The 111,263-nt window shown below is 33.3% G+C and overlaps 5 protein-coding genes across 12 annotated transcripts; 3 read left to right on the forward strand and 2 right to left on the reverse strand.

Annotated features, from left to right (window-relative positions):
- Positions 1-626: 626 nt before the first annotated feature.
- LOC127731990 (F-box only protein 9-like) lies at positions 627-38,290 on the reverse strand. 2 transcript variants are annotated; one of them, XM_052241026.1, is made up of 14 exons: positions 38,141-38,290; positions 25,401-25,580; positions 24,183-24,240; positions 16,416-16,496; positions 14,330-14,360; positions 13,814-13,913; positions 12,670-12,771; positions 12,011-12,072; positions 10,896-10,981; positions 10,086-10,199; positions 9,009-9,127; positions 7,207-7,323; positions 5,967-6,046; positions 627-5,431 (listed from the first exon to the last, which is right to left on the reverse strand). In XM_052241026.1, the coding sequence occupies exons 1-14, from the start codon at positions 38,141-38,143 to the stop codon at positions 5,317-5,319; spliced, it is 1,248 nt and encodes a 415-aa protein (XP_052096986.1). In that variant the 5' UTR covers positions 38,144-38,290; the 3' UTR covers positions 627-5,316. The 2 variants fall into 2 exon arrangements, with proteins under 2 accessions (XP_052096986.1, XP_052096985.1); XM_052241025.1 differs by having other exon boundaries at positions 25,368-25,580.
- A 5,072-nt stretch (positions 38,291-43,362) lies between these two features.
- On the forward strand, positions 43,363-45,990 carry LOC127731913 (zinc finger protein 862-like). Its single transcript, XM_052240759.1, has 3 exons — positions 43,363-44,846; positions 45,086-45,633; positions 45,799-45,990. The coding sequence occupies exons 1-3, from the start codon at positions 44,513-44,515 to the stop codon at positions 45,988-45,990; spliced, it is 1,074 nt and encodes a 357-aa protein (XP_052096719.1). The 5' UTR covers positions 43,363-44,512.
- Positions 45,991-46,106: 116 nt separating this feature from the next.
- LOC127731996 (zinc finger protein 862-like) lies at positions 46,107-48,072 on the forward strand. Its single transcript, XM_052241041.1, has 4 exons — positions 46,107-46,218; positions 46,424-46,678; positions 46,979-47,308; positions 47,520-48,072. Exons 1-4 carry the CDS (start codon positions 46,195-46,197, stop codon positions 47,904-47,906), a joined length of 996 nt encoding a protein of 331 aa, XP_052097001.1. The 5' UTR covers positions 46,107-46,194; the 3' UTR covers positions 47,907-48,072.
- Positions 48,073-51,924: 3,852 nt separating this feature from the next.
- LOC127731991 (uncharacterized) lies at positions 51,925-67,964 on the reverse strand. Of its 7 annotated transcripts, none has more exons than XM_052241030.1 (5): positions 67,857-67,964; positions 60,252-61,230; positions 52,650-52,688; positions 52,518-52,591; positions 51,925-52,182 (listed from the first exon to the last, which is right to left on the reverse strand). In XM_052241030.1, exons 1-5 carry the CDS (start codon positions 67,926-67,928, stop codon positions 52,144-52,146), a joined length of 1,203 nt encoding a protein of 400 aa, XP_052096990.1. In that variant the 5' UTR covers positions 67,929-67,964; the 3' UTR covers positions 51,925-52,143. The 7 variants fall into 7 exon arrangements, with proteins under 7 accessions (XP_052096990.1, XP_052096989.1, XP_052096988.1 ...); XM_052241029.1 differs by lacking the exon at positions 52,650-52,688 and adding an exon at positions 52,708-52,746; XM_052241028.1 differs by lacking the exon at positions 52,650-52,688 and adding an exon at positions 52,766-52,804.
- Positions 67,965-67,989: 25 nt separating this feature from the next.
- LOC127732017 (protein archease-like) lies at positions 67,990-104,651 on the forward strand. The gene is made up of 8 exons (XM_052241066.1): positions 67,990-68,187; positions 75,501-75,525; positions 76,494-76,504; positions 77,372-77,485; positions 78,037-78,119; positions 78,816-78,868; positions 85,562-85,598; positions 103,393-104,651. Exons 1-8 carry the CDS (start codon positions 68,142-68,144, stop codon positions 103,477-103,479), a joined length of 456 nt encoding a protein of 151 aa, XP_052097026.1. The 5' UTR covers positions 67,990-68,141; the 3' UTR covers positions 103,480-104,651.
- Positions 104,652-111,263: the final 6,612 nt, after the last annotated feature.

Here is a 111,263-nt window from a genome sequence, read left to right on the forward strand (position 1 = left end):
GAACATTTTCCCGCCAAAATTTCAATGGCTTATATCTCAAAAACAAGCACATGGACCTATATTTTTTTTTGCTCTTTTGGTTCCTTTATTAATCCCCTATCAATATATAATAGTGTTATGAAAAGCTTGTTATTTTGAAACTGAGTAGCAAACTTCCTTAAGGTAAATCCAGAAAAGCACTTTGGATGCATGAATATATGTGTTGTTTTCATTTTTTAACAGCACTGGGTCCATACCTCTGCTGGTGGACTATCAGTCCACGATGGTATCATCAGGTCAGTAGTCAGTACTTAAGTTTGTTTGGTATTGACATGATTTATAACAAACCTTTCTTAAACTGTCTGTTTATAAATTTTCAAATGATAAAGAAACTAAGTTTACAACTCCCTCGGGCAAAGTTGACCTTTGGCTATTTTTTTATGTCCTTTTTGGTCATATAGCTCCTTAACTGATTCTGTTCTTATACATCATTGGCATTCAAATATTCTGCATTGAGCGTTCCTAATGAAGGTAAATCCAGAAAAGCGTTTCGGAAGCATGAAATTTTTAACATGTTGTTTTAATTTTTTTTTCAAGTGCTACAAATACTGCCAAGATCTATGTTAAAGTATACTAACAATTAAAACTTTTCTTATATCTGCCATTCTTTATTAAAACTCTCCTGTTTTAACACAATTCAACAGCATTAACATAAAAATCTGTTCTTTAAAATTCAAAACAAATTCAATATCAAATATTGCTGCATTAAAAACCTTGATACTATTAAACAGCAATTAAGATGTGTGCTTAAACTGTAAAGAAGTTTTGTCAATAGATTCCACTCTTCTGGTTTGTCATTAAAATACATGTGTCCACACTTTACATGGAAGAACTAAATTTGTTCTGTTGAATCTAAGGTCTAGTTTTTCTGTTCCTTTTAACTTTAATATTGATGAAGATAGTTGAGTGTAAAGATGTGAATATGATCAAAAATTTTATTGATAACCAAAAATAAATCTATTTACCCGTTGATAATATTTCTATAAGCATGTATGTATTCCATAAAGTATTGTTTGACACATAATGTGAACATTACTCAACTTTTTGGCAAACTGAACAAAATTGGAATTTTAGATTGCCAAGACAACACAATTATTAAAAACAAGATGAATTCATTAGATTCTATTTAGGATGTATATAGATATAAGAAGATGTAGTATGAGTGCCAATGAGACAACTCTCCATCCAAGTCAAAATTTATAAAAGTAAACCATTATAGGTCAAAGTACAGTCTTCAACACGGAGCCTTGGCTCACACCGAACAGCAAGCGTATTCATATATAACAGTATTGTATTTCAGCTTAACCCACATAAAAGATGGTTTTACTGTACAAAATTAGTTAACCCAGTGATGATAAATGAATATTTGCTACAGTAAAACCAAGTTTGACCAAGGCCAAGTTTAAAATACATTTGTTATTTCCATTCTAATGCAAAATAAACAAAACATTCCAATAGACTATTTTCATATTACCAACTTTTGACTCCAGATTTTATATTCTTTAGACAGGTTACCTATTCTGTGGTAAGACATCCTGGTACTCGGTCAGGTAAGAGCAACTTAAAGAAGTAAAAATCAATATTACAATCGGTACAATTGGGGGTTAAAATTAACAGTTTTATGTTTTCTACATACAAAAAAATCATAAAAAAAACAGTACACTTTCCCCCCAAAATGTACCAATTATATGTTTGATTTTACTTCTTTTTGTTGCTTTTATAGAGTACCAGGATGTCCCATCACAGAGAATAGTTATCAAAGGTACCAGGATTATAATTTAATACGCCAGACGTGCGTTTCGTCTACATAAGACTCATCAGTGACGCTCTTGAAAAATCATATTTTCCAGAGTCAAAAGTCAGTAATATGAATATAGTCTATTAAGGAATTATTTGGGTGTAAATTGAAAATAATGTGAAACTTTACAATCATTGGCATCTAAATATACTGACGTCATCAAGCACACGTCAGCCAATCAATATCAACAACAGATGTTTTATACCTTGTGTGTGCTTTTGAATGGACAATTAATTAACAGAGTACATTTTCAGATAAAAATGTAAATTATTGAAGAAATTACATACCAATAAAATGTGTGTTTCAAATTATTCTGTTAACAAAGCAATACTACCCAAGCATCAATTAACTAACCTAATGTTTTCATTGATAACTAATCATAAAACATTACTTATAACTAAATATTTACATTGTAACAATAAATAAAATATATACAGATATATCTCTGCGACTCTTTTCACAAAAAATCTTACGATTAAAATTGATCGTAAGTTATACTGAAATGTGTATGACTTTCGAGTATTTTTCCTCTTAAGATTTTTTGTGAAAAGAGTCGCTGGTGATTTCAATGCTATAGTTCTAGCTTTATATAATACCTATTGTCAGCCGCTTTAAATATATTCAACACTGCTAGAACAAAATCATACGGAAAATAGTTAAATATAACAACGAATTATATACTGTAAATTCATAAATAAATGCTATTTTTGCAAATCCTTCAACTTTGGCAAAAATGCATAATCTAGTTAATGTGAATGCAAAAATTTTAAGACAGAAAATTACATCTGAAATTATGAACACAAGTTTTTATTATTGCCAATAGATACTGCTGCATTTGTCCCATTAATAAAAACATCACAATAATTTCTGAATTTACAGTAACTATCTTTTTGATTCAATACCTGAACTCTTCCAAATGACAGTTAAAGACAGTGAAACATATTAAGTTAATCTGGTATTAGAGCTCAACACAAGCAATGTTTGTCCCATCTCTCACATCTGTAAAGATAGGTTAAGCTTTGCTATTGAAAACTTCAATGATACAACAGGTGGTGCACAATCACAAAGATACTATAAATTTTTTAAGGTTTCAATAAAATCATGACACTTGTTTAGAAAATGCAAACCAACAAATGAACACATTGATATCCATTTACACTCTGCCTCACAACAGATAAAAGTAGAGGAAAATTGTCACAGATCTTCAAAGCAATATCCCTGTTCAGTTTTGTTACAATTGGTTCTGGAGTAGATCTTTGAAATTGAATCATTGGGCCCCACTCTATCCAAAGACACACTTAGAGTGCATTTCATAAGATGTTTGATAAGTTTGTAATATATGACACAAGATTATGATAACAATCTTTGACAGAAGGAAACCTATCAATAACACTTGTGCACTACACATGCCTTCATACAATTTTTTTTATGTCTTAAGTATACCATTGGGATCTGACTGATTGATTATAAAAAGGAAATCTATCTATGACCCTTGTGCACTACAGATGCTTTTATACAATTTTTTTTAGGTCTTTAGTATACCATAGAGATTCCACTCTGACTGACTAAAGGAAACCTATCTATGACCTTTGTGCACTACAGATGACAGTTTTTTATACAGAGTCCATAGGCCTTTAATATACCATTTAGATCAGACTCCGATAGACCAAAGGAAACCTATCTATGACCTTTGTGCACTACAGATGCCAACTTTTTATGCCATTTTCTTCAATATCTTTAGTATATCATTGAAATCACCATAGACTGCTGCCACAAACTTAACGCAAAAAAACAACACATAAAATAAAATTTTATCTTGGAATTGAATTGTACCACAGAAATAAAAAAAAAAAGACATGAAGTTTTACCAGCTGAACTGAACAAGAAAATAAATATGAAGATTATTGATTTATTTTCTAATTGAGATATCTTGACCTACAATATAAGTTATACTTTACCAATTATTGAACCTATCAGACATATGTGTAGTGCTCCATTGAGTATGTCTTACATTTGAGGTTTTTTATGGTTTTTTTCTGATAAGGGGAAGACAATCCAAATTGAAAACATTCCATTACAAATGCAATACATGTTACATTAGACATAGTTAAACACATTATTTAAATCAAAATCACACACATGCATAAGTATGTTAATTATCTGAAAGTCTCTAATAAAACCGTTAAAATCTAAAATTTATTATTCTTAACATTAAGTTCTTGTGTCTATGTTAATTAATGCATGATAGATTCATTAAGGATGTTGGAAAATTTCATAAACAGCTCCTCATATAAATATCATTTGATTTTTATATCAGATTTGGTGACTGTAACCAGAAAACAATATAACTTTTCAATAAAGAGTTGCCTTACTTTGTGTTGGAAGTAGCCCCTTAAAACACACTAGTATCATTGGGGTAAAGTCAGATTGATAGATTGAATGTCTGATGAGTTTTAAACAAATTGCAACATATATAATTATACACAATCTGGACAAGTAAACAATACTTTGTATTAGACTCAAATCTATGTCAGCAATACAACTCTCAAGATATATAACTCTGGGGCACATGTCACTCTACTCAAGAATACTTTTTTTTGAGCCATCTAGTCTTAGCTGTATCTTTCAAGTGATAGTCGGAATAAGAATAATGCAAAATTTTAATTTTATGAACTTCATAAAAAGTTATAAATGTTTAATTTTGTCAACCAGATGATATAGGCTTGTAGATGAAAGGATTGAGTGACGTCTTCCATTTACTTCCTACTTACAAGGGCAGATAATCAGCATTTATTCACTAGAAATTCTTTATAATCTTATTGGAGTTATCTCCCTTAACATAAATTTTATGCTGCATTCTGTAGAGTTTATTTATCTCACCTAGAAATTAAGGGTCAAAATGGAAAACTTTACAATGTTCATCCTTTTTAATCAATAAGATGATACAAAAATAAAAACATGTGTAGCCTTTCCACTCAACATGATTTACATTTTGCATGATTTTTAAAAGGGCTGGTACTTAAAAATGGTTGCATGCTTGGTAGAAAAGCACCAAATAACTCTTTAAACTCACATCTATTGAAACTGTTAAAAAAAGTTCAAGGTAGCTAGTACAAAAAAATCGCTCCCCTTGGTACAACTTGTTCTTAAATAGAAAGGCTCTGATGTCAAGCTTATGCTTCACTAAACAACATTTTGTAAAAATTACAAAAAATAATCGTCTCTGATATAATCAACAAATTAAATCCAATATTACAATAGTAATTCATACTAAAAGTGTTAAATCTGGTTATACCATATAAAATAAAATAATAATTAATATTAATAAAACAAACATGTTTACAGAAAAATATCAAAATTAAAAGTTTAACACAAAACATGAAAATCTACCAGGTATATGAATAAAGTGTGCTATACTTCAAACATTCAAGTGATCAAGTTGTCAGGGTTAAAGTGCTCAGATGATCCTGATATCTGTTTCATTCAAGAGGTGATTCAGATTCAGCAGTGTAACTAAGGACACGAGAAAATAACAAAGGGGGGTAATTCTTGTTGTTTAGTTCAAAATCTGTTTCATTCAACTGTCCAGTTGCCCTAAAAAAAAGAAATGTACAAAATTATACTATTTTATTGATAATAACAATTTAATTAACAAAGATGGTGCTTTGAATTAGTTGCAGATATTGTATATGTACTCTTTTCGTGAATCCAATTGTGATATCTAATATCCTGGGTCTAGGATAAATGCAAGTTCATGGATACTTAATTTTATGGTTTTAAATAATTCTGCATACAAGCTTACAGATATTTATATATTGGTTAAGACTTTTATCCTTCAGTCACCGGTGCAAATAAAATCAAGGAAAATAAGTACTCAAGAAATTATAATAATCCACAGTTTAATAAAACCCATGAGCTGGATCAAACTTTTACTAGTTTAATTGTGTAGTTCGGTTTTTGTCTTAAGACCAGCTACAATCAATCAATGTTTGAGTGGTGTGAATCTCCTCTTTGGTATATGTGTGTTGTTGTGTTGCTGTCTTAAGATCAGCTACAATCAATCAATGTTTGAGTGGTGTGAATCTCCTCTTTGGTATATGTGTTTTGTTGGGTTGCTGTTTCTACTTACTTATAACATGTTGTAACAGAATAATGAAGCCACACAAGTTTAGCGTGACATCTGTCTTTGTGATTCTGGATTTCCATTTCCTATAAAATAAAACAGCAAATAAAAAACTTTCCAAACTATAAATATGTATCCCATTATAAGACTGATGCAGTGATGTTTAATGTGCATACTTAATGTCATCTTTGTTATCCAGGGGTTATGATTCATTCCCCTCTTCTCAAAGCAGATTGAGACAGAACTTTTTATAGAAGAGGTGATGATTTCCATTGGTCACACTTGTAACTGACTGCATTTAATAAATAAACGCTAAAAGTGATCACTTGTTAATGTAGAAAATGTAAAATAAACAATTCAGACATGTAATTTATGCCAAGATTCTTTACACCTAAAATAAATCCTAATATTTAGTGACATTTTTAAAGTTTTAAATCAATTTAATGAAGTTCTTTGGTATGTAACTCATTTAAACAATAGAAATTCAACTCTGATCTAAAGATACTACAAGTGATCTCATTGGTCAAGAATAATGTAGTAGGAGTGGACGTGACTTCTATTTGTCGCTAGATGGCGCAGCACTGTATTCACAAATTCTGCTTTACTTACAACTTAAAACATTTGTTCCATATCATTTTGATCAATCTGTTGCCATGGTTGATATCTATGTTGGTAGTAATTCATAGAACAGTTTACTTACCACTTGAAACGTTTGTTCCATATCATTTGGATCTATCTGTTGCCATGGTTGATATTTATGTTGGTAGTAATTCATTGAACAGTTTACTTACCACTTGAAACGTTTGTTCCATATCATTTGGATCTATCTGTTGCCGTGGTTGATATCTATGTTGGTAGTAATTCATAGAACAGTTTACTTACCACTTGAAACGTTTGTTCAATATCATTTGGATCTATCTGTTGCCGTGGTTGATATCTATGTTGGTAGTAATTCATAGAACAGTTTACTTACCACTTGAAACGTTTGTTCCATATCATTTGGATCTATCTGTTGCCGCTGTTGATATCTATGTTGGTAGTAATTCATAGAACAGTTTACTTACCACTTGAAACGTTTGTTCCATATCATTTGGATCTACCTGTTGCCGTGGTTGATATCTATGTTGGTAGTAATTCATAGAACAGTTTACTTACCACTTGAAACGTTTGTTCCATATCATTTGGATCTATCTGTTGCCGTTGTTGATAACTATGTTGGTAGTAATTCATAGAACAGTTTACTTACCACTTGAAACGTTTGTTCCATATCATTTGGATCTATCTGTTGCCTTGGTTGACGTTTCCATGGGTAGTAATTCAACGAGCTGTCTTTTGTTTTAACTCTCTTCAAAACAGAAGTAATCTACAAAAGCAATATGAAGACGTTAATAACATATTTGAAAAAAAAAAAAAGTTCCACATCAAATTTTCACAATCTATGCCAATGCTGAAGTACACTAGGTTCTGCCCCTAAATAATATAATACCCTTTAAATATGCTGTGTAAGTCTGTTTTTATTAAAAAAGGAAATTCAATGTTCTCAAAAACTGTCCGTCCTAACCACAGACAATTTCAAGTGCATGTCAGACTTCATGTTTGTGGTGGTTTTATTCTTTTTTGGAGCTATCTGGTTTTCAGAAAACATATGAACTGGTCATAAGAGTAATAAACTATTGTAGTGTAGCTCCTAATTTATATCAATGTTTGATATGGAACCAGCTGAAGAAATTAAAGAACCTTTAATCAGCAAGCCCCATATAGGTTGCATTTCTGTAAATATAGACAATGCAATTTCTCATAGGAACTCCCTTTACGGCTATTATATATCTCCCCAAAAGAGGCGTGGTTTGTGAAACAGCTGTATTTACAAAGTGCAACCTATAAAGGGGAAAACTTATATTGTGGAGGCATTATTATTCGTTGGATACCAATTTTCGTGGGTTTTGTTGGTACAGGTGAAAAACAAATTTAAATGTTCAACGAAATACAAATTTCTATCAGGTTGTATGCAGACTTTGGCGAAATCATGTATCCACAAAAAGGCAAGTTTTCCGCAATCCACATTATTGGTACCCACAAAAAATATATAAATCCACAGTAGTGACCTGATGGCATAGTTTTTTTAACTTTAAGATACGATTCTTTTCTGTTATGATTTAAGACAGAAATTTTGTCTTAAACAAATCTATTTTAGGCCTAGTGATTTCAAAATCAACCGGGATTTTCCTCTTATCATATGTGAACAAATATCCAAGTAAGGTTGCATTCCTTCATGTAGAATTTGATTTAGCATCTGCACAAATTTTTAATCTATTTATAGTACCTTTGACCTTGACCTTTGGCCTGGTCTCTTGAAAATCTCTCCAAATTGTATATATCCACATATCCAAGAATGGTTGCAATCCCATTCTTGAATAGCCTTTTTTTCTGTTGCATTGCTAATGACCAATAGGCTTGAAGATTTTAAGAACTCTTGGAAATCTCCCTAAAGGAGTCACTGGTACTGTGGATTCAATATTATTTGTTGGATACCAATTTATTGTGGATTTTGTGGGTACAGGGGAACCATGAAAATAAATTTTCAACGAATGATATTTCCTTTAGGCTTGTATGCAGACTTAAAAAAAAAAGAAATTAAATATCCACGAACATGCAAGTTTTTCTTAATCCACGAAAGTTGGTACCCACGGAAATAAATGAATCCACAGGGACATTGTACCTTTCCTATCTCCACTAAGTTTTCAATATCCCTCTAGTACAGGAAATCCCTTTCATATTTCTTGACACTTCAGTTAGGTTGCGGTCTCAATAAAAACAGCCCTTCACTAGTAGTCCCTTTATTCTTCTGGACCCAGTAGAACATTAAACCTACCTTATCTCAATTAAATCTAAAACAGCCCTTCACTAGTAGTCCCACTATATTCCTTGACCCAGTAAAACATTAGACCTACCCTGTTTCCATTAAATCTGTATCGACCCTTCAGCAGTCCCTGTTCCCTCGTACTTTGGGACCTCAGTTTTGAGTGTTGTATAGAACATTAGACTCACCCTGTCTCCATTAAATCTGTAACGCCCCTTCAGCAGTCCCTGTTCTCTGGTACTTTCAGACCTAAGTTTTGACAGTGTTGTATAGGGGTCTTCTGAACTGGACATCATCAACATAACACCTGAATATCAAAATATTATTTCATTGAAAAGGCAGTAGATTACTTAGTTATTTAACCTTAGTTTTCAATGAGAACTATTTCAGAAACAAATGGGGGGGGGTTGGGGTAGGAAGGCACTTTTGACCTATTCACAAATTAATACATTGTCGATGACGCTGCCGCCGCCAATGCCCCTGCAGCCGCCGCTGCCACCGCCTCTGGAAACAGTATACCTATATATGTCTTGCTTTTTGACTCTGTCAAGGCGAGACAAAAATTCTTGTGGATATGCACATTTTATGTCCTCATTAACTAAGAAGTATCATGAAATTCTGTTGTGTGGTTTCAGAGGAGTTGCAATGACAAACTGTTGCAGGAGTATATGGAGGTCAAATTCTAAGTTCAAAGGGGCATAATTTCTAGAAAAACATTGAATCATTATTTTATGTTCATATGTATATCCACATAGTATATCCCCATTATCTACAAAGTTTCATGAAATTCTGTTGTATGGTTTTAGAGGAGTTGCCTTGACAAACTGCTGCATTAGTAAATTATGCCCAAATTCTAAATTCAAAGGGGCATAACTCCTAGAAAAAACATTGAATCATAATTTTCTGTAGATATGCACATCTACATAGTATCTCCTGGTTATCAACAAAGTTTCATGAAATTCTGCTGTGTGGTTTTCAGGAGAGTTGCCCAGACAAACTGTTGCAGTGGTATATTGTAACCAAATTTTTATTCAAAGGGGCATAACTCTAAGAAAAAACATTGAATTATAATTTCCTTTTGATATGAACATCTGCATAGTATGTCCTAATTATCAACAAAGTTTCATGAAATTCTGCTGTGTGGTTTTCAGAAGAGTTGCCCAAACAAATTGTTGCAGTGGCATATAATGGCCAAAATTTTATTTTGTAGAAAGAGTCTAGACATTGCTCTCTTTGCACTGTTTTAGCAGGAGATATAAACTTACCATCTGGGAAGAATCTCATGTATCTGAAATATTCCACTAGATGCCATGGTTTGTAGAATGAATCCAGACTCTTTTCTCCTACTCTCATATAGGATGTCCTACTAATGTAGCAACCTGTTAGAGAGGAAAATAAATAATGGTAAGAATCAGAAATTTTAAGAACTTCAATCCAGACATCCAGTACTCCACCCTTTTCATTTTTCATACCTTTTGAAAAACAAAACAACAAACCCTCTCATATTTATAAAAAAAACAATACTCCTATAGTTATATGTATCATGATTTCACTATTTCATTGAGAGATAAAAAGATTTGAAATGTATCTGATGTATTTACGACTGTGGTTTTCACACTCATAACTTAACTTCCTGTCATCGTTCATACTCATTAACTTCCTGTCTTCATTCATACTCATAACTTAACTTCCTGTCTTCATTCATACTCATTAATTAATTAACTTCCTGTCTTCGTTCATACTTATAAATCAACTTCCTGTATTTGGTCTTACTCATAAATTGACAAGAAAGCAGCAAATACCTATTGCAAAGTCTTAGATTTGACCAAGAAGGAGATCTCTAGCACTTCAGGTATGAATCTTATCACACAATGACTAGAAGAGAAGAGATGGGTCACTTTATAATCCAGTTCCTTTCATACTAAATGAACCCTAAAGTTAATTTTTTACTAACTGTTAAACAGTACATGTGGCCTATTAATAAACATGTTTCTCCCTGTATCTAAAGTTTATATTTTACTAACCATTAAACAGTTAATGTGGCCTATTAATAAACATGTTTATATTTTACTAACCATTAAACAGTACATGTGGCCTATTAATAAACATGTTTCTCCATGAGACATACTTCCTCAGTTTCCCCGTGTTGGGGCCCCAAGTTCTGAAAAAAGTCATAATACTGTTATAAACACATTTAAGAATAAAGTCCCTTGACCAAAGATGTATAAAAATATTTGTTCTACGAATTGGATTATAATTGATAATTTGTTTATAGTGTGTTATAAACACATCATTCGTGTAGTCCGTATTTTGTTCATTTTTGTCCATACATTGTTTTGACAGTGGACACGATTTATTGCTGTCCAGTAAGTCTCCTTGGACAATGCAAGATGGACAAAATATTGGGGTTAAGAAATCTAGAAATATATTCAACAATAAAAACAAAACTTGGCCATTGTATTGAAATCAAACAATATTTGTAAGGTGAACGAGTATTCATTTTTGTTAACGGGCCAGCTGAAGCCTGCCTCCAGGTGACAGATTTTCTCGCTGTGTTAAAGACCCATTGGTGGCCTTGGGCTGTTTTCTGCTCTTTGGTCGGGTTGTTGTCTCTTTGACACATTCCCCATTTCCATTCTCAATTTTAGCTAGGTTTATCTATTCAGTCCTATTAACACATATAAGTACTGTAACATAAACATGTGCCTTCTCCTTTTATATATAACTAAGGGTAACACTCTAACATAAACATGTTCCTACTGAGGCCCCTATAATGTATAACTAAGGGTAACACTCTAACATAAACATGTTCCTACTGAGGCCCCTATAATGTATAACTAAGGGTAACACTCTAACATAAACATGTTCCTACTGAGGCCCTATAATGTATAACTAAGGGTAACACTCTAACATAAACATGTTCCAACTGAGGCCCCTATAATGTATAACTAAGGGTAACACTCTAACATAAACATGTGCCTACTGAGGCCTCTTTTATGTATAACTAAGGGTAACACTCTAACATAAACATGTGCCTACTGAGGCCCCTTTTATGTATAACTAAGGGTAACACTCTAACATAAACATGTGCCTACTGAGGCCCCTTTTATGTATAACTAAGGGTAACACTCTAACATAAACATGTGCCTACTGAGGCCCCTATAATGTATAACTAAGGGTAACACTCTACCTTGAACAAATCTGTCTCCATATTCCATCATCTCTGGCACAAATATGGAACCCTCTGCTAACCTAAAATACATATCAACTTTTCAAGTCAAATTTTCATTTCTTGAATCCATACAAAATGTTTATGGAATACCAAATACATTTTATATTTTTTTGTTTTAAAGGCGTTAAATTATAGAATTATTTTTTTCAAAATCATTTAAGACTATCAAATCTTGAATTGATGCTGGGGCTGCTTCAAACATAGTGCATGTTCATAAGTGTTAGCAATTAATTACATATGTTAAAATTAAATTGGCAACACTATAACATGTAAAATGCAAAACTTTCAAAAAGGGTGAGAGACCAAATAATCTCCATGGAAATCTGATGTACCAATTCTAATACAACTGCATACCAATTGTCGTTGAATTAACATAAGTGGTTTCTCTTAAATGACCCAATCACAAACTTTAACAAATTATTTAATAGCTGCTGGAAACAGCATGGCTAAGTCTGGCTTCCGTAAATTTGTCTAGAGCAGACAAAAATGAAACCAGCTCAATATATACAGCATAAAAAATAGGTACAGACTACTGAGGTATCATAATAGATATGGCCAACATATGCCCTAGCAACTCCGCGACAGGTTAGAATATAAAGTTTGTATTTATTTCTTACCTCCGACAGAATCTCCAACTGTTTGATGTCTAAATCAGGGGACACAACCCATTTGAAGATATAAATCAGCAGTTCTACTGGCAGAACAGATATGTGGGTTGCCTGAAATTTATGTGAAAGATTTATGTATAGTGTAAGGAGGTATAATTATATTGTCATACTGACATTGAGCTTGATTTCCAGTTACTTCAAACATTCTTTGTTACAGTATTACACTGTGGATTCATAATAATTCTTTGGCTACCAATAGTTGCAGATTATGTCGGAAATGGCAAACCACTTATTGAAAACCGCACCACGACTTGAAACGTTCAATGATGTCAAAATCTGCTATTATTTAGTTGGTTTTTTTTCTGATCTTCTACTTAACAACTTCATATTTGGAAACACTGGTAAATCTAAAATAATACCTCGCAAAGTCATTTTAGTCAAACACAGTTTTATTTACTATTTTTTTATTTAAATACTACCTGTCTGTGTTTTTGTTTTTATTTGTTTATCATACAGATACAAAAGATTCAATGGTTTTTGTCTACTGAATTTTAATTTTTTCCCCAAGAACCTCTGTTATTGCACTCATCACGATGAAAAAGGGGGGGGGGGGGGGATCGGGGGGGAATTGATTGCCAAAAAAAAAAATAGTTAAACACTGTTATACCAGTTTCATTTCAGGAACCTTGTCAGCTTTTGGTCTTTAGTCATATCTTTTTGTTTTTGTCATTTAGGTATCTTGTGTTGTTGGCAGAAGTTTAATAGACTTTACATGATTTTACAATAAACTTTATAGCCTGAAATATGATTTAGATCTAGTTGTTTATTGTTTGACTGCATTTTGACCTCTAGATGTCGTTTGGCTTTTTGAATTAGAAAAAGTTGTCGAATTGCTTTCTCATAGACATAAACACAGACTTTCATTTAAAATTTAGTATATCTTTGACTTTACTGTGCTATGATACTGTGGATTCGTCTATTTTCCTTGGTATTAATTTTTGTGGATTGATGAAAAAATGTAATTTCCTGGATATTTGATTTCGTGGTTGAGCCTATAGAACATTTGTTGGTTTCGTGGTTCGTGGTTCACCTATTTCCATGAAATCCACGAAAATTAGTTTCCAACAAAAAACAATGAAGTCACAATACTTACATTCTGTTCAAACTGTTGTTGACATATTTTCCTGTGGTCAATCTGAAGTTTTTGGAAGTGTGTCACCAGGTCATCGTCCAGAATCTCATCCTGATCAATACTACAAATATTGAAAAATGGTTAATTGTAATATAAATGTTTGCTTGGATCAATGCCTATTATTTTGTCGTCTGTACCTGTGTCTTTTTCATTTTATCTTTCCGTTAGCGGTTTCTATTGTGTCAATCTTATCTGATGAGATATGCGCTTTCCAAATGATTTTTACAATTGTTCTTATGTTTTGCTGGTACAATACTCTTTCAGGTTAGCGGGAGGGTATGTAGATGGCTCCCAAATATGTTTAATCCCACCATATTCTGTATGTGGCAGTCAAAAATCAGGAGTATGAAATTCAGTGGTTTTCATTGGTTGTTGTCGGTCATATTTGTTTTTTGTTTGTATTGTTTCCCATTTTGAATTGACCAGCCTTTTAGAGTTTAACCTGACAATTAGCTATATGCTCAAGTTATACTTTACCTTCCAACTGAACTCTCACTTTCTTGTCTTTCTGAAAAATAATAAGTTATAGTTACCTTGACCATGCTTGACACAGAGATATGTCATGCCTTTATGTAATTTTGATAGGATAATGCAATCATTGAAATTCAAATGATAATACTTTAACATATTCAAACTATGAAAAACATTTAAAGTCAATGAACCATGACTGAAGGTGGGACTTGCAAATAGTTATACAACTGCATAAAAATATCATTGACTTAACATTAGTATTTCGACATCTCTAACTGATCTTATCACAAACTTTAAACTAAGCAAAAATAAACTGTTAACACAGAGATATGTCTCGCCTATTTGTTATTTTGATAATGCAAATGTTGAAATTAAAATAGCAATACTTTAACATGTAAGTTATGCAAATATTCAAAGTCAATGAACCATGACTGAAGGTACTGGGCTAAACAATCTCCATGGAAATGAGATGTGCCAATGATAATACAACTGCAAACCAAATACCATTGAATTTTCATAAGTCGTTCCCTTTAAACAAACCTAAACTTAAACATTAACTTGTAAACTATGTAAAAGTTTCAAAGTCAATGAACAGTAATTAGGGGGTGGGATTATATAATCTCCATGGAAATGAAACTTGCAAACACCAATACATTTGCATACCGAATATCATTGACTTAACAGCAAAAGTTTCAAAGTCAATAGACCTTGACTGAGGGGGCGGGGCCAAATAATCTCCATGGTAATGAGATGTGCCAATGCTAATTCAACTGCATAACTAATATCATTTACCTACCACTAGTGGTTCACCATGAACTAGGCCTAATCACAAACTAATACATTGTTGACGCCGCCACCGGAAACAGCATACATATGTCTCGCTTTTGGACTCCGTCAAGGCGAGATAACTATGAAGTTATAGACCATGCCTGAGGTGGCAGAACCAAATCATTTCCACACAAATGTGTTATGCCTAAGACATTAGCATACCAAACACCATTGACCTACCACTAGTGGTTCCCAATAAGCTGACTAATACATTGCTGACATAACATTGCCACCGTAAATAGCATATCTATGTCTCGCATATTTTACTTCTTCCTCCATGCAAGAAAAAAACTTAAAAATGCACATATTCTTGGCCAGTCTGAGTAAGGAACCTCCTAAGTGGTTGTCATATCATTGCGTGTGAAATCAATAATGAATTGTGGGGATTTGAATCAGAATACATTTATTGAAACACATTTTGAGAACTGATAACCAGCCACAAAACATCTGAATTCTACCTCTGTATCCAGATGTGTTGCTTTTCTGTAAAACATACATACTAACCTCTTGGAATTTTACCACTTAAACAACATTTGAACTCTATATCTGAATCCAGGTGTTTTCTGTAATACATACTAACCTCTTGGACTTTTACCACTCAAACAACATTTGAACTCTATATCTTAATCCAGGTGTTTTCTGTAATACATACTAACCTTTTAGACTTTTACCACTCAAACAACGTTTGAACTCTATATCTGATTCCACGTGTTTTCTGTATTACATACTAATCTCTTGGACTTTTACCACTCAAACAACATTTGAACTCTATATCTGAATCCCGGTGTTTTCTGTAATACATACTACTCTCTTGGACTTTTACCACTCAAACAACATTCAAACTCTATATCTGAATCCAGGTGTTTTCTGTAATACATACTTATCTCTTGGACTTTTACCACTCAAACAACATTCAAACTCTATATCTGAATCCAGGTGTTTTCTGTAATACATACTAATCTCTTGGACTTTTACCACTCAAACAACATTCAAACTCTATATCTGAATCCAGGTGTTTTCTGTAATACATACTAATCTCTTGGACTTTTACCACTCAAACAACATTTGAACTCTATATCTGAATCCAGGTGTTTTCTGTAATACATACTAACCTCTTGGACTTTTACGACTTAAACAACATTTGAACTCTATATCAGAATCCAGGTGTTTTCTGTAATACATACTGACCTCTTGGACTTTTACCACTCAAACAACATTCAACCTCTATATCTGAATCCAGGTATTTTCTGTAATACATACTAACCTCTTGGACTTTTACCACTTGAATAACATTTGAATTCTATCTCGGAATCCAGGTGTGTGGCTTCTCTGTAATACTTTATTGCTGTAAATAAGAAAAATTAAATTAAATAGCAGACACAGGATATAACAAGAGGCTGTCGAGTGACAGCAAATGTGATTTTCCTGCAGAGGTCGAACCCTGAACAGTTGAGCAAGTATGGACACAACATTTAAGCTTAAAACAGCTCTGAATTTGGATTGTGATTGAATATTTATAATAGATTATTAACTTATTAATAATGAAAATGATATTTGCAAATCTGAACCCCAAACAGGATCATGTAAAAATTATACATTAACACACACAACAAAAATAAAATACCACATAACAACTGTGACATCTACCTTCATAACACACATGACTTTAATAAAATGCTTCGCTGGGGCGCAGCTTGATACGACCGCAGAGGTCGAACCCTGAACAGTTGGGGCAAGTATGGACACAACATTCAAGCTTGATACAGCTCTGAATTTGGATTGTTATTAAATATTTGACACAGCATAGGTTTCTGACACAGAAAGAATGTGGTCTAAGAACTTGATTTTTTTTAATTTACCTATTATGGTCCAATGTCCAAAATCAAAATACATGGTTAGATTCAGCATATCAAAGAATCCAAAGAATTCAATTTTTGATGAAATCAAACAAATTTTAATTTTGGACCCTTTTGACCTCAATATGAACCAATTTGATGATGGGGCCCAAAAATCAAAATACATGGTTAGATTCAGCTTATCAAAGAATCCAAAGAATTCAATTTTTGATGAAATCAAACAAAGTTTAATTTTGGACCCTTTCGACCTCAATGTGGACCAATTTGATGACGGGGCCCAAAAATCAAAATACATGGTTAGATTCAGCATATCAAAGAATCCAAAGAATTCAATTTTTGATGAAATCAAACAAAGTTTAATTTTGGACCCTTTTGACCTCAATATGAACCAATTTGATAGCGGGGCCCACAAATAAAAAATCTAAATTCATGGTTAGATTCAGCATATCAAAGAACTCCATATATTGAATTTTTGTTGAAATAAAAAAAAGTTTAATTTTGGACCCCAACTTGGACAAACTTGAAAACTGGGCCCGTAATCAAAAATCTAAACACATGTTTAGATTCAGCATATCAAAGAACCCCAAGAATTCAATTTTTGCTAAAATCAAACTAAGTTTAATTTTGGACCCTTTGGACCTTAATGTAGACCAATTTAAAAGACTGGACTTAAAATTAAAAATCTAAATACACGGTAAGATTTGGAATATCAAAGAACCCCAATAATTCAATTTTTGATGAAATCAAACAAAGTTTAATTTGGTCCCTTTTGACCTCAATATGAACCAATTTGATAGCGGGTCCCACAAATAAAAAATCTAAATACATGGTTAGATTCAGCATATCAAAGAACCTCATATATTCAATTTTTGTTGAAATCAAACAAAGTTTAATTTTGGACCCCAATTTGGACCAACTTGAAAACTGGGCCCATAATAAAAAATCTAAATACATGTTTAGATTCAGCATATCAAAGAACCCCATATATTCAATTTTTGTTGAAATCAAACAAAGTTTAAATACTGGACCCTATCTTGGACCAACTTGAAAACTGGGCCAATAATCAAAAATCTAAACACATGTTTAGATTCAGCATATCAAAGAACCCCAAGAATTCAATTTTTGTTAAAATCAAACTAAGTTTAATTTTGGACCCTTTGGACCTTAATGTAGACCAAATTAAAAAACGGGACCCAAAATTAAAAATCTAAATACACGGTTAGATTTGGAATATCAAAGAACCCCAATAATTCAATTTTAGATGAAATCAAACAAAGTTTAATTTTGGACCCTTTTGACCTCAATATGAACCAATTTGATAGCAGGGCCCACAAATAAAAAATCTAAATACATGGTTAGATTCAGCATATCAAAGAACCCCATATATTCAATTTTTGTTGAAATCAAACAAAGTTTAATTTTGGACCCCAATTTGGACCAACTTGAAAACAGGGCCAAAAATCAAAAATCTAAATACATGTTTAGATTCAGCATATCAAAGAACCTCATATATTCAATTTTTGCTAAATTCAAACAAAGTTTAATTTTGGACCCTTTGGACCTTAATGTAGACCAATTTGAAAACTGGACCCAAAATTAAAAATCTAAATACACTGTTAGATTCGGCATAACAAATATATAAATGTGATCAAAGATTTTACAAATCTAATGCGCCATGCTGTGCAATTAAAGATTACTTCTTGAAATTTTTCAATATTTGAAATTTGAAAAAAAAATAATATTTGAAGAATAATTCTTTTTAATTTCTGAAATCTGAAATGAGAAAAAATTGACCCCCCACAAATTTTTTTTATCCCCCCCCCCCCCACCTTTTTTCCCCAAAAAAATTCTTTCCCTCAAGATATGGTCATAATCTCAATTCAAATTTCCAATGGAGTTGGCAACCATAATTACCCATTTAAATTTACCATAGTGCTAACTTAATCTATTTTATATTAGAATTAAAAATATAGTGTCAAATCTTTTATATGGATTTTTTTGTAAAAAAAAAAGATGCAACATTTGCAGATATTTTTACTGGTCTTCCTTTATAAATATGCATTTCTTTAAACATAATTTAAAAGCAGTGTAAGGGAAGTAACCAAAGCGTTGTATTTGGATTACCTCCCTTACACTGTTTTAAATTATCTTTATTGTTCATTAACCATTACTTTATACATAATTTAAAAGCAGTGTAAGGGAGATAATTTCAATGATGTATTTGATTTATCTCCCTTACACTGCTTTAAATTATGTTTTGTACTAAAGTATTTGTCCATTAACCAGGACAACCTTGTTTTTCCCCCTTTTTTGCCCTTAATTCCTAAACGGTTTGAGCCATAACCCCCCCAAAGCAAATCCTAACCATCCCTTTGTGGTATGGAAACTTGTAGTATAATTTCAGAGAGATCCATACACTGTTGCACAGTTATTGTCTGGAAACTAGAAAATGCTTATTTTTGGCCCCTTTTTGGCCCCTCATTCCTTAACTGTTGGTACCATAACCCCCAAAATCAATCCCAACCTTCCTTTTGTGGTATTTAACCTTATGGTCAAATTTCAAAAAGATCCATTCACTTAAACTAAAGTTAGAGTGCGAAAACCAATGTGTCTTCGGACGACGACGCCGGACGACGACGACGACGACGACGACGACGACGACGACGCCAACGTCATACCAATATACGACCACAAAATTTTTTTGCGGTCGTATAAAAAAACATATATAAAGAAATTTTGATGTTATCATTACAAGTTCATGGAATAAGTTTGAGTTATTTCCCTTTGAACAGAAATATGGTTTAACAAAGTACTCTAACATTAGATATGATTTCACCAAAAAAAAGTTCTCTAAAATTAGATATGATGTAACACAATGTATATCTATTTTCAAATTATAATCAAATATAATTAATAGTTCCAAATATTTTTTCTTTCATTTGTCACAAACTAATATAGATCTGCAACTTATCTATCAACTTTATCTACACAATGTAATGTAATGAAATATATCCTTTAATAAAAATAGATTCTTATCTAATTAAAGGAGTTCACTTAATAATTTTTTATATATATATATATATAGCATTCAGAAAATTAGTTTATACAGAATAACAAACAAACCTACCACAAAATTCTTCAATTTACCAAAGAAAAGAAAAAAAAATCCAAAATGTCATTTATCATTAATACAATGTCTTTTAAAAATCTTTTAAAAAATGAGTTATTTCCCTTTGTACAGAAATGGATAAATTCATCAAAAATTGAATTCTTGGGAAAGGGCTATAACTGAACAACGAGAAAAGCTAAAATCATGAAAATTGAACTTGACCTTCATTTAGTCACAGGAAACAACATATCCAAATTTGAAAAAATTTCTTCAAAGCGTTTTCATGTAAATGAACGGACACTGTTTGGCAGCTGCCCGCCTGCCGTACATCCCCAAATCAATAATCGATTTTTACTTTGAAAATCCGGTTAAAAATGAACAAACAGAAAAATATTACTCAAATTACCAAGGGGCATAACTCTTCATAATATTACTAGTTGGTTTTAATTTTTGAAACTCTACCACAGACCTCTTCAACAACTTTCACTTGCTCTATTGGACATTATTCTTCTGTCAGCTGAGAACTTTATACTTCTCTAGTATTCATCTCAGGAATAGAGATTTCATTGTCCATATATGCATGGTGCATTGCAAAAGGTATAAGGCCCACCACCCAAGTACTCAACCATGCAAAGGGTCTAAGGCCCATCACCCAAGGACTCAACCATGCAAAGGGTCTAAGGCCCATCACCCAAGTACTCAACCATGCAAAGGGTCTAAGGCTCATCACACAAGTACTCAACCATGCAAAGGGTCTAAGGCCCATCAACCAAGTACTCAACCATACAAAGGGTCTAAGGCCCACCATCCAAGTACTCAACCATGCAAAAAATCTAAGGCCCATCATCCAAGTCCTCAACCATGCAAAAGGTATAAGGCCAATCACCCAAGTACTCAACTATTCAAAGAGTCTAATGCCCACCACCCAAGTACTCAACCATGTAAAGGGTCTAAGGCTCATCACACAAGTACTCAACCATTAAGGCCCATCACCCAAGTAAAAGTAATTACAAAAGTTTTAGTACTTACTGTAGATTCATTATTCGTTGGATACCAATTTCCGTGATTTTCGTGGGTGCTAGTGAACCACGAAATTAAATGTTCACAAATGACATATTTTATATAGGCTTGTACGCAGACTTCGACAAAACCACGAAATTAAATATCTACGAACATGTAAGTTCACCTTAATCCACGAAAATTGGTACCCACGAAAATAAATGAATCCACAGTAATTGATAAGATATTTTTTTGTGATTTTTGCTTGCTGTTCAATATGTAGGAGGTTGCCATAGTTTTACTCTGGGACTATTATACTAATGTCCCAGTTTTACCTTAGGTATAACTCTAAGAAACAGGAAATTTAAGCATTGAACCATTGTATTATAATATTATTTGGGTCATCTTCACAACTTTTGAAACAGTTCCATAATGTGTCGACATCCTATTTCATGAATAATCTATCAACATGTAATTTCAAAAAAAGTTCAGACAGTCAGACTTTTTTGTCTTGAAGAAATACAGCCAGACAAAATATCAAATATAAAACGTTTCCATCATATTATATAACTGGCTCTGCTGGGCGAACTGCTTTTAAGAGATCAGCATCCATTAAATTCATCAATGTTATATCAAAATTTAAATTTTGCTCTTTGCCAAGGTCTGCTTTTTACGAGACCCGTTTTGACAAAACTCATCTTTTTTATCGACCTGCTTGGCAATCTGCATTTACGATAGTCCAAATAATTATGACGTCTTGAAAGGCTATTTAATTGTATTTGCTGTCGTAGTAAGGCGTCACAGCAAAAAAATTAAATTGACCTTTCAAGACGTCCTAATTACTTAGATTACTTTTACGAGATCAAATACTCCCATATCGATTTTCGTCAATTGAATATGAGGGGTCTTATTCCACTGCATGTTTACCACATGTTGAAATAATTGAGTCGTTGTTAATAAAACACGATCGTTGACAGCATTCTTATCTGGATTTTAAAACGTGTTAACGACAAAATTAGAAAATTATAGTTGCCTAAATTGGCGATGTTTCTGGAAATTTTGAATTTTATTTCTTTTCCTGAATTGGGAATTTATGTTTGCATAAATTTTTTTGGGGCTGCCACTTGACTTAAGGGCCGCTAATATAGTAGAATCATCCCTGTATCTATATTCGATCTCTATATTACATCTTACTCCTGTATGACAAAAGTTCCTATATTTTCTGAAGCTGCAAATGCAATCTTAAGGTCTTAATAGATATAAGAAGATGTGGTATGAGTGCCAATGAGACAACTCTCCATCCAAGTCACAATTTGTAAAAGTAAACCATTATAGGTCAAAGTACAGTCTTCAACACGGAGCCTTGGCTTAAGTCTATTACAAGACTGTAACCAAGGACTTCAAACACTAAATATGAGCACAATGTACATCAGCAATTAAGGAGGGAACATGTACACTGAACTCCAGTACTTGAGAACACAATAAACTCTAGTACTCAAGGAGAACACAATGAAATCTAGCACTCAAGGAGAGCACACTGAACTCCAATACTTGAGAATAGACTAAACTCAAGCACAAAGTGAGAGCACAATAAACTCTAGCACTCAAGGAGAGCACACTGAACTCCAATACTTGAGAATAGACTAAACTCAAGCACAAAGGGAGAGCACACTGAACTCCAATACTTGAGAATAGACTAAACTCAAGCACAAAGGGAGAGCACAATAAACTCTAGCACTCAAGGAGAGCACACTGAACTCTAGTACTTGAGAATAGACTAAACTCAAGCACAAAGGGAGAGCACAATAAACTCTAGCACTCAAGGAGCGCACACTGAACTCCAGCAATTGAGAACACAATAAACTCTAGCACTCAAGGAGAACACACTGAACTCCAGCAATTGAGAACACAATGAACTCTAGCACTCAAGGAGAGCACACTGAACTCCAGCAATTGAGAACACAATTAACTCTAGCACTCAAGGAGAGCACACTGAACTCCAGCAATTGAGAACACAATGAACTCTAGCACTCAAGGAGAGCAAAAAGATACTCTCGAACTTAAGGAGGGTACACTGAACTGCAGCACATGAGAGCACACTGAACTCCAGTACTTGAGAATAAACTAAGCTCAAGCACAAAGGGAGGGCACACAGAACTTTAATACTTAGAATAGACTAAACTCAAGCACAAAGGGAGAGCACACTGAACTCCAATACTTGAGAATAGACTGAACTCAAGCACAAAGGGAGAGCACACTGAACTCCAATACTTGAGAATAGACTAAACTCAAGCACAAAGTGAGAGCACAATAAACTCTAGCACTCAAGGAGAGCACACTGAACTCCAATACTTGAGAATAGACTAAACTCAAGCACAAAGGGAGAGCACACTGAACTCCAATACTTGAGAATAGACTAAACTCAAGCACAAAGGGAGAGCACAATAAACTCTAGCACTCAAGGAGAGCACACTGAACTCTAGTACTTGAGAATAGACTAAACTCAAGCACAAAGGGAGAGCACAATAAACTCTAGCACTCAAGGAGCGCACACTGAACTCCAGCAATTGAGAACACAATAAACTCTAGCACTCAAGGAGAACACACTGAACTCCAGCAATTGAGAACACAATGAACTCTAGCACTCAAGGAGAGCACACTGAACTCCAGCAATTGAGAACACAATTAACTCTAGCACTCAAGGAGAGCACACTGAACTCCAGCAATTGAGAACACAATGAACTCTAGCACTCAAGGAGAGCAAAAAGATACTCTCGAACTTAAGGAGGGTACACTGAACTGCAGCACATGAGAGCACACTGACCTCCAAGACTTGAGATGAGCACACTGAACTCCAAGACTTAAGGAGAGTACACTGATTTTGAAAACATTTGTTCATTCACCTGTCCCAAGTCAGGAACCTTATCAATTGTTGTCTTATTTCAAATCTGTATTTTCAGAGAATTTACTGTTGATGGCAATTCTTTTGACAGTTTTGGTTTTACTACAAACCTTTTAAGATTCTAGTTTCATGACTTAATGCTTGATATAATGTGTATAAAATTACCTTCATACAAATGTCCAGACTGCTCCAGTTTCATTCCTTTGTAGAACAAAAACTTGGCCTACAATACAGTGAACATGGTTAAAAGTTTTGTACATGAAATATTAAAACCAACCATAAATTATATTACAAACTGAATAAACTAATTTCCCTTATGGAGCCACATCTATGGTAAATGGAGACTTTTTACCTGTTTCACTCCAAATGTTGTTTAGGATGGGCCCCCCCTTTTTTAAATTCTGGATCTGCATCTGATTCCATTGTCTTCAGAGGTTAGGACTGTTCCTCAAAAAACAAAAATGAGAATTTGCCACTATTATGTAACTATGGGTGGATGTGAAAATATTATGTTGTACAAGTTTAAAATGTATACAGGTCTCCACAATTGGTTTTATGGGTGGTTACTCTATTTTCAAAGTGTCTTCTCTTAGTACAATGTATGTTAATGCTCTATTATGCAAATACGTTTTTGCTCTATAAATTGGTTTTTACTTGAAAATCCTTGGGGAAACAATTATGTTTCTATTAAAACATTATCAAAAGGGAATTTTTCACAGAGGTTATTTTGGTTAATTATGGGATTGACCATAAAATTAAGAAAATATTCCCTCATATAAACTTAATCAACTAGGATGTTATTAGCCAAGGACATGAATATACAGGTAAATTAAGATGAATAAACAGGTAAATTAAGGTGAATAGACAGGTAAATTCTGATGAATAAACAGGTAAATTCAGGTAAATAAACAGGTAAATTAAGATGAATAAACAGGTAAATTAAGATGAATAAACAGGTAAATTAAGGCTTGTAAATAGGTTTGAAATTGTGCAGTTTAATCTCCATGAACACAAACTACTGCACATGCTGTACAGTAACATGTATATGGCTGTTGGATTTACTAAAACTGTAATTGCACTTGTGAAATGCTTTGTTTTTATTTTTTTCAACAAAATGTGAAAGACTTGCACATACAGTCAGGGGTAATATTTATATAAGTAAATAATCTGAATGTCTAAGGGATATAACTCTACCTCCAAAATAATTCACCTATACAAGTAAATTACATAACACTTGTATAAATATTACCCCTGACTGACATATAACCACTAGGATATAACCACTAGGATATAACACATCAACTATTGTATTTCTTTATAACTTTTCAATGTTATATAACTTTTAGTTACCTCTTCCTCTACAGTTATATAACTTTTAGTTACCTCTTCCTCTACAGTTGGTGTCTGGTTGGCATTAGTATTGCTATCATTGGTATCGTTGTGTTTTTTCATTAACTCCTGCTTCCATTGTTGTCTGAAGTTCTCTAACTGACTCAGTAAGTCTGTCGGTCCGTACCCTTCCTCATCTTCTTTGTCAAACAAAGATGGTATGTAGTCTTCCTCCTATAAGTAAACAATGAAGATAAACCCTTTAATGTTCTCTAACTGACTCAGTACGTCTGTCGGTCTGTACCCTTCCTCATCCTCTTTGTCAAACAAAGATGGTATGTAGTCTTCCTCCTATAAGTAAACAATGAAGATAAGCCCTTTAATGTTCTCTAATTGACTCAGTACGTCTGTCGGTCTGTACCCTTCCTCATCTTCTTTGTCAAACAAAGATGGTATGTAGTCTTCCTCCTATAAGTAAACAATGAAGATAAGCCCTTTAATGTTCTCTAATTGACTCAGTACTTCTGTCGGTCCGTACCCTTCCTCGTCTTCTTTGTCAAACAAAGTATAAGTAAACAATGTTGATTAACGATTTTTAAAAGATATGACTTTCCTTAGTCACCATGCCATGTTTGTTTTAACATGTCCATACTCAATTCTAATTAACTATGTCATGGATCCATACCCATTCTAATTAAATGTCATTGTTCCATACCCATATATCCTAATTAAATATGTCATGGGTCCATACCCATCCTTATTAACTGTGTCTTGGGCCCATACTGATTCTAGTTAAATGTGGCATGGGTCCATACCAATTATTATTTAATACATGTTGTATGTCATGGGTTCATACTGATTCTAATCAAATGAGTCATGGGTCCATACCCATCATAATTAATTGTGTCATGAATCCATACCCATCCTTATTAAATGTGTCATGGGTCCATACACATCCTAAATAATTGTGTCATGAATCCATACCCATCCTTATTAAATGTGTCATGGGTCCATACACATCCTAAATAATTGTGTCATGAATCCATACCCATCCTTATTAAATGTGTCATGGGTCCATACCAATTATTATTTAATATGTCATGGGTTCATACTGATTCTAATTAAATGAGTCATGGGTCCATACCCATCATAATTAAAAGTGTCATGAATCCATACTCATCCATATTAAATGTGCCATGGGTCCATACCCATCCTTATTAAATGTGTCATGGGTCCATACCCATCCTTATTAAATGTGTCATGGGTCCACACCCATCCTAATTGTGTCATGAATCCATACCCATCCTTATTAAAGTGTCATGGGTCCACGCTTTCCGCTGGGGGTCTCCATTTTCACATTTTATGAAAAAATTATAATTGTGGCAATTAATAATCATGAATGGCGAAAGAAATAAAACGATTTGACTTCGTCCATTTTTTTTAATTTTGTTTCAGGTTTCTCAGACTTTTTCCATGATCAGACAATACTTGGATTTCACCTTGAACTTGTCAAGCGTATCAATTTTGTATGAAAATCAATAAGATAGCAATAGGCAACAATGAACTAATTAAAAAAGGTGTTAATTGTATTATTCAATGAAAATGTGTGGAAAAGGGAGTCACATGCATGACATGTCATCTAAATGATTGTTTTAACAAAGTATGTCATCTAAATGATTGTTTTAACAACTTTGTTAAAAATCAAATTTCAAGTAGTTACTTCACAATTGTTTTAGTGACACACCTGTTTTAAGCATAATTTATGTCTCGATTTGACTTTTAACGATGGTTCGGAAAAGAAAACTATTGTTTTGCATGTTTTGAAGAAAGGATTTAAAAGTGAGAAAAATTTCTGATTTATTTTTTGTCCTTTCACTAGGCAGGAAGTATCCAATAAAATGATTAAAGATGAACCCTGTATTCCCAGCAAGTTCAAGAATTTTTTTGTTCTAATTGAGTGTTCATTAATTACAATGCAGGATATGAAATAGATGTAGAATTGTAATAATTAAGACAAGGCTACACTTTAATATTTTTTTTTGTTTTTGTAAGCAACATGAGCAAGAAGGAAAACAAGTTCTTAACAAAAACATGTTTATGTGAGTTGGCGAAAAAAAATTGAGAGTGGCGAAAAAAAATATTGTTTTGGCGAAAGAAGTGACGAAACAATAAATTGACCCAGGGGAAACCCTGCATGGGTCCATATACCCATCCTTATAAAATGTGTCATGGGTCCAAACCTATCCTAATCATGCTAACTAACAGTGGCTTGCATCTTACCCATCCTAATCATCTTGTTTAAACATACAACATATTTATTTATAAATGAAGTAGTCCTTCTGTAACTTTTGCAATATATCGATTTTAAAACTACAACATAAACAATGTGTGAAATATTTATTACTCAAGTCAAATAGTCAATGCATTGTTTCATATTAAAAGGGAAAAAAATATAATATTTTAATCTATAAAATTAATTCATAAAGTTAGCAAAAATTATTCAAAACAATTATTACACATCTAAGAATAGCTAATGAATTTTTTTTTTATATCAAATATTATACTGTCATGACCAAGGGTCCCAAAACGGTCATATTTGCCAGTCATGTCCTAAGCTGCAAGCTATTTGTCTTAAACGAAAAATTGGGATTTAGGACAAATTTAATTTTTTTTACAGAAATAATTTCGGTCATTTCATTGAGATCGGGTTTCTTAATTGCCATTTTGCACTTGTTTTTGTTTTAAAATCCCTTTCCTGCAATAAGACTGCCACTCCAGTATAGTTTGATAATCCTGAGGGCCCTCCTAATAACTATATCATGCCTCCGGGAAATACTGGCTAATGATCACTAATCACTTTTTACATGTTTTACCTCTGTTTTTAATTCACACCTGACAATGATCACAAGCTCAGAACTAATATCATAAAGAAATTAAAATTCCATGACAACTGTATTCATTATTTAATTACTTTTCAGCAAAGACAATCAATAATTCTGATTTGAAAATTAAAACTTAATTCAATTTACGTCGAAAAAAGTAATTTTTCATGAGTAACACATGTGCCTTATTTACTATGTAATACGCATGCATGAAATTGTCTTCAGCAGATAGGACACTTAATCGTAAAATGCAAAATGATTTTATGCTTAATTAAACGAGAGCAACTAATATCTATTATATTCAAACACTTTCAAAGGTAATATAAAATTTAAAACCCAGTGATTTCCTGTCAATTTGATAAACAAAACAAATCCCGGAAATGAATCTGGAATTAGTCGCAAAACTTCCAGTTTAAATTTTCTTCTAAAATTGAAAGAAACGTTAGCCATGTCTGAGAAATTAACCATTTTGAGTCATTAAAATCATTTCAAATTTAAACTGTTGCCTTCCCTAGACTGTTCTTGAACGTTTTGAGTAAAATGGTAAGAAAATTCACGAAGTAAATGCGATGAAACAGCCAATACAAGTTCGTTGATGCTATGAATCTAGTTACCATTCGATATTGACGATTTGAGAAAGGGCACCAACTTTTAAGACATCTCAAAATGACCAAAATTGTGTGAAAAAATTTCCAGATCCTTGGCCATGACTGTAATATGGTAATTTAACATTCTTCACACTTAAACATGTAAAGTCTTGTACATGTTGTTTGATAATGAAAAATGTCTACCAACTTACTGTACAATTGAAACTGTTAAAAGAAAACATTGTAATGAACTTTAACCTTCCGTTTTTGATTTATTTTATAAATACATGTACAATGTATAATCGTATAATCAGATAATCAGGATAATTATACATATTATTTTTGTAAAAAAATAAAGGATATGTCAGATTTAGATTTTTAAATAACAATTACATGTAACCATGGTAACAGTGTTTCCTGAATTATACATGTATTATTTATTGTTCGTTTGTTTCCTGGAGTATATTTATCATTGTTCATGATCATGATGATCTTTAAACCAAGTATCTGTACAAAATTTAATGGCAATATTAGGGTGAAAAGAAGATATACTGATTTGAATATTTTGTTCCAACATGTATGTTGAAATGTTACACCACTGTTCCAGGCTAGGGGAGGGTTTGGCACCAGGAAACATGTTTAACCTCGCCACATTCTGTATGTGTCTTTTCCAAGTCAAAAGCCTGTAATTCAGTGGTTGTCGTTTGTTGCTGTTTATCATATTTGTTTTATGTTTTATTTTTGTACATATATCAGGCTGTTAGTTTTCTCATTTGAATTGTTTTACATTTTTCATTTCGGGGCCTTTTATCAGTCAGGGGAATTACTGAAATAAGTGATTTTATAAATCACTTATTTAAGTAGCAAAATCGAAATTTTGTCACAAATTGTGATTTTGTAGTTTTACCAAAATTTTAAACATATAGGTTTAGATTATATCTTACTATTAGTAAAATTGGAAAAAAATGAAGCTATCACTTCTTTTAAGTAGCAAGGATTATGCCTTTGATGCAATCATGTAGCTGTAAATTCTATATTTGTTGAAAAAATGCTATAATAAAGGCTTTATATAACAAACTGATACTTTCTCAACAGAATTTTCCTAGCAGTGGGAGTTTTTTCCCGTAAAATTCAAGGTTTTATCTTACAGATTATGTAATAAAATTTTACTGTTTGCGATCAAAATTTCACTGTTTGGGGGTGTTGAAATTAGTGTGGGTAATTAAAATAATAATACTTCAAGAAGTGATTTTTTGGAAGAAAATAGAGGTATGATACTTAAACAAGTGATTTTCATGTCATTATCCCAGATTCAGTACAAGGTCAACACAGATGTTGGTTCTGACAACTTAAGCATGTTAAGCAACACAATTAGTCCCTGGATCATTAGTATTGTATATTTAAAGCTACAATAAAATTAAATCACTTAGTCTAGTGATTTTTTTTGTACTACTTAAATAGGTGATTATTAAAGAGAGACAACTCTTATATTACTAACAACATTTATGGACAAAATGTTACTTGAATCAGTGATTTAGAAATCATTCATTTAAGTAAGTCCCCTGACTGTTTATAGCTTACTATGCCGCATTTTTATTGTGGTATGCAGGGCTCGACAATAACGCTTGTCCGATTGTCCTGTACCAGAGGAAAAAAAGGTCGGACAAGTAAAAGCTATATCAAGCTTGTCCGACGGGACAAGTTAAATTATTATGCAGAAAATAAATTTAATCCAACTTTGATGAACAAAGTAATTATAAACAAAAAACAAGAAAAGAAGATAAACACAAGTATTAATTTGACATGTTTACTTGCAATCGATAATTTAAAACTGGTTCTTTGTCAGGTACTTTTTAACAGGTAAAAGGCATACTATTCTCGGAAACCAGTCTAACTGATCCGAATCAGCGATGCGCTTTGTAGATAAGGTAACTTTACAAGACAGTTCCTCACCAGCTGGAAACGATTCGATTCCGGTCTAAGTTTAATAGACAGTTTGGCACCGTAGGAGACATATTTAATAGACATGATTAATAGACAGTTTGGCAACGCAGGAGACAGGAGACATTTCGGGACCAAGACAAATCAGTACCTCGTTTTCCTACCTTATTCTGTTGCTTTATAATAATAAACTGCTTCGCTGAGCGCAGCTAAATACGCCCGCAGAGGTCGAACCCTGAACAGTTGGGGCAAAAATGGACACAATATTCAAGCTTGATTCAGGTCTGAATTTGGATTGTAATTAAATATTTGGCATATTATAGGTTTCTGAATAAATGTAGTCAAAGAACTTGAAATTGGTTATATGAATTGAATTTATAGTCAATTAAAGATTTCTTGCTGTTGTGCAATACTTAGTAAATCTGTTGTCAGACTATAAACAAATAAAGTTCAATTAATTCTCAATGTCATATTAAAAATTTATGAAAATAGAAAGGGAGCTTACATCAATAGATATAAACAATTCACCAAAGTTTCATAAGAATTGGTGACAGCATTTTTGAGTTATTGTCCGAAAACTGGAAAATCACCCTTTTTTTTAATGAATAAAACCCCATAACTCAGAAATGTAAAATGTAAAATTTATAAAATTCTAAAGGGAGCTTACATCAATACATACAAACAATTCACCAAAGTTTCATAAGAATTGCTGAAAGCCTTTTTGAGTTTTTGTCCGAAAACAGGAAAATCCCCCCTTTTTTTATGAATAAAACCCTGTAACTCGGAAACGTAAAATCTTAAATTTATAAAAATCGAAAGGGAGCTCATGTCAATAGATATAAACAATTCACCACAATTTCTTGCAAGTTGGTGAAAGCATTCTTGACTTATTGTCCGAAAACTGGAAAATCCCCCTTTTTTTAATGAATAAAACCCCATAACTCGGAAACGTAAAATCTAAATTTGATAAAAAATGAAAGGGAGCTCACGTCAATAGATATAAACAATTCACCAAAGTTTAATGCAAATTCGTTAAAGCATTTTTGAGTTAATGTCGACATGTTGACGACGGACAGACGGACGGACAGACGGACAACAGTATACCGTAATACGTCCCGTAAACGGGCGTATAAAAACCATACCCTAATTTTTTTAACAAAAATATTTTTTAAATAAAAATGAAGAAATTATTTACCATAAAATTCCCAAATCATATTTGATCATATATAGAAGAAAAACCAATACTTGCAATACGGTGACCTATAGTTATCAATTTCTGTGTCATTTGGTCTCTTGCAGAGAGTTGTCTCATTGGCAATCATACCTCATCTTCTTTTTTTTTATTGATTGAATTTGAATAAACTTTTTTCAACTTAAATAAAATGCTTCGCTGGGCGCAGCTTGCTACGACCGCCGAGGTCAAACCCTTAACAGTTGGGGCAAGTATGGACACAACATTCAAGCTTGATACAGCTCTGAATTTGGATTGTGATTAAATATTTGACACAGCATAGGTTTCTGACACAGAAAGAATGTGGTCTAAGAACTTGATTTTTTTTAATTTACCTATTATGGTCCAATGTCCAAAATCAAAATACATGGTTAGATTCAGCATATCAAAGAACCCCAAGAATTCAATTTTTGTTGAAATCAAACAAAGTTTAATTTTGGACCCTTTTGACCTCAATATGAACCAATTTAAAAAAACAGGACCTAAAATTAAAAATCTAAATACACGATTAGATTTGGCATATCAAAGAACCCCAATAATTCAATTTTTGATGAAATCAAACGAAGTTTAATTTTGGACCCTTTTGACCTCAATATGAACCAATTTGATAGCGGGGTCCACAAATAAACAAGAAATGATTGTAACAGGATGCTGTTACGAAGTCTCCCAAACGAAGCTCCCATAATTCGTAATTTCCAGGGTCTCCTGACATTGGGCAAAGTCCAGTGAAAATTGGTTTGGTCCAGTAAAGTTACATGCATTAGTGATGCCTGGGGACTAACCCTGTATATCATTCAAATCATCTTGGCATGACAAACCAGAATATATATGGTTTAGGGGTAGGGATCTCGACCACTTACAAGATATTAGAACTTTCTTAAATGGCATAGGGTGGGGGTGGCCCCTGGGGACTAACCCTGTATTTCATTTGATTTGCTTTATCATGACAAACCAGAATATATATGGTTTAGGGGTGGGGATCTCAACCATTTACAAGATATTAGAACTTTCTCAAATGGCAGGGGGTCGGGATGACCCCTGGGGACTAACCCTGTATATTATTCAAACCATCTTAGCATGACAAACCAGAATATATATGGTTTAGGGGTGGGGATCTTGACCACTTACAAGATATTAGAACTTTCTTAAATGGCATGGGGTGGGGGTGACCCCTGGGGACTAACCCTGTATTTCATTTCATGTGCTTTATCATGACAAACCAGAATATATATGGTTAAGGGGTGGGGATCTCGACCATTTACAAGATATTAGAACTTTCTCAAATGGCAGGGGGTCGGGATGACCCCTAGGGACTAACCCTGTATATCATTCAAACCATCTTAGCATGACAAACCAGAATATATATGGTTTAGGGGTGGGGATCTCGACCATTTACAAGATATTAGAACTTTCTCAAATCGCAGGGGGTCGGGATGACCCCTGGGGACTAACCTTGTATATCATTCAAACCATCTTAGCATGACAAACCAGAATATATATGGTTTAGGGGTGGGGATCTCGACCATTTACAAGATATTAGAACTTTCTCAAATCGCAGGGGGTCGGGATGACCCCTGGGGACTAACCTTGTATATCATTCAAACCATCTTAGCATGACAAACCAGAATATATATGGTTTAGGGGTGGGGATCTTAACCACTTACAAGGTATTAGAACTTTCTTAAATGGCAGGGGGTGGGGATGACCCCTGGGGACTAACCCTGTATTTCATTTAATGGGTTTTATCATTTAGAACATTTTCAATTAAAAAGATTGTGTCTATCACAAACGGTTTTCAATTTATAATCATTTGAAAATTTTAAAAAATAAAATCCCATAGGGTTCTTTAGTAAAACCCTCTTTTCTTTTTGCCCCTCAAAGTACCCCTTTATAAACCCCATTGCACAAACAAAACCCTGATTGCACCACTAGACATGTTAGTCTAACATATTGCATGTATTGTGAAACCCTAAGTTAATCTGACAAGCGGTTTTGGAGAACGGATGCGGACAAGTTCAAATTTAAAAGCGGCGGAAGAGGAAGAGGAAGAATAATAATAATAATAATAAGAACTGAGCAAAAACAATAAGTCTTCCCAAACTTCGTTTGGGAGACTTAAAAATCTAAATACATGGTTAGATTCAGCATATCAAAGAACCCCATATATTCAATTTTTGTTGAAATCAAAAAAACTGGGCCCATAATCAAAAATCTAAACACATGTTTAGATTCAGCATATCAAAGAACCCCAAGAATTCAATTTTTGTTAAAATCAAACTAAGTTTAATTTTGGACCCTTTAATAATAATAATAATAATAATAAATTCTTTATTTAAAGAGGGTAAACTCAGTTAGTTACAATAAACTAATCTTCCCTGAGGCCCTCACATACAAATTACAATACAATCAAAAACAGATATTTACACATAGTTAATTTACAGTCAATTAGTTCAATGTAATATTACTAACATGATAAGATATAAGGCTGTTCAAGATGTACATGTAGTCAAAAAATCAAATACAAATAAAAATAAAAGAATATACAAATACATTGTAGAAAATATAATCTTATCAGGACTGTGTTAAGTACTTCTTGATACTTTGTTTAAAAGTATAAGTGTTTTGAGCTTTACGCTTTGGACCTTAATGTAGACCAATTTAAAAAACGGGACCCAAAATTAAAAATCTATAAACACTGTTAGATTTGGCATATCATAGAACCCCAATAATTCAATTTTTGATGAAATAAAACAAAGTTTAATTTTGGACCCTTTTGACCTCAATATGAACCAATTTGATAGCGGGCCCACAAATAAAAAATCTAAATACATGGCTAGATTCAGCATATCAAAGAACCCCATATATTCAATTTTTGTTGAAATCAAACAAAGTTTAAAATTTGGACCCCAATTTGGACCAACTTGAAAACTGGGCCAAAAATCTAAAATCTAAATACATCTTTAGATTCAGCATATCAAAGAACCCCATATATTCAATTTTTGTTGAAATCAAACAAAGTTTAATTTTGTTTGATTTGGACCCCAACTTGGACCAACTTGAAAACTGGGCCCATAATCAAAAATCTAAACACGTTTAGATTCAGCATATCAAAGAACCCCAAGAATTCAATTTTTGTTAAAATCAAACTAAGTTTAATTTTGGACCCTTTGGACCTTAATGTAGACCAATTTAAAAAAAACAGGACCTAAAATTAAAAATCTAAATACACGATTAGATTTGGCATATCAAAGAACCCCAATAATTCAATTTTTGATGAAATCTAACGAAGTTTAATTTTGGACCCTTTTGACCTCAATATGAACCAATTTGAAAGCGGGGTCCACAAATAAAAAATCTAAATACATGGTTAGATTCAGCATATCAAAGAACCCCATATATTCAATTTTTGTTGAAATCAAACAAAGTTTAATTTTGGACCCCAATTTGGACCAACTTGAAAACTGGGCAAAAAATCAAAAATCTAAATACATGTTTAGATTCAGCATATCAAAGGACCTCACATATTCAATTTTTGTTAAAATCAAACAAAGTTTAATTTTGGACCCTTTGGACCTTAATGTAGACCAATTTGAAAACTGGACCCAATATTAAAAATCTAAATACACGGTTAGATTCGGCATAACAAATAAATAAATGTGGTCAAAGATTTTACAAATCTAATGCGCCATACTGTGCAATTAAAGATTACTTCTTGAAATTTTTCAATATTTGAAATTTGAAAAAAAAATAATATTTGACATGTTTGAAGAACAATTCTTTTTAATTTCTGAAATCTTAAATGAGAAAAAATTGACCCCCACAATTTCTTTTACCCCCCCCCCCCTTTTTTTCCCCAAAAAAATTCTTTCCCTCAAGATATGGTCATAATCTCAATTCAAATTTCCATTGGAGTTTGCAACTATAATTACCCATTTAACTTAATCTATTTTATAATAGAATTTAAAATATAGTGTCAAATCTTTCATATGGATTTTTTTGTAAAAAAAAAGATGCAACATTTGCAGATATTTTTACTGGTCTTTCTTTATAAATATGCATTTCTTTAAACATAATTTAAAAGCAGTGTAAGGGAAGTAACCAAAACGTTGTATTTGGATTACCTCCCTTACACTGTTTTAAATTATCTTAATTGATCATTAACCATTACTTTATACATAATTTAAAAGCAGTGTAAGGGAGATAATTTCAATGATGTATTTGATTTATCTCCCTTACACTGCTTTAAATTATGTTTTATACTAAAATATTTGTCCATTAACCAGAACAACCTTGTTTTTCCCCCTTTTTTGCCCCTAATTCCTAAACGGTTTGAGCCATAACCCCCCCCAAAGCAAATCCTAACCATCCCTTTGTGGTATGGAAACTTGTAGTATAATTTCAGAGAGATCCATACACCGTTCCACAGTTATTGTCTGGAAACTAGAAAATGCTTATTTTTGCCCCTAATTCCTTAACTGTTGGTACCATAACCCCCAAAATCAATCCCCACCTTCCTTTTGTGGTATTGAACCTTATGGTAAAATTTCAAAGAGATCCATTCACTTAAACTAAAGTTAGAGTGCGAAAGCCAATGTGTCTTTGGACGACGACGATGACGACGACGCCAACGTCATACCAATATACGACCACAAAAATTTTTTGCGGTCGTATAAAAACCAGGATTCAAATCCAATGAGTGGAAATTGACAGGCCTATCAGACGGTGCCTCATGTGTAGAGTCTGATGAGACTTTGGCATTGATGAAAACTAGAACATAAGTCCTGTGACATGACTAGATTCAGTTGTTCTCAACATATTTTTAAAAGGTATTTCAAAAGATATACATGTGTAAATCAAATTCTGTTCTAATGTTTTAATTCATTTTGTTCCTTGAATCAACTTAAAATGCAAAAAAGGTTATTATTAAGATAAGTAAGTTTTGGTATGTACTTGTCCTACTGGACAAGTTGGAAAAAAAGTTATTGTAGAGGACTGGTATGGGTTTTGCTCATTGTTCAAGGCCGCATGGTGACCATGGTGACCTATAAATGTTAAATTCTACGTCATGTGGTCTCTGGCAGAGAGTTGTCTCGTTGGTAATCATACCACACCTTTTAAATTTTTTATTGTACTGAATATAAATACTAAAAGAAACATTAGGTCAATCATTTGTCAATCAGACAGCAACTCAAGACACACAAATCTAGAGATGATAATACATGACATTAGGACCTTTAAGAGAGGGCAAGTTTTCTAAGTTTAAAACATACTGTTTTCCTTTCTTTGCGGTCATAAAACTTAATATGCTAAAGAGTATGATAATCTTAGTTGTGACTCATATATATTGAATTTGGTGTTTTGACCACAAATTTTGTACTCGGAGTACTGAGTTAATATAAGTATTATGTTTGGGGCACTGAACAAGTTCTACTTAGAAAAATTAATTTTAATTTAGTAGGGACTCCAAACAAATTTCCTAGATATTTTTTACAAAATGAAGCTGCAATTATCATTATCACCCACATCCATGATCTCAATAGACTATTTATTCTCCATGTTTGCCTCTTACATAATATAATTGACCCTATTCCAGAACTAAATGTATAAATAGATAGTGCAGGGGGTTCTAGATGGATTGGAGGTCGATATAGGCACTTTTCATTTTGGGACTAGGACATATTGGCAATTAAAGCCAATTTTTAAATGATTAAAAAAATATTCAACACAAAACCGTTAAAAAGGGTGCGATTGTGTGGAGTGCAAATGTAAAAGAGGGCAAACATGAACGAGTGCAAACGTGTGAGGTGCGAATGTGAAAGAGGGTGAACATGAAATTATGGGAGCGAACATGATTTTTGGCAAACGGACAATAATTCGACTTCCAACATATCAAATTATTATAGGGAAGTAACTTTTGCCCATATCATGCATATTGCGTCAATCAAAAACCATCTATTGAACATTCAGTAAAATCAAGAGATATATTTAAGTTGAAACCCTTTACTGGCCGAACACGAACAATATTCATTAAACACACAAACGAGCTGGAAAAATCTTCAAGTGCCTGTGGCATTATTTCATGTATTGGAACATACAAAGTCAAAGGAAGCATTGTCAAGTTATGAAAATCGCTCTGAAGAAAAACTTACTTACCATAGCTTGGATGGTGACTAAATTTAAATAAATAGCTCACAATAAGAGAAACAAATGACGTTAGAAATGTTCTGTTTCACTCTTTGAAAAGCTGCCATTTTGCTATTGCATGTTCTCTAGACTATTCGTCCATTTATTGAAAATATACGAGAAGTATTGAACGGTATGTTTCTAAAATGAAACCAACTTCGGATAAAGACCCGGCAAAATTAAAAAAAATATTGTCTCCCTTGACACAATGTTAAAAAGAATAAGAAATAAATTAAAAAATCATTTTTTGTTGTGCTTCTGTTTTACCAGTGATATGAAAATAACATATTTTTTTTAATTTCCTGAAGAGCTGGATTTTCCTTTATCAAGTTATTTCATCTATAATGTAATAAGATCATACAAAGTTCAATATTGTATCTGACAATTTCTGCTTAAGGTCTTAATTTTTATTTGCTTTTAAGAAACCAAATAACATTTATCCCCATTTTTTTAAAAAAATTTTATATTTATAAAAATAGAGAGATGTGATATGATTGCCAATAATAGGTTTTGACAAACTTAATGAGAAAGGTAAATATGCTAGATCTATATATACTTACTGGAGGTGTGATGAGATGATTGAAGCTGTTAATTTTCTCCTTGATAATATTTATGTACGTTTCGGCAACAAAGTTTATCGACAGGTTGAAGGTATTCCTATGGGCACTAATTGCACCCCTTTAATAGCAGACTTGTTTTTGTACTGTTATGAATCACAGTTTATGACCAAACTCATAAATTGCATTTAATTGATGAATTCAACAACACTTACCGTTATCTTGATGAAATTTTTTCATTAAATAATCAAGAATTTTCTAAATATACTGCCGAAATTTACCCAAAGGAACTTACTTTAAATAAATCAAATGTAATCGGTAATAACTGTCCTTTCCTAGATTTAGATATTTCAGTTTTACACTGGAAACTCCACACTAAAATTTACGACAAAAGGGACAATTTTTCGTTCCCTTTTGTTAATTTTCCTTTTTTAGATAGTGATGTTCCTTTGTCACCATCTTACAGTGTTTATATTTCACAACTCATTCGCTATGCCCATGTCTGTTGTGATGTTTTGGATTTTAATGAACATATTAACCTATGTATTACTGGTAAATGATTAAGTCAGGGATTTCGTTACCACAAATTACTTAAAATCTTTACTAAATTCTTCCATAGATATAAAGATTTGGTTTTGAAGTTTGGTTGTACCTGTAGAAAACTTATTTCAAACGGGATAGCACATCCTCATTTTTATAGAGATGTTGTTTACCGTGTTCCGGAAATTTAGAAACGATCCTCAGGTAAACTTATTGATCCTTTAAATAAACTTATTCTTAAAGGTTACCAATTCAACACTGTAATTAGATCTTTGAATATTGTTTTTATTGGTATTAATATTTATTTTGTTATCAGTAAATTAAAGGCAAACTAAATATTATTGTTATATACATATACACATTCATGGATCTACAATCTGTCGATACCTGTATCTTGGCATTGCACAAGGTCATGTTTTCCTCTGACTGTTTATGACGTCTTTACACTGAATCCATTGGATGTTGGATGTGTAATTATAAATAATTTAGTCTTAGATGCATGATTTTTTTTATTAGTTGTTATTGGCTTTGAACTAGCTGTCAGTAACTGCGAGTACTCTCAGATCTGTACTTAGTGTCTTTTTGTTGTTGGGATGCACAAGTACCAGGCCACGTCCACTCTGTGTTTTTGTTAGATGTATTTCTATTTGTATCCATCTGATGAGTTAAGCCTTTTTCAACTGATTTTTATAGTTCGTTCTTATGTTGTACTGTTACACCACTGTCCCAGGTTAGGGGAAGGTTGGGATCCCATTATCATGTTTAACCCCGCATCATTCTGTATGTGCCTGTCCCAAGTCAGGAGCCTGTAATTCAGTGGTTGTCATTTGTTGCTGTGTTACATATTTGTTTTTCGTTTATTTTTTTGTACTTAAATTAGGCCGTTAGTTTTCTTGTTTGAATTGTTTTACATTTGTCATTTCAGGGCCTTTTATAGCTGCATGACTATGCAGCATGGGCTTTGCTCATTTTTGAAGGCCATACAGTGACCTATAGTTGTTAATTTCTGTGTCATTTGGTCTCTTGTGAAGAGTTGTCTCATTGGCAATCATACCACATCTTCTTTTTTATATTAAATTCCAAGTTGATTTTCCACCGATCAGCTTATAAATACATCTGTTTATTAAGCTCATTATAGATAGCAATGTATTTGAACATGATGGGAAAATATAGAAACAAATAAAAGGTACAGCAATTTGTAACAGCCCCTAACAGGAAATCTGTGGCATACTTATGTTTGAAATAATGAATCAAATGATCTTAAGGTAGATGGGGGGTCTAAATTAAAATCCATAGATTTTTTTAATAATTTGTCAAAATATAGTTTATATATCACTGAACTAGTATATATATTTGTTTAGGGGCCAGCTGAAGGACGCCTCCGGGTGCGGGAATTTCTCGCTGCATTGAAGACCTGTTGGTGGCCTTCTGCTGTTGTCTGTTCTGTGGTCGGGTTGTTGTCTCTTTGACACATTCCCCATTTCCATTCTCAATTTTATATCATGCTTTTTCAAAAATATAATAAAAAGTATGGGTCAACGGGCTTTTTTTAACACTACAGGTTATGCAAAATTGTCAAATTTTGTATAGATTATGTTTGGAAAACCCAATTTTGTGTGTTAAAATTAAAAGAAAACAACATCATAGAATTTTAAGATAGAATATGAGGAGATAGCTCTAATATGCTTTCAGATAAGAAAAAGAAAAAATGCGGTCACCAGACTCGTTTTCTTGCTACATAATGAAATAGGTAAATTCGCAACACATCCTAGTGGTGTAATACCACCAAACCATAGTACGTCACATCTGGTTGCACACAAAAAAGGGTAAAAAAAAATATTCCCTTGAATTTGACAGTTGTAGGAAAAAGTACAATCACAAAAATACCGAACTTCGAGGAAAATTCAAAACGGAGAGTCCCTAATCAAATGGCAAAATCAAAAGCTCAAACACATCAAATGAATGGATAACAACTGTCATATTCCTGACTTGGTACAGGCATTTTCTTATGTAGAAAATTAATCCTACATTTTATTGCAGTGAAAATTCCTGAGTCATAAACATATATATTGGGTGTTTCAAAGCACCATTATTTTTTTATTTGGTGTTTCTATAGAATATTTTGGAAACTTGAGGTTACATGGTTACTAAAGCTTGTACACAGGAAAAAAAGGGGTGAAAATTTGATTGGTTAACTTCCAGTGATGGTGTTTTTCTTATATGCAATGAAATGTTATGTGAAATTTGTTTATAGTACTGGACAGGATAAAACTTTACTCATGCCAAGTATTTCTTTATTTGAAACAAAGATAAATTCTGCACAATTTTTTGAAAAGTGCAAATTTAACAAAGACTAATAATGGAAAATCAATTGTGGTATTACACCTATCATGGGAAGCTGCACATGCGCCTTTGACCTTATGTGTACTCTCATTTGTTAAAATTTCATGCTATTTAAGTGAAATATTACAAAAATGAAATATTCTGAGTGGATTGAGTCTCAAAAACACATTTTATTAGAAAATTGCCTTGAAATAGGACTCTACCATGAATATTAGTGGACAGAGCAAGCCATACTCAGTGTTTTTGGGAGCTTTTTCTGACTTTTTATCTCTATTTCCTATATTTTGCTATAATAGAAAACTTTTTCCTAAGTAATACTTTAATAAATATATAGTTATTAGTAAATGAAATTATTTTTGAAGCAGTAACAACAAATTATTCACTTAAAGGGAAGCTTTTTATGTCCATTTCTGGAACGCGGCGTAAATTTAAGTTTTACGTAAAGACTTATTGAAACCTCCATGGAGTCAGTAAACTTTTATATGGATAGTTCATTCAACTTGAATACTTCAATTACTCATTTATTATCACATTTCTTTCATTAACAAGTGAAAGCTACCCCATAATTTTTATTTATTTGCCTAAAAAGTTGAAATTTTGAGGAAATGAGAGGTATGAATGGACCAAAGGGACCTTATAATGAAGACAAAGAGGTCCATTAGTGGTATTTATCATCCTAGAGTCATCTTTTGTATCATATTCAACTGTCTGTAGGCAGATGAGATAAATATTAGATCATATATTGGTCCACACTATATTCTATCATGATGTGGCTTGATTTGAATTTTTCGAAGAAATATTGCTCGAATCGCTGTAGATGTTGTCTTACATTATGCTAGATTTTTCTCAAACTATTGAACTGATTATGACAAAACTTGACAGTTATGCTTGAAATAACCAGTATAACAAAAGAAAAAAAAACACATTCAGTTTATTCAACAAAACAGTCTTCTTTAATTATAAAAATTACTTTTTCTGAGTTATCTCCCCTTATGTGGGAAAGTTGGAAAAAAATGAATCAAACAAAATTCTGTTTTTTGTAAAATACAGCCGTAAATATGATAAAACACATAATGTTCTAAATTAACATGAAAATTCTTACACATGAATTACAAACTCTCGAAATTTGCACAGTTCATTGAAAATCTAGACAGGTCGTTATCTGCTATTTCAAAATCCAAGATGGAGGAAGACACCCCAGCTACCTGAACATAAAGACAAAATATCATGGCAGATACAGGGACTACAGATTCATAATATAATGGATGTGGAACATCAGATGAAATTGATATAACTAAAGGTCAAATAGTTTATGCTTCAACCAATTGGATTGAGCACTATATTGACATTTTACTCTTTGAATACAAAGATCTGTATTATCCTTAATGCCTTTAGCAGATTACACAATAAGAGGATCAGATGAGCAAAGAGCATTCACCTCACCGTCCTATCTGATGGGTTTACATGTCACCCTATTTTCCTTGTTGGTCAGCTGATTCTCTGTCCAAGCCAGTGAGTATTCAGGTGTCTCACATTTTCCATAACGGTCAGCGGATTTGAACCTAAGTATCAATACTCATTTATTTTATATTCCCCAACAATTAATCAATGGATCATTATTTTTTATACAATGTAATTAGGCAGATACATTGTAGGCAGATGGATGGATTGATGCCAAGTATTTTTATTTCCTTCCATCACAATTACTATTTATACTAATGAAATATACATTCATTTATCTTTTATCCAGTGTTTTCCCTAGGCTATTCAAGCATTGCGGTACCGCTACGCATCAATTTCGACCGCCATGCTTTCATCATTGCCGCAATGCATCCCGCTATGTGTGAAAATTGTAACTGTGTAAAATATTTATTATCGATATTTTGAAAGTGAAGTGATAAGTGACAAATCTCCACAGGTGTTTTAAACTCATCCGACTGATAATTGGATGCATCACGTAGCGCGTGCCGGGATTTTACAACCTTCTTGATTAGTTGGTTATACTTCGAGACTTCAGTTACATAATAGAAGTTGCCAGATAGCTGATAAATAAATAGTTATAATAATCTCCAATGCCTACTTTCTGTGAAAAAAAAATAAAAAGTTTAACCTTTTCCGTATATTAACTTTTACCTGTGGTTGTGATCTCTTTTAAAACGAATTTTTGACATCGTTGTTTTACTATGATCTTTAAAAAGTAGAAATTTAATTTTGGTCAGGTTAGTTCTTGATAAAACTAACGTAATTTCACCGAGAATGAACAACACATTTTTTTCAATAAAGTTTCGCAGTTACTTCTCCAGTTATATGTACATCGATGAACTATTTTTTGATTGGTCACAACAATCAGTTATTATTAGATTCGCGGTTGATTGATTTTTATCAAAGAATACACATCACCGGGCCGAGTAAAAGACATGTCTTATGAAACATTTAAAAGATTAGGTAATTAACGGAAATATTGTTTTTTAATAAACGTGTGTTGTTTTATTTTTATTTCAATGGGTCACAAGCTTATATGTGTAGCGGATTCATTTACCGTTTTTAAACAAGTGATCACAAGCGGGGCTAAATTTCTTTCACTTCGGCAAGATAGGATTTTTACAATTATGAATCGTTATAAATAAATCGGAAAGGGGTGTATTTAAATCAAAAGTTAATTTTCATAAAATAAAATGTCAGCTTAGCTTTCAAACAGGTAATTGCCAAATATGCCACCCGTACGCACGTATGTCAGGTATTAGTCAGTGACGACTTCTGTAATTAACGCAAATATACTTTTTTTATTATTTCCTGTAAAATGTCTGTGAAGCAATGATGACATTCAAAGTTTTATTTAACAACTTGCTGTTGATGATGAAACCATTCTACCCGCAAATTTCGAAGAACAATCATCAAGACCATGTCCAAGCAACCATCAAAGAAACGTCGTATTACTGGCCCAACTTTTCTGACAAGTTGGTTAGAGAAGTCTACTCCTTCGTCAAATTGTAGTCGGATAGATCATGAAAATCATCACCTTGAGCAAAGCCCTGAAGTTGAAATTCAACCTTCACCTGAATGCACCGAAAGTCAAGATGTACAAACAGACACAAGCCCTACCAGTACACTGGCCATTGTATCCCTGAACTCGGAAAATACGAAAATCACAAAAGATCCAAAGAAACGAAAAACAGGAGTTGACAAGAAATGGCTGATAAAATTCCCTTGGTTAAAGACAGTCAATGAAGGATTTGGTAAGAATATTTTTATTTAATTTATCTATCCCAAAAGTTTGAGATAATTGACGATCTCAGACCAAGATATATACGAATTACTTGATTTATTGTACAAAATTTCCATTGCAAATAGCAAGGTATACTATAATTATATTGAACAAATGTTTTAAAGATTTTTGACCACATGAATATATTATTTTCTATAAATGTAACATAAAGTGTTCTATTTAATTAAAATTTTAATATTTAATTTTCAGGTCTGCTGTGCAATCTCTGTATCACCTTCAATAAGACACCAATGAATGGCAGCCTCATATGGACAAGTAAGCCTTGTATTACTGTTACCCTTGAAAGTATTAGTAAGCATGCCAAATCTGATGCCCACAAGGAAGCAGAACAGTTGGAGGCACAACGTATTCTGTCTGGGAATGGCCAAGGACTAGTGCAAGCTGTAGCAGTTCAGGCATCTCTGGAGAAGACTGCCTTGATTGGAGCATTTAGAAGTCTGTATTGGTTGGCCTCAGAGGAAATACCACACACTACCAAATATTCATCTTTACTTGGATATGCCAAGAGAATGGGATGTTCTTACTTGAATCATCTGCAGAAGGGAGGAAATGCCAATTATGAAAGTCAAAGGACTTTACAAGAGATGCTCCATATCATTGCAGATCAGATTGCAGCCCCAATACTGCAGGACATATGTAACTCAAGTTATTACAGTATCCTGATTGATGAAACCACTGATATAGCAGTGATCAAGCAAATGACCATCCTTGCCAGATATATAACAGGAAATAATCAGGTCAGTAATTTTATCATAATCACTTATAAGTAAGTTATACTACTTTAGGTAAAATTAATCAAACTAATTCAGACACAAAGAGGTTGTATTCATAAATCAACATTCTGAAATAATGCAAAATATATATTTATGATAGTTGATGTAAAGTCTTATTATTTTGTGTAGGTAAAGACTTCATTCCTTGGTATGGTAGAGTTACCAGATGGGAAAGCAGAGACCATAATGAATGCTTTGGACAAATTTCTAAATGATCTTCAGCTGCCAACAGAGCATTTGATAGGCCTTGGATCTGATGGTGCCTCTGTTATGGTTGGAAGAAAATCTGGGGTAGGGAGATATAAAACATTTTTATCATAAATTATATTTATTATAAGAAAGCATCATTGACTTAGTATTATAAATAAAGAAAGAACTATGACTATGTTAAAATACTTTAATAACTATACTTGTAAATTAAAAAAAAAAATTGCAGCTCAGGCTACAGACAATATTCCATATTTGAAGAAGTTCAAGGACTTATTGCAACAGATATTTAAATTCTACCAAAACTCAGCAGTTAGAATGTCTGGACTTAAAGAAATTGAGGTAATATATTTTAACTATATGTACATGTACAACACTTATACATCTTTATCGTAGCCCTATTGTTACTTAATTATATTTATACAAATAGTAAACAGAAAGTCATTACATATTACAGTATTTTATTAACCACATCAAAACCTATAACCTATGGAGTAGCTTAGTTTGACCATACAATCAATACATTATTCCTTTATTCTATATTCAGACAATACTAGGTGGACCACAATTGAAGATGAAAGAAGTCCTTGACACAAGATGGTTGTCACATGACAGAGCAGTGACTGCTATTAGAGAATGCCTCCCTGCACTAATTGCTAGTTTAGAGAGAGAAGCCAGTGAAAGATCAGATGCAACAGCTGCTGGTCTTGCAATGTTTGTAAAGACAACCAAATTTGTTGCCTCAATCCATATGATGTCAGACATTCTCCCACACCTTGCAAGACTGTCAAAAACATTCCAAGTGAGTTAAATATTATTTTTTTTTTATTTCAACATCTAAATTTAAGTTATTTATCAAATTAAAAAATAACAGTTCTGTGCTTTCTTACTCTAAATTATATGTATAAATAAAACTATCCATCATTTATGGGTCAAGAAAGGCAACTCCTTCTTAAATGTGAAAGGGAGATAACTTGTGGATTAATAGAAGTTCAGTATAACAATTGCAATTTTTTCAATGCCTATGCTTATATTGATTAATATATTAAGTTAATTTCAATGGTAACAGTGGAATTCATTTTTTTAATATTTATCTTTGCAGAAAACAGATGTTGACTTCACATTAATTGACACTCTTGTGTCAGCAACACAGATCACCATCACAAGACTGATTGAGCAACCTGGAACCTACATGCAGTTATTGCCAACCTGCCTGGACAACCTGTCAGAGTATGGTGTTAGACTGAGGCAGTCAGACATTGACAACTTTAAAAGGGATATATACCAGCCCTACCTAGAGAATGTGGTACAGAACCTACATGACAGATTTCCAGACAACCCAGTACTGGATGCACTATCTGTCATGGATCCAGACCTCTTAAATGCAGAGGACCCTACATTGAATGAATGGATTCAACAAATAAAACTGAAGGTATGTACATTGAATTATTCATTAACTAGTTATGAAATATATATATAAATACAAATAAATCTTATAACTATTTATTGTCTGAGGATAAATAAAAAACTTATAAACAAATAGTAAAACATTTTTATTTATCAAGCTGGACCATACACATACAGTATGATACTTTAACTGTAGTTTTTGACATATAATTCCTGCAATACAATTTTTTTTTTAGAATCTAGCCAAACATTTCAAGTCAGTTGGAAGTGAAATAGAAGTTCTAGAAGAATGGGAAACACTGAGGACACTGTTAGTGAAAGAGTGTAAAGACATGACATTTAGGAAGACAATGAACAAAGTTGCCAGTCTTGGAACTTTGTATCCTTGTCTGTCTAAGTATGCGGCAATTGGTCTTGTTTTGCCTGTTTCAACAGCTGATTGTGAAAGATGTTTTTCATGTTTGAACAGAGTGAAAACACCTTTGAGAAACAGACTATGCCAAAAAGTGCTGAATTGTTTAATGCACATATCAATTGAAGGACCAAAGGAGGAAGCTTTTGATTTTGAAAAATGTGTGGTGACCTTTGGAAAGTTGAAACAGAGGAAAATATCAACAAAATAATATGTACATGACATTTATTTGTAAATAACTATTGCAGACTGGATTATATTTATTATTGTTTATAAGGTCTTTCATTTATTCCTCTGAGTCTCATCTGTGATAAATACTTTAGAGTTTCATGACTTGTATGAATTGCTGTAGCTATAATAAAACAATTAGATTGGTATATGGATTTAACATATATTCATTATGTAGTGTAAATAGTTCTGAAAAAAGAAGCGTCGCGCGCCGCGTTGCATATTCACCATGGACCCACCATGCATGAATAATTTTCTAGGGAAGACACTGTTATCTGTTCTATATACAGCACTATTTAAACACTTAAGTGTTGATTAATTACTGTACCCAGTAATGACATCTCTGTGTAATGTGCTATTGTGTATCTACTTGATACCCGGCTTATCTTGATCCTGATGTGGTTTTTGCTCATTGTAGAAGACATTTAAAAATAAAATGCTTCCTCCCTATGTGCAGCCTGATAGGACTGCAGAGGTCGAACCCTGAACAGTTGGGGCAAGTTTGGACACAATATTCAAGCTTGATACTGTCTGAATTTGGATTGTGATCCAATTTTTGACATAATATAGGTTTCTGTCACAAAATGTGGTCAAAGATCTTAAGAATTTGAAATGGGACATTTAATTTACCTAGTATGGTCTGATATCCAAAATCTAACAACATGGTTAGATTCAGCCTACCGGTATATAAAAATACCAAGAATTTAATTTTACTTGAAATCAAACAAAGTTTAATTTTGGACCATACAAAGCTTAATATGGACTAATTTGAAAACAGGGCCCAAATTAAAAAAATCTAAATGCACAATCAGATTCAGCATATCATAGAGCCGCAATAATTCAGTTTTTGATGAAATCAAACAAAGTTTAATTTTGGGCCCTTTGGACCTCAATGTAGACCAATTTAAAAATGGGACCCAATATCCAAAATAGTAATACAAGATTAGAACCCCTAAAAATTAAAGACTTTAAATTAATCCCATTGAAATTGGTCAAAAGATTTGTATTTATTTTCAATTGAAGATTTCTTGCTATTGCGCAATACTGTGCTATTGAGGAATACCAGAGACATATATACTGTATATATGTCTCTGGCAATACTGTGCTGTTGCACAATACTTAGTTAATCTGTTATATATGTAGGACTCAAATCTATGGTGGGTTCCAGACCTATGGCAAATTCCTAATCTATGGTAAATATGACATCACAAACGTCAAACAAATAATAAATCTATGGCAGTTTTTTGTTTTCTCCAAATCTATGGCAGATTTTGATATTACGTATTTTTCTGTCACAATCAAATAACGTCATGTAACTTCCAAGCCGCCGTTAACAATGACGGTTTTGTAATATAGAAGGAAAAGAAAAGGCCAGTTTTCAAGGACCCTAATCCATAAATTAAATTATATTTCAGAATTCTAGTTTACTTTATCCGAAACCCCTGTAAATGAGAAGATGTAATCATCTGATTCGGCCGAAATAAGAATACTAGCGAACAAACCCAGTCATTCGTAGCAGCAAAATGGCTGATGCAGGCAATTTCACACAAATGAATGTGTTTTTGGTGTTTTCTTCATTGTTTATGTTTCGTGTTTGTTTCCGCTCCTTGTTTTTTTGTTCTTGTGTTGCCCTCACCCTTAATTGCATGAGTTTTTACTGTATATTTTGTTTTGTTTTCTTTCATAATTTTTCTTTGTGATAAGCTGTTTTCTTGTTATTTTTGTACCCCTATGGCCTCTAATTTTCTATTATATATAACATAACCAATAGCATTTTTTCAGCTATATAACAGTGACTACCTGTACTATTGTTGCAAATAAGCTTTATTGAGATTTGGAAGCTAAAAAGAAAAATCTGTCATAGATTTCTAATAACTATTTACATTATTTTCAGCTATATTTATGTCGAATAACTGTACTGTTGGAGAAATAAGCATTTTTTTAAGAAAGCCACGTGTTTGAGGCAAGTCATTGTTCGTTACAGGACTTTGACTTAAATCATCATCTGTTAAAAAAGATTTATTAACGCTCAAATAAATTTCAGGTAAAAAGTGAAACTGCGTTTTGGGTTGTCAAGGGACTTGGTTAAATGAAGGGTCAAACAGGTACCATGCACAGAGTAGGGAATGTTTATTCTTCTGGGCACATCATTTCACCCTAAAAGTCTGTGTTCATTTTACAAATAGTTATGGATATGCTTCCTAGTCGTACTCCTAATCCGTTTTTCATATACTGGCGTTAAATTAAAAGCAGCCTTTTCGCTACCTTTGAACATTTTGACTTGTTTAAGGCAACTTTGAAATCATTGGTCAGATATGTAGACTGACTGGTCCGCCATTTGTAGAAAATATGTTATAGATTTGAAAACTAGAAATCCGCCATAGATTAGGAAACTAAAAAAATGCCATAGATTAGGAAACTAAAAAATTGCCATAGATTAGGATTCTGAAAAATCTGCCATAGATTTGGGATGGCATGAGGTCATATTTACCATAGATTAGGAATCTGCCATAGACCTGGAACCCACCATAGATTTGAGTCCTACATATATAATAATTTACATACCCTGTCTGGTGTGTATCTCCTGCCATATCAGTATTTGTTGCTTTTATATATAAACCAGAAATAATCAATGTAAAAATGGAAAATTTTGGGAAAAAAACCCATAAAAATCCCTCCAAAAAATTTGTCCCCCCCACCAAAAAAAAAAATTTTGAAGAAAAAAATATGAACCCCCAAAACAATTTGAAAAAAAAAATCCCCCCAAACTTTTTTTTTAAATTTTGAAGATTATTTTCATTTCAGGAAAAATGTACAATTTTAGAGAGTTCCATAAACTTTACAAGTTAATGTCTGGAAACTAGAAAAATGCTTGTTTTGGCCCCTTTTTTGCCCATATTTCTAAACGTTTGGGGCAATTACCGGGTACCCCCAAACTCAATCCCAGCCTTCCCATTGTGGTATGGAACCTTGTAGTACAATTTCAGAGAGATCCATACACTTAAACACAAGTTATTTTCTGGAAACTAGAAACATGCTTGTTTTTGGCCCCTTTTTTGCCCCCAATTCCTGAAAGTTTGGGGCAATTACCCTAAACTAGCCTATAATTCAGTGATTTTTGTTGGTTGCTGTCTGTTATATTTGTTTTTTGTTTATTGCTTTGTCATCAATCAGGCCATTGATTTTTTCTTTATTGTTTTGTCATCAAACAGGCTGTTGAATTTTTTTTGTTTTATTTTGTCATCAATCAGGCCGTTGATTTTTTTTTGTTTTATTTTGTCATCAATCAGGCCGTTGATTTTTTTTTTGTTTTGTTTTGTCATCAATCTGGACATTGAATATTTTAGTTTATTGTTTTGTCATCAATCAGGCTGTTGATATTTATTGTTTATTATTTTGTCATCAATCAGGCAATTGATTTTTTCGTTTGAATGGCTTCACATTTTGTAGCTGACTGTACGGTATGGGCTTTGCTTGTTATTGAAGGCCGTACAGTGACCTATAGTTTTATTTGAATTTATTTGTCCTCTGATGGTAGTTTTCTTATCTCCTTACTGTGGATTCATTTATTTTCATGGATTGATGGGAAAATGCAATTCCCTTGATATTTTATTTTTGTGGTTTTGCCTAAGTTTGCATAACAGCCAATAGAAAATTTAAGTTTGTGGTCTACATATACCAATAAAATGGGGAGGTATGGTTTTTTGTCTGCGTCAGAAATTTTTTTTAGGGCACAGCACAAACATTTTTATTTTGTTTTTTTGATGCTATCAATCAAATTATTTTTTTCAAAATTTAACACTATAAGGTATGCGGAAAATCTGGATTCAGAATATTTTTTTTTGTCATCTGCTTGACCACAATATTTTTTTCCATCAAATTGGGGATCAGAATATTTTTTTAGGAAAAAACCATAACTCCCCCTTGGTCGTTCCCTAACGGTTTCATACAGACGCTAAATAAGAGGAAAACCTTTTTTGGTCAAGTTTTGAAGAAAAATATACAGAAATCAATAAAAGTTTTATTTCTTATAAATGGCACTGTCTACAAATATCTTATTTTTGGTCCATGTCAACTAATCTCTAGTATCATATTCCTTCCTTTCTAGTTGGGTATACTTTTTTTTATCTCCCCTTCCTAGCTGGAATATATTTTTTATCTCCCCTATCAAGAAGATATTACATGTATTATCTCCCATTTTTGTCATCAACAACATGATGTCAAGTGGCAACTCTCATCTGATTCTTTAACTTTAGATACTGAAAATGAACAAAATAATAATTTATTTACAATGAATGTTCATTATGTTACATAACTAAAAGTAGGTGGGCATCAAGGGAGATAACTTAATTACATTTTTTGTGTGATTCTCTGCAGTAAACAGACAACTTACAGCAAAAATAAAGCTAACACAAAGTCCTGATTATTTGCATGTTTTAATTCAAGAGCACCTGAGTTCATCCAGGAAATTCAGGAAAATTTCATTGACTTTATACAAGTGTTCTGTTCAGAAGATTTAAGATGCATTTTGAACCAAATCCGACTTGAAATTAAAAATTAAAAAAAAGGTAAATATATATTTGTTCATATTTACATTTTTCCTGCTATCAATAGCCTGCTGTACCCATAGTAACTCCATAGCAACATTTTTCCTCATTCCTCTCAAGGCTTCAGGATCATTGGGGTATGCAATAGAAGGTGTATTCTCTGTAAATAAAGATAAAACCTTTAGGATCATTGGGGTATACAATAGAAGGTGTATTCTCTGTAAATAAAGATAAAACCTTTAGGATCATTGGGGTATACAATAGAAGGTGTATTCTCTGTAAATAAAGATAAAACCTTTAGGATCATTGGGGTATACAATAGAAGGTGTATTCTCTGTAAATAAAGATAAAACCTTTAGGATCATTGGGGTAAACAATAGAAGGTGTATTCTCTGTAAATAAAGATAAAACCTTTAGGATCATTGGGGTATGCAATAGAAGGTGTATTCTCTGTAAATAAAGATAAAACCTTAAGGCTCATTGGGGTGTGCAATAGAAGGTGTATTCTCTGTAAACAAAGATAAAACCTTTGGGATCATTGGGATATACAATAGAAGGTGTATTCTCTGGAAACAAAGATAAAAACTTTAGGATCATTGGGGTATACAATAGAAGGTGTATTCTCTGTAAAAAAAGATAAAACCTTTGGGATCATTGGGGTATACAATAGAAGGTGTATTCTCTGTAAACAAAGATAAAACCTTTGGGATCATTGGGGTATACAATAGAAGGTGTATTCTCTGTAAACAAAGATAAAACCTTTGGGATCATTGGGGTATACAATAGAAGGTGTATTCTCTGTAAACAAAGATAAAACCTTTAGGATCATTGGGGTATACAATAGAAGGTGTATTCTCTGTAAACAAAGATAAAACCTTTACTGGAGTGTTTATATTTTGGTTTATTCATGTTGTTTTGTATCTAACTCATTTGATGTTTTACATGTGACTGATTGACTAAAAATTCGTAAAACAAATGACAAACCTGTGACTCACACATATTTACTACATCATAACCATGATTTCCTTGAACATCACAGTTATCCAGACATCCTATATATGTCTTGTTCATGAATAACTACCGTAGAGTTGGGAAACATTCATTTTTTACATGTTTAATTTCCTGGATTTGTCTCTATTAAACAAGATTTCATGCAGATGAATTTTCCAAGGGCTAAATTTTGTTATATTAGGTTTTACTCTAAATTTAATTTCACAATGATTAATTTTTTTAGGTCAAATTTCACATTGTATTGACTCTATAAAGTTTTATTTCATAGGGACCAATTTTTATGGTATCCAGTATGTGAAAGTAATATTCTGTGTAGTTTAAGATTTTGTTGGTTTTAAAATTTGTTGATAATATCTATAGCTATCCATAAGGAAAACACAATAAACCGACAAAACCAGAGAAACATCCTGGAGTTTGATGTATTATTAAACAACTATAGGTCACCTTCAACAATGAGTAAATCCCATACCTCATAGTCAGCTATGAAAGGTCACAAAATGACAATTGTAATCCCTTTATCACTATTTTGCTTATGACGTCATTAATATTTACATGATTTAGCATGATATGAAAAATTATCAAAGGAAAAAAACCAAAATAGCAATAATTTGTTTTATTTAACTTTTTATAAAATATAAAAATGTTTGTGTTGAAGATTTGCAAAGTTTTCATTTATAAATTCAAATATCAATTTCTGTTTTGTTTCCCTATACTCTATCAATTTCCTTTTTGTTTCCTCAAATGATTTATCAATTTCCTATTTGTTTTCCTAAATGTATTTTTCAATTTCCTTTTCGTTTTCCCCATTTTGGGCATCCGAGTACAGAGCTTCAAATTCACCAATTGGGTTTTTTACATAAATATTTTTTTAATTTGCATTATTAATTCTACTTTGCCCCACAAGCAAATTTCAAATTGGGGTTTTTCACCACCAAGCTCCTGAATGTATTGGTAATATATAGTTATCAAAGGTACCAGGCTTATTATTTGATAAGCCATACGCGTGTTTCGTCTGCATAAGACTAATCAGTGAAGCTCAGATCAAAATTGTTAAAAAGCCAAACAAGTATAAAGTTGAAGAGCATTGAAGACCAAAAATTCCAAAAAGTTGTGCCAAATACGGCTAAGGTAATCTATGCCTGGGATAAGAAAATCTGTAGTATTTCGAATAATTCATAATTTTGCAAACAGTAAATTTATAATAAAATGCTCCGCTGGGCGCAGCTTGATATGACCACAGAGGTCGAACCCTGGACAGTTGGGGCAAGTATGGACACAACATTCAAGCTTGATACAGCACTGAATTTGGATTGTGATTAAATATTTGACACAGCATAGGTTTCTGACAGAGAATGAATGTGGTCTAAGATCTTAAAAAATTTTAATTTACCTATTCAAACCATATAATTATTATTTGCTTTTATATATAAATCAGAAATAACCAATTTAAAATGGAAAATTTTAAAGAAAAAAAAAGGAAAAAAAATCCCTCCCCCAAATTTTTTTAACCCCCTTATGATTCATCACCCCCAAACTCAATCCCAGCCTTCCCTTTGTGGTATGGTACCTTACAGTACAATTTCAGAGAGATCCTTACACTTGAACACAAGTTATTGTCTGGAAACTAGAAAAATGCTTGTTTTTTGGCCCCTTTTTGGCCCCAAATTCCTAAACGTTTAGGGCAATTACCCCCAAACTCAAACCAGCTTTCCCTTTGTGATATGTAACCTTGTAGTACAAATTCATAAAGATCCATACACTTACACACAAGTTATTGTCCTGAAACTAGATAAATGCTTGTTTTTTGCCCCTTTTTGGCCCCTAATTCCTAAAATTTTGAGTCAATTACCCCCAAAATCAATCCCAGCCTTCCCTTTGTGGTATGGTACCTTGCAGTACAATTTCAGAGAGATCCATACACTTGAACACAAGTTATTGTCTGGAAACTAGAAAAATTCTTATTTTTGGCCCCTTATTCCTAAACGTTTCGGGCAATTACCCCCAAACTGAATTCCAGCTTTCCCTTTGTGATATGGAACCTTGTAGTACAAGTTCAGAAAGATCCATACACTAACACACAAGTTATTGTCATGAAACTAGAAAAATGCTTGTTTTTTGCACCTTTTCCTTTTTTGGCCCCTAATTCCAAAAATTTTGAGACTTTTACCTCCAAAATCAATCCCAGCATTCCCTTTGTGATATGGAACCCTGTGGTACAATGTCAGAGAGAAATTTACCTGTTCAGACGACAGGTAAACTATTTTGTACCAGACATTGATCGGTCTATTCAAAGTTATTTTCTTACATTTCAGCGGTTTTCATCTAATTAATTTAGTCTAAAAGATTGAAATTATAAGAAATACGTTTATAAATATGATTTGATGAAAAATTTAAAAAGGTTTTAACGAAAAATCGTCAGAACCACGTTGTTTGAACTAGTACACGTGTGCGCATGTGAACATATATTTGTTCCACATAATACTTGTTCCCCCTGGAACAAACTATGGATAATAAAAGTTCTTGGGAACAAACATTACATAATACTATTTCCACCTTCATAAGATATTTTCCTGGAACTAAAACGTCATATGGTTTCATAATATTTGTTCCTTTAAAGAAAGAGTGTCATTTGATTTTTAACACCTGATTACATCTTAATTAATGTTCACCTCACATGACATTTACCTGTACATGTAGTACATACAAAGAATGGAGTCTGAGGAATAATACAAAAATTGTACATATTTAAACGATGGCTCTTATTCTAAACAAGGTAAGAATATATATTTTTAATATTTTATTACTGCATGCTCTACTGTGACTTACTTAACTAAATGGTTCGTTAGTCTGTACCAATGAAGAAAGTTTAGCTTATACTTTAGTCAAGCATGAAGTTAGTCACAAATTTCAGATGAAAATGCCTGTACTTTATTATTGGAAATTTACTTCCATACATTTGTAGCTAGAAATAATTTTGGATATTGTAGTATATATTCCTAGAACTTTGATCATATTTATAATAAATATTTCTAGAACTTTAATTTTCTAATAACCATGATAACTATTCCTGAAACATTTATAATATAGCCAATATTCCAATATGCCTGGAACTTTTATAATATAACAAATATACCTAGAACTTTTAAATATAACAAATATTCCTGGAACTTTTTATAATATAACAAATTATCCTGGAACTTTTATAATATAACAAATATTCCTGGAACTTTTATTATATAAAACATTGTCATTGTCCATAATATTTATTCCAAAGAACTTTTAGCATATAACAAAAATTCCATTGGGAACTTTCCTTTATATGTAATATTTTATCCTTTGTGAAGGAAATTTTCTTATACAATGTAGCATTGGATAAAATATTATATAAGGAAAGTTCCCAATGGAACTTTTGTTATATGCTATAAGTTCTTTGGAACAAATATTATGGGGGAACTTATATTCTGTCACACGCAGGTGGGAAATTTAATTTAAGCATCCTAATATAATTCTTCAAAAATGCTAAAATTATCATTGATACCTTTATCTAACCTTCATTTCGAGTATTTTCTTGAAGAAATAACTTGGAAAGAGCTACTTAAACTCAATCATGCTTTGTAAACGTACACGTTTTACCATTGTCAAGTCAACATCCGGTATTAGGAAAATTGTGCTTTTTAAAGACGAAAGTAAAGTTTTTGACAATGTTATTTTGCACAAATAAAGAGTCTAAGGCAGAATTAGTACGCTGATGTTGCACACTTCGAATGATGCACTGTCTATTTAACAGTTTATGTCAGAACATCGAATTTATAACAAAGTAAAGTTTAATATCGTTTTAATGTCAATCATTGGTTATATGATGGCCAACTGATTACCATAATTGCCTTTTGTTACTAAGTCTAAAGGGATTAAAATCAGGATAAGATATAAAAGTTGAAATCATCCCTTCGTAAATTTTACGGACGCCATCACAAGTTGGCTGACCGTGATGGAATAACCGTTTCACAGATGATATCGGATATGTTCCTTATGTCGTAACTACAATACCCTTCCCTTTTCACGAATGTGACTTACCGAATTAGACTATTTACCGGATTTGTAATAACATAAGCAACACGACATTGGCACATGTGGAGCAGGATCTGCTTACCCTTCAGGAGCACCTGAGATCACCCCCAGTTTTTGGTGGGGTTCGTGTTGCTTAGTCTTTAGTTTTCTATGTTGTGTTATCTGTACTATGATTTGTCTGTTTGTCTTTTTATTTTTGGCCATGGCGTTGTCAGTTTTTTTTCGATCTATGAGTTTGACTGTCCCTCTGGTATCTTTCGTCCCTCTCTTATATAAAATGTCCGGCTGGGTCAAATATTTTTTGGAAGCCCTGGTGGGGCAGTAACTGATTGCCTTTCTAGAGCACATATGATCACCCCTGGTTTTTGTTGGGATTATTATAATAATCTGTTGACATTGCTTGTTGGCATTTTATTTTCCCAAGTATGGGAAATAGTTTTGAACAAAATGTTGTCATGATTTATAAGAATGAAGTGTGAGTCAGACTCTGCTTCATTATCACCGTATTCAACATGTTCAATATCAGAAGCAAATTTGGCAATGTGTCAATTTTTGTTGATGATATCCATATGTTCAGCGCTCTCATTTTATCTTGTCACTGCTGACAGCTGAATATTTGGGTTCCCTTTATGGCCCCAAACACTTGTACATGTTGTAATTTTGTTGTCTGAGGCAGCTTGCAGTAGGCTTACTTTCAGAGCAATATATATATATATATATATATATATATATATCAGTGTTCCAGCTTGAATCTCAGGGCAGAAGGGTGCTAGTTGTCTGAAAGGGCACTTTAGCGTTATAACCCAGATTTTAAGGGCAGTGTTGGAAAGTGTATAAATTACCTTGAATATTGCTAGGCTCAGCTGGAGAACATTAGTTGTATTTAAACCATATTCAGAAATTAATGTGTTCTTGATGTTGGTTCCAGTAAGAATTTTTTTTCATCAAATTATCATACCATGAAGCAAAGCATTTCATTCTGATGTTAATCTAAACAAACTTGTACATTTGGTATGGAAAATAATCATCAGAAATTTCAATGTTTTATAACTTATACCAAAATAAACAAGTAGTTTTGAAAGATGGAGTTATACATGCAAAATTGAATGTTGAATGTAATTAAATTATCTACATTTAAATTACTTGTTCAAACATATAGTATATATGTTATTGAGAGTTATTTATTATCTTTTAAATTGTTACAAAAAAGTATTTTTAAGTGCACACCAAACATGCCAAAGTGCTCCTCAGTAAGGAGTTTTATAAATATAACAGGTGAGACAGGAGATGATCATATTTATATTGATGCAATAATATATTGCAGAAAGTATAAACAGTTACTTTTTTCTCCATCATTGTTAAAAATAAATTTGTTGAGTGCTCCATGTCAAGAGGATTATAAAATACAAGAAGTATTAAAAACAGGAAGTGAATCTTGTTATGTTCAAAGTACAAATTTCTTTGATTCCTCTTTAAATTTCATACTCATGGTTATGAAACAAAACATTTTTTACCAATTAAGTCAAAACTATGTATGCATTTAAAATTGTTTAAGATTTTATTTTTTATGTTATGCCCTCTGAAATAAATTTTTTCAGGTGTACATGCTGTACATAAACATTACAAATGGATAACATGTGGACATTTCATTCAGTATTAAATATCTAGTATTTGTTCAATTATCTTAAATCCACTAATTAGCAGTAAACAATCATTAACAAAGGTGATAAAACTGCCAAAGCATTAGGTATTTAACTTAATCCCATTGTCAGTTAATTAGTGTTACACAATCAGGTAACAATTTTACCGGAAACGCCAGTAGGCATAAAATTTTGAAATTTTATTTTTTTGAAAAGGCAGAGGGGTGCATTCTTTTACTTTTGAGGGCAGAAGGGCGGAGGTAAGGGCACCAAGGGCGGGCCGCCCTTCTATTTAGGGCAGGCAGGAACACTGTATATATATATATATATATATATATATATATATGAGACTCCCGTTTAATTACGGAGTTGTTGCCTTCTCCATTAAGGAATTGATAATGTGACTTGCATACTTTTGTGCTTCTGCACATCGGTCTGTTGTCAATAGTTCAACATAATATATGACTTTGTTACTAGCTGTGCTTTTTTTCTGCCTCTCCAACTCATGGTCTGTCAAAGAAAATTTTATAAACTGGTCCCTTATGTTAATAAATGGGGATATAGCTTTGAGTAACAGACAATTCCTTCCAACAGGGACCCAGATCAGAAATTTGATGTAACGCTCTATTTTTAATACAAAAGTAGATTTCCTAACTCTGATTTCCTGATATTACAAAAATAGATTTATGAGACAACAATTTATCGAGAAGGGTAAAATACGCACATGATAACAAGAGGTAGGGTGAAGAACGCATAGTTTTGAAATATATGCATTTTGTAATTGGGTTTCGAATGCTGCAATTGTCATTAGAATTGGGTTTTCAATTGTTTTTATTGCGTAATCAGGCAAATACGAAGCTTATCTCAAGCTCAGTGAGTAAACAGTACATCAGTACTCTGGTTGTTTTCCATATCAATCAATTTCCTTTTTGTTTTTCCTATTTATCAATTTCTTTTTTGGTCTTTGAGTAAACAGTATGTCAGTACTTTGATTGTTTTTCCTATCTACAGATCATTTCTATATTTTTAATCTGCATTAAAATGAGTTGATTGTTTACCTACCTTTACAATCAGAACTAAAGCTATCCCATACTGAAGTCACATTAGTCAATACTGAGGATTCCTGGTGATAGCTTGGCCGTCTTCCTCTTTGAGATTCCGTTACAGATGATAATTGAACTGTCTCCTGTTTAGGAGAACCTCCAAACTGTAGCGCAGAAATAGGACCTACTTTCTGACCCAACTGTGAAGGAGTTTTGTTATTTTGAGCAGATGTCTTACTTGAATCTTGTACTGAGTCTTTCAATGATACATCGTTCAGTGTCCGTAGTTGGTTTTCAAACTTGTTAATCTTTTGTTCCAGTATTTGTCTATTCGTAGTGTGTACCTGTGTGCACATCTTTTCAGTCTGTAGGTCTATATTTTTTTCTTCCTTGTAAAATGGTAGATCATCAGTCTGAATCAACATATCAAATGTTCTAACTGGATTTTGTTGTCCAGTTGTCTCCCTTGTTGGTTGTCCAATTGTCTCCCTTGGATTGTTATTTTGGTGTCTTTCTACCACTGATAGGGTTTCTTCGTCCATACTAGTCTGTGTTTCAATGGTGCAACTGTTGATTTTATTTGTTAATGATTGATGTGTGAAATTAGAAATAACACCTGAATTTCCCTGGGATTCTGTATGCTTCAAACTCTGAACAACAGGTTTATAGGAAGTTTCAGAGAAATCACTTGAGTTCCAACTTCTTGTAGAATTAATATGATAAACTTCTGTTGTGTCTTTTGACTTGGCATGAACTTCGGAATATTTTACAGAGCTTCTCAGAAATTCAATATTTGGTGAGTTACGTGCTGAAACATTAGGAGGAACTTCTTGAACATTTCTCTTTAGCTTGTGTTTCCTGACTCTTGGCATGCCCAGTGCTGCATTTGGCCATTCCACAATGACTGATTTACTTTTTTCAATATCAGAAACTAGCTTTTCATACTCTGATCGTATTTCATTAAACCATTTTCTGACCATATCTCCTCTGATCCATGCCTAAAATTAAAACAAAATTCTTTTATCTGTCATTTTCAAGGGTTGTTGACCAAAATCCTGATATCGATGTAATTCTTTTTGGACCACAGGTGTACCAAGAGTGCACATGCTTAGAAGTCTAGTCTGATTAACTGATTATAACTCAATAATAATATAGCTTTGGGATGAAAGTTTTACTACATGTATCTATAAAACTTAATGTTGATCAATGAACCATGAAAATGAGGCCAAGGTCTTGCACTTGCATCAAATGTTATGTAACTATTGCTCATAGTAACTTTATAGAATGTTTAGAAACTGACCTTTAGCATTGTTTAGTAACCAAAATAAACTTTATGTTGATCAAGACAATTACTCATAGAAAGATAAGAAACTGACCTTACACATGTAGCACAGTTTTTATGTTGAACATTGAACAATGAAAATGACGGACAATTTTGAACTTCATCTGAAATTATTTTGATGTCAACATAGATTTGAACAATAGGCAGATGTCTTTACAATACTGTATGTTCAGCTCTAAATTGCCCTGAAATATATATTTGTGATCCAGATGGCAGAATACTTTTTCCAGATTTAGGTTAATTTGGTGCTTTTGGTGAAGATGGTGTGTAACACCAGATCTACCTACATGTAAACAGATATAAACAGAAGTAACACGACTCGAGTCATTAACTGAACAGGATCTGTCAACCCATCAAGTGCACCTGTGTTCGTTCATAGCTATTGGTCTAGATGGTGTTACCATGGTTACACCCCATTTACCTAAACAGATTTTAACAGTGCTTAGTAGTAACATGAAAGTTGTCGTTAATGGAAAAGGAACTGTCAACCTATCCAAAGCACCTGAGTCCACCCACAGCTTTTGGTGCAGATGCCATCAAGTGTTACCATGGTTACAGCCTATTTAGTACGTACATGTACCTAACAGATTTTTACAGCAAGAACATGACAGGAGGCATTAATAGAACAGGATCTTTTGGGCCATCTGGTGTTGTCTGTCTTTCCTTCTGGACGTAAAAAGAGAATTCGAATATCATATGTTTTTTTCAATATCACATCTGTATCAACAGACACCAATATAATCAACACCAATATAATCCCAAGAGCTCTGCTCGAGGGATTATATTGGTTGAGGGTTGATACGGTGTGTGATATTGGAAAAGCCATATCATATACACTTTATTATATACATATACTTCACGTAGATGTTTTTTATGTGACATGATGTCATACAGATTAGAAATTTGACATGATGTCATATAGATTAGAGGTTTTACATGACATCATACATATTAGGGGTTTGATAAAGCCTTTGCAACAATCATGAATGACTGAAATCGATGATGTGATGTCTTACAGATTAAAGGTGTGATAAAACCTTTTCAACATTAACTGATATCGATATCATCAGGAATAGCTGATACAGCACGATTGCCGTTGACCATATTACACATACAACAGTGGTCTCGTTAGCCCAAAATAGAAGGGTGCCGTGCCCTGGGTGCCTTCATCTGCGCCCTTCTGCCCTGATGCCTTTTCCCCAAAAACCCTTGTGCCGTTTTGGTAAAATTGCCTTTTGTTTCATCGATTTCTTATCACAAAGTTAAATTACATATATGACACCAGGTTATTGCCCCCAGGTTAATCATGTCATTACAATCAATTACAGTGGATAAGACTTCAAAGGTGTTAACATAGATGTATAAACCCATGGGTTTATACATCTATGGTGATGATAACTAGGTAATTTAATTAAGACAATGTACCTTTTTGTCATAAATTTGATGATTGTGTCAGCGAGTGTTTTTAGCTAGGGTCGGCATTTTCGATCTCCAAAAAGAGTGTATAAATGAAGACTTTCATGATTTTAGAATAGAATTTAAGTCATCAAAATAAAACTATGCCTTCACAGAAACGCTGTCCATCTCAACTTGTGAGCGTCAAGCAAACAGTAAACGTGTTAGAAATTAATTTTGGAGTTACTTCCCCTGTTTTAGCTTATTACAAATTTGTGCTCCTAAAATATTATCTAGTATTAAAAATAGGATTAAATTACCAATTGAATACAAAATTATATAAGAATGTTACCTTAAGGATATTAACTGTCTTTGAACATACCAAAAAAAAAATATTGCAATTTATTTTTGATATTCATACTTTTAGCAATCCATGTTCTATAGAATGTCAATTCAGAAATTTATAAGATCAATTATTATGATGATGTTAAGCTGGAATCCTACAAAAATGGGTAGTGTGAAGTTAAACTATCATGTGACATCAACATAATAAAGTTTTACTAAATAATTCCTTAACACAAACAATGAAAAAAAGTTTTGAGGGCCAAACTCTAGCTGAAAATTTTTAAATAAGACAACTCTGTCACATGTATGCTAAACATGCTAAACTATGTTGGGTTTTTTTTTGGAAAAGGGGGGTGGGGGAGAATAGTAAGTTAATTTGCCTCTATTGGTTTATAGTGATGTGATGTATGAATGTGTATTGACATGTTTTATGAACATGTCGTATGAATTACATTTTCTAATGCAAATTTTATAGAATAAATAATCAAAACAACAACTTATGCATCTTTATTAACAACATATACAGTAAAAAAAAGAATGTGAACTCGTAATACACACAGAAACGTAGACAAAAGAAATGAGCAGTGCCTTTTCCTTTCATAAAAAAGTGCCCTGCCCTCCACTGGCACCCTGCCCCTTTTGATTTCTAACTGGAGCACTGTACAATATATTTGTATTTACTACTTATTATATAATAAAGGTTTGTATTGCTGACATTTTACATTTTCTGTTTATTCTTGATGAAATTTTCCATTATTTTTTTAGTATACTAGAACATACTTTTTCATTATGGACCTAGCGTGAACATTTTCCTCTACTACAAGAATCTAGATTACTGGGAACTCTTCCTTGATGTTTTCCTTTTTAGAGGAGTGCTTTTGATCCCATGGGCTATGTATAAGTAAACCAAATAATTACAAGGTCTGTGTTAGGCTTATCGATACAATGACCTTTATACAGTTATTTTCATTCACATCATTTGAACTCTGGTGTATAGTTGTTTTACAAGCAATCATGCCACAAATCCTAATTGTCATTACAGTATATCTTATAAAGATATCTGAGGGTTGTATAGACCTTTTGGCTATTTGAGAATCAGCGAAACTTGACCCAAGAATCCAGGCTCCACAATTTGTTTGAAAGTCCAGGACAAGTACATAGAATCAACATATGAGTTGTCCAATGAGACAAGAGAAAAATCATCAAATTAGAACTTTTTATCACCTGCAATTATTGAGTAGACATATTTCTAAAGAGTTGCATAACTTATTAACATAATTATCAATTTAAGTGCATTGGTTTCAATCATTGAATAATTAATTGACAACTATATATTGCCATGATTGCTGGTAAACATGATTAAAGGTAAACAAATGTCCATTTCCTCAGGTTTTATAGCATGAGTGTATAACATGATTAATTGCATCATCACTTTCCTTTTCTCTTGGATTAATTAACATTATTTTTGCGAGTTTCACAAGTAGAAAAAACAAGAATGAGTCCATAGAACATGGATACCCCACTCCCACTATCATTTTCTATGTTCAGTGGACAGTTAAATTAGGTCAAAACTCTAATTTAGAAAGATCACATCATAGGGAACATGTGTACTAAGTTTCAAGTTGATTGGACTTCAACTTCTACCTTGACCAAAAACTTTAACCTGAAGCGGGACAGACGGACGAACGAACGGATGAACAGACCGAAAATCATATGCCCGTAAGTGGAGCATAATAACACGAATATAAATTGTCACGAAGATGTACAAAACTTGGATTTTCCTTATTTATCTTCGTCCCATAAATTTTAGAATTACAAACTGGGTTGGAAAGGGCTAAACTCGAAAAAAAAGGTTTGCACACTCACAGCATTGTTTAACTTTTTAACTTTTGATTCTGGTAAGTGACTTCAGAAGTCCCAGACAAGTTGATTTTCTTGCACCTGTTCTACCTCTGCCTCTGGTCTTGTGTGTGTGTGTTTTTTGTTTTTTGTTTATTTTGGTTCATTTATATATATATCGTCTTGGTACCTGTTTTGACGCGGACCAGAAATGACGCACCGATTTAGTTAACGGTTTTATATTTCTAAACAAAAGCCGTGACGTCATCAACATTTGCTGTTCATAACATGATGTTGAAGGTCATCTGACTACAACAAAGATGCCTAAAACTCTGCCCAGAAATGTTATTATTGCTTAAAATATTAAAGACAATGCAATTTCCGCCATTTTATTAAGGTCAAAAAAATTCTACCCTTCCCCAAAAGATAATCAGTCCTATCTCCACTTTGGTCAAGAAAAGTATGTAACCGTATGCTTCCCCATTTTGTGTTTTTCAAATCACGTGACTGTCATGTGACATGGCTTTACATTTAAGCGGGAATCACTGTAGAACAAATGATCGTAGCTTATATAATTTTCTATGGTTTATCGATTTTTTTTTCATTCAATGTATGAAGTATACGTATGTGTAACAAAAAATTTGTTCCAGCGTGACATTTTTTCCGCCGGAACAAATTTCATAGGAAATATGTTCCACCGGACTTTATATCACAGAAAATATGTTCCAGCACTGTAAAATTTGTTCCGGAACTAATTTTATGACCAAATGTGAAATAAGTTCCGGAACAAAAATCATAGCTCCATGAATTTTGTTCCAATTAATATTAAGAGTTTTAAAAAGTTAAATAAGTTCCTGTGATATTTGTTTTAAACGAACGTGTACATATTTCATAGAAATCAATGAATAACTAAGTTTAGCTCAAACCTATTTTCACAGAAAATAAGTACCTTTGCAACAAATTGCAAGCAAAATATTTTCTTGTTACATTTAAATTATAATGCAAGCTGAGTGCTGTACTGAGTGTGCTTGCATGGAATACATTTGCAATTGAAGGCATGACTGTAACTAAAGGATGAAGATAAGAAATAAAAGCAATGGTAATGTATCATAATTTGTATTTATGTTTTATGTGGTATTCCTCCTTGGTTTTTGTTAACTGTCATGGCCGTGTGTTCTAGTCATACATGTTCTTAGGTCATAGCACAGTTTCAAAATAGTGTGTCTTTTGTTTCTACATGTCTTTTGATATAACTGATCAGTCAAGTCACTTTGTCCTTTTCAAATAAGTACATATGTTCATCTTTAACTATACTTTTTTTTCTGAATGATTGATATTTCTTATTCTACTCTTTTCTGGCTGAAAAGTGTCATTTTAATATTTTTTACAGAGTATATAATTAAACATTTGCTATACTCCACATGATCCGAATTGGATGATTTACACTTTTTACTTTTTTTATTATTGATATAATACTTATTTTTATAATGCTCTTGAATGATAACTTTAAACTCACTGATGACAAATGCTCAGTATATAAGATAACTTGTTTAACCAGTGGAACATATTTCACAGACAAGGAACTTATTTCACCAGGTGAGGAACAAATCTCACAAACCCAGAACTTATTTCACCAGATAAGGAACAAATCTCATAAACCCGGAACTTATTTCACCAGGTAAGGAACAAATTTCACCAACCCGGTACTTATTTCACCAGGTACATGTGTAAAGTGTGGAACATATTTTATAGAGATTGAACAAATTATATAGAAATCATCTGTGAAAAAAGTTCTCCCAGAACATATTTCCTGTGATATTAGTTCCACTGGAACTTTTTTCACAGGAACAAATTTTGGCTCACATATGTACATTGATAAATGTATTATTGTCAATGTTGTTTTATGAATGCAATTACTTTTTATTTTCAAATATATGGAATATATATATATCACTTTCATAAATTTTGGACAATTATATATCAAAATATAGGTTACAATTAAATTGATTAAAAATTTGGTGTTACAATCATCATGATCATTAAAATGAATGAAAATTTCAAAAGTTGTTAATAAAATTGAATCTGTTGAACAGTTTTAACTTTAAAGAATCCGGATTGAAGCAATTTTTCGATTATCAGTTACGTACAAGTGGTTTTTACTGGTTTGTTTACAGTGCGTCATTACTGGTACCCATCATTAGTTGGCAGTCCGTTTGTAATGTTAGCAAACATGATTTTTATTGCTATTACTGTTTCAAATATCAACTGTTTAATAATTGAAATATAATAACAAGTTATCAATCTTTTATTCCATTCCGTTTTTCTAATTCTTTTAAATCATAGATTAAATGCAGAGACAAAAACAACCTTAGGTGCGTCATTACTGGTTCCTCAGGGATATGTTTTGGAGTTTAGCATGTTTAGTGTGACGTCCATTTGTGCTGAACTAGTGATAGTAGTATACATTATTGTTTAGGGGCCAGCTGAAGCCCTTCTCCGGCTGCAGGATTTTCTCACTGTGTTGAAGACCCACTGCCATTGGTGGCATTCCATTGGGCATATTCTATTCGTATAATAATTATAAAGGCCATTTTGTCTACGATTTTCCTCCACACAGTTACTGTCGGTTAGTTTTTTTTCTACAAGTTAACATCAGTAGTAATATCAGGATATTGAACAATACTAAGATAAAATATAAGAGACCTGGATCTTAATAACATGATGTTCATCAATTTCCAAATCTTCAAATTCACCACTATCTTCGCTGTCTTCCATGTTGGAACAAATATCGTATCTATGTTTCTGATTGGTCAATTCGGACGGAAGTTCATTCGGAACAAAGCTACTAAATTTAGCAAGGGGGTTTTACGTTTGTTTTTCAACAAATAGTAACAATCTTGTTCATTGCACAATATTTATTCTACAACCAAATATATATACACAAGTACAACTATTGCAGGTGACAAAAACGATAAAATCACTTAAAAGATGGCATGTGGTGATCAAAGAACAATTCCAGACATCAAATATGAGTGTTAGTCAAATAGTTTATAAAACAAGATATATTTACAATATAGATAAGATAAGATTTATTTTCCAAATTAGGTTCCTAGGGGGGCATATACACATAACATATATAATTGATACAACATACAGTATTTTACATGACATTCATATAATAAACTTCAACTATTGAAATAAAGTCATACAGGTATTATATGTTAAATAAAAAGTATTTAACATGTTAAAGAGTTGCTACTCCAGAGATGTGGCAAACTTTTTTTTTTTCTCACTTGATTTTAAAATGTTTTGCTGGAAATGTATAAATATACATATAGATGATTGTTTAGCTGCAACAGACACCAAGGGACGATGCTCTAGGATTGTGAGCTTAAAAGCTCTAACAATCCTCCTCGTATCTGATGCAGAAAAACAAACACAAATGCAAAAAAAATGTTCATGTGTATTCACAGCAAATAAAGTATACTGCAGTAATAGGTATTAAGAATAGTGTAGGTTTCCCTACTGCAACAGACACCAAGGGGCGGTACTCAAGGAGCTGTGTTATTTACACAGTCCTCCTCGTGTCTGAAGCAGACAAGAAAGCCACATAATTAACAATTTTTATACGTATATTGGTATGACGTTGTCGTCGTCGTCAAGAATGGACTTCATATAGTTGTCACTATACAAATCCTTGGTATAATTAATAGTCATTTCGAACCCTAACCATTTCGTACCTGTCCATTTTTGTACCTTGACTGTTTGATAGAAAAATATTAATATATGTATGCCAATTAAGGCAATTTACACCTTAAATTTATGGCTATTTGGAAATCTAGGCCACTTTTCCATTGTGGTGTCAGTTATTATGCCCCCGCCGTATTTCCTATTGTGACGTCAAAATTTTACAGGAACCATTGTTATGTCCAGTAATGGCGGACAAATAGCGATAAGGTGTATGCGTAGTTTATGGAAGATGATATGTATGCCATTATGTACATGTACTGTGCATATTATGGAAGATTTATATGTAGATACATGTATAGTGCTATTTGGTATGCAAGATTTTTATGTTTGCCATTTTGTGGTAAAAACTGTCTCATTGATGTTTACTCCACATATCTTTTTACTCATATCTTATAAATCTATTCGCTTATAATTGGCCATGGATTAAACCTGTCTAGAGATGTTGAGATCATATAGATACAGTTCATTATCGTAAGGTGTACAGTAGTTATATAGATATAAGAAGATGTGGTATTGTAACAGTGGTTTGAATCCGCCAGTGTACTTTATCCGGAGGAAGAAAATCCCCTGTGATTTTTATCCACCAACAAAAATTCACTAGGTTTTTCTATCCGGGTCCAGTGTAAAACATCCACCAGTCATTATAAGGTTCTAAAAAGGGTTTTTTGAAGGGGAAACATGTATAAAATGTGGCTTTATAGTTTTTAGTGTATTTGAAACTTGCATAGTTGATTTATGTAAAAAGTGGAGAGTTTTCATCCCAGGAATGTTCACTTTAGTGTTTTTAAACAGGAACAGGAATGATTACACTAGTGATTTTGTACCGGAATGATTGCACTAGTTATTTTATACCGGGATTAATTACACTAGTGCTTTAGATCCATACATCGATGAAGTGATTAGTACTCATTTTGAACACACGATAACACAATAATGCTTATTAACGAATAAGATTTAAATAATTTTTCTTTGCAAATCTATAAAATCATATGCTTTTAAATTGTCACTAATTGTAATATTCATATTTATTGGATTGCTGAAGTTTTTCTGTGTATTTGCTTTCAACACGGCCTTCAACACGGAGCCTTGGCTCACACCGAATTTTATGGAAACAATTTCTTCTTCTTCCAGTTAAGGAACCGGATTCATTACTGAATGTGATTGGTTATTTGAATAAACAACTGCGCCATGAGCGCATGATACACCCATCGTCTTGTGTGTGAATTTTTATGCAATAATCATAAATAGTTTCTGACATACGGCGCGACATGCAAAAACCCCCCCTTTTTTTTTACAAAAAACTCAATATCTCTAAAATAAAATTTTGAATCAAAACCAAAAAATATACAGATCTTTAGATTAATATAACTAAGAAGTGTGTAAAATTTTAAGCAATAATCATAAATCGTTTTTGAGATACGTCGTGACATGTGAAACCCCCCCTTTTTAAAAAAAAAATAAATCAATATCTCTAAAATAAAATTTTGAATCAAAACCAAAAAGTATACAGATCTTTAGATTAATATAACTAAGAAGTGTGTAAAATTTTAAGCAATAATCATAAATCATTTTTGAGATAAGACACGACATGTGAAAAACCCCTCCCCTTTTTTTACAAAATTAAATATATACTCAATAACTCAAAAATAAAATTTTGAATCATCACGAAAAAGTATACAGATCTTAAGATTAATATAACTAAGAAGTGTGTAAAGTTTTAAGCAATAATCATAAATTGTTTTTGAGATACGGCGTGACATGTGAAAAAAAACCACACACCTGTTTTAGTTACTAAGTCCAGTAACTCAAAAAGTTTTAATCTTATTTTCACCAAAAGGTATACAGATCGTTTGACCATCATAAGAAACAACTATGTTAAGTTTCATGAAATTTGGATAAGTCGTTCTCAAGTTACAGTGCGACATGTTTACGCCGGACAGACAGCCGGACAGACAGACAGACAGACGGACAGATGACATTTGTAAACCATAATACGTCCCGTCAAAATTTTGACCGGCATATAAAAATGATACATTTTAAAATAATTGAATATGGAATATATCCTATAAAGATATTTATAAAACAAATAAATTGTTAAAGTTGAATTAACCAACTGCAGGACTTGTGTATAAATACATTTTGAAAATAGTCAATTCTGTTATTTGGTTTTAGCTACTGAAAACCTAAATATACAGCGCTATATACACACACATAGATATAAGAAGATGTGATATGAGTGCCAATGAGACAAATCTCCATCCAAGCCACAATTTGTAAAAGTAAACCATTAATTTAATTCATATAATAATAATAATAATAATAAATTCTTTATTTAAAGAGGGTAAACTCAGCTAGTTACAATAAACTAATCTTCCCCGAGGCCCTCACATACAAATTACAATACAATCAAAAACAGATATTTACACATAGTTAATTTACAGTCAATTAGTTCAATGTAATATTACTAACATGATAAGATATAAGGCTGTTCAAGATGCACATGTAGTCAAAAAATCAAATAAAAATAAAAATAAAAGAATATACAAATTAATACATTGTAGAAAACATAATCTTATCAGGACTGTGTTAAGTACTTCTTGATACTTTGTTTAAAAGTATAAGTGTTTTGAGCTTTACGCATTTTGTGTGGTAGTCCATTCCATAACACTGATCCAGAATAAACAAAAGATTTCTTAAATAGCTCAGCTTTTGGCTTAGGAACTATCAGATTACCTTGAGTGACACCTCTAAAGGAGTAAGGATTATTATCTGATTTCAGTTTAAACTTTTGAACTAGGTACATTGGAGCTTCCATACGCATACATTTATATAGAAGTAAATATTTGTGGTATTTGATTCTATTGTCAACTGTCATCCACCCAAGTTCTTTAAATAAGGGGGCTGAGGGGGATAAAGGATCTGCATACCATAGGACTAATCAAAAATATATACCACAGGACTAATAAAAAATATACCACAGGACTAATAAAAAAATATACCACAGGACTAATCAAAAATATACCACAGGACTAATAAAAAATATACCATAGGACTAATCAAAAAAATATACCACAGGACTAATCAAAAATATACCGCAGGACTAATAAAAAATATACCATAGGACTAATCAAAAATATATACCATAGGACTAATCAAAAATATATACCACAGGACTAATCAAAAATATACCACAGGACTAATAAAAAATATACCATAAGACTAATCAAAAATATATACCACAGGACTAATCAAAAATATATACCACAGGACTAATCAAATATATATACCACAGGACTAATCAAAAATATATACCACAGGACTAATAAAAAATATACCATAGGACTAATAAAAAATATACCATAGGACTAATCAAAAATATATACCATAGGACTAATCAAAAATATACCACAGGACTAATAAAAAATATACCATAGGACTAATCAAAAAAATATACCATAGGACTAATCAAAAATATATACCACAGGACTAATCAAAAATATACCACAGGACTAATCAAAAATATACCACAGGACTAATAAAAAATATATACCACAGGACTAATCAAAAATATACCACAGGACTAATCAAAAATATACCACAGGACTAATCAAAAATATATACCACAGGACTAATCAAAAATATACCACAGGACTAATCAAAAATATACCACAGGACTAATCAAAAATATATACCACAGGACTAATAAAAAAAATATACCACAGGACTAATCAATAAAATATACCACAGGACTAATAAAAAATATACCACAGGACTAATCAAAAATATACCATAGGACTAATAAAAAATATACCACAGACAGGACTAACAATCCTCATCTTGCAAAACCCTTCCATAGTCAAAAGGAAGACTAGTGGATTCAAGAACTGGAAACTGGGGCACCCTATGGTTGTAATGAAAAAATGATGGTATAGATATTCTAACTATTCATTCCTGCAGCTCCGTTAATGTGATGAATATTTTCAACTCAGCTCCTAAATGTACATGTACATGACGTAGGAAATGGAACCTTATTTCTTATTAATTTATAAATTTATAACAGAAAATTTAGAAATGTCTGTTATAAATCATGTCAGTACCAAAGCACTGAATACTGAACTAATGATATGATACCCATGGGGACTAAGGGTCCACCTTGTAGCGGGTATAGACTCGATCAGTGCTATAAACTAATACCCATGGGGACTAACGGTCCACCTTGTAGTGGGTATAGACTCGATCAGTGCTATAAACTAATACCCATGGGGACTAACAGTCCACCTTGTAGCGGTATAGACTCGATCAGTGCTATAAACTAATACCCATGGGAACTAACGGTCCACCTTGTAGTGGGTATAGACTCGATCAGTGCTATAAACTAATACCCATTGGGACTAACGGTCCACCTTGTAGCGGTATAGACTCGATCAGTGCTATAAACTAATACCCATGGGAACTAACGGTCCACCTTGTAGTGGGTATAGACTCGATCAGTGCTATAAAAAAATGAATGTAACACTTTATAAATTTTATGTGTTGGAATCTCTGTTATGCATTAACCATATCATTATCAGGAACGCTCAAAGCTAAATATAATTTGTAAGACAAGGATGTATTAATACTGAAAAATATGAAGAGTTATTTGACCATAAAGGACCTAAAAATAATAGCCAAATCCAACAAAGGTCAAATTTGAAGACGCATATCGATCCAGGTGAGTGACGCTGGATCTTTAGAGCCTCTAGTTTTTATACGACTGCAAAAAAATTTTTGTGGTCGTATATTGGTATGATGTTGTCATTGCCGTCATCGTCCGAAGACACATTAGTTTTCGCACTCTAGCTTTAGTTTAAGTAAATGGATCTCAATGAAATTTTACCATAAGGTTCAATACCACAAAAGGAAGGTGGGGATTGATTTTGGGGGTTATGGTACCCACAGTTAAGGAATAAGGGGCCAAAAAGGGGCCAAAAATAAGCATTCTTGTAACTTCCAGACATAACTTGTGTGTTAGTGTATGGATCTCTCTGACATTGTACCACAAGGTTCCATATCACAAAGGGAAAGCTGGAATTGAGTTTGGGGGTAATTGCCCTAAACATTTAGGAATTTGGGGCCAAAAAACAAGCATTTTTCTAGTTTCCAGACAATAACTTGTGTTCAAGTGTATGGATCTCTCTGAAATTGTACTGCAAGGTACCATACCACAAAGGGAAGGCTGGGATTGATTTTGGGGGTAATTCCCTCAAAATTTTAGTAATTAGGGGCCATAAAAGGGCAAAAAAACAAGCATTTTTCTAGTTTCAGGACAATAACTTGTGTGTAAGTGTATGGATCTTTATGAAATTGTACTACAAGGTTCCATATCACAAAGGGAAAGCTGGGTTTGAGTTTGGGGGTAATTGCCGTAAACGTTTAGGAATTTGGGGCCAAAAAGGGGCAAAAAAACAAGCATTTTTCTAGTTTCCAGACAATAACTTGTGTTCAAGTGTATGGATCTCTCTGAAATTATACTGCAAGGTACCATACCACAAAGGGAAGGCTGGGATTGAGTTTTGGGGTGATGAATCATAAGGGGGTTCAAATAATTTTGGGGGGGGGATTTTTTTTTCGTTTTTTTCTTTAAAATTTTCAATTTTTAAATTGGTTATTTCTGATTTATATATAAAAGCAAATAATAATGATATGGTTTGAATAGGTAAATTAAAAAAATTTAAGTTCTTAGACCCCATTCATTCTGTGTCAGAAACCTATGCTGTGTCAAAAATATTTAATTACAATCCAAATTCAGTGCTGTATCAAGCTTGAATGTTGTGTCCATACTTGCCCCAACTGTTCAGGGTTCGACCTCTGCGGTCGTATCAAGCTGTGCCCCAGCGGAGCATTTTATTGAAGCAGGTGGTCATTAATTTATGAGCTAGGCTTACAGAACTTATTGTTTAAGCATGAGTATAGTTAGGCATAATATACACATTGTTAAGTTACACATAATATATACATTTAATAGTGACACATAATATAAACATTGTTATAGTTACATATAATATACACATTGTTATAGTTACACATAATATACACATTGTTAGTAATACACATAATATATACACTTTGTTTGTTACACATAGTATATACACATTTTAGTTACAAATAATATACACATTGTTAGTTACATATATATAATATACCCATTGTTAGTTACACATAATATACACATTGTAATGAGTTTGTATTTGTTTTCAGATCTAGATCATACAGCTGATGTAGTTATACATACATATATATATATATACATTGTAATGAGTTTGTATTTGTTTTCAGATCTAGATCATACAGCTGATGTAGTTACACGTATATACACGTTGTAATGAGTTTGTATTTGTTTTCAGATCTAGTTCATACAGCTGATGTAGTAATACATACATGTACATATATACACATTGTAATGAGTTTGTATTTGTTTTCAGATCTAGATCATACAGCTGATGTAGTTACACGTATATACACGTTGTAATGAGTTTGTATTTGTTTTCAGATCTAGATCATACAGCTGATGTAGTTACACGTATATACACGTTGTAATGAGTTTGTATTTGTTTTCAGATCTCGATCATACAGCTGATGTGCAGTAAGTATAACCTTTATTAACTGAGTTACACACGGACCTTTATTGACTGGGTTGCGCAAACCTTTATTAACTGAGTTGCACAAACCTTTATTAACTGAGTTGCATAAACTTTTAAATGAGTTACACACGAACCTTTATAAACTGAGTTACACAAACCTTTATTAACTGAGTAACACAAACTTTTAAAGGAGTTACACACGAACCTTTATAAACTGAGTTACACAAACCTTTAACTGAGTTACACACGAACCTTTATTAACTGAGTTACACAAACCTTTGACTCCATTTTCACTGAACTAGTACACATTTTTATTTAGGGGCCAGCTGAGGACCACCTCCAGGTGCGGGATTTTCTCGCTGCATGAAGACCCATTGGTGGCCTTCCGCTGTTTTCTGCTCTTTGGTCGGGTTGTTGTCTCTTTGACATATTCCCCATTTCCATTCTGAATTTTATTCTATAGAATGTTTACTTAATTTTTCTGTATCAATCTTGAAAAGTTAAAGCTTGGGTCAAATGTATTGAACCGTACCAAATACATTGGTATGCAGTTTAGCCATCATTAAAGGATATCAAATATTTTCTCATAGATTTCTAGCGTCACAACAACAAAAAAGTGATCATAAATTAATTGCTGTTTTTGAAATGCTTTTCTTTATTTACCTTCATCAGAAACGATTCAACCTATGTCTAAACACATGGTGGTCTTTATGACCAAAAGGGACATAAAACGAATATTCAAATTCATCTAATGGTTCATTTTCCAGCTGTCATTTGCTCAAAGTGCAGCTGGTTACTTACACTATTAATTAGATATTTGTTTTTCCCTATTCAACAACAGTAGATAATATCATTTGCAATCATGGGTTATTGAACAATTTCTTATATGGAAATTTTATTTTCTTTCATTTTGTAAGTTTTAAACTTAATCATGATTAGATATAACTAATTATTTATATATATGTTTTAGGTTGCATGCATGTATCCTTTTGTTACCTAACAATATAAATACATCATAGGTATGGAGAGTTATTGGTTGTTGTGGGGATTATGTAATACATCATAGGTATGGGGAGTTATTGGTTGTTGTGGGGATTATGTAATACATCATAGGTTTGGAGAGTTATTGGTTGTTGTGGGGATTATGTAATACATCATAGGTATGGAGAGTTATTGGTTGTTGTGGGGATTATGGAATACATCATAGGTATGGAGAGTTATTGGTTGTTGTTGGATTATGTAATACATCTGAATCTACATGCACAGAACTCAACAGCCTTTTTATGACTATGGAGAAGATGCTTGAAACTTGGCATGGCGCAAATGAATCTATTTAGCCACTGGTATGTGACAAATTCGCCATTTCCTACATGTAGATGATGTTTACCCCATATTTTTTTACTTGTAAATGTTCTATAAGCAAAAAAGTATGCAGAAATACTTTTTTTGTATTACTGGTACATTTATTTGAAACATTCACAAAGAGCAGATTAAATATACAATGTATGATACAAGTCGTCTTAAAAAAGGGATATTCAATAGAATGGACAATGGAATAAGTATAAAAGTTGGATAAGTTTTTGAGTACATCAAACAAATGCAGATGTTATACACCAGAAAAAAAACATGTCAAGATAATAGCTCTTGTATTGCTGTTATTTCTGATGGAGGTTGTCATGGTTATTGCAGTAATTGTAAAGTCTAAGGCCAATAGTTCTGTGATAGTAAGACTTTATAGGTCACCTTTAATTCACTATGCAGACATATCAAATAGAAATGTAATTTTACATGTTCTATATTGTAGTGAATGGTTAAATATAAATGTTTTCCTTAACTTGAGATTTTCAGGGGGAGATAATTTAAAAGAAGCATTTGAACAATGTGCAACAGCCATGTTTGGTTATATGACAACAGACTACAGTCGTGTAGAAATGACAGATACACAGGAAATAGAAGTGGAAGGTAAGGTCATGACCCCAGTAATGTGGAATATGAGTATGTGTGAACAAGACATTGGGACCTCAAAATTTTTAATGCAGTAGTCAGATATTTTGATGTTGACATAACATTTCATTGATATAATAGAAAAAACAAAGGATATGGGGTATTCATCCATGACACAAAATCAGTATATGCACAGCAAAAAAAAAAACACATTTAACCATCGTAGGGAAAAGTCCAATTTCAAATTTACCAGTTCTTTGACCACATTTATTTCAGAAACTTGTGTATGCTGTATCAAATATTTAATCACAATCCAAATCCGGAGCTGTATTAAGCTTGAATGTAGTGTCCATACTTGCCCCAACTGTTAATGGTTTGACCTCTGTGGTTGTATCAAGCTGTGCCCTTAATGTAGTGTCCATACTTGCCACAACTGTTAATGGTTTGACCTCTGTGGTTGTATCAAGCTGTGCCCTTAAGATGTTTAATCCTGGTATCTATGATGAGTTTATTAGTAAGCAAGACAACCTGTGTGCAAGTTTTTTATTACAATTTTCTTCTTTTTTCAGCTGATGACATGGAAAATCTGTTATTTCACTTTTTAGATGAATGGCTGTTTTTATTTTCTGCTGAACCCTTCTTTATCCCTAGGGTAAGTCTAACTACTGATATATAAATATATGATAAATGCTAGAATACTGTATGATAAATGTTAGAACACTATGATAAATGTTAGAACACTAAATGATGAATATTTGAACACTATATGATAAATGTTAGAACACTTTATGATAAATGTTAGAACACTTTTAAGATAAATGTTAGAACACTATATGATAAATGTTGGAACACTTTATGATAAATGTTAGAACACTAAATGATAAATGTTAGAACACTTTATGATAAATGTTAGACCACTGTATGATAAATGTTAGAACACTATATGATAAATGTTAGACCACTTTATGATAAATGTTAGAACACTATACGATGAATGTTAGATCACTTTAAGATAAATGTTAGAACACTAAATGATAAATGTTAAAACACTATATGATAAATATTAGAACACTTTATGATAAATGTTAGAACACTATATGATAAATCTTGGCACTAATATTATGAAGGAAACTTCTATTTCAATACAGAATGACTGGTTAAAATTTTTAAAAGTAGCAATCATCTTTTCATTTCTTTCAGAAGTGTTTGGGGTGTTTCTACTTTTGCCTAAAAATTGTGACGAAAATCATAATAATTAAACTCTCATTATTGTCGTTTCATTGTAAACTAATCGCAATGATAAGTACATGCAGAATTATCTGAAATTTCAGTATGCTTTGTTTTACAGGTTGTTGAAATAACAGAATTTGATAAAGAAAATTTAAAACTGAAGTGTAAAGGGTGAGTATAAATAGTTTTTGGGAAAGAGTTGTATTATCAAGCTATTTTCATTTACTATACTTCATGTTAAAATTCCAGATTTTGATTTGTTTATAAGAAGGAGATAATTTACTCTATACAATGGCTTATACCCTATTACCATTCACAGAGATGCTTGATAATTGTGCGCTTAATTAATTACTGATTGTTGTTATGTAAAAAGTAAAATCACAAAAGTACTGAACTCTAAGGAAAATTCAAAACGGAAAGTCCCTTATCAAATGGCAAAATCATGATAAAACACATCAAACGAATGGCCAACAACTGTCATATTCCTGACTTGGTACAGCCATTTTCAAATGTACGAGACATCATAGTTTATCACTTTAATTTAAAATTTAATGGGCAGTAATAACAGAACGTTCAGTATAATAAATTAAATAACACACGGCTGAGAGGATAATAGAACAGACTGTTTCTCCGTGTAAAAGAAATTATTCTAATAATAATCTACTCTAACACCTTCTCAGCTATTTGTTATTTATGACTTACTTGACTTAATCCACTTCGTCCCTAGGGGGACATAGGGCGACTACAGTTTCTCTCCATTTCTTCCTGTCCATGGCTGTTCGTTTTGTTTCTTTCCAGGTCTTCCCAATGTTACTCAGCTCTGTTGTTAGTCCCCTGCGCCAGGTGTTTTTTGGCCTCCCCCTTTTTCGATGTCCTTCGGGGTTCCATTCTAGGGCTTGCTTGATGATATTTGTGTCTTTTTTTCTGAGGGTATGCCCGATCCACTTCCACTTTCTTGTTCTTATTATCTGAGTTGTCGGCTGTTGTTTGGTTCTTCTCCATAACTCATTGTTGGATATTTTGTTTGGCCATCTGATGTTGAGGATGTTTCTCAAACATTTATTGACAAAAGTTTGGATTGATTTGATAGATGCAGCTGTTTCTCTCCAGGTTTCTGATCTGTATAAGAGTACAGATTTGACATTGGTGGTAAATATCCTTAACTTTGTGCTAGTTCTTAAAGCATTACTCCTCCAAACGGGTTTAAGCATGGAAAATACCTGTTGTGCTTTCTTTTTTCTTCCCGATATGTCTTCGTCTGCCTCCTGATGTACTGACAATACTTCCAAGGTAAGTGAATTGTTGTACATCTTCAACAGTAGATTCGTCGATCTTAAGACAATCTTGCTGGTTTGTATTTAGCCTCATTGATTTAGTTTTCTGTGTGTTGATGTATAAGCCTGTTTGTTTTGCTACTGTTTCAAGACTTTTGGTCTGATGTTGTGCATCTTGGAAGTGATGGGATAGTGTACAAATGTCATCGGCAAATTCTAGGTCTTCAAGACGTGTTGTGGAAGTCCATCCAATGCCTTTTGGATCTTTGTAGGCTGATTTACCAACCCAGTCAACTACTATTAGGAAAAGGAGCGGAGAGAGAAGACAACCTTGACGTACCCCAGTTGTAATGGGGAATGGTTCGGTCATAGTTCCACCGTGTATAACTTGACAGGAAAATTGGTCGTATAGCAGTTTTATCATTTTGATGATCTTTTGTGGAATTCCATAGTGTCCCAGAATGTTCCAGAAGACCTGATGGTCAATGCTATCAAAAGCTCTCTGGAAATCCTCAAAATTTAGGTAAAGTGTTGTCTGCCATTCTATTGTCTGTTCAATAACAATTCTCAATGTGGTTATTTGGTCTACACATGATCTTTCTTGTCTGAAGTCAGCTTGTTTATCTCTTAATATCTTATCGACTTCATTTTTCATTCTGCTAAGGATGGTGCTACAGAACAGTTTGCTTGGTATGGACAATAAAATGATACCTCTCCAGTTGTTGCAAAGTGACTTGTTACCTTTTTTGGGGATTTTCACTAAAAGCCCTTTACTCCAATCATCTGGTATTTCTTCTTCTTCCCAGATCTTTTTAAGTAGTTGTAGCATTGTTATGTATATACTATAATATTCTTTAAAAAAACCAAGGGCTATCAAAAACACTTAAGTAAAAGTAAATGAAGATATTTGTTGGTGATCAAAGCCACTTTCATCACTCTTGGCTATATCACAATGGCAATTTCATATTGGTGGAGGAAGCTGGGGGGGAAAAGGGAGACAATTGGTGTAGGAAGCTGGGGGAAAAAAAGGGAGACACGTCAACAAAACACCACCTAGAATAGATTGAGCAACAAGAACCCCATCAAATAGTGATTTACTTCAAAGGGTAAACAGTTTCTGAAAAACCCCGTCAAATAGCGATATACTTCAAAGGGTAAACAGTTTCAGAAGAACCCCGTCAAATAGCGATATACTTCAAAGGGTAAACAGTTTCTAAAGAACCCTGTCAAATAGCGATATACTTCAAAGGGTAAACAGTTTCTGAAGAACCCTGTCAAATAGCGATATACTTCAAAAGGTAAACAGTTTCTGAAGAACACTGTCAAATAGCGATATACTTCAAAGGGTAAACAGTTTCTGAAGAACCCCATCAAATAGTGATATACTTCAAAGGGTAAACAGTTTCTGAAGAACCCTGTCAAATAGCGATATACTTCAAAGGGTAAACAGTTTCTGAAGAACCCTTCAAATAGTGATATACTTCAAAGGGTAAACAGTTTCTGAAGAACCCTGTCAAATAGCGATATACTTCAAAGGGTAAACAGTTTCTGAAGAACCCTTCAAATAGTGATATACTTCAAAGGGTAAACAGTTTCTGAAGAACCCCGTCAAATATCGATATACTTCAAAGGGTAAACAGTTTCTGAAGAACCCTGTCAAATAGCGATATACTTCAAAGGGTAAACAGTTTCTGAAGAACCCCGTCAAATATCGATATACTTCAAAGGGTAAACAGTTTCTGAAGAACCCTGTCAAATAGCGATATACTTCAAAGGGTAAACAGTTTCTGAAGAACCCTTCAAATAGCGATATACTTCAAAGGGTAAAAAGTTTCTAAAGAACCCTGTCAAATAGCAATATACTTCAAAGGGTTAACAGTTTCCGAAGAACCCTGTCAAATAGAGATATACTTCAAAGGGTAAACAGTTACCTAAGAATCCCATCAAATAGAGAGAAACTTCAAAGGGTAAACAGTTTCTGAAGAATCCCATCAAATAGGGATAAACTCTGGTGATCCTTCAAAGGGTAAACAGTTTCTGCAGAACCCCATCAAATAGTGATATACTTCAAAGGGTAAACAGTTTCTGAAGAACCCTGTCAAATAGCGATATACTTCAAAAGGTAAACATTTTCCGAAGAACCCTTCAAATAGAGATATACTTCAATGGGGAAACAGTTTCCGAAGAACCCTTCAAATAGAGATATACTGCAAAGGGTAAACAGTTTCCGAAGAACCCTTCAAATAGTGATATACTTCAAAGGTTAAACAGTTTCCGAAGAATCCGATCAAATAGGCATAAACTCTGGTGATCCTTCAAAGGGTAAACAGTTTCTGAAGAACCCCGTCAAATAGCGATATAATTCAAAGGGTAAACAGTTTCTAAAGAACCCCGTCAAATAGCGATATACTTCAAAGGGTAAACGGTTTCCGAAGAACCCTGTCAAATACCAATATACTTCAGAGGGTAAACAGTTACCTAAGAATCTCATCAAATAGAGATAAAATTCAAAGGGTAAACAGTTTCCGAAGAATCCCATCAAATAGGCATAAACTCTGGTGATCCTTCAAAGGGTAAACAGTTTCCGAAGAATCCCATCAAATAGGCACAAACTCTGGTGATCCTTCAAAGGGTAAAGAGTGTCTGAAGAACCCCGTCAAATAGCGATATACTTCAAAGGGTAAACAGTTACCTAAGAATCTCATCAAATAGAGATAAAATTCAAAGGGTAAACAGTTTCCGAAGAATCCCATCAAATAGGCATAAACTCTGGTGATCCTTCAAAGGGTAAACAGTTTCTGAAGAATCCCATCAAATAGGCACAAACTCTGGTGATCCTTCAAAGGGTAAACAGTGTCTGAAGAACCCCGCCAAATAGAGATATACTTCAAAGGGTAAACAGTTTCCGAAGAACCCTGTCAAATAGAGATATACTTCAAAGGGTAAACAGTTTCCGAAGAACCCCGTCAAATAGCGATATACTTCAAAGGGTAAACAGTTTCTGAAGAACCTTGTCAAATAGAGATATACTTCAAAGGGTAAACAGTTACCTAAGAATCCCATCAAATAGAGATATACTTCAAAGGGTAAACAGTTTCCAAACCCCGTCAAAAAGGCATAAACTCTGGTGATCCTTCAAAGGGTAAACAGTTTCTGAAGAACCCCGTCAAATAGCGATATACTTCAAAGGGTAAACAGTTTCCTAAGAACCCTGTCAAATAGCGATATACTTCAAAGGGTAAACTGTTTCCAAAGAATCCCATCAAATAGGCAAAAACTCTGCTGATCATTCGAAGGGTAATTTAAGGGTAAACATTTTCCGAAGAACCCTGTCAAATAGGCATAAACTCTGGTGATCCTTCAAAGGGTATACAGTTTCTGAAGACCCGTCAAATAGGAATAAACTCTGGTGATCCTTCAAAGGGTAAACAGTTTCTGGAGAACCCCATCAAATAGGGATAAACTCTGGTGATCCTTCAAAGGGTAAACAGTTTCTGAAGAATCCCATCAAATAGGGATAAACTCTGGTGATCCATCAAGGGTAAACAGTTTCCGAAGAACCCCATCAAATAGGCATAAACTCTGATGATCCTTCAAAGGGTAAACAGTTTCTGGAGAACCCCATCAAATAGGGATAAACTCTGGTGATCCTTCAAAGGGTAAACAGTTTCCGAAGAACCCCGTCAAATAGCGATATACTTCAAAGGGTAGACAGTTTCTGAAGAACCCCGTCAAATAGCGATATACTTCAAAGGGTAGACAGTTTCTGAAGAACCCCACCAAAAAGGCATAAACTCTGATGATCCTTCAAAGGGTAGACAGTTTCTGAAGAACCCCATCAAAAAGGCATAAACTCTGGTGATCCTTCAAAGGATAGACAGTTTCTGAAGAACCCCGTCAAATAGCGATATACTTCAAAGGGTAAACAGTTTCCGAAGAACCCTGTCAAATAGCGATACACTTCAAAGGGTAAACTGTTTCCGAAGAATCCCATCAAATAGGCATAAACTCTGCTGATCATTCGAAGGGTAATTTAAGGGTAAACATTTTCCGAAGAATCCTATCAAATAGGCATAAACTCTGGTGATCCTTCAAAGGGTATATAGTTTCTGAAGACCCGTCAAATAGGAATAAACTCTGGTGATCCTTCAAAGGGTAAACAGTTTCTGGAGAACCCCATCAAATAGGGATAAACTCTGGTGATCCTTCAAAGGGTAGACAGTTTCTGAAGAACCCCATCAAAAAGGCATAAACTCTGGTGATCCTTCAAAGGGTAGACAGTTTCTGAAGAACCCCATCAAATAGGCATAAACTCTGGTGATCCTTCAAAGGGTAGACAGTTTCTGAAGAACCCCATCAAATAGGCATAAACTCTGGTGATCCTTCAAAGGGTAGACAGTTTCTGAAGAACCCCATCAAATAGGCATAAACTCTGGTGATCCTTCAAAGGATAGACAGTTTCTGAAGAACCCCATCAAATAGGCATACACTCTGGTGATCCTTCAAAGGGTAGACAGTTTCTGAAGAACCCCATCAAATAGGCATAAACTCTGGTGATCCTTCAAAGGGTAGACAGATTCTGAAGAACCCCATCAAATAGGCATAAACTCTGGTGATCCATCAAGGGTAAACAGTTTCTGAAGAATCCCATCAAATAGGGATAAACTCTGGTGATCCATCAAGGGTAAACAGTTTCTGAAGAATCCCATCAAATAGGGATAAACTCTGATGATCCTTCAAAGGGTAAATAGTTTCTGAAGAACCCCGTCAAATAGGCATAAACTCTGGTGATCCTTCAAAGGGTAAACAGTTTCTGAAGAACCCGACCAAATAGTGATAAACTCTGATGATCCATCAAAGGGTAAACAGTTTCCGAAGAACCCCATCAAATAGCGATACACTGTGGTGATCCTTCAAAGGGTGAATAGTTTCTGAAGAACCCCGTCAAATAGGCATAAACTCTGGTGATCCTTCAAAGGGTAAACAGTTTCTGAAGAACCCCATCAAATAGCGATAAACTCTAGAGAGCCTTTAAAGGGTAAATAGTTTCTGAAGAATCCCATCAAATAGGGATATACTCTCGAGATCCTTCAAAGGATGAACAGTTTCTGTTCTACTAGTGGCGTTTGTCCTGTTGCCCATGACATGCAAACATCTGGTGATTTCATAAAAAAAATACTCAATAAAAGTCCACCAAATCAGAATGGTATTAGTCAAACATTTACCCTGTAAACCTCTTATAATTATAGAGTCTACTTTGCTGTAGTGTTTCTTGTTGATTATTTTTTTTTGCTTTCCACTGAAATAGACTTTAAACCTACATGTCAGATCAATGAAGATGTTATTAACTTATAGTCTGACTCTTGATCAGGGAATATCATGGCTAATCAAAAGAAATGCAATACTGAATCTTTTAAAGTTAACTGTTAAAGTTAACTGTGAAACTGCACTAAATTGGTCACTTACAAAATATATGTGAGTTTGAATTCTCATCCGTATGAAGGATGTCAGTGTGGGGAAAACAAAAGGTGTCATTTGAATGGATTGAATTACAATGTAATTTAAAAAAAACTATCATTATAATTTTCAGGTATGGAGAAGAATTTGATATCTCAAAACATCCTCAGGTAGGTTTTATATTAACATATATATGTATGGCCTGTTCATAACTAATCAGTTCATCGTAAAGGTCATCCTATTCTCAGTTTATTAACTGGCACATTTTTGGTTTTTTATCTCGCCTGCTACTAAAGTTGCAGCAAGCGACACATAGGGATTGCTTTTCTGGCGACAGCGACGGTGACAGAAAACAATTGTTAAGTTTTCTGCTTAAGTCAGTATGATAGGAACTACTTGTGATGGATCAATGATATTTTCTATGAAGTCGTATTACTATCAGTTCATATTAGTTTGATGACTATTTTGAGGCCCTGCCCCTAGGTCATGGTCCAATGACTTTGAATTGATAAGCAATTTTCAATGTTAAGTGTTCTGTTTAAGTTAGATTGCTAGGGTCTACTTTCAATAGACAACAATAAGTTCTATTAAGTAACATTACTGTCTGTACATCTCAGTTTGTCGACCATTTTCAGGTCCTGTCCACTAGATCATGGTCCAGCGACTGAATTGATAAGCAATGTTGCTGTCCATCAGATTGTCTTTTTCTGATTTTTATGCAAGGCAAGACATATTTCTGTGTCAACAATTTATTAATTTTTGTACTTATGAGAAATAATGTTCCTTTTCAACCTGTTAAATCTTGGACAGAATAGGCTGAAAAAAATGGGACGAAAATTATACCAATTGTCCCGTGCAGCTCACACCCTCAAATAATATCAAAACAGCAGTACTCATAGACCAAAAAAAAAAGCTTGCATTCTTGGTAGGAATATTTTTGGAACAGGAACTACTTACTTTCCAGGACACTTTGTAAAAACGCCAGGTTTATGGTGGAGTTCATGTTGTTCATCCTTAAGCTTGCTAGTTGTAATGTTTGTTATTGTTGTTTCTCCTTTCATTGATTTTTATTTTTGGCCTGTTTTTATTGGACTTTTTCAATGCCCTATTATCCTAAAATATTGACCATACAGTCAGTTTGATTTGATGAATTTTATTGGACTGTTTTTATACGCCCGTTTACGGGACGTATTATGGTATACCGTTGTCCGTCTGTCCGTCCGTCTGTCCGTCCGTCCGTCGTCAACATGTCGGACATTAACTCAAAAACACTTTAACCAATATGCATGAAACTTTGGTGAATTGTTTATATCTATTGACGTGAGCTCCCTTTCGTTATTTTATAAATTTCGGATTTACCGTTTCCGAGTTTTGGGGTTTTATTCATTAAAAAAGGGGGGATTTTCCAGTTTGTGGACAATAACTCAAAAACAATTTCACCAATTTGCAAGAAACTTTGGTGAATTGTTTATTTCTATCGACATGAGCTCCCTTTTGATTTTTATACGACCGCAAAAATTTAAAATTTTTTGGTCGTATATTGGTATGACGTTGGCGTCGTCGTCGTCGTCGTCGTCGTCGTCTGGCGTCGTCCGGCGTCGTCCGAAGACACATTGGTTTTCGCACTCTAACTTTAGTTTAAGTGAATGGATCTCCATGAAATTTTACCATAAGGTTCAATACCACGAAAGGAAGGTTGGGATTGATTTTGGGGGTTATGGTACCAACAGTTAAGGAATTAGGGGCCCAAAAGGGGCCAAAAATAACCATTTTTGTAACTTTCAGACAATAACTTGTGTGTAAGTGTATGGATCTCTCTGACATTGAACCACAAGGTTCCATATCACAAAGGGAAGGCTGTAATTGATTTTGGGGATAATTGCCTCAAAATTTTAGGAATTAGGGGCCAAAAAAGGGGCAAAAAACAAGCATTTTTCTAGTTTCATGACAATAACTTGTGTGTAAGTGTTTGGATATTTCTGAAATTGTACTACAAGGTTTCATATCACAAAGGGAAAGCTGGAATTGAGTTCGGGGGTAATTGCCTGAAACGTTTAGGAATTGGGGGCCAAAAAGGGCCAAAAATAAGCATTTTTCTAGTTTCAAGACAATAACTTGTGTTCAAGTGTATGGATCTCTCTGAAATTGTACTGCAAGGTACAATACCACAAAGGGAAGGCTAAGATTGAGTTTGGGGTGATGAATCATAAGGGGGTTCAAAAAATTTGGGGGGGGGGGGGATTTTTTTTTTTCTTTTTTTTTCTTTTTTTCATTTTTTTTTTCTTTTAAAATTTTCCATTTTAAGTTGGTTATTTCTGATTTATATTTAAAAGCAAATAATAATGATATGGTAGGAGATACACACCAAACAGGATGTGTAAATTTTTATATAATAAGTATTGTGCAATAGCAAGAAATTTTCAATTGCACAGTATTGCACAATAGCAAGAAATCTTCAATTGCACAGTATTGTGCAATAGCAAGAAATCTTCAATTGCACAGTATTGCGCAATAGCAAGAAATATCCAATAGCACAATATTGCGCAATAGCAAGAAATTGTCAATTGTACAGTATTGCGCAATAGCAAGAAATATTCAATTGCACAGTATTGTGCAAACGAAGATACTTCTTATAAATTGCTTATTTCTTGATCAATTTCAATGGGGTTTTATTCTTGAATTCTTGGGGTTTTTCAATATGCTGAATATAACCGTGTATTAAGTTTTTGGATTTTGGGCCCCGTTTTTAAATTGGTCCACATTGAGGTCCAAAGGGTCCAAAATTTAACTTTGTTTGATTTCATCAAAAATTGAATTATTGGGGTTCTTTGATATGCCGAATCTAACCGTGTATTTAGATTCTTAATTTTTGGTTCCGTTTTCAAATTGGTCTACATTAAGGTCCAAAGGGTCCAAAATTAAACTTAGTTTGATTTTAACAAAAATTGAATTTTTAGTGTTCTTTGATATGCTGAATCTAAACATGTATTTAGCTTTTTGATTATGGGCCCAGTTTTCAAGTTGGTCCAAATCGGGGTCCAAAATTAAACTTTGTTTGATTTCAACAAAAATTGAATATATGGGGTTCTTTGATATGCTGAATCTAACCATGTATTTAGATTTTTGGGCCCCGTTATCAACTTTGTCCACATTGAGGTCAAAAGGGTCCAAAATTAAACTTTGTTTGATTTCATCAAAATTGAATTCTTGGGGTTCTTTGATATGCTGAATCTAACCATGTATTTAGATTTTGGATATTGGACCATAATAGGTGAATGTCCAATTTAAAATTTTTAAGTTCTTAGACCACATTCATTCTGTGTCAGAAACCTATGCTGTGTCAAATATTTAATCACAATCCAAATTCAGAGCTGTATCAAGCTTGAATGTTGTGTCCATACTTGCCCCAACTGTTCAGGGTTCGACCTCTGCGGTCGTATCAAGCTGCGCCCTGCGGAGCATTTTATTATAAATTTTAGACCATACGTTTCCGATTTATGGGGTTTTATTCATTACAAAAAGGGGGATTTTCAAGTTTTTGGACAATATCCTTAAAGTGCTTAGAGCAGTTTTCATTAAACTTTGATGACTGATTTATATCTATTAAGATAACCTCCCTTTAGTTTTTTATAAATTTCTGATTTAACATTGAGGAGTTATTGTTTGTTTATAGTCCGGCAACAGATTTACTAAGTATTGTGCAACAGCACAGTGTCTTGCACAACAGCAAGAAATCTTTAATTGAATATAAATTCAATTCATATGACCAATTTCAAGTTCTTTGACTTCATTTATTCAGAAACCTATAATATGTCAAATATTTAATTACAATCCAAATTCAGACCGGTATCAAGCTTGAATATTGTGTCCATTTTTGCCCCAACTGTTCAGGGTTGGACCTCTGCGGGCGTATCCAGCTGCGCTCAGCGAAGCAGTTTATTGTTACACCTGCGACTTATTCGAGACATAGGGATTACAATCCGGCAGCTGTGGTGGCGTAAACTATTTTGTATGAAGCTTTATATTCAGAAGGTAAAAGACCTGGATGCTTCATACCTTGTTTATAAATGCCTTATGTAACAAAGTTTCTTTCTTTCAGTCATAAGACCATTGTCCCTGCACTTATTTTCATGGTTCTGGACAGTTACTGTTTTAAATACTGTATATCTTTTTGTCATGTAAACATTTCACTTATCATGAATATTGGGATAATACTATTTGGTCAATGGAATCCTTGCAAGGTAAACATATGTTCTACATGTCCATAGATCATTGAAAACCATCAGGTTATGTGATTTGTGTAGTAAAATTTTCATTTAAAAGACTTTCAAGGTAAGACCGATCATGAACAGTACAACAGGTAAGACGTTTCAACGTGTGAACTCTTGTTCTTACTATTGTAAGGAAATGACCTAATGCTCTTCTTTACACATTGTCATAAGTGTTTTTAAAGGGGCACTAGCTACGAGATATATAAAAAATCTAATTTATGATTTTTTTTGTTCAATCATTAATGAAAGTGAAATAGTGAAATAATTATTCGCTTTTAGCCGCCAGTATGGTTCAATTTTGTCAAAATAAGCTAAGAAACATTGATGATGAATTATTCACTTACAAGTGAATAATTCGACCTCATTGAATCCGTATTCATGTGAACCTCAATTTAACCCCTTAGCTAGAGATGGATAACACGTGAATTGCATGTGTAAAGTTATTTAAAGTAAAAATATTTCAACATTGAAAGTGAAACAAAGGTAAATCATTTGATTGACTGATCCGATCCACAAAAAAATCATTCTTATACAGGTAAAAACGATGATAAACATATATTTTTAATCTATAATACGAAATTTTACATACCTAGAAAAATCCAATAGCATGAGTTCGCTTAATCTTTTTATATCTTTATTTATGTTTACATCGCTTACATGGTCATCGGATGACTTTGGAGGTCAACTCGATAGTTAATTAGATGGCTTCTAGACTAAAATACACACGAAACGAAGCTACTTGTTATCATGCCCATGTCCTGTTAACTGTTTATTTTAGACTTTTAATAGTTTGGATAAAAGTTTTATATTGTTATAAATCAAATATGTGAATTTAATTCAAATCGGTGAACATGAATTTGACAGCTAGTGCCCCTTTAATCTACTACTATATTGTCTGAATGAGTAAATGTGTGCTTACATACCCTTGTGACTCATTTGAATGCCTGTTTTGAGGTGTTCAGTTGATATATTAGAAGGAAGTTCAAAATTCAGGTCAACACCTCTCAAGGGGGATATCCCCCATAAATCGGGGTAGATGGCAGGTCTTTACTTTGTGAACGCAACTCCTTGGAGATGTTTTACTGTAAGCTCTGATACTTGGTAAAACTATGTCCTCCCATGTATAATGGACCTTTTCATACCATCATTCTGATTTGACTATTTCTTCAATGTTATGGGATTTTCACCCTTTTTTGGACTGTGACTGTCTTACCAAAATAAATGTGGACGCAACCCTAAAAACAGAGTTTGACAGATAGCTCTCATACTTGGTAGTTTGTCTGTTATGATGTGTAATTGACCATATTATTCTGTCATTTTGATTCAACAATTTTTAAGGGAGTTAAGGGACTGATCATATTTGGGACTTTCTTAATATCACAACAATGACACATTGTGAATGCAACTCCTCTGACATAGTTTGACAGAAAGCTTTGTTCCTTGGTTCGACTGTTTTCCATTTAATATGTGTCTTTGACCATATTGTACTGTCTTTTGACTCAACCATTTTTAGATGAGTAATGGGTCTTGACAATTTTTTACCAACCCCAACAATGACACCTTGTGAATGCAACTCTGAGATCATTTGACAGAGAGCACTCATACCTTGTAGGTGTGTTTGCCATCATGTTTATTTTTTATGTTTCCATCATTTTTATGGGAGGTATATTAGGCGAGTGACTTTAACCATAAAATTATATTTTTAATGCACCCACCTAACACACGGCTAAATTATATATCATTTGAAAGCTACACATCTGTACTATCTGTTTTGCCCGGTCGTAAAAAAATCGTACGGTGCAATTTCCGTCAAATCAAGATCAAAGGCCAAGGACGAATAAGTGCATATTTTCTAAGATTTCAGCTTGATTGCATAATATGACTTTTATATACTTAATTCACATATGCAAACCATTTAAACTTTTAGCAGAGAGATTAACGGTCATTAATCAAATGCATTTTAAAATATTTAAAACGTGTTTTTGATAGACAGCACATGTTTCCTGAAATTCGAGTAAAAGTTAACAAAATGTGTGAAAACCCAAATTTTTCTTTCTGATGCAACTGCTAATCACTTAAAACTAAGTAAAACCTTGTAATAACTATCAAAGAAGTTTTTGACATCATAAATTTCTTAAATTATGCTTACTTCTAATCAAACAGCAAATCATAACAACTCATGCAGTTGCCCAAAATACCGCCATCTGCGAAAAAACAGCTTTTCAGCATTTTTTCCTATTTAAACATTGTATGTGGTCAATATAAGATTTAATAAACAAATTCTTAAGAATCTGAAAAATTTAAAGTAAAAAAATATGTGTGCGAATCATACTATTGCTTGAAATAAAGGGGGTGAAACTAAGAGATTGCAATCTGCATTGTAACTACCAGACTGAAATAAACATCTTTTGACTTTTCTAATTGTTTGATTTGTAACTTCATTATAAATATTGATGTAGTGGAGAAACCTTTTATTTATTTAATGTGAAAAATAAATTGAAAATTTAGTCAAAACTAAATAAAAATAAATTGATGAAAATTGAAATTTAAAAGAATTTAAAAACCAGTGAACACATTATAAAACTTGACTTCTTGATTGCTTAAATTGCGTTGTTCATTGTTTAAATGCATTAATTCATCAAATAAGAATAATTTTGAAGAAAAAAATCCATTAATACGCAACGATTCTAGTTACAACTAGACTTTCTGAATAGCTTGAATGACTAGTTCATTTTTCATACGAGGATGAATTCATGCAAGAGCTTCTGATGACGACTGAAAAGATGCTGCCATTATCTTGAAACTTCACTTTCCACTATATAGATGATGCCATTTCGCTGAATAGTGCCAAATTTGTCACAATGTTGGACTCGTATTTCCCATTGAAATTTAAAAAAAAAAGACTCAACAGATATAGTTTACTCTACCACTTATCTTGAAATCGACGATGAGGGTTGGTTGAGAACAAGTTTTACGACAAAAGAGATGAGCATAAATCAACCCATAAAAACACTCCTTACTAACCAATTATAAACTTTTCATTTCTATGTAGCAACATTATAGCAACACCTGCATATCTATACTATTAAAGGAGGAGACCGATTTCATTGAGCCTCAACTCCTCTGAAACAATAACAAGTCGGAATATTTATGATATGACGTATACATGTAGGGTTTTGCATTTCCTAAATTTGTCTTTGCATGTTCAGTCGACGTACTGCCCGCAAAATTAAATAAAACTCTTTATTTAAACACTTGCCCAATTGTAACGCGATTTCGCGGCATCTTCTTGTCCAGTATATATCTCCAAGTTGATACAATATTCCAGAGCTTGCATTTACTTTCACGATTGTCGTGATAGTGCGTAACTGCTCACAATAAAGATATTAAATAAAGGCAACTATAGTATACCGCTATTCAATAGTCATCAATCGATTTACTAGTAACTGAAACAAATCCGGGTCACAAACCAAAACCGTGGGAAACGCATCAACTATAAGAGGAACACAACGGAATAACAGAAACACTGAACTGCTACAAAAACAAACATTAACATACAAAGAAACAGATTATTCGATACCAACTGCCATATGCCTGACTTGGAACAGGACATTTGAAGAAAAATTCGTAAGGGTTCCGCGGAACCCAGTGTCTCGCCTACTTTTTCTGTTAATCACAGGCTCAACAAAAATGAGGAAGTAAATCAATAAAAATATTCCTCTTGATACTATCTTTTGATTGTAAGAAGCTTCTGTCGAAGTTTGGTAAAAATCCAGGATAATTTATGAATCTAATAAATGTTTAAAAACTTTAACTGCAGACTGAATGTAATGTTAACTGGAAGAAAACATAATTTCCTTCTAGATACTAGCATTTGATCATAAACAAGCTTCTGTCCAAGTTTGGTAGACCGTACAAATCCAAAATAGTATAAGAAAGTTATTAAAATTCTAAAAACTTTAACCACAGAGTGAATGTGTTGTTTCCTGGCAGAAAATCTAAGTCCATTTAAAAGTAAAATACAGAAAAAATGGATTTATTTTTTTACAAAATTTCCTTCTAGATACTAGCTTTTGATCATAAAGAAGCTTCTGTCCAAGTTTGGTACAAATCCAAAATAGTATAAGAAAGTTATTAAAATTTTAAAAACTTTAACCACAGAGTGAATGTGTTGTTTCCTGGCAGAAAATCTAAGTCCATTTAAAAGTAAAATAAGGTAAAAATGGATTTATTTTTTTACAAAATTTTCTTTTGGATACTATCTTATGATCATAAACAAGCTTCTGTCCAAGTTTGGTACAAACCTAGGATAGTTTAAGAAAGTTATTAAAATTTTAAAAACTTTAACCACAGAGTGAATGTAATATTTCCCGGCAGAAAAACTAAGTCCATTTATAAGTAAAATACGGAAAAAATGGAATTTTATTTTTACAAAATTTACTTCTGGATACTATCTTATATTCATAAACAAGCTTCTGTCCAAGTTTGGTAGAAATCCAGGATAGTTTAAGAAAGTTATTAAAATTTTAAAAACTTTAACCACAGAGTGAATATTTGTGGACGCCGCCGACGACAACGACGACGACGACGACGACGACGCCGACGGAATGTAGGATCGCTATGTCTCGCTTTTTCGACTAAAGTCGAAGGCTCGACAAAAATGGTGGTTTGAACATGGTTTTAAACCAGAGTTCAAATATAAAGTTGAAATCATCCCTTTGAAAATTTTATGGACGCCACTACGAGTTGGTTGACAATTATGAAATATCTGTTTTGCCAGATGACGACTGATAAGTTCCAATTGACGTAACCAAAATACCGTCATTTCTGCCTTGAATGTCACCTACCGAATAAGGCTTGGCACCGAGGTAGGAATTACACGAGCCACAAGACGGGTGTCACATGTGGAACATGATCTGCTCACCCTTTTAGAGCCCCTGAGTTCACCCCAAATATTTTTGGGGGGGTTTGTGTACTCAATCTGTAGTTTTATATGTTGTATTTTGTATACTGTTGCTTGTCTTGTTCGTTGATTGCCCGGCTTTGTCAGTTCGTTTTCAATTATGAGTTTGATGTCCCTTTGATATATTTCGTCACTCTTCAAGTAGTAAAAGTTTTAAAAATTGTAGATCATTGTAGTTAAATGTATCATGATAACGATGATTTGGTTCTATATATATGTCACCGTGAGCAAATTAAGTTATTTTCGCGGATATTTGTCTTATTGCGTTAATCTTCTTCACTTTACTTTGAGGCGATTTTTTTGCCGATTTTCATTACTGCAAGTTAATATTTTTAAAGTAAAATAATACCAAAGGGACAATCAACATCATAAACCATGAATCAAATAAACTGAATTAAAACCATGAACAAAATAAAATTAAAGCCCAAGAGACGAACAACAGTCCACAAAACACAGCACAGCATGAAAACGATCACTGCCTAAAACAGCGAATGATTTGATGAGGTCAGGAAGGTATTCAACTTTTTCATTTTTTTATTTCACAACTGCTTATAGTGTTTTACATACACAATGACCTGCATTTGTATTTTAAAAGCTTATGTTGAAAATACTCAATCCTATCTCTATACCTTTGAAATTTGGTTTGTGAGAATAAAGATATATAGAAGCATCTTTTATTCAAATAATTAAAGAGATTAAACTTCTAATCACATTTAATATGTCTAACACGATTTTAAACTAAATAAGAAGCAGCAGCATTATATGTAGTTCGTTTAAATCCCGCTTTAGACAACCAAGTGTTTCTAAACAAGGTTACTTATTTCAATGTTGCCTACAATTTAGTCGTAAAGTCATGTTTGCATTTAAACATGATTAAAAAAAGTAAACATATTTTTACCTCAATTAGCTCGTTTATATTCTTTTCGAACTTAAAATACCCCTTCTTTTATTATGGAAAATCATTCTCCTCCCTGATATTGACAATTAGCGATGTGCTATCTTAACATAGAATAACAAAATTATCGCTATTTGCAGATGGCAGATTTTTGGGCAACTGCAAACACTTCAATAGAAGGCTGTTCTATGAACAATAATTAATAATTGCATCTTAAAATTACAAAACAAATATTACTTGACCTAAAACCTATTATTTATCTATTTTTTTAGCATACAAATATCGATCCCCCTGTAATATCCTAACTTTAATATTGATCCGGAATATATGTCCGTCACTTCATTCCGTATGTTACTATGTACAATGTTTAACACAGTTATCTACCTTGATTAAAAGTATCAGAAATCCAGCATGGTTTGCGTCTTTATAAACAAAGACATCTACAATACTATACACAAAACACCCTTGTAAAAACACACCATCGCCTCACAGATCATTTCATTGGCGACGAGAAAATGGCAGCTTTTAATTTACCCGCATTTCCTTCCTTTGATATTGAAACGGACAAATCAAGCGCAGGTCCTCGTTGGGAAAAATGGGTTGAACGCCTAGAAAACCTTTTCATTGGTCTAGATATCGACGATGAAGACAGAAAACGTGCCTTATTATTACATTATGCTGGGGAAAGGGTCTATGATATATACGATGCCGAAAAAAAGCAAACATTAGCCTCGTATGATGCAACAAAGAAAGTCCTGAAAGACTATTTTGACCCCAAGAAGAACATACAAATGGAAATATACAAATTCCGTAGCTATAAACAATTAGATGGTCAATCATTAGATGAGTTTGTTACTGAATTACGGAAGTTATCAAAAAATTGCAAATTTGGCAACATAGACAGTGAAATTCTCACACAAGTCATTCAAAACTGCAAATCAAACAGGCTCAGACGAAGAGCTCTGAGGGAACCTGACAAGACACTTGATGACATATTGGCAACTGGAAGGGCGCTTGAGATGGCAGATTCACAAGCTCTAACTATGGAACGTGAAACCATAAATAAAGTACAATCTACACAACGTACCGCCCAAAGACAACCACAAAAGCAAAACAACCAAAGAAATAACACAAAGCCACACTACCGTAATGATAATTCTAAACAACACAAACATACATGCCGTAACTGTGGTGGACAGTACCCGCATACAAATGAATGCCCAGCTAAAGGGAAAAAATGCAACTATTGCAGTAAACTAAATCATTTCAGCAAAGTATGTAGACAGAGGCACAATCCTACTAGACAAGAAAAAGTTAGAGAGGTCCAACATAACACAGACAACAATAATTATGAATCAAGTAGTGATGAAGAATATGCATATCATATCAGCATGATTACACCGTCACGAGAACATGTAAGTGTAGTTGGTTCGAAAACACCAAGAGTAAACATTCGCATAAACGACAAACATTGCAACTTTCTTCTAGACACTGGTGCAACAGTTAACCTTCTTGACCAGAAAACTTATCACAAGATAGGAGCACCTAAGATGAAAAAGGGCAATAATCCAAATTTATTACCGTATGGCGGAAGTGATCCTTTAAAGGTCATGGGTCAATGTCAGCTTAGTGTCGAAACAAAAAGTACTATTGACTGTGACACCTTCTATGTAGTTCAAGGAAATCATGGAGCTTTGCTCGGATACCCACTTGCAAGCAAGCTAGGGCTTGTAAAGATTATTAACCAGATAACTGATCCAAAAGCAAAATATCCTAAATTGTTTGAAAGCATTGGTAAATACAAGGGAAAACCAATTAAACTGCACATAGATGAAAATGTGAAACCAGTAGCACAGAGACACAGAAGGACACCATTTCACCTTCGTGATAAAGTTGAGAAAGAACTTATAAAACTGCAAGAGCAAGATATTATTGAAAAAATAGAGGGTACACCAACACCCTGGGTGTCTCCTATAGTGACTCCACCAAAGAAAAACCCAGAAGAGATTAGACTATGTGTTGATATGCGTCAGCCGAACAAAGCTATATCTCGTGAACGACATCTTTTACCGACTATAGATGAACTGATACACGACTTAACTGGAGCAATACTGTTTACAAAGCTGGACCTAAGGTCAGGATACCACCAGCTGGAACTCCATCCTTCGTCTCGATATATAACAACATTTAGTACACATGCAGGTCTATTTTGTTACAAACGCCTCAATTTTGGAATATCATCAGCTTCAGAAATTTTCCAAGAAGTAATACGCAACGTTGTAAGTGGTATACCTGGAGTTAAAAACATTTCAGACGACATAATCATATATGGCAAATCACAGGCAGAACATGATAAAGCGTTAGATGCCACATTCAAGAGGTTACTTGAAAACGGACTAACTTTAAATCTTGAAAAATGTGAGTTTAATAAAGATCAAGTAGTGTTTTTCGGGGTTACATTTTCGAAAGATGGCATTTCGCCAGATCCAAAGAAGGTTAGCGCAATCAAAGACATGTCTCCACCGAAAAATGTACCAGAACTGCGTAGCTTTCTAGGTATGACTACATACTCATCTAGATTCATACAGAATTATGCAACATTATGTGAGCCGTTAAGAAGACTAACACGCCAAGATACAAATTGGACCTGGGGTTCTGAACAAGAAGCAGCTTTCGAAAAATTGAAATACGAACTATCTAGCGACACCGTCATGACATATTTTAATCCGAAACATGAGATTGATATTTTGGTTGATGCCAGTCCTGTTGGACTCGGGGCAATAATGTCTCAAGAAGGAAAAACTGTAGCTTATGCCAGCAGAAGTCTTACTGACACTGAAACAAGGTATAGCCAAACTGAACGAGAAGCTCTTGCTATTGTTTGGGCATGTGAACACTTTGATATGTACATAAGAGGTGCACCAAACGTGAACATTATAACAGATCACAAGCCACTAGAGCGTATTTGGCAGAAACCAAAGCCACCACTGAGAATTGAACGTTGGGGTTTGAGATTACAACCATACAAACTTAAGATAACATATCGACCAGGAAGTGAAAATCCTGCAGATTTTATGTCAAGACACCCATCAGACAACCCTGTCAAATCCCGAGAACAATCTATAGCAGAACAGTATGTGAGATTTGTTATGTCTGAAGCAGTACCTCGTGCAATGACACTTGATGAAGTTAAAATGGCTTCTTCAAAGGACAAAACTATTCAAAAGGCAATAGAATTTGTAAGAACTGGACAATGGTTTAAAATCAAAAACATAACAGATCTGGAAATTGACATTGAGGAATTACAAGCATTAAGGAGCATCAGCGGTGAACTTGTAACCTATGGTGACACTATTTTACTGAGAGACAATCGTATTGTACTCCCATCTGAACTCCGTGTGCGAGCTGTTAACATTGCGCATGAAGGTCATCAGGGTATCACCAAAACTAAAGCATTCTTACGTTCCAAGATATGGTTTCCAGGACTTAATGACAGAGTTGATAATGCAATTAAAGACTGTTCAGCATGTCAATCTGTTACACACACCAAAAGAATTGAACCGTTAAGAATGTCTGAATTGCCAGAAAAGCCGTGGGCAAATTTGAGTGCTGATTTTTGTGGTCCATTACCTAGCGGAGACCTCTTATTCGTTATTACAGATGAATATTCACGTTATCCAGTAGTTGAAGTAATTAAATCCAACTCTGCTTCAACTGTTATTCCTGTTTTGGACAAAGTTATATCTACTTTCGGAATTCCTAAAGTAATCAAAACAGATAATGGTCCTCCGTTTAACTCTCATGCATTCAGACAATATGCTGAAAATACTGGATTTGAACACCGCCGTATAACACCATTATGGCCACGTGCCAATGCCCAGGCCGAATCATTTAATAAACCAATGATGAAGACAATTAAAGCAGCTCATGTGGAAAGGAAAAGCTGGAAACAAGAACTGTTTAAATTTCTCCGACAATTTAGAGCAACTCCACACACAAGCACAGGTTACCCGCCGTTTCAGTTATTATTTAACAGGGAACCAGTAACAAAACTTCCACAAGTGCACAAACCTAACATTACCAACAGACAAATGGATGAAAATGCACGACAAAATGATGAAAGTGAAAAATGCAAAATGAAAAAACAATTTGATGATAGAAATCATGCAAAGCCGAGTAATATTGAAATAGGAAATTCCGTGTTAAGACAGACCGATCGAAAAGAAAACAAACTCACAACAGCCTATGAACCAAATCCGTATAATGTCATCAACAAGAAAGGAAGCATGATCACCGTTACAAATGGCGAGAAATTAGTTACTCGAAACTCATCAAAATTTAAGAAAGTGAACCGTCCACCGATCCGCAAAACAACTGATGAAATTGAAGAACAATTTGAAAATATATGCGACACAATACCATCAAATAATCAAGATCAACCACCCTCTTCAGGAACCAAACAACAGTCAACTACTCCGCAACAAAGCGAAAGGCCAGTACGACAAAAACATGTTCCTAAATATCTGGAAGACTATGTGCGTTAATTTTGATCAAACCATTGAAATTTATTACGTGTGCATGGGGCATAATAATCCCCTATAATTATATCAGTGAATTCAGTGAATGGGGCATAATAATCCCCTAGATTGGTAAAAGAGTAAAAAGGCTCTAAGTTTCATGAAATATGTTTTGTTGATTATATTTAGTATCATTTAGAATAGTTTAGTAGTGAACTAGACATTAGTTTGTTAGCAATCATTTTGTGGATTCTAGTCAAGAGACTCTAGTCAGAACATTTTAAACTTTATATGATCGAAAATTTGGAAATCCATTTTTATGACAATCATAGACTTCATTTCATTCTTTTGATAGATAATTTCAACAACAACAAAAATGTTTTAATGTTTAATGTTTCAATAAGTTTAAATGAAAATTATTTCTTTATCTAAGTTGAGGAGGGATGTAATATCCTAACTTTAATATTGATCCGGAATATATGTCCGTCACTTCATTCCGTATGTTACTATGTACAATGTTTAACACAGTTATCTACCTTGATTAAAAGTATCAGAAATCCAGCATGGTTTGCGTCTTTATAAACAAAGACATCTACAATACTATACACAAAACACCCTTGTAAAAACACACCATCGCCTCACAGATCATTTCACCCCCAAGATATATTTTGTTTTTGGAACAATTTTTCATTTTTTTAGGATTTGTGATGAAGTTCAATTTTCGGGAAATATTGCGCATATAACATCTTATTTTTTGTTTGATTTGGAAATAATGTATTATGTTATATAAAGTTCATATGATCTTTTGAAAAATTTTATGGTACAAGAATTAGAAAATGGCTTTTTGTTTAGTAATCGCAAAAATTGGAATGTTTTTTCATGACATTTGACCTTGATTTAACAGAAAATGCACCGTACGATTTTTTTACGACCGGACAAAACAGAAAGTACAGATTATTAGCTTTCGAATGATATATAATACAGCCGTGTGTTAGGTGGGTGCATTAAAGTCGATAACTAAGCGTCTTTTTGAAATAATTAAGTCACTCGCCTATATATGAGACGTTGATCATTTTTTTCAAAGAACGACAAGGAGTCAAATTCACTTAATAATGTTATCTATGTTCTTGTTGTACAACTCTATACTGAAAACACAATTACATTCATTGTTTACACAGGGGCCATTTTACTACGATGTAGCAATCATGTACTAAAAGGTGTTAATAATTTTTATGAAAGGTTCTGAAATTTCGGCCAGTTCAAGTGGTGCTTATTAAACATATATTGCCCATTGCATTTGTGAGATTGCAACAAAATTTAACAACAAAGTAATTTAAATGAATAAAATAAGTTGCCACCCATTGTTAATAATGTTTGTTGTCCCGTTGTTATTGGTGTTCCTTACTTAATATGGATAAATCATATACTTTAAGTATAATTTCTACGAAATAACATATTGTTACCAGTCTTAGATATAAATATAAAATATAATAAACTGTTAACACAGAGATATGTCTCGCCTATTTGTTATTTTGATAATTCAAATGTTGAAATTAAAATAGCAATACTTTAACATGTAAGTAATGCAAATATTCAAAGTCAATGAACCATGACTGAAGGTACAGGGCTAAACAATCTCCATGGAAATGAGATGTGCCAATGCTAATACAACTGCAAACCAAATACCATTAACTTTTCATAAGTTGTTCCCTTTAAACAAACCTAAACACAAACATTAACTTGTTAACTATGTAAAAGTTTCAAAGTCAATGAACCATAATTAAGGAGTGGGGTAATATAATATCCATGGAAATGAAAGTTGCAAATGCCAATACATTTGCATACCGAATATCATTGACTTAACATTAGTGGTTCATCTTAAACTGACCTAATCACAAACTAATACATGTAAACTAAGCAAAAGTTTCAAAGTCAATAGACCATGAATGAGGGGTAAGGACCAAATATTCTCCATGGAAATGAGATGTGCTAATGCTTATACAACTGCATACCAATTATCATTGACCTACCACTAACAGTTCCCCTTAAACTGACCTAATCACAAACTAATACATGAACACTAAGCAAAAGTTTCAAAGTCAATAGACCATGAATGAGGAGGCGGGGCCAAATAATCTCCATGGAAATGAGATATGCCAATGCTTATACAACTGCATATCAAATATCATTGACCTACCACTAGTAATTCACCATAAACTGACCTAATCACGAAATAATACATGTAAACTAAGTAAAGTTTCAAAGTCAATAGACCTTGACTGAGGGGGCGGGGCCAAATAATCCCCATGGTAATGTGATGTGCCAATGCTAATACAATTGCATACCAAATATCATTGACCTACCACTAGTGGTTCCCCATAAACTGACCTAATCACAAACTAAAACATGTAAACTAAGCAAAGTTTCAAAGTCACTAGACCTTTACTTAGGGGGCGGGGCCAAAAAATCTCCATCGTAATGAGATGTGCCAATGCTAATACAACTGCATACCAAATATCATTGACCTACCACTAGTGGTTCACCATGAACTAGACCTAATCACAAACTAATACATTGTTGACGCCGACGCCGGAAACAGCATACCTATGTCTCGCTTTTTGACTCCGTCAAGGCGAGACAAAAAGTAAGAATAAAAGAATTGTTTTACAAGTGGTATGAAGTTCTTTTTAAAGTAGGTTTTTTTTCTCAATTTCACGAGAAATCACCTAGTATATTCCTCGACTACTGTTGAATTGTATTCATTTTAATCAATATTTACAAAACAACAATTGCACTAACATGCAGGAACATATATATATTGACATAGATATACAGATATACTGTTCCCAGCAACATGTTAGGGAAATACATTAAACAGTTACCATGTATTTATGCATCTCTTCCTTTCTATACATTCGCCTAGGAGGAATACTTATAAATTATCGTTGGTCATCTCAATGAGATTAATTTTCTCGCTTGAGCCGGTACGGCGAAAGTGAGAAAAGCAATTGAGTTGAGATGACCAATGATAATCAGTTTATTGCTATTTTACCTATGACAACGTTGCTAATTTCATTGACAACGGCACTTGCGCCCTTAGTTTCTAGCGATAATTTTTCATATCACTCTACTGTCCTGAGAAAGGAAATTATCAGTCAGTAAGATCAAAGGAAAATTTGGTAATTTTTAATATTAATCTAGAGATACGCGTTGGACTACAAATATCTATGTTTTACTTACAAAATATCTATGTTTTACTTGAAAAATATTCTACTTTCAATTGTTTTATCTAAATATTTGATTGATTATGTTTTTCAGGGAACAGAAGTAAAAGCCATCACCTATTCTAATATGCAGATTTATGACGGAGAAAAACATGAAGTTTTTGTCATTATTGATATTTGATGAATGTTGTAAATACATTTTGTAATAAACATATGGCTGTAGGTTGCATATAATTGCAAACTTCATTTGAACTCTAGTGGCTAGTTGTCTGATTGGCAATCATGCCACATCTCCTTATTCTTATATTCACAATTTATTTTCATAAAAAAAAACAAGTTATTAGTATATTTACTAAATCACATTGAAAAATACAAGTGTTGACCATGTGCAATTCGCATATAGCATATTAAATTATAAGTCTTGTACCTTTGATGAAGTTTTACATGTTCTTCATTAATTCATTAGTTCAGGAAGCATCTTTTTAAGAGAGGATTCCTGATTTTTTTGACAAATTATGCATTAAACATCTAAAAAGAATGGTATATATATGGAGCAGTTATACTTAAATTTCGTACTAATTTGGATTTTAGACCAAATTCAACAAGACAAAGTTCCTAGTTTTATTCCATATTATTGCAACCAATCATTTTATTCTTTGTTTCCGCTCATACAAAAAGACTTATTTAATTGGTTACAAAGAACTACTGTGGTATCCGAGTAAAATAGAAATAATTCTTTATAAATATGATCAGTTCACATCTCTAAGTCATACAACAATGGGTGTTGTCAAGACTGTTGATGAAGTTGCATCAAAAAGAATTAAGAATGCTTAGAAAAAGATATAGCTCCATTTATTTTCTACTATATTTACATAAAAGTCCATGATATAATCAATTAAGATAAAAACCAATTCACGAATTCAAATATCGAAAACATTCAATGTTTGAACGCACAATACTGATACTTACCTCATGGGCTACATGTATTCCTCAATTTATATGTTGTCCATTCACTCATCGAATATATTTTTTCTATATTTGAATTTTTGGATTAGTTATTCTATAGTTGACTCTCATGCTACCTATATTTAATTTGAAACAATCATTTATAAATGGCATGTGCCTGTTTTGTAATGCTTAGAAGAGTTTAGAAGCCTATACCAAAGTATGTACGTTATGTGACATCTTAAATGGTTAATAACAACAAGTTCCCACTCAAATTATTATTAACCTGATCTGTATAGTTTCAGTTAAATTTAATCTCGCCTGTCCAAAAGATTGCTCTAACTGGAGGATCATATTGTTTAACACATATTAGGCATCACATTAATAAATGTTTTTATACGACCGCAACATTTTGGCGTTCGTTAATTGTGATGAAGTCGGCGTCGTCGTCCGAAGACATTTGGTTTCCAGACAATAACTTGAGTATAATTATATGGATCTCTATGAAATTGTAAAACAAGGTTCCAAACCACAAAAGAAAGGTTGAGATTGATTTTGGGGGTTATTGTATTAACTGTTTATTTCGGAATAAAGGGCCAAAGGGTCCAAAATTAAAGTTTGATTTTAACAAAAATTGAAATCGGGTTCTTTGATAGGCTGAATCTAAATAAAGGCAACAGTAGTATTCCGCTATTCAAAAGTCATAAATCGATTGAGAGAAAACAAATCCGGGTTACAAACTAAAACCGAGGGAATCACATCAACTATAACAGGAAAACAATCGAACAATAGAAACACTGAAGTGCAACAAAAACAAACGCCAACATACATAGAAACGGATTATTTGATAACAACCTCCATATTCCTGACTTGGTACAGGACATTTTAAGAAAAAGGTGGGTTGAACTTGGTTTTATGGCTAGCCAAACCTCCCGCTTATATGGCAATGTTAAAAAATATCGCTAAAATGACAACACTACGTGACAGGAATACAGTACAAACAAACGCAAGAACACTCAGCACAGAGAAACGCATAAATAAATAATATAAAAGTACATTTCAACATGTAAACTGTATAATAACAACGAACACTTCCTTTTAAAACAACAGCACAGCACACCACAAACCGTGGAGTTTTTTTGTGACGTATATGTAATCTTGAAATTCATACAATCACATGAAACGAGATCCAAAAATTAACAATTATTTCACAATACTAGTCCAAATAATTACCATGATTATGACGGTCTTGAAAGGCTATTTTAAATTAATGCTGTGACGACGTCATACTTATTTGGACTAACACAAACTTTATACTTGGAAAATGGAAATTAACTCGACTATACTGACAAATAAGATATATGTGAAATGTACCGACAATACAGAATTCAAACCACTAACGATAAGACATAACACAATATCCAACCGATCCCACTAAAGAAGCATAACTTAAACATGAATGTTGGATGTATAAAAACCGAGACACGTCGTATAGCAATGCAAATTCACACTCGATAAACATTCATATTCAGGAATTGGTAACGTTCGGTACTTAGCAGACCGACGACATAGATGTTAATTCACAATCTAAGACGTGGTTAAAATGTCGTTAGTCAGTTTAGACACAAACACATCGTATAGATCAACCAATTCGTGATGGTGTCCATAAAATTTACGGAGTGTCATTTTTATACGCCCGTTTACGGGACGTATTAGGGTATATACCGTTGTCCGTCCGACGCCAACATGTCGGACATTAACTCAAAAACGCTTTAACCAATTTGCATAAAACTTTGGTGAATTGTTTATATCTATTGACGTGAGCTCCCTTTCGTTTTTTATAATTTAAGATTTTACGTTTCCGAGTAATGGGGTTTTATTCATTAAAAAAAGGGGGATTTTTCAGTTTTCGGACAAGAACTCAAGAATGCTTTCACCAACTTGCAAGAAATTGTGGGGAAATGTTTATATCTATTGACATGAGCTCTCTTTCGATTTTTATATATTTTAGATTTTACGTTTCCGAGTTACAGGGTTTTATTCATAAACAAGAGGCTCTCAAGAGCCTGAATCGCTCACCTGTATTTCAGAGGAGAAGATTTTTAAATGTTAGCAAACTTGATGAACAAATTGTGTAAAATTGTCTTTAAAGGGCAATAACTCCTTAAGGGGTCAATTGACAATTTTGGTCATATTAACTTTTTTGTAGATCTTACTTTGCTGAACATTATTGCTGCTTACAGTTTATATATATCTATAATAATATTCAAAATAATAACAAAAAACTGCAAAATTTTGTTAAAACTACCAATTCGGTGGCAGCAACCCAACAATGGGTTGTTCGATTCGTCTGATAATTTCAGGGCCGATAGATCTTGACCAATTAAACAATTTTACCCCATGTCACATTTGCTCTAAAAGATTTAGTTTTTGAGATATAAGCCAAAAACTGCAATTGACCCTTATGTTCTATTTTTAACCATGGCAGCCATGTTTGTCGATGGATACAAACTTCGGATACAATTTATAAACAAGATACCCTAAGGAACATTTAGTTAAAAGTTTGAAGGTAATTGGCCCAGTAGTTTCAGAGGAGAAGATTTTTAAATGTTAGCAAACGTGATGAACAAATTGTGTAAAATTGTCTTTAAAGGGCAATAACTCCTTAAGGGGTCAATTGACAATTATGGTCATATTAACTTTTTTGTAGATCTTACTTTGCTGAACATTACTGCTGCTTACAGTTTATATATATATCTATAATAATATTCAAAATAATAACAAAAAACTGCAAAATTTTGTTAAAACTACCAATTCGGTGGCAGCAACCCAACAATGGGTTGTTCGATTCGTCTGAAAATTTCAGAGCTGATAGATCTTGACCAATTGAACAATTTTACCCCTTGTCAGATTTGCTCTAAAAGCTTTAGTTTTTGAGATATAAGCCAAAAACTGCATTTGACCCCTATGTTCTATTTTTAGCCATGGCGGCCATGTTTGTCGATGGATCAAAACTTTGGATACAATTTATAAACTAGATACCCTAAGGAACAATTAGTTAAAGTTTGAAGGTATTTGGCCCAGTAGTTTCAGAGGAGAAGATTTTTGAAATAGTTCACGACGACAGACGACGACGACAGACGACGGACGCCAAGTGATGGCATAAGCTCACATGGGGTCCTTCGGGCCCCTGTGAGCTAAAAAAGGGTGATTTTCAAGTTTTCGGACAAAAATCAAAAATGCTTTCAGCAGTTCTTATGAAACTTTGGTGAATTGTTTATATCTATTGATGTAAGCTCCGTTTAGAATTTTATAAATTTTACATTTTACATTTCTGAGTTATGGGGTTTTATTCATTAAACAAGAGGCTCTCAAGAGCCTGAATCGCTCACCTGTATTTCAGAGGAGAAGATTTTTAAATGTTAGCAAACTTGATGAACAAATTGTGTAAAATTGTCTTTAAAGGGCAATAACTCCTTAAGGGGTCAATTGACAATTTTGGTCAGCTTAACTTTTTTGTAGATCTTACTCTGCTGAACATTACTGCTGCTTACAGTTTATATATATCTATAATAATATTCAAAATAATAACAAAAAACTGCAAAATTTTGTTAAAACTACCAATTCGGTGGCAGCAACCCAACAATGGGATTGTTTGATTCGTCTGAAAATTTTCAAGCTGATAGATCTTGACCAATTGAACAATTTTACCCCATGTCAGATTTGCTCTAAAAGCTTTAGTTTTTGAGATATAAGCCAAAAACTGCATTTGACCCTATGTTCTATTTTTAGCCATGGCGGCCATGTTTGTCGATGGATCAAAATTTCGGATACAATTTATAAACTAGATACCCTAAGGAACATTTAGTTACAGTTTGAAGGTATTTGGCCCCTGTAGTTTCAGAGAAGATTTTTGAAATAGTTTACGACGACAGACGACGACGACGACGACAGACGACGACGACGACAGACGACGACGACGACGACAGACGACGACGCCAAGTGATGGCATAAGCTCACATGGGGCCCGAAGGGCCCCGGTGAGCTAAAAAGGGGGGATTTTCCAGTTTTCGGACAATTACTCAAAAATGCTGTCAGCAATTCTCATGAAGCTCCCTTTACATTTTAAGAAATTTCTAATATGACATTAAGAATTAATTGGACTTTAATTGTTTATAGTCTGACAACAGATTTACTAAGTATTGCGCAACAGCACAGTGTATTGCACAACAGCAAGAAATCTTTAATTGAATATAAATTCAATTCATATTACCAATTTCAAGTTCTTTGACTACATTTATTCAGAAACCTATATGTCAAATATTTAATACAATCCAAATTCAGACCTGTATCAAGCTTGAATATTGTGTCCATTTTTGCCCCAACTGTTCAGGGTTGGACCTCTGCATGCGTATCCAGCTGCGCTCAGCGAAGCAGTTTATTAATCTTTCCTCCTCATAACTCTGTTGGAGCAGTTTCTGTGTAAGGATCACACTCTTGTATATGAAGTCCATATAGTTAGAACATGCATGAGCATAAAGTATTAATTGGGATATGTAAACGCCATACGACGGAGCAGAGGGTATGTTACTGTTGAGAAAAGGGAAATTGATAATTGGGAAGTTGAAATCAACCCGTTTGTCATAGATTTTAGTGTGAAGTCGTCCATCTGGGTCAATATTGAGGAACGCTATGAAGCAGTCTTTCTAGTATCAGTAGTATCCTTTTTAATTTCAAGTTCACTGGGATACACGAGATGCAAGTACTGACTAAAATATGGGTCATTCAGTGATAGGACATCATCAATATATCTGAAAGTAAAACTAAAGAATCTCACAAGGTATTTTTTTGTTTTTGAAGGTTCTGAATGAATTCTGCTTCATACGAGTACAAAAACAAATCGACCAGAAGAGGAGCACAATTAGTCCCTATTGGAATACCGACTATGTTGAAATATCAATCCTAACACATATATATTCGATAAAAAAGTCCAGCATTTTGATAATATCATCTTCAGTGTATTTTCTGATAGAATCAGTGAGGGTCTTCTCAAAATAAGAATTATTATAACCCTGTATTATAAACATGCATTCAGAATTTTTTACGACTGCAAATAGTTTGCCGTCGTAAAATGTTATCACGTTGTCAGCGTTGTCGTCGTCCTAAGACATCTGGGTGCAATTTGATACGACCGCAGAGGTCGATCCCCTAAACATTTAGGGCAAGTATGGACACTACTTTCAAGCTCGATACAGTTCTGAATTTGGATTGTGCTTTTGATATTTGACATATAGGGTTCTGACACAAAATGAATGTGGTCAAAGAACTAAAAATATTAAAAATGGGCATACATATTATGGTCTTATATCCAAAATCTTAATACATGGTTGAATTCAGCATATCCAAGTACACCAAGAATTAAATTTATTTATTTATAATGGCAAATATTAGCTTAGTTTTTTACTTTGTTTTTTGTAGACTTTTATTTAGTCTTTTAGTCGTCTTTCGTTCTTCGACATGGCGTTGTCAGTTCATCTTAGACTTATTAGTTTGAATGTCCCTTTGGTATCCACTGTCTCTCTCGCTTTTAGGTGATTTGTGTATAACGTCTTTGAAGTGTGATAACCAATAAAAATCATTTCTGGTGAACAATTGTAAATGATTGACATATTATACAATCTTGTGTTTCCACAAATATAAGACATCATAATGAGGATTACCTTTTATGGTAACATTTTTACCTATTATGTCTGTTTGTTTTGTTCACACATTGTTGTCAATATAATGGAATTTGATGCGACTGTCATACAAGTGAGAGGTTAAGATAGCTATAAAACCAGGTTTCATCCACCATTTTCTACATAAGAAAATGCCTGTACCAAGTCAGGAATATGACAGTTGTTGTCCATTCGTTTGATGTGTTTGTCCAATTGATTTTGCCATTTGATTAGGGACTTTCCGTTTTGAATTTTCCTCGGAGTTCATTTTTTTGGTGATTTAACTTTTTACCATTTTATTTTAAAAGACTTACATGTTTTCCTTAAACAAGAATTCACACACTGAAACGGTCTCGCCTGCTCTACTTGTTATGATTTATTTAATGTTGATAGTCCAACAGATAGTTTTACTACACATATCACATAAACTTAACATCATCAATGATCCGTTAAAATAAGGCAAAAGTCAGATAACTAAAGCCCGACAAACATGTACACCTAATAATCATTATATACACCAAATATAGTTGAACTATTCTTTATACTATACAGGAAACAGACCAAATCATGAAAACTTAATATTGACCAATGAACCATAAAAATGAGGTCAAGGTCAGATGAACCCTGCTAGACAGACACGTACACCTTGCAATCAATCCATACATCAAATGCAGTTGACTGTCTTGCTTATATATAATTATAGTATCTGAGAAACAGACTTAACCAGTAAAACTTAACATTGACCAATGAAAATGAGGTTGAGGTCAAGTGTTTGACTGACATACAGACCTTTCAAAGAACACATATACAAGATATAGTTATCTCTTTACTGATAAGTGAGAAATTAACAAAAGAAAAAACTAAACTTTTTTGTCGAACAGTGGCTGAACCATGAAAAAGGTCAAGACAATAGACATAAGACTGATGGCAACTTCGTAACAAGGCATCTGTATACAACGAATGAAGTTCCAGGTCTACCATTATTTGAATATAAAGCCTTATACAAATAGTTAAGCTGCAGCCGGATTGTAATCCCTACGTCTCGCATTCTTTCGTCTAAGGCGAGACAAAGACAACTGAATACAAGAACAGAATGAACTTGAGCATACATGTACATATGTTTTCTTCTAAAACTCGTTAATGCTGTGAGGAATACCAATCATGCGATCAGAACAGTTAACTTGTCTGCTATGTTTTGGAAAACTAGATCTATAAGTGGGTGAATTCAGTGGATGCAATGATTGAATTTTGAATTAGAATGGTTAATGTCAATGCTGTTAATTTGTATCTATTATTAGTAACA

The sequence above is a fragment of the Mytilus californianus genome, unplaced genomic scaffold, assembly GCF_021869535.1.
Source record: "Mytilus californianus isolate M0D057914Y unplaced genomic scaffold, xbMytCali1.0.p SCAF_21, whole genome shotgun sequence".
NCBI classification, from domain to species: domain Eukaryota; kingdom Metazoa; phylum Mollusca; class Bivalvia; order Mytilida; family Mytilidae; genus Mytilus; species Mytilus californianus.

Bases quoted from the DNA above. Each gene is read 5' to 3' on its own strand.
- LOC127731990 (XM_052241025.1), bottom strand. The intron at 16,497-24,182 runs GTAATTTTATAC...TCTTATTTACAG, and splicing joins GTCTGGACATTTGTATGAAG to CAATAAAGTATTACAGAGAA. The intron at 7,324-9,008 runs GTGAGTCTAATG...TTGCTTTTGTAG, and splicing joins ACAGATTTAATGGAGACAGG to ATTACTTCTGTTTTGAAGAG.
- LOC127731913 (XM_052240759.1), top strand. From the start codon at position 44,513: ATGTCCAAGCAACCATCAAAGAAACGTCGTATTACTGGCCCAACTTTT. The intron at 44,847-45,085 runs GTAAGAATATTT...TTTAATTTTCAG, and splicing joins GACAGTCAATGAAGGATTTG to GTCTGCTGTGCAATCTCTGT. The intron at 45,634-45,798 runs GTCAGTAATTTT...TATTTTGTGTAG, and splicing joins ATATAACAGGAAATAATCAG to GTAAAGACTTCATTCCTTGG.
- LOC127731996 (XM_052241041.1), top strand. From the start codon at position 46,195: ATGTCTGGACTTAAAGAAATTGAG. The intron at 46,219-46,423 runs GTAATATATTTT...TTCTATATTCAG, and splicing joins CTGGACTTAAAGAAATTGAG to ACAATACTAGGTGGACCACA. The intron at 47,309-47,519 runs GTATGTACATTG...TTTTTTTTTTAG, and splicing joins TTCAACAAATAAAACTGAAG to AATCTAGCCAAACATTTCAA.
- LOC127731991 (XM_052241027.1), bottom strand. From the start codon at position 67,928: ATGGAAGACAGCGAAGATAGTGGTGAATTTGAAGATTTGGAAATTGAT. The intron at 61,231-67,856 runs GTCTCTTATATT...TTTTAATTTTAG, and splicing joins ATCATGTTATTAAGATCCAG to GCATGGATCAGAGGAGATAT. The intron at 52,631-60,251 runs GTAGGTAAACAA...CTTTATTTACAG, and splicing joins CTTTAGTTCTGATTGTAAAG to AGAATACACCTTCTATTGCA.
- LOC127732017 (XM_052241066.1), top strand. From the start codon at position 68,142: ATGGCATGTGGTGATCAAAGAACAATTCCAGACATCAAATATGAGT. The intron at 68,188-75,500 runs GTTAGTCAAATA...ATTTGTTTTCAG, and splicing joins TCCAGACATCAAATATGAGT to ATCTCGATCATACAGCTGAT. The intron at 78,869-85,561 runs GTGAGTATAAAT...TATAATTTTCAG, and splicing joins TTAAAACTGAAGTGTAAAGG to GTATGGAGAAGAATTTGATA.